This window comes from Candoia aspera, chromosome 1 (genome assembly GCF_035149785.1).
Source record: "Candoia aspera isolate rCanAsp1 chromosome 1, rCanAsp1.hap2, whole genome shotgun sequence".
Lineage (NCBI taxonomy): Eukaryota > Metazoa > Chordata > Lepidosauria > Squamata > Boidae > Candoia > Candoia aspera.
This window is the reverse complement of record NC_086153.1, coordinates 43,915,595-44,059,773: the sequence shown is the minus strand read 5'-3', so window position 1 is coordinate 44,059,773 and position 144,179 is coordinate 43,915,595. Positions and strand designations below refer to the sequence as shown.

Here is a 144,179-nt window from a genome sequence, read left to right as displayed (position 1 = left end):
CCATGTCTTGCATGATTCTGATATTTGTAGGTTTTAGACACATCATGACATTCGAATATCTTTTCCTTTTTTTAAATAGTAATTTTATTAAAAATTATAGTTGCAACAATAAAAACTAGTATAAACTAAAAGAAAAAAAGAAAAAAAGAAGAAATATAAGGTGCAGAAAAGAAAAAAAGAGAAAAGTAGGAAAAAATAATAGTAAAGAAATTTTAAAAAATTCTCTTCTCACCTCTATGGGTGGTATGTGTCTTCCTCAACCTTGGGTCCTCTACCAGAGGCCTGGGAGTTTGAGGGTTCTGCGCAGTATCTTAGCTGTTCCTAGCACTGTGCTCTTCTGGACAGAGAGCTTTAATGTTGCTCCTGGCATCTGTTGGAGTCACTCTCCTAGCTTAGATGCCACAGCCCTGAGTGTTTCTACCACCGTTGGGACCACTTTGGCCTTCACTTCCCACATCCTCTCTAGTTTCTCCTTCAGGCCTGGTACTTCTCCACCTTCTCATACTCCTTCTTCCTGACGTTGCTGTCACTTGGCACTGCTGCATCTATCACCACTGTTGTCTTCTGGTGCTTGTCTACTACCACAATGTCTGGTTGATTGGCCAGTACCTGCCTGTCTGTCTGGATCTGGAAGTCCCACAGGATCTTAGCCCTGTCATTCTCTACAACCTTCAGTGGAATCTCCCATCTGGACTTGGGAGGGTCTAGCCCATAACTGTGCAGATGTTCCTGTACACAATGTCATCTACTTGGTTGTGTCATTCAGTGTATGCTGTTTCAGCCTGCATCTTACATCCTGCCACTATGTGTTGGACTGTCTCTGAGGGCTCTCTGCTCAGTCCGCACCTTGGATCCTGTCTAGTGGCACTAAGTACCAGAGCCTGCTTCTATGGCTCTAGTGCTTAGTGCCTGTTCTTGTGCTGCTATGATCAGTGCCTCAATGCTGTCTTTTAGTCCAGCCCTTTCCAGCCACTGGTAGGATTTCTGAAGGTCAGCCACCTCAGCTATCTGTTCATGGTACATCCCATGCAGGGCCTTGTCTTGCCATGGAACTTCCTCTGCTTGATCTTCCTTCTGTGTCTGTTGCTGCCTCAGGCATTTTCTCAGTAGCTCATATTTAGGTGCCATCTTACTGAGGTACTCCTGGGTCTCATCCAGGACAGTGGCTTTGACACGCACCAGACCCCACATGCCCTCTTTCTGGCTGGTGTACAGTCTCTGCATGTTGGACTTGCAGTTGGACTCTGTGTGTGTGTGTGTGTGTGTGTGTGCGTGTGTGTATATGTGTGTGTGACTTCCCCCTTCATCACAACAAGTATAAACATTTTTTGTAACATATCAACTTGTCTTAAAATACAACAAATGATCTCTTCTTCCCATAACTCATCTCTTATTTATGAACAAATCCTTAAAGCCTCATCGTTTCAATCCTGATATCAGCAAAAGTCCATTAAGGGTTACCTTAACAATACATCTATTTTAACCTTGATCAAATAAACCAACTTTATATTCCTTCCTTTTGCTTCTAACAGTCATGATCTTTAGTCCCTTCAAAACTGTCCTAGAACTTGATTTCTTTTCATTTTTTCTTTGTCCTTTCTGACAAAATTCTTGAAAGTGTTAACAAGCCTCTTCTGTAAATCCAATATAGAAAAATTATCCAGGTCACTCTCTTGGTTTGTTATTTGTATATTCCTTTTAATTGTTAAGACATCAGCCAGTTTCTTTTATACGTCCAGTGTAACATCTTTTTCCATGTCATTCTTGTAGCCTGTCATTTTCAAATCCACTTTCAAAAAAGTCTCGATCTTGCCAGGTAAAACATGTTCTTCTTCCATAGCATCTTTGAAACACAGTCTATCTACAGAGGTAGACACTCTTAAAACTAACTTCTGGGCCCGTTGTTTAAAAATATCTTTCAATATGTCCAATGTTATAATATTTTGCTTCATTCTGTATTAGTAAGTCGAGTTTGTGTGTTCCTCTGTCTTAATTGTAATCTTTAGTTCCTTCTAGTTCCCTCTAGTGTCCAAGTTTTAAAGTTTTATCTTATGTTTTTTTAAAAGAATTTAAACCAAAAGCATTTTCCAACAAGAAGGATTCTTTATACTTAATTCCAAAATCTTATTTCAAATTTATCTGAACCCTTAGTTCATTTGTAACTTTCTAAAATCAAAGTTTTAATCACCCTTTTGCTGTTTATTCCTCCCCCACCCCCCCGCCATTTTTGAAAAATCCTTAAACTTGTATTTAAAACTTCTTTCACTAAGGTTTAAAGGAAACTCACCCGGTGCTATAATATTTGTCAATCCAAAGGTTCCTACTAGCTGAAAAGCAGTTAACAAGCAATTTCTGAAAGTGATGTGAAAAGGAAGTATACAAACCCAGTGTCCTTTCAAAGGTGCCAACCACCGTTTGCGCAAAATGGCTATCCTCTTGTCTCCCAGAGCTGTAAACCCACCAGAGACCACTGTCCTGCGGTCTGCTCGTGAGGAGCAACTGTCTGGAACATTTGTGGGTGATTTCAAGTCCTCTCCTGGTCTGGAGAGGAATTATCAAAGAGCCGTTCTACTCACCAGCTCTTCATTCCTTTGTGGTTGTCAGCTCCACTTTTTGTGGAGCCATCTTCAGCCTGCCATTTCTTCCCCAGACATCCTGCATTTGAATATCTTTTCCAAGGCCTTCATGGCTGCTGTACGAAATGCTAGTATGTAGTGTATTTCTTGAGAATACACTCCTCTGATATACTGGTCAAAATTTATATTATGTAACTGAAATATTCACACTGAAGTCAATTTCCAGGTTTACATGAATTCAGGAGTGTCAATTTGGATTTCTATGATTTGATAGGCTTGAGGAACAGCACTGTGGAAGAGACTAATCACCAGGATCTTCATCTGAATTCATAGAGGGGAGGGAAGACAATTGAGGTACAGGCAGAGGATTTTGTGGAAATTGGCCAATGTAATCTGTAGTCTGCAAATTCTTCCTACATGCTCTAGAACCACAGTAAGGCAGCAGATGTAGAGGTCCTAAGAAATGAAACAGGAATTGTAGAGTGAAGCACAGCAGATGCAATTTTAAAATCATCTTTTGGGGAATAAGACCCACTGAAGACAGAGTTAAATACAGTATATCTGAGACTGGAATAGAGGGACGCGGTGGCGCTGCGGGTTAAACCGCTGAGCTGCTGAGCTTGCCGATCGGAAGGTCGGCGGTTCGAATCCGCGTGATGGGGTGAGCTCCTGTTGCTAGTCCCAGCTCCTGCCAACCTAGCAGTTCGAAAACATGCCAATGTGAGTAGATTAATAGGTACCGCTTCGGCGGGCAGGTAATGGCCTTCTGTGTAGTCATGCCGGCCACATGACCACGGAAGTGTCTACGGACAAACGCCAGCTCTTTGGCTGTGAAACAGAGATGAGCACCGCCCCCTAGAGTCGGACACGACTGGACTTCATGTCAAGGGAAACCTTTACCTTTACCGTTATAATTTAGATGTCACAGAACTTCGTACAGTTTCGGATTAGGAATAAAAAGTTAATGCACTCTAGGAAAGGGAAAGGAATGTTGTTGCAGAGATACACATCATCATTCTTTTAAGTCAACTTTTTCACCCCAGTTTCATACCCTTAATTCAAGTCATAGAGACCTGGATTAAATTTCCTGCTTAACAATGAACTCTACCTCCTTTTACTTTCCCAAAAATAGGAATAAGGGCAACTAAATGAGGTATGACAAGACTGAATGGAATAGCTTTTAAAAATATAGTGTGAAGTATAAATAGTTTCTTAGAAGACACATAATTGCTTATTTTTTCTTTTTTCTCTCAATTTGTTCCATCCAAAGATGGGGAACTTCAACAGAAAATACTAGACTGCAAGCCAAAGGCAATTTGTGGCACCACAGAGAGTTCCCCAAACTTACAAAAGTGGACAGAACACCTTTGTTGCAACAACAGCGATTTCTGCAATGAGAGATTATAGAAACAGCATGTATGTTCCTCTACTTCTGCTTGCTTGTTTTTTTTTTTTACCCTTGTCTATGCCCTCTACAGAGCTACAAGCAAGGGAGCAGTTCTATGGTGTCTATACTGGGGGTCCAAGGTCCCACTGAGGAAAAAGAAGAAGAGGAAGAGGCAGAAAAAGGGACTTTCCTAAGTATTTCTGTTGCATAAAATGAATATGAGAAATAAGGGTATTCCTATCCCAGCAGGAGCAATGTGTTTGTAAAAATAGATTTTTGTGTATTTATATAAAAGCTGAGTATAGGGAAAAAGTCTTTTCCCTTTTAAAATAAAGCTTTAATACTGTTGATAGTATTGCTATTGTCCCTCTGGGATGCAAAATAACTTATTTATGTTTTTATTTATATAAAAAACTCATATCCTAGCCTTCTGGTGCACAGATAAAATTCAGAATGACTAACAATACTTAAAACTAAGAGAAAATTAAAATCATTTAGAACAAAAACAGGACAAGAAACAACCCCAAAAGAAGATAGATACAATAGAAAAGGATAAAATCAATACTCCCTGTGGGAAAAAATGCCCTCTTGGATGGGACGATCTGAAGCAGTTGGCAGAGGAACACCAGAGAAGATGCCAGCCTATTCTCCTGAAAAGCATGTGCATGCAGGTGCAGCCACTGAGATGGCTTTTTCTCTTATCCCCACCAACTGTGCCTTGGTTAGAGCTGGAATAAACAGAGAGACTTCCCGCTACTTTATATGGTGCAGGCAGGCTGATATTGGTCAGGTATTCCCTAATCAATCCTGCAGCTAAACTTTTTAAAGAACTGCTTTGAATTGTGTACAAAGATGAACTGGCAACCAGCACAATCCCTGCAGGACTGATATAATGTAGTCTTGCCTGCAAATGCCCACCAATATTCTTGCTGCTGCATTTGGGACCAACAGCAGTTTCCAAGAATCCTCCAAGACAGGTCCAAGTAGAGCCTATGGCAATACATGATCTAGATGTAACTAAGGTATGCATGTATTACTATGGCCGAGTTTGATCTTATCAGGAATAGAAGCAGTTGGCAACCAGCATATGATGGCAAAGCTAGATCCAGAAGCATATTCAAGCTGTAAACTTGATTGTTCAGGAAACTGAAATCCCATTTCAAACTCCACCTGCTTCCTGACATGCTGTACACATTCATCCACACAACTCTGGCTGCTTCATCTCTACTTATTGCATCAAGGTTCTATAAGGGCAAACGTATTCAGCTCACTTTCAGAGGGCACATTTTATGCTGGGCCATTCTTTCATGAGGGCCAACATGATCACGGAACTCACGAATGTAAAAAGGATTTGGCCGGCACTACATCTTCCCTGCTCATGTGTTCCATTTCTACTGGATGAGAGGGAAAAAAAGGACATGACAGCAAGTTCCAATATGAGGCAGAAAATTCACAAAAATATTAAAAATACACACAAGCATACTTTTAAAAAGTTGCATATTTTGAAAAACAGTGGATGCACCTAATTATACCATTTATATTCCATAATTTGGAATTCAAACATAATTAAACAGGCAAAGCCAATGGAATGTTCTAATCTGGAAACTATTGTTTTTTTCTGCTCAAGGTCTTCTTATCTCAAAAGGCCTTCATGAAAGACCTGAAATGAATTGTTGCAAGCACATGCATAATTTACCAGGATGAGGGATTCAGCATCCTTGAAGGTCTTATCAGCACATTTTTCTACACTTCTCCCCCCCACCCCCCTTGAATTGATGTTCAGGGGGATAATTTGTAGTTTTTCACCTCAGACATGAGACAGTAGTTAATCACAAATAAAAGGGACATGTTTTATAGCTCATGCATTTTATTTTTGAGCATAACAACAATCTTCTGTAAGAGTGGTATACATTATAAAATGGTGTATACAGTCTATAGCAACAGTCCATACAGTCTATAGCAACTTAAAGGAGGAACACACATGGCTACCTGACTGCATTGGTCAGTGGTATCAAAAGATGCTGAGAGATCGAGGAGCACTAAGATAGGCACAGCACCCCCCATCCTGGCTCTGTCATGGGTCATTGACAAGCATAACCAATACTGTCTGAAGCACAGCTGAACCCTGACTGAAATGGGTCTAGCTCATCAGTTTCCTCCAGGGTCCTCGGAAGTTGACCACCCTCTCCACCACCTTCCCTAGAAAGGGGAGGTTGGAATCTGGAAGGAAATTGTCCAGTATGGTTGGCTTCTTAAGGAGACAAAGTACCACAGCCTCCTTCAAGGCTGAGGAGACCACCACCTCCCACAGAGAAGCAGACACCAATGCATGGGCCCAACCACAGGTGACATCCTGGGTTGCCTCAACCATCCTGGAGAGGAGGGGCCTGGATCGAATAGACAGATGGCTGAGGTAACAGACCAGAGGATTCTGTCTACTTCGACAGAGTCAAATTCTACAAGACCATACCTCTGCCCCCTACCTGGACCTGCCCAGTTGGAGTCCAACTCTGCCAAGTAGCACAAATATTCTTCACAGCAGCCCCACAGCAAGTCCTGTGACTTGTCTTTCCCCAGCAATGACTAGGTCACCTTAAACAGGGCTACCAGTTTGGCAGATGCAATAAATGCATATTGGCAGATGTGATAAGTGCAGAGAAATAATATCATTACCCACATCTCCGTGTAAGCCCTAATATGTGTTCTTACTTGTATTTGGTCAGATTCACTCTTTGTCTTCCTCTATTGGCACTCTAGGTGTCTCTTCTTGGGCTTAATCTCACACCAAGGTGCGCCCAGAGACTGGTGCAAGAGTCCACTGGAGTTGGACAGCCAATAAATTTAAATAAATAAATAAACAAGGAAAGGCCACATGGGGTAATACAGTCTAAGGCCTCCACCACTCAACCATTCCAGGCTGCATTCAAGACTTCAGCCAGACTGCACCAGACCCTCAGGGAAAACCCCAAGTTCCCTCTGAAACTCAACCAGGTCTATTGGACACCTGAGGCAGGCTGATCTAACATGCCCTCTCTTCCTGTGAGATGGGTGACACCAGCATGCTGAAAAACAATCTGAGAGTGATCTGACCATGGCAACAGACAAATGGCAATGCTCTCCAAAACCAGATCGCATCTCAACTTCCCAAAACAAAGTCCAAATCTAACATGTAACCCCCAGTGTGTGTTGGGGCCATGCTGACTTGGGATAAGTCCATGGTTACTATGGTGGCCACAGACCCCTGAGCCACCCTGAACTCAACAATAACCAGGCAGCAAATTGAAATCCCCAAGAACTAGCATCTTTGGGTTTTCTATTGCCAGCCCAGCAATGGAATCCCTCAGGGAGGGATGATGCTGGGCAGCAGGGAGGACAGTACACCAGCAGCAATCCCAACTGTTCCCTAAAGCCCAGCTTCAACTGAAGGGCCCCACATCCAGTTATTGGCAGAGCAGAGGTTCTGAAAACCTTCTCATGGAAGACATCTACCACCCCATCTCCTCTCCCATGAACTCTTGGCTGGAGCCAAACCAAGACAGCCCCTTCTGGGCCCACCCAGCTCTTGATAAAACAAACCAGGTCTGAATCCTCATCCACATTAAAATCATGGATAAGGGCAGATTTATTGCAGATCAACCTGGCATTCAGCAATAGGATCTGATAATCTGACCCTGAGGGGAGATCTTGGGGGCTGGATGTTGGGATTAGTCTCTTGAAGTATAGTGCTTAGAACTGGACATAGTATCCAACTTGGTCTGTGCAGTATAAACTAGTTGGATTGTTTCCCTGATTTAGAGGTATCAGTTCTCAAACACCCACTTTGTTTAATGGTATACTATTCTTCTTGTATTAAAGTAACTTTTCCAATAACTGTGTGCCTCTTAAATTGTTTGTAGCTGGTATATAACTTTTCTAGTTGTAAAAAATTATGAGGATCTGGATGATACCTTGTGTTGTTCTGTGTCACAAATTTCTCTTTGCTTGGATTGAAAAGTATCTAATCCATAATATAGGTCAATGAAGCTTGTCCCACTAACAGTCTAAATTTCACTACAACCTTATTCTTTGCCATGACCTTGAGCAACCAGTCAATATTTTCATGGTCTATTGGGATCTTTACAAATATAAGTGAAAGAGAATAATATTCAGACTGTTTGTGTGCACATGATCAAAGAAACATCATCAGTGGAAAAGCAGTGGATAGTCTTGCTATGATACACAGAATTTTTCCTTTTCCAAGCTATGTCTCATGGGTCAGATCAAGTGCCTTGTTATTTTGACTTTTCTTTGCCTCATTCCTAAAGATAAGTTTCTTTCATTAAGGGATTCTACACACTTACCTCTAAAGAGCTCCTTGGAGAGAAACCAGATATATGTGATCAATGCAAAGACATGAATATCGAAAAGAGTTAAGGGCAGTAGTAATTCCAAAAGAAAGTGTGAGGGCCAGTCCATGTGACTAGTTCAACTCATTAAAAAAAAAAGATGAGGCAAGTTTTAGCCATTTAGGTTCCACAATAAATATGCATGCATATTGCCCTAAATAAAAGTCAGATTATGACAATGCAAGCCATAAGGGATGGATGGAGATAGACAGACAGACAGACAGACAGGCCTTGCATTAAATAGCCATGAAGTCAATTCTAGAGGTTTATTTTTGGCATATGCCTCTATTTGGGCTGTGTGTTTCAGACCAAAGAACTGCATGCTGTGTGGAATTAGGTATTAAATTGTTGAGAAAGTAGAGATCCCAGTCAAGCCTTTGAAATGGGTTAATCCATAGAAAATATCAGGATGAGAAATGGATCCCTCCCCTGATGTTTCAGTAGGAAGACGATACAGAACAAGTCTGTGTTGGCAGAATGCTGGGAAAGCCTTTAGCCCAGGAGAGATCAGAAAAGTCACACACACCAGGCATATCTATAAAAATAATTTATTTACAGAAAGCAAAACAAAAGCAAAACATATTTAAAGGACTTAGCTCTCATTGAGAGCAAGCCTGGCTGACTACATGCCGGCAGAGAGAAAAAAAGAGGAAGTAAGAAACAAGTCTGGGCAGGATCCTCCCCCCAGGCAATTTGCATGAAGCATGTGAAAGGAGACAATCAAATACAACCTCTTCACCCGGCCAAAATGATGAGGTACAATAGCAGTCTTAATCGTTAGTAGGAAAACCTCAACACTCCCCTTTTTACACTATAGATTAAGATGCAAACCAATCTTCTCTGACAACTTTATATGTCTTTCCATTCACATTACTTTACCATTATCTCCCCTTTGGTTTAACAGAAAGCTACCATTCTTCTTCCTGTGTTTTTCCAAACCTAGGTTGTTATAATTCCAAGGCTTTTTAATGTGAAATGGCTTTTCATGCAGGCTTCAAAATCAAGCCTTTGTTTTTCTGTTGATGTGAACAGCAGCAAATCATCAACATAAATGCACAGATACATACAGCCTTGTTTGTCCTTCTTCATATATACACAGGGATCTGCTTTTCCTTTTTCAAAACCAAAATTCTGCAGTTTTTCATCTACTTTTTGGTTCCAGGATCTAGCAGCTTGTTTTAACCCATAGATTGACTTCTGCAGTTCACAGACTAGATTCTCCCCTTTTTCATAGCCAGGGGGTTGCTGCATGTATAATCTGTGGTCTAAATCACCATAGAGAAATGCAGTTTGAATGTCATAGTGGTGAACTGACATTCCCTTGAGTGCAGCAACTTTTAACAGTAATCTAATTGATTCACCTTTAGTAACTGGTGCAAAAGTCTTGTCAAAGTCTAACTCTTTCCTTTGAGTGAACCCTTTTGCAACCAACCTTGCTTTATATTTTTGGATTTTGCCATCAGCATCCCTTTTCAGTTTGAAAACCCACCTACAACCCAGACAGCGTTCATTGGGAGGTAGATTTACCAGTTTCCATGTTTTATTTTCTTTCAAGGATGCTAACTCCTGTTGCATGGCAGAATGCCAATTTTGTGCAATCTCAGGTGGTAAAGCATTCACTTGTTCTAAAGACTCAGGTTCTGTGAATATGTGAAAAGCCTTTACTGTTTCAGCCTGAAAACGTGATGGAGGAACGCCTTTATTACTTCTCTGAGATCTGCGAAGTAATACAGGGCTTAAATTTTGACTCCTATCACTTTCCTGAGAAGCATCTGTCTCATCAGACAGATCTTCAGTTTGCTTTTCTGGTTTAATGTCCTCATCAGGCAAAAGATCACCATCAGCAAGTCCTTGCTGTTCTCTTGTGGTGGTCAGTTCAACTGGAGAGCTAGAATTTAATCTCCCCCAGTTTTGTTCAGCAAAAGAAGCGCTTTTGCTAATTATTAATTTCTCTCCCATTATGAACCTGTAGCTCCTCTGGCTTTGTTCATAGCCAACAAAGATGGCTTTCTTTGTTGTGGGGCCTCCTTTCCTTCTCTGCTGTTTTGGAATGTGAACCCATGCAGTGCTACCAAACACTCTAAGATGGTTTACCTTTGGTTTCACACCATAAAACAAATGGAATGGAGTGTCCTGAATCACAGAGTTATACAATCTGTTTTGTACATAACAGGCAGTAGATAAGGCCTCTGCCCAATACTTAAATGATAATTGTGAATCTTTTAGCATGCATTTCATCGCATTTTGCAAGGTTCTGCCCTTTCTTTCAGCAACACCATTTTGCTGAGGGGTGTAAGGGTTAGAAAGAATTTGTTCTATCCCCTTTTCCACTAGGAACCTTCTGAATTTGTGAGAAAGGTACTCTCCTCCTCTATCACATTGGAGTGCAGATACAGGCCTAGGGAATTTTCCATTTGCCCATGTCACAAAACTTTTAAATTTCTCAAATGCCTCATCTTTATGTTTTAAGATGTAGATAAATGTGTATCTTGAGAAATCATCAATGATGGTCATTGCATACCTTGCTTGTCCAAGACTTGGAGCAAAAGGACCAATAATGTCAAAGTGTACAATTTCCAAAGGTCTAGTTGTAACTCTGTCACTGTGCTTACTCACAGGAGCTTTTAGTGTTTTGCATTCTTTGCAAACTACACAGTCTAAGTATTTATCACAGGGTTTTATCTTTAGGTCAGCACACAGCTGTGGCATTTGTGCTATATACTTGAAATTAGCATGACCAAATCTCCTGTGCATCAGGTGTACACATTGGTCATGATATGGTGTGTTGCCAACTGCAGCCTTGCAGCTTGGCTTCCTTGCATTTTGCACAATGTACAAGGTGTCTTTTAACATACCAGTAGCACACAATTTCCCATTTTTTCGTATCTCACAACCATTTTTCTTAAATGTTATGATATACCCTGTTGCAGCCAATTGTGCCACAGATAAAAGGTTTGATTGTAAATTTGGCACATACAACACACCTTTTACAGTTTCTCCTAAGCAGGATAAATACAAGTCACCCTGTCCCATAATTTTGGTCACAGACCCATCAGCCAAAGATACACTTTGTCTTTCAGTTTTAGACAGTGACACAAAAGAGCTTTTACAATTACATAAATGACAACTGGCCCCAGAATCTAACACCCATACATCAGAATTACCCTTCTCAGCAACCTGTGCAATTTGGCTTGTCTGAAGAGCCTTCTTCTGTGTTGCCCTTGTGTTCTTCTTCTCTGTCTTTCTAGTCTTGGGTCTCAAGGCACAGTCTCTTTGCAAATGTCCAGCTGAACCACAAGTGAAGCATCGCTGGCTGGCTAGTGCTGTGACCTCAGGTTCCTGTCCCTTCTTTTCCCTCATTTTCTGGTCTTGCAGCTTTCCAGAAGAGATGGGGGGGATCTTTCCTCTCTCTTCTCCCATTCAGCGAGTAAGCGCTGTGTAACATATGATGGGGTGAGGTCTGTTTCAGGCATAGCCTCCAGGGTACAAATCAGCGTGTCCCACGTTTCATTCAGTGAGGACAGGAGGATATAGGATTTTGTGAGAGGTGTAAATTCCATTCCTCTCTCCTGCAACTCAACAAACAGCTGCTGAATATAATGCAGGTGCTCAGGAAGGCTATCTCCTTCTGCAAGGTAGGCTCTGTACAGCTTTTTTGTCAGGGTAACTTTACTCCCTGCTGTTGCCTTTACATATAAGTCTCTCAAAGCGTCCCAAAGTTGCTTTGCAGACTGCATGCCTCGCACGTGGACTAGCTGATTGTCCTCAACTCCCAAGATAATGGTGGCTCTAACCCGCTCATCCTGTCTCAGCCATTCAGCCCTGGGATTTTGGGGGTTTTGCTCACCAATTGGCAGCCAAAGATTCTCTCTGCGAAGATACATCTCCATCTTCAGGGCCCAATTCAAATAGTTGGTCTCTGATAGGCGCTCCAGAGGCATTGCTGAGGGCTGGGAGGTAGCCATGGCTTCTTCCTTCTTTTGCAAGTCACCTCAGCTGGCTTCTTTGTCCTGTAGACCGGCAGTGGCTGGAAAATCTCCAGGCGGCTCCAAAGAAAATCTTCACAGGTCTTTGCTACCTGCCTTTAAATTGTGCATGAGGTGTGGAGCTGATCTCTCTGGGTTTTACTGGGCTGTTTTCTGGGCACATAACCTGTTGGCAGAATGCTGGGAAAGCCTTTAGCCCAGGAGAGATCAGAAAAGTCACACACACCAGGCATATCTATAAAAATTATTTATTTACAGAAAGCAAAACAAAAGCAAAACATATTTAAAGGACTTAGCTCTCATTGAGAGCAAGCCTGGCTGACTACATGCCGGCAGAGAGAAAAAAAGAGGAAGTAAGAAACAAGTCTGGGCAGGATCCTCCCCCCAGGCGATTTGCATGAAGCATGTGAAAGGAGACAATCAAATACAACCTCTTCACCCGGCCAAAATGGTGAGGTACAATAGCAGTCTTAATCGTTAGTAGGAAAACCTCAACAGTCTGTTGACATTATTTTTTTCTTATAGCTCTTTTCCTGAAGAAGGGAAATAAGAAAACGATCCTTTTAAAGCAACAAAGAACCACTGTAAATGTATTCCTTATTCTCTAGGCTATTGATTATCTGTTTAACATGTTCTTGGGTTACTTCCAGGGTTGAAAGTGGTTCAACAGAGGAACCCTCCCAAAATGTCCTTAATTGAGTTTGGATTGGACTGAGAAGATCAAATTCCGAAAAGCATGTAAGACCTGGGTTTCCCCCCAAGTTTGTGATGAGAGGACAGTGTTGTAGGTGGCACTGGAAGGTTTAGCTATGGTGCCAGGTTTTTCTGTTTCTGGTTCTACTGTTTTTGTTTTACTGGTTGGTTTAAGATGGGCGGCCATATAAGCATTTTAAATACATTCTTCTCAGACTATCACCTGCTCTGTCCCTTCAAATGTTCTGCCTATCTTTTCACTATTCCTGGTTTCCCTTTTTCCTCTTTTCTCCCTCACCTTCCTTAAAATCATGCCCCCATTAGTTGCCCATCTATTTCCATCCTCCAGAGCACAGTAATGACATTCCAGTTGCCTCAAAGAAATTGTGTTGTTTATAAACATTCAGGAACAACATCTTAGGCTATCTGGTCTCAGGATGGCAGTGTCACTGAAAAAATGTGCCATTTTGTGTCTCTTCAGCTTGTGCAGTCTCAAATTCCTATACTACTGATCATATAGAGAACTGCAATCCAAACTGCCACAAATCACAGATTGCTCATTCATTTCTCCTTGGTGTAAACACTGGTATTAGGCTTCCAAAAATTTCTCTTTTGAGGAAGCTTTTGTCCAGTTGGTAATCTGTACAACCATAAAAATGTACTATTTATGTTTCCTATGGTATGTCAAGTGGACCTTGAAACAAGCACCTGCTATTTATTTAGACTGATATCCTACCTTTATTCTAATAGCTCAAGGCTGTGTCCATTTCACTCTTTCCACCTGCCATGTCCTCACAATCTCCTTTACTAAGGGCTTTAAATCAGTTTAATTAAGATTGCTGGGAAAAAATAAAACAGAAATGCTTTTATAGTGTAAGCAAAACCTGAGGCATTTCTAACTTCCATGAGAAACATGGATGTTATATTGGCTGTGTAGAGTTCAGCAATGAGCCAAGCTGGGAGAATTTCCACAATTATAGTCTTGTCTCTTTTCTGGGATTATTTTCTCCAACCATGCTTTCTATGGTATTATGTCCCCAAATACCTGCATCCTGGAAATCCATCCCTTGGCAAAAAGACCACCACTCTGTTGACATGATCTGTTATCGAACAAACTTATTAGCAAAGCTAGAATAACTCGGTCTTTCAGACCCCCAACTACCTCATTACTTTTAACTAAAGATCATGATTGAACCTGGGATATTTAATATGCAAAACCATTGCTCTACAACTAAATTATTAACATATGCATAATTCATTGTCATTACTGTCATCTTCTTGCACATCCCAGTCATAATAAATTGGTCTTAGATTGTAACAGCTTAAACTGAAATCTTTATAAAGTTGTGGATTTTATTCCTCCCCTTGAAATAGGAAATCTTAAAGCCATTGATTAAGTTTCTTGTTCAGCAATGGACTTTATCTTCCTGATCTTTGAAATAGGAATAATTTTAGCTTTCTGTTGTAATAATAAGCAAGGTATGGTGGAAAAGATTTGGTGATTGGATTTGAAGCATAAGTAATTTTTTAAATTTATTTTCTATCCCGCCTTTATTATTTTTATAAATAACTCAAGGCAGGGAACATACCTAGTACTTTTCCTCCTATTATTTTCCCCACAACAACAACCCTGTGAGTGAGTTGGGCTGAGAGAGAGGGACTGGCCCAAGGTCACCCAGCCGGCTTTCATGCCTAAGGACTAGAACTCACAGCCTCCTGGTTTCTAGCCCATTGCCTTAATGGGAATTATTACTTAAATTACCTAATACTCACTCTCTCAAGTCATTCCACTTACTAAGACTATGAATGGAGTGTTCCAGGTTCTGCAGAAAATATTGTGCTGCAAGATGAGGTGTGACACCCCAGAAGATTCCCAGGAAATATATAAGGGTTGAGTCTGACTCTGAGGCTGAGGAAGGGGAAATTGAAACCTATGCTAGGCAAAACAGGGAAATCGAAACTCAGACTGACTAAGCAGAGTGGGAAAGCATTGAGCAGCTGATTGGGCTAAATCAGGAGCCAGATTCAAAGCCACCAATCAGCACAAGGGAAAGGCAAGCCAAAAAGCACACCAAGCAAAAGGAAGCTTGATTGGCTCTGGAGGAAAAATGGTATGAAGGGAACAGCTTAAAAAGGAGCCAGCACAAGGACCAGGCTGCCAGAGACAAATGTTCCACTGAGCTAACAGCTTCCTCAGGAGAAGAAAAGCCAGAACCAATCTCAGAGCCCTGCCCTATAGCTGCTACAGAACTAGAGCCTTCCCAGCCTTCTGAACCTTGCCTTGCTACCTTGCAGCAAGCCCCAGCCAAGCCTTGCTTTGTCACCTCACCACAAAATCCAGATGAGCCTTGCCTTGCCATCCTGCCATGAAGCCCAGCCGAGTTGAGTCCTGCCGCCTTGCCCCGAAGCTCAGTCGAGTCTTGCCTTGCTGCCCTGCCATGAAGTCCAGACCAGTCAAGTCCTGCCGTCTTGTCACGAAACCCAGTTGAGTCAAGTCTTGCCACCCTGCCATGAGGTCCTGTTGAGTCCAGTCTTGTCGGCTGACCTTGCAGTCCAGTCAAGCCTAGCCTTGTCGCCTCATTGCAATCCATAGCCGAGTTTTGCCTTGCAGTCTTACTGTGTTCTCCAGCTGAGGCTGGTTCAGTCACCTTGCCGCCAGTTCCTGCCGAGTCCTGTTTTGCCTCCTCGTCACAATCTCCAGTTGAGTCCTGCCTAGACGCCTTGCCACGATTTCCAGTCGAGTCCAGTCCAGCTGTATCACTATGTTCTCCAAGTGAAACCCTTTTTATTTTCCCAACCTCTCAAAAAGCCATTTCAAGGCTTTTAGAAATTCTGTATTTTATTGCTACATCATGCTTGCAATATTGTGTTATATTTATTGCCATTATTATTGCTGCTACTGATTTGGTACATCTGGTACATTGTGTGCTGATTTTATGTTGTTTACTTTTCAATAATATGCTTTCACTGACTGAATTCTGCCTGAGAACTCCTGTTTTGGGGTATATTGGTTATTGGGTGCAAAAGTACAACTAGCTAACAGAATAAATAAGTAGCCTCTTCGCTTCCAAACTGTTAATAGCAGATTTTAAGGCTGACATCATATACATGTACATGTATATGCACACATACACACACATACCCCTTCACTGTTTAGTTCAAAAAACTGAACCAAAACTGTTGATGACAATATTGGAAAGAGGTGGTTATCTGGAGCTGCTGTTTCTTCTTTTTTTAATCTTTATTTATTTAAAAGCAAACGTATTAAAAAGATCTAAGGACAAACCAAGATTCCAACGACAGCTTTTGTATATCCTGGAGTAAACAATTCAAAGAACTGAAAATATAACTTCAATTCATGACGGTTGCTGCAACATTGGCCATAACACAATAGTGGAAAAATTTGGAGGCTCCATCATTAGCTTTCTGGTATGAAAAATTATGGAAAATTATTGTTATGGAAAACTTGACATATAAAGGATGGGTGTTGTTGGGATATGCTAGAAAAGTTATATTTGATTCAATTTGGGAAAAAGTTATCCTTTTTGCAAACTGTAATAGGTCAAATTGTTTTTTATGTTTATCTGGAGTTGCTTCTTAACACCTTGTATTTATACCTCTGCTATGTTTTCTCTGTACAGTCTGTCATAATATGAGTTGCTTCTGTACACAGTGATAGAACCTGAGCATTTAATGACTGTGAATTTAACATTTGTTAGCATCAAATTTCTAATCTGGAATCTTCTTTTATGAACAGTTTGCTTCTCTGAATGTTTATCAATGTGTGGATAAGGTTGCATTCTTTTTATGATCTCAGATTTCATTTCTAGGCAATTGCTGAGGTAAAGTCATAATAATAAAATTACCAAATCTAATAATCTCCATGAAATATTGTGGGACTAAGATCACAAATGATAAATTATACATTTACAAGTTGTTTAAGGTTTTGTGTTTGAGAGAGATCCCTTATTAAATGGAATTTTTACCCCTTTTCTGGTCCCGAAATCAGTGCTCAGTACTGAAATGGAAAATTGATAGGGCTGAAATAAAATAAGCTCACCTGTTGTGATAACTCATACGCTGATGGCATAGAGGGAGAATTTCAATGATTTCCAGGTGAGGACAAAGCCAGTGCTCTTCTTTCATCCAGAAATCCTAGAAAAAAATTGTAACGTGACAATGAGGCTATTCTCACTAGTGATTTATAACATCATCAAATAATTACTGTGGTGATATACCACAACTGAAGACAAACTCATATCACTAGAGCAATGGGTGGATGATGCTATGAGTTGCTAGCATGGATAGCCTCAATATCATTCTCTCTTCTAGATGGAATGAGATTATAACCCCTTCCCCCATTATCAGCTGCATAAACCAGATTCTGCTACTGTAGGTGCATGATTTAGGTAAAAAACTTACAACTGAAACAGAGGAGAGCCAGGATCTAGCATGATGTGACATGCCCAGTGATGGTGCTCTGAAAGTGCCAGAGGAGGATTATCTTGCTCTTCTAGTGGATTTAGACCCTATGTCAAAGAGCTAAAAGAGAACTGGTTTTCAGAAAAGATGGTTGTCAAATGTTAAGGTCATTACTTTGTGTAATGAAATAAGTCAGGGCCCTAATTCAAGTTAAGCCTGTGGTGGCACTTTCAGGGCTTTTCCATTCCCTGAAACAATGGAAATTTCTTCGTTGTCAATTGTTATTCCAATATTCAGATGTTCAAGAGATACTGCATTAAGAAGTCTGAATCAAGACAAAGAGGGCAATGGAAGAGATGAGAAAAGTAGAAAGGCAAGAAAGCCTTGTTCAGAGAGGAGGTCTTGCTGTAATGTGATAAAGGAAAAAGAACATATTTGGGGAAAAAGTTATGGTATGGCAAACAAAGCAAAGAGCAGAATAATTTCTTCCCTGTAATCTCATTACTTTAGTCATGGTTATTTGGACATTATTCTTATATTTCTGGCTTATTCCTGTTAAGTGTGAGATAAAATTCCATTCAAAATGCCTGAAGTACTGACATTTTGACCCATGGAAACTGACATAAAAACTGTAGAAGGATTTTCTCTAAAGAAATGTTGGTGAGTGATGTTAAGGAAACTCAGACAATGATGACTGAACATGAATAAGCTGTGCAGAGGACCATAGAGGAGAAAAGAATAAAAACCTAACATAATACAACGTACTTCAACAGCAGTGGCAAATCAGGCAATAGTAGAGACAGACCTACAGTTCCATTCTAGGACAATATAGAAAGAGACCAGTTCTAATCGCTCATCTAAGGGAAGGTCCTTACTGGGTTAACAGAAAAAAAGCAGTATACTCACTGAAGGTAGCAAAATACTAAAGTTAAAAAAAAAAAATCAGAGTTAGAAGGGACCAACCACAGAGGTCATCTAATCCATCTTCCTGTATGGTGCAGGATTTACTAAAGCATTCTGAGAGATGGATATCTAGTCTCAGTTTGAAGAGCTGCAGCGAAAAAGAACATACCACCTCATGAGAGTCTCTATCTACTGGTTAACAGTTCTTCCTATTAGGAAATTCCCTTATATAACTGACCTTAATCTACTTCACTGTAGTTTCAACCCTTTGGATCTGGTCCTGACCTCTACAATGGCAGAGAAGAAGTTCAATTCCTCTTTTGTATGACAACACTTTAGATATCTGAAGACTGCTATCACATTTCACTAGTCTTCTCTTCCTCAGGCTAAACACATCCAGTTCCTTTAAGTGGACTTGATTTCCTATCACCTGATCATCTTGGTAGCTCTCCTCTGAACTCACTCCAGTCTGTTAATGTTCTTTTTCGGATGTGGTGCCCAAAACTGGATAGATTATACCAAGTGCTATCTGACCAAGGGAGAATAGATTAGGACAATTACTTCCCACGTATTCCCTACAATAGGTAAAGGTAAAGGTTTCCCTTGACATTAAGTTCAGTCGTGTCCAACTCTAGGGGGCGGTGCTCATCTCTGTTTCAAAGCCAAAGAGTCAGCATTTGTCCGTAGACACTTCCGTGGTCATGTGGCCGGCATGTCTACACGGAACGCCATTATCTGCCCGCCGAAGCGGTACCTATTAATCTACTCACATTGGCATGTTTTCGAACTGCTAGGTTGGCAGGAGCTGGGACTAGCAACGAGAGCTCACCCCGTTATGCGGATTTGAACTGCCGACCTTCCGATTGGCAAGCTCAGCAGCTCAGCAGTTTAATCCGCAGTGCCACCACGTCCCTACAATAATATTTGCCTTCTATGGAACTGAAAAAGTTGAGCTCATATTCAGCTTATGATCTATTGAAACATTCAAATCCTTTTCACATGTACTATTGGCAAGCCAAATGACATCTATTCTATACCTTTCATGTTTGTCTCCCAAATGCAGGACTTGACATTTCTCCCCAGATTTCATCCTGTTCATTTTGGTCCACTGTTGAAGCTTATTTAGATCTTTTTAAATCTTTTCATTCTCTTCTGAAGTACTAGCCATTCCCCCTAGTTTTGTGGCATCTGCACATTTGATAATCATCCCCTCTACTTCTTCATTCAGGTCATTGATAAAAAAGTTGAACAGCCGAGAGCCCAGGACCGAAGTGGGCAGGCACTCTATTCAATATTACCCTTCAATCTGCTATGGAGCCATTTATGAGTACTCTCTGGGAGCAGTCAGTCAGCCAGTTATGACATATCTATGAACTGTATAATCTACACCATATTTTACCATTTTATTTATGATGGTACCATTAAACTTTGTCAAAACTTTGCTGAGGTCAAGGTACACTGCATCCACAGTTTTCCCTCAATCTGTTAAGCTAGTACCATTATCAAAAAAGGAGATAAGGTTAGGCTGTCATGACATGTTCTTGATAAACCTATGCTAGCTCTTATTAATTGTTGCATCCCTATCCATGTGCTCACAAATATTCTGCTCAAGAACCTCTCCCAATATAAACATCATGCTGACAGGTCCTTCATTTCCTTCTTCTCTTTTATGAAAACAGGGAGTCAATTCTTGATTGTTGAATTTATTCTTCTGAATAAATGGTCATTTTCTAGGGCATGATTCCAGGCATGTGTGTTATCCTACCAAGTTTAATAATGCTTATGGCATCATTTTTTCTTCCTGTGTTCGAATTTCAAGGTCTCCCTAGTTGTTTCCTACACTCCATGTACTGGTGTAGAAACATACGAGATTGTGATTGGTGTCCTCTACTGACTTTACTGCATTCATTTTCTGTTCAGCTTTAAGTCCTACTCTACCTTCATGCTTTTCACATTGTATCCTATGTTCTTGGCCCCAGTCTTTGGTAGCAGTTTTGCTTCTAGGCTTCTGCTTTCTTTCCCTTTTGCTATGATTTTACCTGTTAAACATGTCCTTCCCAGTGTATGTGAGATGTTTCCTGCCTTTTCCTAGGAGTCTTTTATGTAGAAAGCACAGTCCATGATGAAACGATCCAACCCTTCTCAGTGACATCTTCTCGGTAGCCAGTTGTTTACTTCTAGAATCCTGTTCTTTGTTCTTCTGCTATGACCCTCACCCAGAAGGATTAAAGAAAACACAATCTGCACTCTTACTTTTCACCTTCCAGACCAGTCTCTCAAGATATGTTCACGGTCTCTTCTTGCAGTGTTAATCATTCATTCATTCAACACTGCAAGAAGTGTTATTCAATAATGAATAACACTTCTTGCAGTGTTATTCATTATTCAGTTGATAGAAAGAGAATCTTATTAGTAGGCTGGAGATTTGGCAGCTTGTCTGTCACATCCTGGATATGGACACCTGGAACATAAGACACCCCCCATGACATCATATCAGATCTGCACATAACAAACTCAGTTCCTCTCAGTGGAGAGTCATCCACCATCCCGATATGCCTCTTCTTTCTCAAAGTGCTTCTTAGGTTTTTTCAACCCATGGGGGCCCAAGGGTCTGCTACTCTGTTCCATGAAGCTAGAGTTGGTAAAGCTTGCTCAGGTGGCTGTGCATTTTCATCTAGAGTGAGAGTCTGATACGGGTTGCTCATTTCCCTTTTCTGCCCTGTCCTATCCAGAAACTTCTCATCCTCCTTGTATAACTCTCTTTTCTATCTCCTTTAACTTCTTCAATATTGATACAACTTTACACTTCCTGTAAGTGTTTGGGTTTGGGTTCTCTTCAGGCAGGAAGACATTACACATACCTTGCAGATGACCAGGCAGTTTCCTTTGCCGTCCATATTACTTGGAGTTGCTGTGGGTCTTTGACATGCTCCCTCTGCCAAGCCACCGTTTACTTTCTCTGTCCAGTCATTCAGTGAGCTGACTGTCTTGAGGAGCTGCTCAGCTAGGTTAGCAGCAAACAGTGCTCCAATCACACACAAAGGGCAATCAGCAGCAATGAGCTGCATGGTAGGCTATCAACAGCAGTCAGGAAACAATTATTAGAAGTAGCAGCAGCAACAACTATTGGTTAGCTGTCTCCATTTGGTTCTTCCATTCTCTTCTTCCTCCTTTACTTCTTCCTTTTCCCTCTCCTCAGTTAAACCTCCACACAGAACTCCCTTATTTGCTCTCCTTGTTTGCTTGCTCAGTAAACTTGGAATGATTTTAAGTCTCCCAGACCAGAGGAATTGCATGAAAACATTTGCTGGCTGGAACTTTATGAACATATTAGAGAAATCTTGGAGAAAGGGTGAAGTGCAAGGTGATTGGAGTTGGACAAATGTCCCTATTTTTAAAAGAAGGGTAAAGAATCATCCAGAAACTACAGACCAGTCAGTCTGACATTAATTCCTGAGAAGGTTTTAGAGCATATCATAAAGCAATCAATGTGTTAGCACCTTGAAAACAATGGAGCAATTACCAGGCGATAGCATGGATTTATCAAGACTATATCTCATAATTCGATCAGGTAACCTCATTAATATGGCACAGAAAAACTGTAGATGTAATATATTTGGATTTCAGCAGAGCATATGACAAGGTACCTATGATATTCTGACTAGCAAGGTAGTTAAGTGGGCTAAATGCTTGACAAGCAAGTGGATATATTGCAAGCTCAAGAATTATATTGGAAGAGCATTCATCAAACAAGAGTGAGATACTTAGGGGCATGCTCCAAGTTCAGTCCTGGGTCCTGTATTCTTCAACGTATTATTAATGTCTTGGATGCTTATAAAATTTATAGACGACACAAAATTGTTTACTCAAACAGAAATAAAATTCAATTGGTTTTGATAGGTAAGAGAAATGAGCTAAGAATAATGGAATGAAGCTTAAACAGAGACAAATGCAAACTTCTTCATTTAGGAAATTAGAATCTGATAAATAGACTTAAAATGGAGACACCTGGCTTGGTAAGTGTACATTAAAAGCAATAGAATGTTAGTTGACTGCAAATGGAATAAGTCAGGAATGCTACAAGTCTGCAAAAGGAAAGTAATTACTGTATTAGGTCCCATCAGTGGAAATACATTTTCACATCATAGGATGGTTTCGTTGGTGTGACCCAGCCCTGAATATTGAATATTGTGTCCCATTCTGGGCAGCACAATGGAACAATTTATTTATTGATTGATTGATCAAATTTGTCACTGCCCATCTCCTCCCACCAGAGGGACTCCAATTATCCAGAGAGATGAATGGGCTCCCATTCATTGGATGTGATCAACAAGTGGTTGGGCAGCGGCTTTAATTTGGATTCCTGCATTGAGCATAGTCTGGGCTCCGTGGCCTAAAACCCGCTAAAGAGTTTAAGGTTTTATTCTCTCTGATTTGATTGTTTAGAGGGTTGTTTTAGAGGAATCCATGCTGGAAGAATGGATTTGGTCACTTTGGAGTGGAGGATCATAGTTCTGACAACATTGTAAATATAACACAGAAAAGAGATAGAGCTGAGGTAAAACCTCTCTCTTTTGCACACACAAAGCTATTACATGGGGAGTATTCAGAAATGGAGTTTGAAATGGTTTCATCCAGCCTATTACTTCAGAATATCTGTCACACATTCTGCTGCACATGTTGCCCCAAACCCAATAAAACAACAAAACATTGATATCGTTTTCTGTTCTATTGTTTATGGTTCTCCTCCACCATCTTGTCAGGAATTGTGGGTTGAAGAGCAAGACTGGCATTTCTTTCCCACTAGAACTGGAACCTATAGTTCTCTCCACAACAAAGGGTTGTGATAGGAAAAGCAGGATAGGACCTCACATTATAACATCAATACAAAATCAAAGACAGGAAACTGAATACACAATATCAGTCCCTAATCTCCTAACTGCAGCTGCATTTGATATCTTTAGGCTGCCTCCATTTGCCTACCTAGTTCTGTGAATGTGGGCAAGTGATGGTTGGAAAGATGTATATATCAGCCCAGATTTATGAAAAGAAGTGGTTAGTATCAGCATCATCAATGCATCAAGAACAATGAGTTGCTTGATTTTTCAAGTGTAACTTCCATTTAAGTCCACCTGTTATCCCCACCTACTATCCATCTTATATCCAGGTGCTCAAAGTATTCCAATAAGTAACCAAGTAGATGACATCCTTTGATATGATCAAGCAAGAATGGCTGAAGTATTAACTTCAGTGCTGCACATCTATCCCTGCAGTAATGCAAATGTTTAGGATAGAACTTGTGGTGCTGGAACAACTTATCAGGGCCCATGTGGCTTGAATGTCTAATTCCAGAAGGAATTCAGCTCCGGATTCCCTCTCTTGTTTCCTCATTGGCCCCTTAAGCAGGCTGATTATATGAGTGAGATTCCCTGATCCCCAAACAGGGTCATGGCAGGAAGCAGATCAGTTGAGGGTGTGGATCTTTGGGACTGAGGACCCCCTGACTTTTTGGCATGCCCCTAAGTGCTAGGATGGCCTAAGTGTATTCTCTCCCATTGCTTATAAAGGAAAGACAAATAAAAAGAATGTGTTCCTGGTGAGGTGCTTGGATGTAGAAAAGTGTTTTAAATCATAGTTTTCTTTTTAAAAATAATTTTAAAAACACCATAGGATTACTCTGTCCGCTATGCAATCATTACATAAGCGCTAAAAATAATATTGTCCAGAATGTCTAGGAATCCAAATGCTACTATATCCCCAAAGTCAAACATTTGTTGAGAATGCAAAATTCTTGATATGAAATTTCTAAATAAGATTGATTCACTCAATAGGTGCATAAACTCCTGTTTATTATATTATTATAATATAATAAACAGCCTACAAATACATATGGCATATACTTAGAGATACAATGGATAGCTAATATGGAAATCCTTTATATTAATGTATTAACTAGTCACATGATTGTTTTGCTACATATCTAATGTCTTTGTCTTTTGTTAAAGAATTTCACTTTTTAAAAGTAAAAACATAGAAATAAATATTTGAACCCAGAAAATTCCAGTTAGACACATAGACCACATTGACACAAAAATCCAATTAGATGAAAGAGAGTATAAATTAAAGAAGATCACTGTGATACTAATTAATTAATTAATTAAATTTATTATAGCCGCTCAATTCCAATGGACTCTGAATGGCATTTTGTTGTTTATTCGTTTAGTCGCTTCCGACTCTTCGTGACTTCATGGACCAGCCCACGCCAGAGCTTCCTGTCGGTCGTCAACACCCCCAGCTCCCCCAGGGACGAGTCCGTCACCTCTAGAATATCATCCATCCATCTTGCCCTTGGTCGGCCCCTCTTCCTTTTGCCTTCCACTCTCCCTAGCATCAGCATCTTCTCCAGGGTGTCCTGTCTTCTCATTATGTGGCCAAAGTATTTCAGTTTTGCCTTTAATATCATTCCCTCAAGTGAGCAGTCTGGCTTTATTTCCTGGAGGATGGACTGGTTGGATCTTCTTGCAGTCCAGGGCACTCTCAGAATTTTCCTCCAACACCACAGTTCAAAAGCATCGATCTTCCTTCGCTCAGCCTTCCTTATGGTCCAGCTCTCGCAGCCATATGTTACTACAGGGAACACCATTGCTTTAACTATGCGGGCCTTTGTTGTCAGTGTGATGTCTCTGCTCTTAACTATTTTATCGAGATTTGTCATTGCTCTTCTTCCAAGGATTAAGCGTCTTCTGATTTCCTGACTGCAGTCAGCATCTGCAGTAATCTTTGCACCTAGGAATACAAAGTCTTTCACTGCTTCTACATTTTCTCCCTCTATTTGCCAGTTATCAATCAAGCTGGTTGCCATAATCTTGGTTTTTTTGAGGTTTAGCTGCAAGCCAGCTTTTGCACTTTCTTCTTTCACCTTCATCATAAGGCTCCTCAGTTCCTCTTCACTTTCAGCCATCAAAGTGGTATCATCTGCATATCTGAGATTGTTAATGTTTCTTCCAGAGATTTTAACTCCAGCCTTGGATTCCTCAAGCCCAGCTTGTCGCATGATGTGTTCTGCATACAAGTTGAATAGGTAGGGTGAGAGTATACAGCCCTGCCGTACTCCTTTCCCAATCTTAAACCAGTCTGTTGTTCCGTGGTCTGTTCTTACTGTTGCTACTTGGTCGTTATACAGATTCTTCAGGAGGCATACAAGATGACTTGGTATCCCCATACCACTAAGAACTTGCCACAATTTGTTATGGTCCACACAGTCAAAGGCTTTAGAATAGTCAATAAAACAGAAATAGATGTTTTTCTGAAACTCCCTGGCTTTTTCCATTATCCAGCGGATATTGGCAATTTGGTCTCTAGTTCCTCTGCCTTTTCTAAACCCAGCTTGTACATCTGGCAATTCTCGCTCCATGAACTGCTGAAGTCTACCTTGCAGGATCTTGAGCATTACCTTACTGGCATGTGAAATGAGTGCCACTGTTCGATAGTTTGAACAGTCTTTAGTGTTTCCCTTTTTTGGTATGGGGATGTAAGTTGATTTTTTCCAGTCTGATGGCCATTCTTGTGTTTTCCAAATTTGCTGGCATATAGCATGCATTACCTTGACAGCATCATCTTGCAAGATTTTGAACAGTTCAGCTGGGATGCCGTCGTCTCCTGTTGCCTTGTTATTAGCAATGCTTCTTAAGGCCCACTCAACCTCACTCTTCAGGATGTCTGGCTCTAGCTCACTGACCACACCGTCAAAGCTATCCCCGATATTGTTATCCTTTCTATACAGGTCTTCTGTATATTCTTGCCACCTTTTCTTGATCTCTTCTTCTTCTGTTAGGTCCTTGCCATCTTTGTTTTTGATCATACCCATTTTTGCCTGGAATTTACCTCCAATGTTTCTAATTTTCTGGAAGAGGTCTCTTGTCCTTCCTATTCTATTGTCTTCTTCCACTTCTGCGCATTGCTTGTTTAAAAATAATTCCTTATCTCTTCTGGCTAACCTCTGGAATTTTGCATTTAATTGGGCATATCTCCCCCTTTGACTGTTGCCTTTTGCTTTCCTTCTTTCTTGGGCTACTTCTAGTGTCTCAGCAGACAGCCATTTTGCCTTCTTGGTTTTCTCTTTCTTTGGGATGTGTTTTATTGCCGCCTCCTGAACAATGCTGCCAACTTCTGTCCAGAGTTCTTCCGGGACCCTATCTACTAAGTCCAGTCCCTTAAATCTATTCTTCACCTCCACTGCATATTCCTTAGGAACATTAGTGAGCTCATATCTAGCTGATCTGTGGGTCTTCCCTAATCTCTTTAGTCTGATCCTAAATTGTGCAAGAAGAAGTTCGTGATCTGAACTACAGTCAGCTCCAGGCCTTGTTTTTACCGACTGTACAGATGTCCGCCACCTTTGGCTGCAAAGGATGTAATCAATCTGATTTCGGTGTTGTCCATCTGGTGAAGTCCATGTATAAAGCCGTCTCTTAGGTTGTTGGAAGAGAGTGTTTGTTATGCAGAGTGAGTTGTCTTGGCAAAATTCTATCAGCCTGTGTCCTGCTTCATTTTGTTCTCCTAGGCCATACTTACCTGTAATTCGAGGTGTCATTTGACTGCCCACCTTAGCATTCCAGTCTCCTGTGATGAAAATAACATCTCTTTTAGGCGTGTTGTCCAGTAGGTGCTGCAGATCCTCATAGAACTGCTCTACTTCAGCTTCTTCAGCATTTGTGGTTGGGGCGTATATTTGGATCACTGTGATGTTAGATGGCTTGCCCTGAATTCGAATTGAGATCATTCTGTCGTTTTTTGGGTTGTATCCAAGCACTGCTTTAGCCACTTTAGTATTAATTATGAAGGCTACTCCATTTCTTCTGTGGTCCTCTTGTCCGCAGTAGTAGATCTGGTGGTCATTTGATGTGAAGTGGCCCATTCCAGTCCATTTCAGTTCACTGACGCCCAGAATGTCTATCTTTAATCTTGACATCTCACCAATAACCACATCCAATTTGCCCTGGCTCATAGATCTTACATTCCAGGTTCCGATGGTGTGTTGATCCTTAGAACATCGGATTCGCCGTTCACCACCAGCACCGTCGGCCACTAGCCGTCCTTTCGGCTTTGAGCTAGCTGCGTCATCACGTCTGGGGCTAGTTGAGCTCATCCTCTGTTCCTCCCCAGTAGCATTTTGACCATCTTCCGACCTGGGGGTCTCATCTTCCGATGGTATACCGACATATCTCTGGTTGTACTGATCCATTTAGTTTTCATGGCAAGAATACTGAGGTGGGTTGCCATTACCTTCCCCAGGGATCGCATTTAGTCTGACCTCTCTGTCATGACCTTCCCGTCTTGGGTGGCCCTTCACGGTTTAGCTCATGGCATCATTGAGGTGCTCAAGCTCCAGCACCACGACAAGGTAACGATCCTTTGCTGAAGCTGAATGGCATACAAAGCCAAAAAAATCCATAGAAAAAAGTTAAACATAAAACCACATAGACAGCCCTGACTAAAGTGATCTAAAAATGACACAAATCAGACAGAACAAAACAAGGGACCAAATAATACAACAATACATTAACCCCAGGCCTGGGACCAAAGCCAAGTTTTAAGAGTTTTTGGGAACCCTTGGATAGAGGGCACTGCTCTTATCTCTTGGGGGGATGCTGATCCAGAAGGTGGAGGCCACAAAGAGAAGGCATGCTTCCTAGGTCACACAAGATGATCTGGAGTGCATCCACTCTGCTGGAACATGCCAGGTGGGTAGAAATGATTGGAGATAAGCAGCCCCTCAGCTATCCAGCCCCTATGCCATACAGGGCTTTATAGGTAATATCCAGCACCTTGAATTGCACTTGGAAACCAACTGGCAACCAATGCAGATCACATAGCAGTGGTGACACATGGGCATTCTGACAGGTGCCCATTACTGCTTGCGCTGTTGCATTTTGAACCAGCTGTAGCTTCTGGGTGGTCCTCAAGGGCAGCCCCATATACAGCACATTGCAATAATCCATTCATAAGGTAACCAGGGCATGAGTAACTGAAAGGCCTCCCCAGAGGGCCAAACCACCACAGCCACTCAGCCATGTCAGAACTGGCCAAAGTCTGTTCCACCCCATCCAGACCTGAACAGCCTCCAAACACTGGGTTGGTACAGCAACAGCTTCACCTATCCAGCCTGGGGTTGAGATGTATAGCTGGGTATCATCAGCATACTGATGATACCAAACCCCAAATTGATGGATGACCTTACCCAATGGTTGTATATAGATGTTAAACAGGAAAGGGGATAGCGTTGCCCTGAGGTACCCCACATGTGCCTATTAAAAGGTGAGCAGATAGAAATCATACTGGTCTTTGCTTTTTAAACTAACAATAGGCCCTGACAAACTTTCAAGGACCACCTATTGTGGACTGTATTACTGCAATCTAATTTGAGTTTACCCAGATTAAAGAATATGTATTTGGTGAGAGAAGACCTGCTTTGTATGCTGAAGTCTCCATTTTAAATTTTAAAAAAATGTCCAGATGCAGGAGGTAGCCTTCTTTCATCTGAAATATGGGATTATATTAGGTAAAACAGAAATATTATTCCTGCAACTAACTTCCTGTATCCCTTCTAATTGGTTCTCCTGCCATTCCATATTTTGGCCGTAATTTTAATTGCGGTCCTGTGGGTTTGAATATCAAATACGATCTCAGGGCACAACTGCCTTTATGACCTTCTCACCCACAGGACAACAATTAAGATACAACAGAAATATGGAACGTCCCAAGGACAGGTTGTTCCGGTTGGTGCCTATGCATGGACGTCATCAAAGGGATAAAAACAAGCCACTTGTCCACTAGTTATTCATCTAAAAGTGAACAGCAATCTGAATTTCTTCCTTTCTGACTTAGGGCTTGGCTCTAGCATTAAGCTCTTCCAGTTTCAAGATGCCCTCCATGTATCAGATCTCACTCTTTGCAATCTGTGCCTTCATCTGTCTCACACCTGGAGGTAAGTTTTTTTTTTCTCCACCCAAAAAAGTTAGGAGAAGGAAGCTCAAACAAAAATGTCATGTGCAGAACAATCCAAGCGATAAGAGCATCTGATCACCAGAACCAATTACTTAGCAAGATGATAGACTTCACTTACTGGATATTGTTCTGTTTCAGACTGAGCACACACATGCTGGCTCAAACTGTAATTGGTTTACTGGCAAGTAGCAATGGAATCCATGGAGATGCATGCCCTGGAAAGATAGAGGAGAGCAAGTTCTTGTCTGAGAACCAAGTGGCTTAGAGTTTAGTCCAGAGTCAAACAGAGCACAGATTCAGAGGAGCAAACATGGTCTAATGATAGTCCAAGAGTCAAATGCTAAACAAGTTAGTCAGCCAGTCTGGACCAAAGAGCCAAAGATCATGGAGCACAGTAGGAAGCAAGGGCACAGGAATGCAAATGCAAATAAAGGGCTGGCCACTGGCCACTGCTCTGGAATTGGCCTTGGCGCCTTGGAGTCTTGAGGGGTTGAACAAACCATCTCTGCTCGGCTTTCTGAAACTGCTGATGCATCTTGGGGCTAGGTGCTCTGCCAGGATCTGACCCTTCATCACTTGACCCCTCCTCCAACTGCTTCTGTGGATTTTGTGCTGAGAACCTCTGATTCTGCTGATTCTTGAGCTGGCATCTTGATGAATCAGGCCACTGAGGCTCAGCCTCTGACTCTGATGAGTCCAGGTCCATACCGGATATCTTCAAGCATAGGATGGACATTTGTCCAGATGCTTTAACCTGGATTCCTGCCCTGAGCATTGGTTGGGTTCAGTAGCCTCAATGGGCCCATCTAATTGTGTGATTTTATTAACTTTGTCTGACAGTAGCTTGAGATATTTGAAGATAGTTGTTGTTTATTCGTTTAGTCTCTTCCGACTCTTTGTGACTTCATGGACCAGCCCACGCCAGAGCTTCCTGTCAGTCATCAACACCCCCAGCTCCCCCAGGGACGAGTCCGTCACCTCTAGAATATCATCCATCCACCTTGTCCTTGGTCGGCCCCTCTTCCTTTTGCCTTCCACTCTCCCTAGCATCAGCATCTTCTCCAGGGTGTCCTGTCTTCTCATTATGTGGCCAAAGTATTTCAGTTTTGCCTTTAATATCATTCCCTCAAGTGAGCAGTCTGGCTTTATTTCCTGGAGGATGGACTGATTGGATCTTCTTGCAGTCCAAGGCACTCTCAGAATTTTCCTCCAACACCACAGTTCAAAAGCATTGATCTTCCTTCTCTCAGCCTTCCTTATGGTCCAGCTCTCGCAGCCATATGTTACTACAGGGAACACTATTGCTTTAACAATGCGGGCCTTTGTTGTCAGTGTGATGTCTCTGCTCTTAACTATTTTATCGAGATTTGTCATTGCTCTTCTCCCAAGGATTAAGCGTCTTCTGATTTCCTGACTGCAGTCAGCATCTGCAGTAATCTTTGCACCTAGAAATACAAAGTCTTTCACTGCTTCTATGTTTTCTCCCTCTATTTGCCAGTTATCAATCAAGCCGGTTGCCATAATCTTGGTTTTTTTGAGGTTTAGCTGCAAGCCAGCTTTTGCACTTTCTTCTTTCACCTTCATCATAAGGCTGCTCAGTTCCTCTTCGCTTTCAGCCATCAAAGTGGTATCATCTGCATATCTGAGATTGTTAATGTTTCCTCCAGCAATTTTAACTCCAGCCTTGGATTCCTCAAGCCCAGCATGTTGCATGATGTGTTCTGCATACAAGTTGAATAGGTAGGGTGAGAGTATACAGCCCTGCCGTACTCCTTTCCCAATCTTAAACCAGTCCGTTGTTCCATGGTCTGTTCTTACTGTTGCTACTTGGTTGTTATACAGATTCTTCAGGAGGCATACAAGATGACTTGGTATTCCCATACCACTAAGAACTTGCCACAATTTGTTATGGTCCACACAGTCAAAGGCTTTAGAATAGTCGATAAAACAGAAATAGATGTTTTTCTGAAGCTTCCTGGCTTTTTCCATTATCCAGCGGATATTGGCAATTTGGTCCCTAGTTCCTCTGCCTTTTCTAAACCCAGCTTGTACATCTGGCAATTCTCGCTCCATGAATTGCTGAAGTCTGCCTTGCAGGATCTTGAGCATTACCTTACTGGCATGTGAAATGAGTGCCACTATTCGATAGTTTGAACATTCTTTAGTGTTCCCCTTTTTTGGTATGGGGATATAAGTTGATTTTTTCCAATCTGATGGCCATTCTTGAGGTTTTCCAAATTTGCTGGCATATAGCATGCATTACCTTGACAGCATCATCTCGCAAGTTTTTGGACAGTTCAGCTGGGATACTATCAACTCCTGCTGCCTTGTTATTAGCAATGCTTCTTAAGGCCCATTCAACCTCACTCTTCAGGATGTCTGGCTCTAGCTAACTGACCACACCGTCAAAGCTATTCCCCATATTGTTATCCTTCCTATATAGGTCTTCCGTATATTCTTGCCACCTTTTCTTGATCTCTTCTTCTTCTATTAGGTCCTTGCCATCTTTGGTTTTGATCATAACCATTTTGGCCTGGAATTTACCTCCAATGTTTCTAATTTTCTGGAAGAGGTCTCTTGTCCTTCCTATTCTATTGTCTTCTTCCACTTCCGCGCAGTGCTTGTTTAAAAATAATTCCTTATCTCTTCTGGCTAACCTCTGGAATTTTGCATTTAATTGGGCATATCTCCCCCTATCACTCTTGCCTTTTGCTTTCCTTCTTTCTTGGGCTACTTCTAGTGTCTCAACAGACAGCCATTTTGCCTTCTTGGTTTTCTCTTTCTTTGGGGTGTATTTTGTTGCCGCCTCCAGAACAATGTTGTGAACTTCTGTCCATAGTTCTTCCTTGACCCTATCTACTAAGTCCAGTCCCTTAAATCTATTCTTCACCTCCACTGCATATTCCTTAGGAATATTAGTGAGCTCATATCTAGCTGATCTGTGGGTCTTCCCTAATCTCTTTAGTCTGATCCTAAATTGTGCAATAAGGAGTTCGTGATTGGAACTACAGTCAGCTCCAGGTCTTGTTTTTACCGACTGTATAGATGTCTGCCACCTTTGGCTGCAAAGGATGTAGTCAATCTGTTTTCGGTGTTGTCCATCTGGTGAAGTCCATGTATAAAGCCGTCTCTTAGGTTGTTGGAAGAGAGTGTTTGTTATGCAGAGTGAGTTGTCTTGGCAAAATTCTATCAGCCTATGTCCTGCTTCATTTTGTTCTCCCAGGCCATGCTTACCTGTAATTCCAGGTGTCATTTGACTGCCCACCTTAGCATTCCAGTCTCCTGTGATGAAAATAACATCTCTTTTAGGTGTGTTGTCCAGTAGGTGCTGCAGATCCTCATAGAACTGCTCTACTTCAGCTTCTTCAGCATCTGTGGTTGGGGCGTATATTTAGATCACTGTGATGTTAGATGGCTTGCCCTGAATTCGAATTGAGATCATTCTATTGTTTTTTGGATTGTATCCAAGCACTGCTTTCGCCACTTTACTATTAATTATGAAGGCTACTTCATTTCTTCTGTGGTGCTCTTGTCCACAGTAGTAGATCTGGTGGTCATTTGATGTGAAGTGGCCCATTCCAGTCCATTTCAGTTCACTGATGCCCAAAATGTCTATCTTGAATCTTGACATCTCACCAATAACCACATCCAATTTGCCCTGGCTCATAGATCTTACATTCCAGGTTCCAGTGGTGTGTTGATCCTTAGAACATTGGATTCGCCGTTCACCACCAGCACCGTCGGCCGCTAGCCATCCTTTCGGCTTTGAGCTAGCTGCGTCATCACGTCTGGGGCTAGTTGAACTCATCCTTTGTTCCTCCCCAGTAGCATCTTGACCATCTTCCAACCTGGGGGTCTCATCTTCTGATGGTATACCGACATATCTCTGGTTGTACTGATCCATTTAGTTTTCACGGCAAGAATACTGAGGTGGGTTGCCATTACCTTCCCCAGGGATCGCATTTAGTCTGACCTCTCTGTCATGACCTTCCCGTCTTGGGTGGCCCTTCATGATTTAGCTCATGGCATCATTGAGGTGCTCAAGCTCCAGCACCATGGCAAGGTAAAGATCCTTTGCTGAAGATTTAAAGATAACCTTCCTTCAAAAAAGACAAAGGGGTTCAGCTCAGTTAAATATTTAAGCCTGAAAAAGAAACATGAGAAATATGTGTTGCCCTTCCCGCCACTGCTGCATTATGTACTATGTACAGGTGTACTGTCATGCATTCCTGTCACTGCAGTCTATGGAAGTGGGTTCATTTGACCAAGTCCCCTTGCACTAAAATCTATATATATTCTATTGTACTTTATATAGCGTATTGTATATACCATATACTTTTATTGTAATTTCTTTGATGGTTGTGAACTGCCAGAGTAGTTGAGATGATGATGATGTTGATGATGATGATGATTATACCAGGCATGTTTTGTAGGCCAAAGATCAATCTGTCTTATAGATCTGATGACTGAACTATTAATATGTTATTAATACTATTAATTAGTAATAGAGTAAGAGCCTACAAAATATGCCCAGCAAAAAATATTTTGCTCAGTTTAGAGAACTTTGTTTACAAGCTCAAGGCAAATATCTGAAGAGTTCAGTCTTGGATTATTTTAAGTTTTATATCCAGTAAATGGGAGATACTGGTTCCTTTATTGTTCTAGCTGTAACAAATAATATCCTTATTTTCCTTTAAAGAAAAAATAGCTGGATATCATATTAAATAATAGTTTAGCAGGGATCCCTTGGTGTAAATATCTTCCAGCTTAACTAAGTTATCTGTTCCATGTGCTCTCTGGATAATACCTAGAATTAAATACTGTTCTAATTACAACCTTTTTACAAACAAGTTCCAAATAAATTTATTTAAACAGGACTTGGAATCCCCTCTTCTGGCCTGTCCCCCAACCTACAGAAATCATGTAAGTGTTCTTAATCAGCCTTCCTTATTGAATGCTAAGTGATCTGTAAGTCTACAAGCAGTTACAATTTGCTTCTGCTGGCTTGAGGGCCACACCTCCCATTTGATGGGACATATTAAGAGCTGCATTCCAAAAATGGGGGACTCCTTTGGGAGAGATCTTTCAGGTGATCCAAACAGAAGGCAAATGTGTTGCCTTAAAAAAAAATATTAATCTCCCCCATGCTAGAAAGGGCCCACCTTTTGAAGTCCTTTGTGGGTCACAAAAAGGAACCTGCTGGATCACAATTTGTGCATCCCTCTGAGCAGGATGACGGGGACTAACCTGGCATATATTCCTGTGATTTAGGCAAGGGGACTCTTGAGGTACTGATTTGCACAGCAGAACCTGTTTATGCTGGGGGATTGGGGAAGGGTTCAGTGCACTCCTTTGGGATTCCATAATGCTGCTTTTCTGCTTGTGAACTGGATTTGTAGTCTTATGCCTGTTATACAATAGAAAGACAGAATACAGCTCCCACTGGGGCATTTTCCTCCTCACTGGCTTGTGATACCATCTCGCATGTTTTATGTCATGCCTTTGCTCTGAAGAGATGAGGATTTAGAAGAACATTAGTTCTTTTGCTGTGGTCAAGGTAAGTTTCCTGGTAAAGTTGTAAAGTCACTTTGAACATAAAGGAAAGTCAGGATATAAATCTTACGAATAAAATAAATAACAATAATAATTGCCCTTCATCTTGTGAACCTCGTCACATAAAATTCCTTCCATCCTGGCTAAGTCTATTGTGCAAACGCCATAGGAAAGTGAGACCCAAATGACTAATGCCCCCTTCAATATTCCTTGAGGCTCAAAATGATAAACCTATGATCTCAAGGCCTTCTTCTTCCAAACAGCCACTCTGCAATGTCGAATGTGCATGATCATGCACCCAGGAGAACTCTGCTTGCCTTCCATTGCCTGCCAGATTGTTGGAAAACACCAAACCTGCCATCTCCTCAGTATCTATTACAGTAAGAAATCTAAGTACCTTTCTTTAGCTTTAGTTATGCAAGGTGGGAAAATACATTCATATTATTTGCACTATTTAAGTGATTAATGTATTACAGCCCCTCTCCCCAGACTTGTTCATTACTGATTTGCATGACTACCTTCCCCAGTGTGTTTAGTTGAACTACCCTCCAGCATTGTCTATTTAGAACATGCAGTACTTGTTACTTTTCAGTTGCCCACTTTGATACAGTATGTTTTTCATTGCAATCTACCTAACACATGCTTCCTTGACTGCACTTTTCAATCTATTGACCTGTTTGACCCACATGTGTGTGGGTATGGGTATGGGTATGGGTATGTGTGTCTCTCTGTGTATTCCTATCATACTATCTTTTGGAATGAGCACCATTATTCAAAGTAAAGAAACAAAACCAAAAAGACCACTAGTACTCAAAGAAATTAAAGACATAAGCAAAAAAGGAGAACAGGAAATATAGCTAAAATGAGTTTGAGGCAATATCATTCACTATAATTGACCACCACTTTCCATCCTTGCAAACCACCCTTGTTTCTACCACTTCCATATACCGCTTCATACATTGCCTTTTGTTCCTTAGAGTTCTCACCTTTATCTTTTTCAGGAGTTCATTAACTCCATCTGACCAAGACTTGCTTAGTCTTCCCCTTCCTCAAACCATTCACTCTTGCTTCATATATTTGTTTTGTGATTTAATCCTCATTCTTTCTCACTGAATGACCAACTACCTCAATGCATTTCTTTTGTACTGGTCCCTCACTTTTGTATTCAATCTACATTCACGTCTTATTTGTTCAATTTTGACCCCATTTCTTCATGTTTTACTACACACACTCATCTATTACCTTATTCCTGCTGCAATGTTTTTCCTGAAATACCTAATACTCACTTTCATATAATAAAGTAGATAGAAGCATGGTCTCACACACAGCTGTTTCAATAAACATTTATTCTTCATAGTAGACCACATATTATTCTCTACTTTTCTGCCCACATTTGTTCATCTTAACATTTCTCCCACCATTTTCCTCTCTTTAGTAAACCATTCCACCAAAGAACACCAATTTGTTTACTTGTTCTGATTTTTATCATTTATGCATTACATGCAATCACTTACTTCATTTTCCTGTCAAACACAATTGCCTTGGTCTTTGATGCATTAATTTTCATGCCCATATCACTTTCACATCATATAACTTACCTAATATTTGATACAAACTGTTTGGATACTCAGACCAAAATATGGCATCATTGTATACCAAGTACACATATATTCATGTCTTCAAGTAACATACTGCTAACATGACAACAAGCATGATGTATGCATTTATCTACAAATACTTTAAACAATCACAATATATTCCAGTGTTAACTGCCAAGATATATTGTGTTAACTGCTAAGAGTCAGCTAATTGTGACAGGATACAAATGAAATACAAATATAATCAACCAACCAACCAACGAACAGAACCTCACACATCAATGTTTCGCTCTCGGCTAGTGTTGAACCATTCATTAAACCTTCCATTCATTCTCAGTCATGGTTTACTTCATGATATACCATTCTTATTGGATTCAACAGCCACACTTCTATTCCATATTTGTACAAGACATTCCATAATTAAAGCCTTCACTTTATCATACAGTATACTTTGTCTCAATCAACAGCTGTACAATAAATTTTCCTTCGCACATTCTCACTTTTCTTAATGAACCACTGAAGAACAAAAATCTGTTTGTCTCCTTCCCACTTGCTGGCATAAAGCTGCAACTTCACAAAAATTGCTGATTGTCACCTCTCATACCCTTTTGATCAGAATTCTATCAAAACCTTCCCACACTTATGATACTAATGACCCTGCAGTGTTAGTATTCACTTTTGCACTTTTCCCTATGCATAGAGGAACAGTAACAACTTCTTTTAATTGTTAGGCACAGATCCAGTCTTCACATACATATTAAACCAGTCACACAGCCACTCCATAAGCAACATTTCAATATTCTCATAGCATTTATAACTCCCTTCTCATCATTTTTGGACACTAACATTTATAACATTTATTTCAATTGCTCTGCAACATGTCCCTGTCATTCTCACACAAATTTCTAACGTTCCTTCATGCATTCCTTCATTTCAGTTTCATCCCAACAATTTCATCATTTTTACTTTTAATTTCATTCACCTTACTGGGGGGTTCCTTCTTTTGCTTTCTTCACCTACTTCCAGAACATTTTTTTTTATTTCTATCAAAATTGCTTTGCATTTAACCTCTTTTAATCTGAATGTTCTTTGATCTATTTGACAACATTCATTACAATTATCTATTTCTTTCTTTCTATGCACATTATATAACATCCTTCTCTTACCCTTATTCTTTTGTGCCAATCATTCCATTCTACCATTTTTTCCATGCCCGTTTCACTTCATAATTCCATGAAGCATCCTCTTTCACATTGCCCAAATTCAGTTTCTTATCAATAACTGAAGGCTGGATTAGATCATCCTTGAAGTTCCTCCCAACCTCCCAATGTTCTGATTATATGAATATGAAAGTACTTTGCCATTGTCTTCTTCCAGATTTTTTTAACTGCTGAATTTCATCCACAGCCCAGGGATTTCCTGTTGGTATGCCATTCAACTCCTAAAATCCAGTCCTGCTTAGCTTTTTCAGCTCAATGAAGGTCAGCTAGATGCTGTCACCTGCCAAATATTACTATTCGGAAAATCGTTATTAATCTGGGCTTTCTATATAATTTCCACATAGAAGAGATTTTCTTTCTCTTTTGCTCTCTTTGGTTGGTTACTGGAATAAAACACAATCACTCTTTTCCTTTCTTCATTCTCCCCACCTCCATTTCAGATGGGGAGCTTCAACAAAAAATCCTCTCCTGCAAGCTCAAGTCAGCAGCAAGGTGTGGCAGCTCGGATGAATTCCCAGAGAAAGGCATTCGGTATGAATATCACTGCTGTGAGAACAAAGACTTCTGTAATGAAAGTCTATAGAGAGCTGAAATGCCTGAAGATCCTCCATACAGCAACATATGTGCATGCTCTTCCACTCTGGATTTTCCTGTTTCCTATCTCCTTCCCTCAGTTGAACTATTTCACGTTGTAGCTTGGGTTGTGATTAGAGACATCCACAAACAAGGAACCCAATTACTCAGAATCTCGAGAGTAATGATAACATGATAAGAAGTTCAGTGTCCTTATCCTTTTGATTGTAGAAGAAACCCGTTTATATAATCCAAGTTAATTAGCACCCAGGAATACATAGAGAATCTTTCATTAACTTTTATTTCTCTAGGTATTAGAGTTGCATTTTAGCATAAATATGTACCATTAAAGCAGCATCTTAAAAGCTTGGGAGCAGAACAGAGAGAGAAAGAGAAAGAGATCCAGGAGAGTTCTGGATCCAGGAGATCCAGAAGAGAACATTTTGAAGAGGAGTTTCCACTCCAAGAAGGCTGTATTTCAGCTCACCACTTGCCTCATTTCTGATAGCAAAAGGAAGACAATTTTAGTTAATTGGGGCTTACATGTATAAACTCAGAAGACTTAAGAAAGTCAGTGGGGGTAGCTAAACTCAAGCAGGAGTTTTATGCATGGATTATGGATTGTGTTGAAAACACCCACCTCCCTTCCTACAATGTGAACTCTGTATGGGTCTCTGCCTCATAAGAACCAAGGGTGGTGGGGACATGGGAGAGGACATTGTTGGGAGTTTTTTCTCCAGGGAAATCTGTCTGAGCTCTACATGTTTTCATCACCATCTGAATATTTCCTTATTCTAATAGAGTTATGGAGTGTTGCAAATAAGATCTGACTTACTATCCTGCTGCTATTTGTCTTGATTGGGAATACATTATCCTGTTTATATTGTATTTTTCTTCTTTCGTTCTTTCTTTTGTAAGCCAACTTGGGCACTTTGCAAAATGAAAAGGAGGACTTGAAATAAATAAAAATAAAAATTAGAAAAGTTCAAGAAATAAAAATTACAGTGCAATATAGTACATAAGATTCCTCTGAAGCTTTCCATTCCTTAACTCAACCTTCTACACATTTTTTTAAAAAAACCACATCTACTCTAATGAGATGCATCCCTTAGATAGAGATAGGTACAGAAATAGTCCTGAGTGCAAATTTGAACCATAACTTTATGCAGACGTCTTTCTACTGTTTTCCTGGAGTCAAGAACATTTAAAATGACATCATGCCAAAAATACAATATTTTCTATATACACTATTAAGTATAGTGGAAGGGAGATACAAAATACATTGTAAGTCCAGCTGTGTTAACTCTGAGGTGCATGGTCCTGGTAATCTTAAAACCAGTAGCTCTCAATATAAGCCATGTAGGATATATGGAAGTTCTTTATTAAGATTGTTACCAAACGCTTTCAAAGCCACGAATGAGTTTTCCCACTCAAAGTTTCTCTAAACTGCATTTCAGTTTCCCTCCTGTCTCACTCCCTCCCTTTTTCTGTGATACTTGCCTAGTAAAATTCCCTTTCATTTTCAAACTCTCACTCCCCTTTCATGCCATTCCAGAAAGTGCCAGCCACTCGACCTTGAGTTGAATTTTCATCTAAACATTTATCTAATTGCCCTGCTGGAATGCTTCCCCCTCCTTTATTCTACAGTTCTCTAAGCTGAAAGCTTCTAATCTATACACATGTCTAAACTCTGCTTCCCTCTTTACCTAACCCTTGTCCAGATGAGGCATCCAGATGCAATTAACTATTGCTTCTGGGTTGCTCCATCCTGACAACTTCTTTGATCATTTACCCCCTTCAAGCACATTTGTTTAAAAATGGCAAAGAGAAGGGGGAAAAAAGTGATTTATATGACTGAGCCTTTTATCTCTCCCCTTTTCTTTTTAAAACCCTCAAACACAAAAATGCAACTAATTCAAGCAGTAGCTCTGCAGTGTTCTGTCATGCTGTCAGATTCCAGGTATAGAATTTCCTGAGAACAAGGTGACATGATGGTACAATGTCATTTACATGAATGGGGAGAAAAGGAAAAGACACAAATGGAGAATTGGGGAGCATAATAAAGAGCAAGTTCTCTCTTACAGATACTATCCTTTTTAATGCTTCAGGTAGTTGGTGTTCTCATGATCAGGCCCCAAAAATAAAAACTGAGAAAGCTTTGGCAGGAATAATAAAGTTCTGGTGTACTAGTGGTGGCCGACAAATTTCTCCAATCCTAACTCTGTTAAAACTTGTTCCTTACTTTTCATATGCAGTAGAGTTATGGGGAATTTCAACACCTGATGTGGAATTCTTTCAAAACAAGCTCCTCAGAACTATTTTAGGGGTAGTTCTTTGGATTAGATTTTAAAGTTTCTTTTTCAATTCCCAGCCCAATCTATTTTTCATTCTGAGTTTGAATTAGGGTTTAATTATTAGGATTCTGTAGTGGAAAATAAGTGCTATTCACAGGATCTAGCACTTAGCCAATGCATCCCAGACCTTCCCCACCAGAAAGTCAAGAATTTCTTCTCTTACTTTCCTAAAGTAATCTCACCATCCAGTGCTTTTGTTTGTCTTACTTATTAGCTATAACCTGTTTCAGAATTCAGCTGCATCATACCTTACTTTTTGATACCTCTGAAAAGTCCTGTTAATGTTGCCTTTGAAGTTTTCCCTTGTCGATGCTGCTGTTGCACTAACCCTTCAGATGGGTTTCTGGTGCAAATAACTAATTTGACATATGAGACATCCATTCCCCATTGGTAGTGTTGTATTCAATATCATACTTGTCTTCACACTTCTGAATCACATAGCAGAAATAATCTTGTGCAGTGTTCTACGTTCTCAGAAAGTCTGATTTTCTGAGGTTGTGCAATTGCAAATCAATGTCTTAATGTGAAATATGTTCATTTTGGATTATCCTGACCAGGCCATATACCATCTTTTTGGTGTGTTGCAGCAAAGAACATTGGATTGCATAGTTAGCAATCCTAAATTGGATAGAATAGTGTGGGCAGGCTTGGGATAAAACCAGGCTTTGGTTGCGTACATTGTATACTGCTAAAAATAATAAGTACCATCCTTACCATTAGTAAGGAACACTGCATGTGGCAGGAGTATGACCAAAACAAGTAACCTAGTCAATACCTTCTCTAGCTTACTAAAAAGTGTTATGAAAAATCTTTGATTGTGCAGTGCCATGATGGGCATGAAACCAACTTGTAATGACCATCATATCATATGGAATATTGAAACGTAGAATGTAAAAGGAAAAAATGCTAACCAGTTTGAATTAATGAATAAAATCAATAAAAGAAACATAGAGATATATTGTATACCCAAAGAACTAAGAAAAAGTGGAAGGATATAATAGATCATAAGGTGATCTGATCCTGTGGAGTAGAGTTGATGAATACATGCAGGAAAGTGAAAATACAAATTTAGTTTGTAAGTGTTAAGCTTAATTTTCTAAAATAAATTAAAATACGATTTTGTATAATCTAGCTTCCTGTGGTTATGTATGAAAATAGGAATCCATAGGTTGGTGATAGATGCTTATCCCAGTTTATGGTGCTAATGGAAGATTCAAATATGAGTTTTGGAAAATGTGCAACTTTTTAAATGTATGGGATTCAGGGGGAAGCAAAGTGACATCAGTGGACGGTGGAATGAGATGAGAGGACAAAAAAACTGTATTGAGTTATTGCAGTCGAGTTAAAGGGAGTGGTTTGGCAACTGATAGTGATTAAACCAGCAGTGTGTTCTTAATTCAAGCTGTACCCTTCAAGCTGTAACATTATCTTGTATTGCTATTCTAGGAAAGGAACCAATATCCCAGTCCCTATTTTTCCCCCCAATAAATGTGGTCTTAGATTTTTGTTTTTAAAGTGAACTGTGAAGTATAAAGTATCTCTTTCTGTGGATAGAATGTTCTTTTTTAGGTTCCTGATGCGTTCGGGAAAGAAGTATGTTGTTTAGTCATAAAACAGGGCCTCCTGTGCATGTCTTTATGCTTTATACATGAGGGAAAAAACTGATGGAATAATGGATTTGATACTAGCAGTCAGGATGGATCACCCAACCAAAGTGCCCAGAAAACAGCACGGAAGTCTAGCCTTGCCTTGATGGTGGAAAAGGATATTGACTACTTCAGACAAGCAAGGTAACTTCTTAATATTCTATACAATTGTCTATTGTCTGGTATTTTCTTTCCAGGAACTGGGCAGTAGTTTTACTGATATTATCAATTACTGAAATTAGTTTAGCAGTGGCCTTTTTTCTTCTTGATGAGGCACAGAGTCATTTTCTCATATTTTATTTCAGAGTGAGAAGATAGGTCACCACTGGGCCTCATATTATAAGCATTGGGGGAAAGAGCAGGTGAGAATATAGGATCTGTAAGAATACAGGTCTGTTTCTCTTCTTGCTTCTGAGGCTTCCTCTGACCATTCCAGTCAGTTCTAGCTAAAGGGACATCTGGATAAGGAGCCTGCCTTGTGGAATCTTCTTCCCCCAGAAGTGAGGTTAGCCCCATCCCTTGTAACATTCCAGAAGTCCCTCAAGACCTGGCTATGTGATCAGGCCTGGGGTCCCAGGGGACCAGGGAGATTTTGCAATGGCTCCCATACTGTGGTTAACATTATCCTCTCCTGCTTTGTGTTTTTTAAAGATTGTATAGTTTTAATGATTGTTTTATATGTATTTATTGGTTCTTTTAATTGATTCTTGTATGCCACCCAGAGTTACTTTCTTGTGAGATGGGCAGCTATACAAATATGATCAATAAAAAAAACCTTCCATAATCTTTAACCATTATAGTTATCAGTCCTGGGAGTCGTACTCTCACTTAGGGAGGGGACCAGTTTCAGAAAGGCTAGCTAAAAGTGTGGCTACATGGTGACATATGCTGCTATTTATTCATTGCTATATGTCTTCTGCTCCTCAGTCTCACTGCACATTGAAATGCACAGTCCTTGTCAGACATCACAGATCTGAGGATGTTCCAGGGGGAGAGGAAGGTACCCTTTGAATATTCTGCCTGAATAATATTGTCTTAGGCTGCTGTTCTAGGGCTATCCCATCTGGCCTGCAAAAATCCAAATGATCATTAGAAAGCATCACAGCTCTTTCTTACCATCTAGTGGTCATCCAGATTTTGAGACCAGACATGGTAGCCCTTCTATGTTCAGAGGGGATATATTTCTGCTTTCAGATGCTGGGGACCAATCTATCGACTTCAGGCCCATCTTGGTTGATTCCTAGAAATTATATAAAGGGCAGAAAAACTCTGGCCACCTGTTGGCATGATAACGTTCTTACAACTGAACAGAACCCAACCAAATTTGATATGGGGGTGGAAGCCAGCAAAAGCAATGTTGAGCTTGAACATGGGGTGGATCAGGGCAGGGGCTGTGGAGAAAATAGATCCGTATGGGATACACAGTTGAGCAGCACTTGGAATGTTGGCAAACGCCACTCTAAGCCCTCATCCATCTTCCCTGCCAGTCATGTTACCTGGGACAAAGTGTGTGCAGCCTTCCCTTTGTTTCCCAGGGTACAACCACATACAAACATGTCTTCTGCATGGCTAGTCAAAAAGCATGACTTTCTCCAAACCCTAACTATTTAGGATGCTCCCTGCCATTCCTTTAGCCCTCGGGATACTCTATATACCCCCAGTATCCCACTTACCGTGCTCTTTTTTTCCTTTGTGGCAGTGAAGCACACTTCCAAAACAAGGGCTGGGTTTGCCTATGCATCTTTTTTTACTTTTTAACATGTGTCTCAGATGCAGCCTAGAGACTGGCAGGCACCAAGCCAGGTGTCAGCATCACTCCTAGGCACACAACATCAAGAATTTTAGCTTTGTACTTTCAGGGTTACACTGTGTGAACTCATTAAAAGAACCTTCAAATGAAATCTAGCCAAGAGTCAGTAAGATAATCAGGGAGTTATTCAAAATGTAAGAACATGAACAAAATATATTTGTTATTCCATCTTCCTTCCAATGCCTTTCCTCAACCTCCATGCTTACACCCATTATTCTTTCTATTGACTGCTCAGTGTTGGCTTTTTATTCATGCTCTTCTGACATGCCAGGAGACTGGCTGCACTTTCTAAACATTCAGAAGCTCAAACAACAAACATTGAACATAAAAGTCAGCACAAAGACTCCTGCTATGCAACCAAATTCACTTTTTCAGCGTCTCTCAGCCTAGACCTGTGGAATGTATATATGTATACATAGACGCAGAGGGAGAATACACATCAGATAATGACTGTGAAACGTGAAAGGTCCCCTCTGCAAGCACCCAGTCATGTCTGACCCTTTGGGGGGGATGCTGCTTTCACGTTTTCTTGGCAGACTATGGCAGGGTGGTTTTCCATTGCCTTCCCCAGTCGTCACCTTCCCCAGCAAGGTGGTACTCATTTTACCGACCTCGGAAGGATGGAAGGCTGAGTCGACCTGAGCCGGCTACCTGAGAATCCAGCTTCTGCTGGGATCAAACTCGGGTCATGGGAAGAGTTTCTGTTGCAATACTGCCACCTACCACTCTGTGCCACACGAGGCCCTCAGATAATGATTACAAGGGCACTTATATGAACCTTCAAAATGGATGGTTTCCATGAGGATTCTGCATGTTCAGTTGCCATGTTCTCTATGTGGGAGATCAAGGGGGAATGACATTGAATTATGGAGTCCAGAACAAGATACAGGATGAAAAAAATCTGTGGCATGTTTCACTACTCTTTCATGTATTTGGTGCATAGTGAGAAGATTAAAGAAATGTACAGATTACTATCTAAGCATTGTTTAAACATTATGTGCAGCTGACTGACTGCAGCTGCTTTTTTAGCTTAGAAACCACATAATTCAGATTTGTGAAGCCTTTTGAAGCTCTGGTTTTGAATGCCTTCAAGGATTTGTCTCTCTGCCAATTCAATGTTTCACTCCAACCTTGATTATGATCCTAGGTATGAGTGGCCAGTTTACACTGTCATGGATCACTTTATGAGGACCAGATGTTCTCAAGAGTGATTGTGTGTGGGTATTATTAAGGAAATAAAAGGAATCCATTTGTCCACTCTTTTCTTGCCATTGATATACATTACTTTCTTGGGAAGCAAAGAGTCAGTTGTGTTATAAAATCCTTCTGAATGCAAGATGCCCCCCCTGAGTCAGATCCTGCTCCTTGCTATCTTGATCTCTTGTCTCACAGCTGCTGGTGAGTTTTAACCAATTCAAATGAAAGTTTAGCTTAATGGTAACTGATGGGATGGTTTTCCAGGGGAGAAATCCTATGTATGCTACCAGGAACTGAAGGAGGCAACAGTGAGTGCTATTCTCTTCTATCTTTGACATCCTTCTGCAGTCTGTTAGATGCTTCAGTAATACAATTTTAGTTGTGAGTCCTGGGGAGCACAGACAGGACATGCTTCTGTCTTGACTCTTTAGATTAGGCACACTTCACCTTAGTCCAGAATCTTATTTCAGAACATCAAGGGATTAAGTAATGCCTGTAATATTTTTTATTATAATTATCTGAGGCAGAATTGAATGACATTTGCAGATTCATACACCATTTAGGGGAGATTAAGCCTGCTAAATACAGGGCTTTTCTTTCTGGGTGGCATTTGATCTTGGTGAAAGAAGCTTTAAAATTTGGAGCCATCTAAAACCATTTGAAACCATTTATATTTTTAGCCAAACTGGATTTAACCTGTTGATGTAGCAGTCCATTTGGCAGGCATGATACATGGTGAATTTCAAACTGGAAGTGTACAGGCCTTTTCATTTTAGAAATTGTAGACTTGGGATAAAACGCCTCACTCCCTCTTTCTGATTTTGTGGCAATTTGCTATTTTGTTGTTGTGGTGGTATTTTTTGTGCCTGTCACAGAGAAAGGGCAAAACCTGCATACAGTTAGAAAAATACTGTAAAACTGTACCTGTTTGAAAGTCCCAGAATACCAGTGGCACAGTTATTTGAGGTGCAGAATAAAAAAAAAATGTTTTCATGTTTTACTTAGAGGGGAAAACCCAAATCATATTTCCACTTTATATTATATACAGTGGGCAAAAAGGCTGCTTAAAGTACAGGACCAGTCTTCCTCTTTCTATGTGCACCCCCCACCCCCACCCGGTTTTCCTGCACTAAAACTTGTGTATGGCCCTATGGCCCTCTATTTTTAGTTGAAACAGAAAGTTATAACAGCCTGTCCTCCTGGCAAAACAGAAAGTATATGAAATTATTTGTCCCTCGTTCCATTTCTCAGCCCACTGACTATATTTTTGCAGACACCAACATCCTTCTCCAACGTCCCACTGCCAACTTGTTTGAAACCAAAGTGACTGCACTTTTCCTATATAAGCTGCACTATTTGTGAAGGTTCAATAGATGTTGTGTGTCTGTTTTAATTTTGAATATGACTAAGTTTGACATGTTTCTTAATACTTTTTTTCGCTGTACGCCACCGAGAGTCACTTCTTGTGAGATGGGTGGCCATATAAATTTGATAAATAAATAAAAAATAAATGTTTATAGCACATACTTAACCAAGGCAGTTGCAGTCCTGGTGGATTTGCACAACATGCTATTTTTTATTATTTTAATCTTGATTATTTAGTTTTTAATAGTTTATTGTATGAATCCAGTAGACCTGTGCAAACTTCAAAGTTTTGTGCAAACCATCCCCTCAGACCTTTACATCCTTTCTGTTTCTAAAGTTAAACAGAAATGGCCATGTTGTTTCACTTTACCTTGTTTTGAGGCCACCTCCAGCAGTTCCAATTAGCTTCAGCTGAAAGAACGTCTGGACAAGGAGTCAAGGACACTTCCATGGATCAGAATTCAACGAGTGAAATCACAGCTACCCTGCATATCTCTAGAACCAGTGCTATTTGATTGTTTGGCACTCAGTACCCAGAAAGATGGCTTCATTCAGTAAGCAGACAAAGAATGTTGCCTGAATAGGTTCAATATGTTGTAAATGATGAACTGTGCACATTCAGCTTATGTTATTCCTGATGTAAAGGGTTTCTTTGTTGCTGGGCACGCAAATCCCGCAAGCTATGAAACCTAAATGAAATTGTATCTGGTGTGATATAATTAAAAAAAATTAAAACTTATCTTTCAGAGCAGATGCCATTAAATGTGCCCATTGCCTACATGACAAAAAGTGGGAAATCTGTCATATGAAGACCTGTATCATTAACCGTAATGGACTCTGTACTGCCACCTTCATTTATAAAGGTACAAAAACAATGCTAAGTTCAAGGATAATATTTGGACTTGTTAAAATTGTTTTTTTTTCTTGTTGCATTTTAACAATGGTGATTGATTACTAGGTTTTTACTTTCTTCTCCCTCTTTGGGTTTAACAAATGAAGAAGGAAAATATATTGCCAAAAAACTGTTGTTAATTAACTGGAGATGTAGACATTGACAAACTTCCAGACTTACACAGGTACAACTTTCACTATGACAAAGGTTATTCAAGTATAATTGGCAGAGAACGGCATAGTTTCACAATCTTTTGTCCTTTCAGACTTTTGTATCTCCCCCAGAGTCCCCCACTGGGGGAGAGGGGAGGTAATATAAATCTAATAAATAAATAAAATAAATTATACAGTACAATATCATATATAATATCAGTCCTTTTCTGCCTTGGACATACACTTTTCTGTTCAAACTGTAGGCAGATCACCTATTGCATAAACGTGCACCTAAAGCAGCCTCTGAAACTTGGAAGATATCCAAAGATATTGGATAACTTCCAGGATGCACAACTATAATTACAAATCCTGGGAATTATAATCTCACTGATGGAGGACATCAGATTCAGGAAGGATGACCTAATGGGAGGGGACAGTGATATTGTTCTTTGCTGTGTATCTTCTGGTTCTCAGCCTCATTGTACATTGCAATATGCAGCCCTCATCAAACATCTGAAGTGCCCATTTGTCATAGTTTCCATAAGTAGTGTACTAACTAGATATGCTAAATTTTTAAATATAATAGTTAAGAAACATCACCTTTCCCATGGTGCAGAGGAGATGCTGATTGAGGCAGTTCATCCTTTTTCCTACTGCTATTCTTGAAAGAAACACGCAACTGAAATGTCATCTTAAGCACATTTTCCTTAACAGGGCAATCACAGACATTGGAAGAAAACTATAAGAACAGGGCTACTCTAGACTGAAAGAAATTTCAGTGGACTTTCCCTTTTGTGGAGTCAATACAGAGTAAATGAAAAACAGTCCGGATGTTTAGAAAGGAATCCAATATTGTGTCAGCCATGGTCTTCTCTCCCTTTCACTGTGACCTGCTTCATTTCCATCCCAATCTAATCTAGAAGGCCTCCCCCAGAAAGAGTAAAATTTGCACCCATGTAAGAAGCTGTAGGAGAAGGGAGAACACTCACTCCATGTTCCACTGATTAAGAAGAAACTGATCAAAGGTAGGTGTGACATGTAGGTCTGGAAAGATCAAAAGCAAACAGCCTGAAACCTGATTTATCTATAACTATAAAAAGGACAGAGACACATCAAGTCTATTGCACCATGTGGGTGGGATAAAAGGGTGCAAGAAATTGAATCTTGATTTCAGTATGAATAGGGCTGGCATTGGATACATAGTAGATGCTGGATTTTTTTCATAATGGCTTCATTCATTTTTTTGTGTTACTACTAACCTACTTATCAGAGACCTGCATTCTTGTCTCCTTGCCTGCACTGGCTTCCAGTTCTAATTTTTGTAGCGTGAAGTTTGACAGACGGACTGTGTAGCTAAATCTGAAAAATTGGTGATTTGTGGATTTTTAAAAATATTTTTATTTCTCTCCTCTGCATTCTTTGTTTTAGGAAATAAAGTTGTTGACAGAATTCTAGGCTGCCACTTAAAGAAGGAAGTAAGGTGTGAACTCAACCAATATTATGCCAGAGATGATTACCGCTTTGATGTCAAGTGCTGCAGCAACCGTAATTTATGTAATATGGACTTTGTAGTAATACAAGGAAAGTAACCACAAGATCTTCCAGGAAGAAATTGGCTCCCTCCCCCATTTTTTTTCCTCTCAAGTTTGGTAGTTGAAGCAGGGGCAACCACATAAAGGTCAAAACAGTCAATATGGTGGCCACAACCTCAGGATCAAAGTCCCACCTTATTTTCCTGTGTTTCTCAAGGATAATGCATGTCAACAAGGGAACGGGGTTTGATTGTGTGAACACAGCCACCATCTTGCCTTTTTTATTCCATCTTCCCCCCACCCAAAGATCCCTTTCGGTTGAAATCATGAAATCCATTCTAGCAGAGCTGAGCAGTTGGTATCTACCACTGAATCCTGACACTGTATTTTATTTTACTTTAAAAAAATATATATCACCTTTCAAAACTGAGTTTCTTCAGTTCAGGAACTGCTATTCTTTTAAAGGTAAACATTTGCTAAGCTATGCCACATTGAAAAAAAGTTGAAAAAAGAATTGCTCTGTAATGAAAAACTTCAAGACAGCGTTAAAATAGGCAAATATTTCTGTGGTTGTGAAGAGCTCATCTAATGTATTCAAAACTGTGCAAGAAACAGGCCAATCACATGATAGAAAACAAATTTTATGTTAGAACCATGTATGTATGTATGTATGTATGTATGTATGTGTGTGTGTGGATATAGATATAGATATATAGTCAAGATTGCTTTCTAATATACCAAATTCCATTTCTAAAGCAAAAAAAAATATTATGGCAGTTTTTCAAACATTTAGAAATTGCATCACATTACACTGATTCTATTAGCAATTCATCAAGAAATTAACAATGAAAATGTTCAATCATTCTTTTGTAAAATATCTAGGTTTTATCTATCAATGTCATTAATAACATTTGAGGAACATTCTTCACAAAGTTCATTTAACAGCAAGTCTGTGTTAGAGAAAATTCTTGTACTAAGCATTACAAGTTTTCTCAACATTCTTTACAAAATTCTGGAACAAGGATCTGAAATGTGAACTTGACTTTAGTTGAAGCTGGAGAGTAAGTGGGAAGTAATGTGGATTTTAATGTATTGTTAGATTTCTTGCATAGATAAATCACCTTGTGAAAACAAACCCTGAAAAAGATCATAGTGTTGGTCTTAGAGTAAAATAAAGAAACTGTGGCAGTATCACCAATGTAGAGATACTCTCTTCCAATCTGGAGAAACTGAGTTGGACAAAAAATTAACACACAAGGAAAGAGTGTGAGGACTAGATTGGTCAAGTTCAGAAGAAAAGGGTTTCAAGGCAGGCTAATTCATCACAAAAACAGTGCACAAGGGTCAATAGTTCTTCCCACCAGAAATGCACTACTCTCCTCAATTAGGGTGCCCAGACAGGAGAAAGAGATGTAAAGTCTGAACCTTGAGTTTGCCCTGTCTACATGGCTTGAATCTTACTGTTTGCCATTGCTTGTCCTTTCATTTTGATGGCTCTCCTAGATCTGTAACCGGACTCGTCCCTGGGGGAGCTGGGGGTGTTGACGACCGACAGGAAGCTCTGGCGTGGGCTGGTCCATGAAGTCACGAAGAGTCGGAAGCGACTAAACGAATAAACAACAACAAAGATCTGTAACCAAGAACTGTGTTCTTGAATCCCTTTCTGGGAGGTTTCTAGTTTAAGGATTAACCTGAAAAAAACTTTGAAAGTCTGTTTCATTATGGTTAAGATTACTTAGATCTGGTCACCATTTTTTTAAACTATATTGACAAAGTATTCCTAATAGTTTTTTTTGCCATCTACTTCAGGTTCTTGTTCCATCTAACACCACTGCTTTTTGTTCCATCTAATTTTCCTGAAGAGGGACGCGGTGGCGCTGCGGGTTAAACCGCTGAGCTGTCGATCGGAAGGTCGGCGGTTCGAAACCGCACGGCGGGGTGAGCTCCCGTTGCTCGTCCCAGCTTCTGCACACCAAGCAGTTCGAAAACATGCAAATGTGAGTAGATTAATTGGTACCGCTACGGCGGGAAGGTAACGGCGTTCCGTGAGTCATACTGGCCACATGACCCGGAAGTGTCCTATGGACAACGCTGGCTCCAAGGCTTTGAAACGGAGATGAGCACCGCCCCCTAGAGTCGGACACGACTGGACTTTACGTCAAGGGAAACCTTTACCTTTACTTTAATTTTCCTGACCCTTGAAAATATATTAATTCTCTATATTAAATGCCTTATTTATCTGCCCCTTGCCAAGGGAGAAAAACAAAACAGAATTTCCACAGTAGTGTTTTATAGTATCATCCAGCCATAGCCAATATATCACTAATGCAAACAGGTTTTTTTATTATTACATTGTTTGGTGATAATATCATTATCACATGATGATTTGGTGATGTTATAAGTTGCCAATGCAGAATTCCACAGAGGCACTGCATCACTGAACCAAGCTGTGCACTGTCAAAGGATTTGTTGGTTCTCCTACTGACCCGTTATGTTGAAATAAGTATTATTTTGTACTTCCTATATTTATTTAGTTGTAAAAGTAGTTTACTCCCATAAAGCCCTTACGGTGCTGGTAGTAAGGCCGATGACTCTGTCATTTCTAGCAAATAAATTATATCTCCTCATGTATATGTTGTGCCAAGACAGACACATGGTGACAGCCCTCACATCATGTTGACCAACTGTATACAATCTGCCCTCATTCCCTCAGCTTTTAGCATTTTCACCGTTTCCATAGTTTTTATTCACAACTTATTTTCCAAGGTATTAATTTAGGTTTTTTTAAAAAATAGAATGCAGTCTTTATTTTCTTGCAGACCTCATGAAGCTCTATACACCCCTTTTCCTTTGACAGTGCAAATTCCACAACCAAATCTTTCAAACTATTCTGAAATCCAGCAGTTTCTAAAATGATATCTGATATTACTGGTACAGCCTAACCAGATTAAAAAATTCTAATGCTATGCTCAGTAAAAAAGTTGAGCGTTCTTCTTACAAAAGCTCTCTCCTGGTGGAATGCATGATATTCAGACTTGAAATGTAGGATTATCTCTTTTATATAAAGAAACTTCTGCTCTACCACTGGTCCCCGTTCCCCCCAATTGCAAACAGAATTATTATAATATGCAATACTAGTTGGCATTTTCACTTGACAAGGGTATTAAGACTTCTTGCTTCATTTCAAAAAAGGAGTGGCAGCAGAACAGAGATGGAACATCTGGTACCAATGTCATACATATCCCCAGTTCTCCCTGCATACAAAGGAAACAAGAGGAAAACTAGTGATATGAAAGCAGACTAGGGGACTACTGTATAGCATTCTTCCCTTTGTGGTGCAAATCACTTACAATTTAGCTGTAGTCAGATATTGAAACAAGGGAATTTTGCCAACTTCCATGAAAACAAATTGACGTTAAACAGTGGAGCACATCAGGAAAGAACTATGCTAAACCCTTTTCCTTGGTTCTCTGACTTAATTGTATGAGTGGTAGCATTTACAGCTTTGTCCATTTCTGTAACCCAGTTGCACATTCATGAATTCTATCTTTAAACTGATGTGACCTAGTCACTCAATCAACTCTTTTGCTTGGTTTGCACAATACCTTGACCCCAAACCTTGACTCCAAGTCTCTGGAGAAATCCCAATCATCTACACATTTAATTGTTCTTTCTGTTATAGCAAATGAAACCACCCCCATTCAGATCTTTTCTATAACAGAAAGAACAAGAAGGCTCTTTCAGAAGGCCTACTTGTTACATGATTTTTCTGTCTTTAAATGCAACTGAAAATCTTGTTTTCTGAGAAGCTGGAAATCATGCAGAAACTTCAATTTCAAATATATACCAGTGTATAAGTGTAGAGACACATAATAGAATGTATCATGTCTTCCCAGATAAAGATTCTTTAGTGCCTTAGAGTATTTTAGTTGAAATTGTTTATAAAGCAACTAGCTTGAAAGAAATTCTTATTAGCTTTCTTAACTAAGATTGCTTTGAAAGTAGTTCAAGCCCTGGAGGAAGGAGACCTCGTAAATTGTGGATACTGATAGACAGATTCCCATCTTTTGACTAAACTAGAAGAATTACTACTTATGAATTTATCCTATTAATTAGTAGGCATGTAGCATGACGACACATTTTGAATTATTGTATTGTTAGTTCTTATTAGTTGTGTGGGACTAGAAAGTCTGTCTGGCCTCTTCTTGAAAAACTAGATTCTGATTGCTAAAAATTATTAATACACTTACACAAAAGTAAGGCACAGAGGAGTTGCTAAGGTTTTAGCTTATGCATAGCCTTATTGTTTTGTTTTTTCAAACTAGCTATCCCTGAGTTTGAGAAGTGGATTCCCCAGGTTCCCTTCAGCATCTATCCTATTCACTACAGTATAACCATGCCTGCTGCTTACTCTCTAACTAGCAGGGAGAGCTCTAAGGGATGATCTCCTCCTCCCTCATCAGATCTTTGTGGAAACTATTTTACTACGGTACTTGTGTTCAGAACCAATAACCATACAGATATATAGTTTTATTATATTGGTACACAGGTACAATGATAATATTAATAACATTAAGCTATTGAACTTGATGGCAGTGAATCTCTTGCTCTTGAGAGGCTTGCTCAGTGATGGCAGTTTCTCTTTCTCATGCCCATGGAGAGGTAGTTTATTTTAAACATGCTGTGAATCTCATGGAGTAGTCTCACTCTTGACTGCTTGTTTTCTTCTAAGCCTCCTCTTTGTTGGCTCAGTTTCTTCTTTCTCCTCCTTTTGGCTCTGCAAACAGTGTCAACCCCCAGGCAACACACACTGGGTGTTGAAACTTCTCACTTGCTGAGTCTACCAACTGAACCAAACCCATGGTACCATCAATAGGTCTCCTCCACTTGTAACCACTGAGTTGTAGCCTCCTGTTTTCCTCTTTTAGCCCTAACTTATGAGCAGCCTTTCTATTGATCTCTTAACTTGAAACTTCTGTCTCTTTTCTCCCTTGCTCTCAAGAAATCTTTCTCTTACTTTAAAGATATGTCTCCTATCCCTTTATCTCCTTAGGCTGTTTCTTTGCTATAGGCTAATCATGCCCTGTTTCCCCCCCTCCTTTTCCTACCCATGACTTTCAGGTTAGCCTTCTTCTGCTTCTCTGCCTTTTCCCCTGGATACTCATCTGTGTCCAAGAAAATGCCTTACACCCTTAGCTCCACAACAGGGATGTCCTTGGGGGTGGTTAAAAAATCAAGATGGCAACCATGACTATCTGATTAAAACCCTTCCCCTTTTTAATGTGCATTGCTCATGTATGACACCCAAAGGGGTGGGGCTTCAACCATGCAGTTGTAACTGCCATCTTGATTTTTTTTAACATACATGCACACCCCTTGGAGTCTTTGTGTACTGTTTCCTAGCACCCAGCTTTTTTCTCAGTTCCTTAGGAAAAGAAGTCTCCTCCCTTCAAAAGGTACTCAGTTCTGAATTCCTAGCAGGCTTTGTGCTGTCTACTATGAAGCCCCTTGGCTTTTCCCATGGATTCTTGACATTTATTCTGACTATTCTGTCCCTCCACTTCTGACTCCTTCCAATTACATGTCCTTGAGCAACTAGTTTTTAACACCCAGCCTCATTGCCAAGTGTTGGCAAATTATGACCATTTTGTACCAAATGCATTTATTTCCCAATTCTCCTGTAACACTCTGAGTTACAATATAATACTGAGAATGTAAGCTATTGGAGGTAAATAGGGATAGAACCATCCTGGAAAGATGCCTTGGCTTCTTATTCCTCTGGGTTCAGTTTGAACAATTGTTATGAAATACAGCACATAGCAAATGAAGGATGCTGTTTTGGCTCCTAGATTGTGTTATTGCTCACATGCTCTTCATAAAACTGGAAATGGTTTCAACAAAACCAGGATCCTCTGAGGAGAGGCCTTTGTAGATGGATGGCTCTGGGCAGTGCCCAAGTATATCTCCCTTTGACCCGGGACCAGAGGAAGAAGATGCTGTTGGTTATGGAGTTTTATCTCTATTTTGTGCTCCCAAATGCTAGCAGAGACTTATTAGGAGAGTCATTAAGATGACTGTACTGCATCTTGAGTTTTTCAAGTTCAATTGATCTTATTTTATGAATGCAAAATGTCTTGCCCTGTCAAGAAACACCTCAACATTCTGTTCTCTGGTGGCAGCCTATGTACTGCCTATCAAAACCATATGAAAGAACACACCTTAATTGCACTTGAGAAACCTGCTGCTTCTAATATTGGAGATAACACACGACCATCAGGATACACTAATCCTGCATGAATGAATCCAATCCCCATTTATAGCCACCCAAGTAGGTGGCCATCAATGTATCTCAGAACAGCACTTTTCATTATTCAGTCAGTTATTCAAAGAGGTACTTTCTTTGATTGGTTTGAATTTCCCACTTCTTTCCAAGGTCTAAATATGACAAATACTACCAGTACTGATAATATTCTCCTGCTTATGCCCCTGTGTGATTAAGAGTTTCACTGTGGACTGGGCATGTTTTTAAAAGCTTGTCTGATCTGCAAAGCAAAAGTTCTAGATGCAAGCAGATGTGAAAGCCAGGAGAAGAACCTAATAAAGGCTCTGATGGACCAGACCCCACAGTTTAGTAACCAACCACACATCAGTGAGGAGTCCAGAAGTGAGATATAGGCATACTGACACTCCTTCCTGCTTATACTGAGATGCTGATATTGGTAATGAACATCTGGTCCTATGCATAATATACAACCCTCATATCTACTAATTATTCACATTTATGTCCTGACATAGTAATGTACATGATGCCTTTTAAATGAGGCAGCTTTCCTACACACACATAGCTCAAGGTGTGCTCAGTTCCAGGAAATACATTCACATCATATTTCCAAAGTTCTAAAAACAAGCATAAAATTGACACTTTTTAAATTTAAAAAGTAGAATTGTATTAATAATTTTTGACAGCAGGATATGGATACAAAACTCAGACATAGGGTCTTTTCCTCGCCGGATTCTGAACAACAGAAAGAGCAATGGATCCTTCATCTCTCTTCCAGTGAAACCTTAAAAACACCACCAAACAAAAAATAGAGAATGATAGATGGCATCCATTGTCGGAATTTCAATTTTAGCATAAGCCACAGTACAGTACCCTTTTACCTTTCCCAACCTAGCTCCCTCCTAGCTCTTAGCTGGGAATTCTGGAAGTCACAATCTGGACACATCTGGAGGTACCAGGTTGGGGAAGGTTGGTCTAAGAAATGTAAAATCTGAATCCCTTAAAATACTGATGCACCTAACCCATTAAAAATCATCCCATGTTATTTTTTTCAGTAGGATTCCAAGAATTACTACCAGTTAACAAGAAGCTTAGTATTATTATGAGGATGCTGCAAGTTTTACACTGTAGCCCCAAACTGCTCCTCCTCCTCCTCTAAATTTCATTACAAGTAATTGAAGCAATAAAACCAAGTAATTCAGGGGTTCTGGGAAAATATCATCACTTTAATTACATAGAAAGTTGCCAAAAGATTTGGAAACAATATATTGCAATAACTAGAGTAAATTGCCATAACAAAGGATGAATGAATCTTATCAGGAGGCTTGGCTGAATTAAATATTTAGCTAGATTCAACTCCGTTTAACTTAACTATGACCTCAGTGTTAATTCTCCATACCTGCAATTGCCTCTACCAACATCAAAACATATTCAGTGAACTACCACTATATATGTGTCTTGGGCTAGTTTCAAGGGTCTAAAACAAGGAATAGAACCAGCAGGAGGTATCTCAAGAATCAGATTCTGTGCTATCAAGCCCCACTTTCTCAGCTCAGAAGATTGTTGAAGTTCCCGCCAAACCTGGTGCTGAACTGGATAGAGTGATAATCTACAGAGCTTTATGGATTAGAAATGTGTTAATCTGCACCTGAAGGCTCTGCTCATTTTAATATTGCAGTAATAGAAAATGGTAAGGACAATGATGCAGAAGTAGCTGAGAGTATAAAAATGCATTAGTCATATTTGGGCAACAATGGATAGATGATAATATTTTACTTACTTAGTCTGCACTGGGACAAGAAGGCTGTCTCCAGTCCTTAAGGTCAGGATTTTACTATCAGTAGTAACAAAAGATATACCTTCCTAAAAATGGTGAGGAAAAAGGAGGCAGACTTTTAATTCCTTCTGGATATAAAATGGAGAGGGAGATATAATTTAATATTTAAAAATTCACCAGTATATCTTTATAAACAAATCTTGCCCATCTCTTATTCATCTTTGCTCCACTTCATCAACTACAGTAGGCTAATTAAGCTGGTTGCTTTGGCAACATGGACACATTCTCATTCCTTTCCCCAGTGCCTACTGCTTACAAGCATGTGGAGAAAAAGTTGAGGAAAAATGCTAGTAAATTTATTAGTGTATTTATGTCAGCTACAACATTAAATACTTCCTTTCCTCTTTGGGATGCTCTTATAGTTTTTAAATTTGAAGAAAACAACCCAAACAAATCAAAAGATTAAGTACAACTCCCTCAGCCCTGTAATAAAACTAGCAAAAATGGTATCTCTATTAACCAGCACTGAAGAAGAATGAGCAGAAACAATCAAGCCAGGTGACTCACTAATAAACTAAGTTTGCTGTATCCAGATTGATTGGTCTGCTGAAAAATAGAAGACTCGGTAGAGGGATTATTCCCCTCCTCCAATTTCTTTTTCTGCATTTATCATCTGATATTTGAAAAGGTTTCCAAGACTGGAAGACTGGTTTCCTAAGCCCACAGGGATGGTACAAACAAAGAGGGAACCATTAGTGTTGGAAAAGGCCATCTCTATCTCATCAGAGAGATACAGAGGGAGCTAATTCACTTCTGCAACTAAAAGAAGTCTGGTCTGAAGAGAGCTATACCTGAATGGAAGGAGAGTCAGATGAACGCAGCTCCCTGCAGGCATTCAGAGAGGCACACTGTTTGGGTCTGGCTGCCTTCTCTTTTTCTTACCTTTTGCAGGGTAATTGCCTTCCTTTGAAGAGAGACAGCTGATTGCAAATGCAATGCAGTCAGGCTTCCTATTTCCCATTTTGGTTTCTCAAAGAGTCTTGCAGCTGCTTATAAGTTGCTGGTTCAGAGCCCAAAGTTGGTGGTCATCAAGCAAGGGAACTAAATTACTTTAGAAGATTGCAACCATCCTGAGTCAAGCACAACTACTCACAATGATTTTAGTTTCCACAGTAGCTTTTCTTGCTAACTCCTCCATTTGCATTCTTTTGCCAAGTTTTCTAGCTTCTGCCTCCGTTTATTTATTGTTGTTATTATTACTATTACTATTTTAGATAAATTGTTCTTAGACAAACAAGGGCGACCTTTCTGGCCCTAAGGGCCTCATTCAAAATTAGGGGTATGTGGAAGGGGTGAACCTGTGAGTAGGCCTACATACCTACCCACAGGTAGACAAAGCATACAAGTACACCCATACTTTAATGCACATCAGGATGCACAAAGTTACTGGGAGAGGGAAAGCGGAGGAATAGGTTTCGCTCTGTGAGTTGGAAAACTCAAGAAGTGCCAAGGGCTGCAAATGAGTAACAAGCCACAGGCTCCCCACTTTTTGTGGAGAATAATTTTGGAAAGAAATTATGAAAATGTTCTCAAGACTCTATCCATCTGCCTCTCTATTTGTTAGCAGGTTAACTCTCTGGAAGCAGAACAGAATAGGATCAAATTTGGTGTGGCATGAGAATCCAACTAAAGGATGTTCACATTAAAAAATGGGCCACCTCTGGCCAAGGACTGTGGGGGGAAAATGCCCCCCACAGGAGAGCAGTGAACAACACTTAAGAACGGAACAAGTGGCAACATTTGGAAGCCCCCACTTCCTTCAAGTCACATGACCCAAAATGGAGCTGCTATTAAGGGGCTGGAATGAATTCTAGAAGCCATGCTTGGTATGCTTTCCCTACCATGTTATTCTTTCCAAGCCAATGGAAGATTGGAAAGACATGATATAAAAGAACTCTGGACTGTCTCCCTGTCCTTCAGCAGGATAAGTCCCAAAACCAGAACTGAATTAGATGAAATTTGGTGTGGTGGGGGAAGCTGAAAAACACTCCCCAATGCATCACTATGGGAGAGGCAACTGGGCAGCAGCTGGGAATGTTGCTGATTGCTCCTGTCTAATGTCACCCCTCTCCCTTCCTACTCAGATACGTGACCAGGAATGGACAGGAACTATGAAACAGCAGCAACAGAGGCAGGGTAGCGATGAGTAATAGTGCAACCAATTTCATGTCAGTACAGTTCTCTGCTGACTCAAGAATGAAGAGATGCAGAAAAGGCCCCCCCACACACACTTTTTTTTAATTGAGTGAGGAAACATCCACACTTTCTAGTTATGTTTTACAATATTTTTTTAAACAGAGGAAAGTAAAGTTTGCAACAACAAACAGATGACTGACTGAGGGCTGAGATCCCAACGGTAAAACAAAAGCCATAATATAATTAAAAGGAAAATAAGTATAGATATTTATCTAGGATATCTGGACTGCTTTGGTGGAAGGGTCACTATGAAGAAGGGTTATTTTTTGTAGTGACCCACCATTCCTCTGTAACCAAGAATCCCAGGGAAGGATCAAGAAGATCAATGCATGTGTTGGTCTGGAGGTTTGTTTTTTTTACCAATACTGTACATAATAAGTAAGAAATAAAGCAAATATTATATACCATCTGCCATATCCATATATCTGCATTCTTTCCTCCTCCTTCAGTTATTCCTGGTCCAAATATTATAACCTAGAAGACAATCAAGAAAATATATTCTTTTTTATTTTAAGGTGAGGTTTTTTTCAAGCCAAAACTATTTTTGATACATCTGAACTGTGGCCAGATAATAGATCTATGGATTTTATTTTGACTTTACCCACAGAGGCAGTAAAACTCCTTCCTCACAGTTTTTAGAAGATCTTGAAATCAAGTTTTATTTCACTGGGCCTTCAACCCCTAGCTACATTTTATTAGCATCTTTCATGGTAGATGGTTGATTTATTACTACTGATGTTTCTGTAAGTTGATTTATTACTTTGTTGCTTTTAAAATGTTAACATTTTGCCCACAGTCTTCTCATTTGAGCAGGCTATAAAAACTATTGAATGAATATTTAGAAAATGTGCTTGCAAAAATTATATACTCTAGGAAAAGCAAGTACAAAAATATAAAAATATTTGTGGTGTGGTATCATCCATATACTGATGATACACCACTTTACATTGCCAGCTTGGGCTATAGGAGAGATGCAAATGATATTTTATTCCACTGCCTTGAGGCTCTCAGGGTCTGGATGAGACATAACAGGCTGAAGCTGAACCCTATCAAGGTTCTCTACTGACCCAGTGTTGTCTCTGGACTGGCAGACCCTACCCTGAAGGAGCAGGTTTACAGTCTTGGCATCCTTCTCAATACGTGGCTCCTGCTGGCACAGCAGGTGGAAGCTGTAGCTAGAGAGGCCTTTGCCCAGCTTAGGTTGGTACATTATTTGCAACCTTACCTGATACAAGAGGATCTCATTATAGCAACATATACCTTCATTACCACCTATTTAGACTACTGCAATGTGCTTTACCTGGGCCTATCTTTAAAGAACACTCGGAAACTGCATTAAGTCCAAAATGCATTGGCCAGTGTGTTAACTGGCTCCCATCCCTGGGAACACTGCAAAATGCCACAGTGTTGGCAATGTGCTGGTTACTGATTAGTTTCTGAGTGCAATTTAAAGTGCTGGTTTTGAACTATAAAATCTTTTACGGCACCTGGATACCTATAGGACCACCTGCCAGAATTAGACCAACCTATCAGGTCGTCTAGAGAAAAACTACTCCCAGTTCCCCACTTTTAGGTAATAAAGAAGCCAGGAGGTGCTGCTTCTTGGTTGCAGCACCAGAAATCTCTCAGCAAAGTTCAGGCTGGCATCATACCTGATTGCATTCAGGAAGATGCTGAAGACTGAGCTGTTCTAGTTTGCGAATTCTAACCCATACACTATTTTTCTTGAGTTATTTTTTATTGTTATTGAGATTAGAAAATGAGCAGATCAATAGTAGATAGATTTGCCCATTGCTAGCTTTATATAGGCCAGTGGAAGGGGAGGGTCAGGAGGAGGAGTCTGGAGGTTAGATTGCACATAAGGTTAGTACTTATGGCTTAATTACCATTAGGCAGAAGGATACATAATATCAAGTGTCATGGGGAGACAACAGATTGCCAATTTTCTTCCAGAAAACAAACTTTTGCCATGAGTACCAAAATCTACAGGTGATATCTACTACTTGTAGATACTATGCACCTAGACTACAGTGTGTGTGTGTGAGACAGACACAGAGAGAGAGACAGAGAAGGTTATTTCCTGCAACACTTCAAACAGCAAAATATCTTCACAGCAAAATGTCTGGATCAAAATAAATTTCTCAACAGGATATTTCTTCAGTTAAAAGAGAATCTTATTTGATCCCTCTAGTTCAGAATTAAGAACGGATTTCTTAACCTCCGTTTCAAAGTTGTCTCCAAAAAGACTCAAGGATTTTTTCTGGGCTATATCTTCTTGGTAATCATGCAGCCAGCCTTGCAAAGAAAAGGGATCCATGACTGTGATATCATTTAGTGGGAAAGGAATCGCTCTTAAGATTTCATCTACAAACAAATCAAAAACAAAGAGAGAACAAAGTTATTGAAAAGACAGTGTTTGATACTGTAGCTTTTTATTTTAGAAGATTCAAACATATTAAGAGAAAATTGTAACGTTAGGGTTAGTATCTAGTATGAGAGGTGGTGGGCTCCCCTTCACTGTATATATTCAGAGGAACAACTATCAGTCATGGGTGCCTCATTCTGAACACCTGACAAAGCAGGGGGTTGGATACAAGGCAGAGTAGACTTGTTCAGTGTTCTTCCAGAATGTAAGACAAGAAATATGGGTACACTACAAGGAAGCAGATTTCAATTTCAACTGGGAATCAGGAAGAATTTCCTAACAGTAAGCTGTTCAACAGTGAAACAGATTGCCTCTGGTGAACCAGCTGAGAGCAGAGCTGAGCCCCAAACCCTAGCTATGTAAATTTTTATTTTATTTTTATTTATTTATCTAATTTATCCCCGCCCAGCTCCTCCCATCGGAGGTGTATTTGCTTTTAACTGGTTTTACCAACTTTATGAGAGAAGAACTTTATGAGAGAAACCCGTCCCCTCTCTCTGTGCCTTGTATATTTCTAACAGATGTCCCATCCATTCATCCCTCATTCACTTTTTATCATGCTGCATAATACAACTCATTTCCAACATTTTGGAGGCTCATTTCTCCCTGTGGAACAGAAGTAGTTATCACACTTGTAAAAGCAATGCGCTATATCTTCTATTTGTATTCAAGATGTCTGAAAGACCAGCAGGCACTTCAAATTCTCTTCTGAAATTTTTAGATCTGTGCCCTGTGAAATTAACTGCAACATTCCATTAAGAGCAAAGATAAAATCTGTGTCCCCACCCACTTTTTATTCCTCAAAAGCCATGGGGTGCTTTCATAATACATCTTTGGGGTGCTTTTTCAATAATGGCCCAAACAAGATGCAGAAAAGTATTGTGAATCTCAGTGGTATCCCAAATGTTCATTAAGAACATCCACTTCTAACTCAGCAGCATAATTGGTTGGGGTGGGGGGATAACGATATTGCATTTGTTTTTAGCCTATTGCAAAGGTTTTGGTATTATGGTGTATTAATGCTGCATAATTGCCACAACTGGTTTTTCCTGGGATAACTTCTTAAACAATATGTTCAATGAAGGAAGTTGGTGACTGAAAGCTGATGGAGGTAGAGTGAAAACCAGTGTATACTGGTAAATTATCATGTAAGTTAGGACGTGGAGGACAAAAAATTGTGATTTGCCCAATACTGCTCACAATGCACATCCAATAAATCAAAGATCAACAAACTTTTCTGATGCTGGGCACACCCTCTCATTTTAACCATTTTTAGTTTTTATTTATTCCAGGGGTGGGGTAGTGACTCTGCAAAAGCCTTTAAAGGAATATTGTGCCCTACAAAATTCGTCCTACGTACTTAGTTTTTATTTGTATTCTACAATGTATTATCTGCATTCTGTAATAAAACAATTTGGGGAAAAAAATAAGAACATTTTTGTTTTTGCTTCTTGTGAAAAACTTTGTTCAAAAATGCAATTTTTCTATTTTTCATTTTTTTTTAAAAATCAAAGGCTCAAAGGATTAAATTCATTCTTTCTGAAACTATTCAGAATGAGGCTGACAAACGAAACTTAGAATCCTAGAATTGGATTCTAAACAAATCCTTGTGCCGTGTGGCTAGCAAAAGCAGATGTAAACAGCTGCTTCACGGCAAGCCAAGTGTTTGTTCCATCTATCACACTAATCTGATGTTCTCCAAATGGGACAGCATGCTGGTTGGAGTTGATGAGAACTGTTGCCCACCCTTTCTGGAGGGCACAAGATATAAAGAAAGGGAGCAATAGCAAATCTGTTAAGTTTCAGAAAGGATTGCTACTCCAGTCCTAACCTGGGATGCTATATATATATATACACACACACACACATACATACACACACACACACACACACATCTAGATATTTGTTAAGTTAAACTGTACTCATATTTTCACTGTAAAAATGGTCAACAAGGCAGCAGTACCCTTGTTATGGAAGACAATTGGATACTTTTGCAAGCCAAGCATGCACTTTATCACTGAAATATAGCTGTTTCACAAAATTAAGCATGTACGTTCCAGCTCCCCAAAATTAATCCAGATTTTCTTAACCTGCTGAGGATGGTAGGATTATATGGAGGACTGAGAACATGTTGTGAGTGCTCTTACAATAGCAGCTAGGTAAGAGAGAAGCATGTTCATACACACAATGGCTGCCACAACTGTATGTTTATACCTCTGTTCTTTTGTTGGGGTTGTGGGGGGTCAGAAGTAGTCACACTTTCAAACAAAGTATTAGGCGAAAGCTGTCTATCATTTTTATAGTCAGGTGGAGCAGAAAGTCTTCCAAGCACACATGGAAATGTCTGGGGATACATTAACACTCCCCTAATACTTCTAGGTATTCACCGATATAGCCCATAATATAGTCACCTATACATGTGTTAATTAGGCTATGGGACGAGAGCTGTAGGAGGGTGGGACAATGTTGTGTTTCTAGGGCTTTGCTTCAACTGATACATCTCTGGTAAGCTAGGGAGATATTTACTTACAGCAATAGATATTTACTGAAGTGTGAGAAACACTGCTATGACCAAATATCTACAAATATAGCCAGGAAGGAACCCAGCCCCAGTGGCCATGGGGAACCAGTGGAGAAGTATGCAGGTAGGTCATGGCTGCTGCACAGTAGCAGCCTTCCCACTTCAAGTGGTGGGTCTCTCTTAATTTTCCCCTGGATTTTCCTCTCATTAAATATTTAGAACTGTAAATCTGTGTCAGTCTACTTCAAATAACTCAGAGGTCAATCAGTAGTTCTTAATTTATCCTTTGCCCACCCCAGCCAAGGCCACTCCACACCCAATATAGGAAACCCAGCATTATAGCATTCCCAAGAAATGACGATCCACCTTCTCTTTGAGGACCTATAATGAGAGATAACCCATCACTCTTTTAAGCTGATGTTAAATTGGTTGGTTGAAAAGGGAAGGCACAGAAAAGGAGTAAAAATGAAACCCATCCTCTCTGATGATGGATAGAGAAATCCAACTAGAATTTTGAAGAATGGTATAATTACTGTTATTGCAAATGTATGGAGCATGTAGGGTTTCCCTGCCTTTGAGACTCAGATGTAATGATGATTGTGGCTTGGGACAACTGGAGATCCCAATCTGCTTGCTGAGTTTATCTTGGAAAATAATTAATCATTCTCCCTTTCTCTGGCACAGTTTGGTTAATGAACAGTGAAAAAAGCTAACTGTTCTCGTGCAATAGTAATGCCATTTAGAGGAGTATTAAAAGAAAGTAAGTGATAGGAGTGCAAGAAAAATAAAATTAGTTAAGCTTTAAAATTATTATTGCTTGCTGGATGAAAAAATTATTTTAGTTCCAAAGCCATTTTACATCACCTGGATTGGGTTTTCCAGTTTGATACTGCACTGAACTGAAAAATCTGAAATAACAATGGTTAAGCAATTTTTAAAATTTGTTTTTCTTTATTTTTTATCCTGCTTTTATTATTATTATTTTTTATCAATAACTCAAGGCAGCAAACATACCTAATGCTCCTTCCTCCTCCTATTTTCCCCACAACAACCCTGTGAGGTGAGTTGGGCTGAGAGAGAGTGGCCCAAGGTCACCCAGCCGGCTTTCATGCCTAAGGTAGAACTAAAACTCACAGTCTCCTGGTTTCTAGCCCAGCCCCTTAACCACTAGGCCAAACTGGCTCTATTAATTAACATGTATGTATTGATTAATGTATTAATTAACCAATAAGATAATGAGATTGCATATATTCAAATGAGTAATTTCAAAGTAACTTAATGTTAGCACTGGAAATGCTGATCAAATATGAATGTAATTAATTTATTACATTTTTTAAAATGTTCATTTTTATTACATATAGCATTCCATGGCTGCATGAAAAATGGCATTTTCCCCACAACAACAACTCTGTGAGGTGAGTTGGGCTGAGAGAGAGTGACTGGTCCAAGGTCACCCAGCCAGCTTTCATGCCTAAGGCGGGACTAGAACTCACAGTCTCCTGGTTTCTAGCCCAGCACCTTAACCACTAGACCAAACTGACCAATTCTAAACTTGATCTTCCCCCTAACCTCAGATTATACAGAGAGAAACCATTTAACTAACAGTGGAATCCCTTTGATGGATGAAATTATTATTATATTATAGAGTTACTCATATTCAAGCTCCAAGGAGGTCTGCCATGCTCACTTCCAAGAGGCTCTATGTTAATTTTTCTCTGTATTTTCTCCAATTTCCACAATATAGTCAACTTTGTGTTTCCAATGAGCATGCTCAGTCCTCAACAAGGTATTTTGGGATTTCACCTCCTGGTCTTTTGCCCATTAAGTTTATTGTATTTTGACAAACCTCAGGATTCTTCCAAGCATATGGATACCACCTTCTAGAATATCTCTGGTGCCATGTAGGCTAAGGACCAGATCTCATAGAACTGATACTGGTATTATATGATGAGTCCAGGCACTTTACTAGTGTGGCTTCAGAATTTAAATGAGGGGAGGTAGCACTGAATAGAGACTTAGGAACAAAATGCACATATTGTTCACATCACATGTGGTCATGCTTAGCACAGCTGGACAAGAGCATTGGGAAATAAAACTTCATCCCTCTCCTTGTAATAATCCTGAAACAGCAAACTCCTTTAAAACAAGTGCCAATATTATTATAACAGTTAGTTCCAATACACAGTAATACTGCAAATCAAGGCCAACTGTTAATTCTTATAATGAAACAGTCCTGGCTACATGTTAGGTGATCTCAAAAGGTTTATGGAAGGAGGAACCTGATTAGCACTTGGACCACCAAGAAGTCCCAGAAAAATTCCAGGAAAAGTCATCCTGGGAGAAGGCAATAGCCAACCATTTCTGTAATTGCCAGGAAAGCCACATAGACCTTCCCAGAAAGTCCCAGGAATCAAGCTGAACCTGAAGACTTACTCTTGAATTATTGGGATAAGTTGTATACCAAGATCCTCACAGTAAAACCATCTTTCAAAAAGGACATCTGTTGATTCTCCAACATAGTATCTGAGAAAATAAAATAAAAAGGTATGAATTACATATATTTCTTAATAAATATATGATAGCATATAAAAGGGAAGGCAGTTTATTCCTAAAAATGTGATACGTTATCAACGTGCAAAAAAATGAGTGTATAATGCTTTGAATTTAATTCAAACATACCTGAAAGGATGGAAAAACTGGCCATGTGACATCAAATTAGATTAAACCTAACTTATTAAAAGACCATAATTATATGGCAGCAAATCCATGATCTCAAGAATGAATGTTTTTCATCATGGTAGGAAGTGGAATAATTTTCCCCAAAGAAGTGGTAGGTGGGAGAGGCTTATGAATCCTTCCCTCTCCAGTTCCATTAAAATCAAAAGGACTTGATTAGGTGATGTTTTGTGCCACCACGTATACCTTCCTTTAGTTCAGCATTGATAAAAACTACACACACAGAGGAAATGTGACATTTTCTCCACTACTGGATTTCTGAATTATTTGAAGCCCTGTGATGTCCATCAGAGGCTGAATGCTTGTAGTTCGAGAAAGAGAATAAACTCCAAATATTCAAATAAGCTCCATCCAATTGCAAACAACAATGGACCTAGATCCACTAATACATTATGGTTCTCAGAGCTTTGATTGCATACAGAACTTATTCTGTTGAATTAAACATACAATACACAAAGTTTGGTTCTGTAGACCCAAGACTCTACAGAGAAGTGACATTTCTCACAGCATTGTACTGTCCATGTGCTCATATAATTTATTTGTGGAGATAAATATTTGACATTATTTTTCAGCTCTAACACCTGTCAGAGAGACTTATAATGATAAAATCAGACTGATAGCAAAATGACATCTCACCTGAGTCCATCCATTTCTGTTTTTAATCTTCTCCTTTCAATAACCAGTCCCACAGTGTTTGCATACCTTTGTGGAGAATGTGGAATCCTGGCTGGTAAAAGAAACATCTAAGAAAAAAAAATAAAGTTTAAACATGTAGCAATAGCAGGAGGTTTGGTTGCGTCTTCTCTGACTTCTCAGCTGGTCTTTATTCCCCCATTCTACTTTTCCTTGAATGCCCTGAGTGAATAGGAGTTTGGCAACAGGGGGAGATGTAATGGGAAGAAGGAACAATCTTGAGGAACAGCAGGAAGAGCTGCTACCAAGATAACTTTCAGATAAAAGAAATCCAAGTCCAGGGCAAACAAGACCCTCCTCCCTACTTCTCATGAAGATAAAGGGAGGAAAGGGAGAAGTGCATTCAAACTTGCAAGATTCTGTTACTGTCACCTTATAATAAAAGTAGTATTAGCATTCATGACTTTGGCTTCCTAGCGTGGCCTACCTTGAAAAGCTAACAAGATGAGATGAAGAAGAAAGGAATCACGCATTCTGTGAGACTTAGATGCTCAGCTGTGGGGAATGACAAGTTCACCATAACTGCTGACTGAAAAAGGTATGTCCTGCCAGCTGTTGATAGCCCATTGTGTAGGACTGAATGACTGCTTCCTGCTGAAGAAGCAGACCCTGTACAGAAAATGTAGAAAGAATATAAGGCACAGTTATGAGGAAGAAAAGTGAGTGAGTTAACAGGATTTTAGCAAAGGAAATCCTGCCAATTTTTCCTTCTAAGTGGACAATGGATATTAGCTTAATCCGAGAGCCTAAGAAAGGAGCAAGAAGGAATAAACGCTTTTCTAATGGTAGTGCCTTAAGAGATAGAAGCGAAGATAAACAGACATGACTCTGTAATTGTGACCTGCAGTGCAGTTGACATGTTTGTGTTCGTTCATGAAAACAATCCAGCATGTATTACAAGCTTGCAGCAACGCTTGAAGGAAAAAAAATTGAGAGTTGGAGGAGAGAATGGTCATATCTCAGCTTACAAGAAAGGAAACAATTTATCAGGGCAAGCAAAAGAGATACTGCAGCAAAAGCTAACTGTAGAAGCAACTCTACATAAGGAAAAGAATCAAAGGAGCAAGAGTTGTCAAAGAATTCTAACTAAAAACAAAGGACATAAAAGATATTCTGCCAAGCTGGAACTCAGGAAAAGTTTTCAGGATGTTGCAGAGAAAACAGGCTTTGAGCCTTCTGGGGAAAAAAGAGACACCGCTGAACAGGAGACAGGAGGGTAGATCCTTGAATACCTGCACCTTGGAAGAAGGCAAAGAGAAAGACCGTGGCAATTTGCAATTCATGAGGAACAGGAAAAACACTCTACTGAGTCACCCATAAGCTTTTAAAGGGTGTCTAGAAGGCCCATGGATTGTGATTATGACAGAACAACTTCCAAGACTTATTCCTTCCTACTAATCCAAGTGGGGGCAAACGATATTGCCAAGGCAACTACAACGAAGGCATCAAGGAGTTAGAAATTAACACTATGGCTGCTCAAGGGATGTGCTCATTCATCCTGCTGGCCATGGAAGAAGAAGAGAAAGAAAAGAGTACTGCAGGTGAATAACTGGCCTTGGAAATGTATCAGTGGGGAAAATGATTTCTGGGATCACACTGAGTTATGTAGCTGACAGACTACTGGCACAAAACGTAGTTGTATCTTGTAAGTACTAGTAAAATGCCACTGCCTGGGAATGCTTAAATGAATACCGGGAGAATTCAGGAATCCTGTGGACTTAATCTCTGACCTCAAATAAGACTTGTGCACTTTAGAAGGAACTGGGAACGTTCCTATAAAGTGGCCTAATAAACTATCCAACATCTGCCATCAATTCAAATGAATAAACTTGATGAACGATTGTAAACATTCCAATAAGAAAAGAAAATGGAGGAAAACATAAAACAATATGGCTCCTCAAAAAGTTTAGTGAAGATGTAAAAAAAAAAAAAGGACGAATGTAGGAGATGGACAGAGTCAGGTCACCATGAAAGTATACATAAAGGTAGCCCAGAATTGTAGAGAGGGCATACGTGAAGCAAAAGGTCAGAATGAGCTAAGAAAAAAAGAAGAAGCAAAAGCAGCAGCAGCAGCTGCTTGGATATTTTCAAAAGAATTGTATCCTAGGGTAAAGGTAAAGGTAAAGGTAAAGGTAAAGGTAAAGGTTTCCCTTGACATGAAGTCCAGTTGTGTCCGACTCTAGGGGGCGGTGCTCATCTCTGTTTCTAAGCTGAAAAGCCAGCGTTTGTCCGTAGACACTTCCGTGGTCATGTATGGTCTGGGTGAACCTTTATATATTATCTTGGCAGAACTGGTGAAGTGAAGGACAGAAAACACTGGTATCTTCAAAGAAAGGTGGGGTGGGAATCTGGGGACCTATAGACATATTAAACTGACATCAATAACTGGGAAACTGTAGAGCAAATCATAATGAGATCAATCTATAAGCACTTGGAAAACAATGTGATAATGGCCAGAAGACAGCATGTACAAATTATTCAGGAAAAAGAAATTAAATCCACAGGTATAGAATGGGGGATATCTGATGCCAGAGTTCACACACCAGGCATAGCAATAAATCTCAACTCTCCCATCAAGCCACAAACAGACGAGATCAGAGAAGAACTATACAGATTTCAGTAAGGTATATTTAATGCTTTTGTTTGTTGCTGTTTATTCATCTAGTCACTTCCGACTCTTCGTGACTTCATGGACCAGCCCACGCCAGAGCTTCCTGTCGGTCGTCAACACCCCCAGCTCCCCTATGGATGAGTCCGTTACCTCTAGAGTATCATCCATCCATCTTGCCCTTGGTCGGCCCCTCTTCCTTTTGCCTTCCACTCTCCCTAGCATCAGCATCTTCTCCAGGGTGTCCTGTCTTCTCATTATGTGGCCAGAGTACTTCAGTTTTGCCTTTAATATCATTCCCTCAAGTGAGCAGTCTGGCTTTATTTCCTGGAGGATGGACTGGTTTGATCTTCTTGCAGTCCAAGGCACTCTCAGAATTTTCCTCCAACACCACAGTTCATAAGTATCTATCTTCCTTCGCTCAGCCTTCCTTATGGTCCAGCTCTCGCAGCCATATGTTACTACAGGGAACACCATTGCTTTAACTATGCGGACCTTTGTTGTCAGTGTGATGTCTCTGCTTTTAACTATTTTATTGAGATTTGTCATTACTCTCCTCCCAAGAATTAAACGTCTTCTGATTTCCTGGTTGCAGTCAGTGTCTGCAGTAATCTTTGCGCCTAGAAATACAAAGTCTGTCACTGCCTCTACATTTTCTTCCTCTATTTGCCAGTTATCAATCAAGCTGGTTGCCATAATCTTGGTTTTTTTTGAGGTTTAACTGCAAGCCAGCTTTTGCACTTTCTTCTTTCACCTTTGTCATAAGGCTCCTCAGTTCCTCCTTGCTTTCAGCCATCAAAGTGGTATCATCTGCATATCTGAGATTGTTAATGTTTCTTCCAGTGATTTTAACCCCAGCCTTGGATTCCTCAAGCCCAGCATGTCGCATGATGTGTTCTGCATACAAGTTGAATAGGTAGGGTGAGAGTATACAATCCTGCCGTACTCCTTTCCCAATCTTAAACCAGTCCGTTGTTCCCTGGTCTGTTCTTACTGTTGCTACTTGGTCGTTATACAGATTCCTCAGGAGGCAGACAAGATGACTTGGTATCCCCATACCACCAAGAACTTGCCACAATTTCTTATGGTCCACACAGTCAAACACTTTAGTATAGTCAATAAAACAAAAATAGATGTTTTTCTGAAATTTCCTGGTTTTTTCCATTATCCAGCAGATATTGGCAATTTGGTCCCTAGTTCGTCTGCCTTTTCTAAACCCAGCTTGTACATCTGGCAATTCTTGCTCCATGAATTGCTGGAGTCTACCTTGCAGGATCTTGAGCATTACCTTGCTGGCATGTGAAATAAATGCCACTGTTTGATAGTTTGAACATTCTTTAGTGTTTCCCTTTTTTGGTATGGGGATATAAGTTGATTTTTTTCTAATCTGATGGCCATTCTTGTGTTTTCCAAATTTGCTGGCATATGGCATGCATCACCTTGACAGCATCATCTCGCAAGATTTTGAACAGTTCAGCTGGGATACTGTCATCTCCTGCTGCCTTGTTATTAGCAATGCTTCTTAAGGCCCAATCAACCTCACTCTTCAGGATGTCTGGCTTTAACTCACTGACCACACTGTCAAAGCTTTCCCCGATATTGTTATCCTTCCTATACAGGTCTTCCGTATATTCTTGCCACCTTTTCTTGATCTCTTCTTCTTCTGTTAGGTCCTCGCCATCCTTGTTTTTGATCATACCCATTTTTGCCTGGAATTTACCTCCAATGTTTCTAATTTTCTGGAAGAGGTTTCTTGTCCATTCTGTTGTATTGTCTTCTTCCACTTCCACGCATTGCTTGTTTAAAAATAATTCCTTATCTCTTCTGGCTAACCTCTGGAATTTTGCATTTAATTGGGCATATCTCCCCCTAACACTGTTGCCTTTTGCTTTCCTTCTTTCTTGGGCTACTTGGGTTTAATGCTAGTCTGGGGGTAAATACAGAAACTTGGAAACTGTAAAAGGAATTTCCCATTCTCATTTACAGTGAGTTCACTGGAACAGAGTCTCTCTGAATAATTTGAAATGCTTCTTCCCAGATTTTTTGCTACCTGGGCTAAGCTGCCTTCTATTTATTTATGTCTGCTCTCCCTTTCATTCTTCTCCCAGCCTCCCCCAAATCTCTCAAATCTCCATTCAACCTGTGTTCTGAACTTGCTTATAGAAGAAGTTTCACAGATATGACATGGCTAGATAAATTTCACATTTACACACAGAAGATCTGCCTATTGAAGAAGATACAGTAGAAATATGTTTGCTCCACAGATTTAAATTTTAGGCCTTTTCTTCCCTCATTGTTGAGGCAAGAGACTTCTCCCAACCTTGAGAGTCAGAAACATCTCCTCAGTGTTTATATAATGGTTCTGAATGGCCCAAGGTTTACTACCTTCAGCCCTTCGGTCCATCTTGGTAATAGCACTTGTGAAAAAGTTCTTGGAACAGCTGATTACAATGTGATATGTCACAATAATGGCAATAATAACAATACTGCCTCTAACCTTATTCAGGATTTTCATTTTTTTTTCATGATGTGCTACCAAAGTGGGAAGTGGAAATCCTACTGAACTATCTCATGTAATTATTAAATAAATTATTATATGAAAATAATATATCCTTAAACAAAGAAATACCGCAATTACAGCCTGAGATTTGCTTGCTAGTTTCTATACAAACCTATCTTTACCTCTCCTTCTTTAATGTGGACATCCTTGTGTTTTCCATTTTCTATTATCTTCAGGCACATGTCTCCCTGCAGCTGGTAAAACAACTGTGTAGGAAGTGGGGAAAAGTTAAATTAAAAACATGTCAATATATCTCACACATTGTAGCCTAGGTTCACACACAGTCATTTCTGGAGCTTGTATGGCTATAGCAAATATTATGGCTCCTGGAAATATTCTTTATACCAGGACCCTGCCCCATCTTACTGTATAAGATGTTTACATTCTGTATAATATCATGATAAGCCCACTATGAACATTTCTTAAGTTGTTGGTGGGACACAGTGTAATTCATCGTTTTTAACGGTGGATGCTTTATCAGGTTTCTTTAGCAAAATGTGCAACCTTGCAGCTTATATAGTCCAAATAAGATTATACTCTCTGGAAGCGTCTACAAGATGGCTCTTTCCTCAGGGTACCCATGTAGAGTTCAAATCCATTTTTTTCCCCAGCAGCCTCGTGGTGAGGACTCTGCATGAGGATGATCCAACAGGAAATTGGGGGCTATGATGTCAGATATGGGGAAGCAGCATATTATGTACATATTATTTTATAAATATATGGAACCAGAAGAAACTTTTGTTCTTTTACCTTATGTCTTCATGCAAAATGCAGTATATAAGACTTGTATATATAGAGTCATTTTAGTAGTCCAATGTGGCCTTTGCATACATGTTTGCTTTTCTCACTAAATAAATTATTGAGATTATATTTATAGCCAGCTGAAGTGTAGCCAGCAACACACTTCAGTGACACATGGAAAGGGAGGCAGGACTAGTAACCAAATTATTCTACTCAAATAACACAATCTAAGAATATGTTTTGCTAATTCTTCTATATCTTCAAGAGGGAGATGCTATGATGAATGAAAAGTTGATGATTGTAAAATAATAAACTCGACTATGCTAATGCTGTTTTATGTTTTAATCTGTTTTCTGCCAAGTTGAACTCCCCTTCCTAAAATAATCAGTGTAATTTGGGTACAGAAAATGATCAGACTGAGACTCTAGTTTACTATTCAGGGTGAGGCTTTTGGACTCAATTTTAAATTTGCAGTGTAGATATGTTGGTCCTTTCCATAGAAAATGAGAATGTTTAATGTTTCCAAATAGAAAACTGAACTGGCATATCTTGCATTTTATGTCAAAGAGTTAAGTTCTAGGTGAATTTGTGGTGCAAATCCATTTCATTTAAGGAAGCAAAGCTTGGACAATGCCCAAGCTTCCTTTATGTTTAGTAGTCATGAATGAATAGAAATCTTTTCTCTTATTTTTATTACAGATTACAAACTATTTATAATAATACCCATTATAAGTCATACATTTTGCCTTCAAGGTGATTACATTTCGAGTCACAAAACTACAGCAGTGTCATTAATCTTATTATATTTTAGTCATTTTGTTTGTATTTCTGTTGCTTCAGGACCACAGGAACTAATAATCATAGTTCAAATCCTATTGTACTGTACATAAATTCAGGAGAATGCAAGCCATTAAAATCACTGCCAATATACCCACCTGAATGTTATATACATGTCTTCTCAAAACTGAAATGGGTGGAATTAATTATAGTAAAACAACTTATTTAATGAAGATGGCAAAGTAGGTGTCAAATTTAGAGGACAACAATTTAACATTAACACAGAGGGAAATGGTCTATGAATGAACAATATTGATTACAAGGAAAGAGGAATTGTTTTTTCTTGTGGTGCCCCAACTGTACAACACCCTAAAAATGGGTGTGTCTGGTGCCAGCGCTTTGAACTTCTACTGTCAAGTCTAAACCTGTTCATTTGCATGGATATTTTAAGTTTGGTCCTCTTAAACTTGCTGATGTGAGCTATTCATGTTATTTGGTGCCTTTTACTGCTGTAGTTAATGGTTTTCTATTTTTTATACTTTATTGTATTATGCTTTAATTTTTAATGAACATTGAATATTGGCTTTATATCATAAGATAGAGGACTTTATAAAAATATTTCTTTATAAATAATACATTCATGATTTTCTTCCTATGAAAAATTAATGGATACAACATTAATGGATATGTGAATACAGCTATTGAATGCCAGTTGCTGCTCATTTTTGTTCCAGGTTTCCTGGAGAAATTTGAAAAAGGCAGGTTTGGTTAAACTATATGTGACTTGAATAATCGTATCAATGTACTATTCCAGACTCTTATTTTAAACCAGAACTACTGGAGGAAGCTGCAATCTGTGGTATCAGTTCCTACATCAAAGCAGGAGGAACCAGGTAGGGGCCTTTATCTCTTCTTGTATAAGTTGGGTGATGTCCCTTGGATGTTGAGCACATTTATGGATAAATGTATAAGGAATGTTTATGATGATGTTAGGGGTGTATTAGTTGGAGACATGAATACACATGTACTTCTATATGCAGATGATGCTGTGTTGTTGGCCAAAAAAGCTAAATTGTTAGATAGATTGTATGATACAAGGTAGTTTGATAAGGAAAACAGAGTGAATGATTGCAAACTATAGATAAATGGTGAAAGACTAGACATGTATACAATTGTATACATTGGTAGGCCATTGACTAAAAATGGGGAAATGGATGGAGAAATTTGAAAATGTACAAATGTCTGTAGAAAGGATGTACGTGGTCTGTTGCAAAAGAAAGGAAGGAAGGAAGGAAGGAAGGAAGGAAGGAAGGAAGGAAGGAAGGAAGGAAGGATATTTGTCAAAAGGAAGCAAAATGGCTGAGTATGAGAACATGATTGTGGCCACTTTGTTATACCGAAGTAGAGGTTAGCTTCTCATATCTGCTTTGGAGAAAGTAAATATACTTTGAACCTGACCAATCTATTTTTTTTTTTCTGCCTATGAAGATTTCATGAGAGGATTGACCTATTTGTGATGAAATTTAATTAGTCTAGCTGTTTATGTCCTTTATACTTCTTAAATCCCTGTATAACTTTCTGTCTTTGTTGTAAATGTTTAATTTAACATTTAATTTAAGTCTTATCTTTCATCACTGCATTGATTTGTTTTTAAGAATTCAAGGAATACAAAGAAATACACTGACATCTATGGGACACAGAGAAAATTGCAGGCAAATCATGTTTTAGAAATCCTAAGTGCCTGTTTTTGTTTGTTTGTTTGTTTATGGCTTAAAAAAATAACTAACCATCTGGATAGCCAGGATAACATATTGAGCTACTAAATCTGATTTGGCAAATGTTTTGCTGAGCTTCAGCTATTCATATAACTAGCATCAATTATTAAGGAAGTGCAATAATGAATAACAAATGCTATCACAGACTTTTGGCAACCTGACCATTTTAATCATCTATCTGTCTGACACAAATAAAAATAACATTATTTTAGTTTAGTTTTTAATGATTAGAGATTTCTGGATAAAGATATGCTTAATGTAAAAACATATGATGAATATATCACTCACCTGCTGGATCTGGCTACAGTTGATCTACTGTCTATCAGTCTTTCCCAACTTGGCCTTCTGCAGAGGTGTGGGTTTATATATAGCACTTCATAATTCCCATCTCACCAATCGGTGAGATGGAATCTAATACAGTGAGTGATGCCAAGCTGGGGAAAGCTGTTCTACTCCAACCCTACTTATTCTGTAATAGCCATTCAGATTTTCCTGATAAGCCCATAAGCAAGATATTCAAGCAACAGCTCTCACTTCTGGTTTGTCTCAGCATTCTGCATTCTAAAACAATCAACTCTAAATGTTACTGGTGGCTTCACCTACTATCCATTTGTTTTATGATTTCTTAAAAAAAATGAAAAAGGAAGACAGCCACTGCTGCCAGTGGGCTAATGAACTGCAGCCAGAAAAAATCTTTGTACATATGGTGAGCTGCTTCCTTTTATTCTGTGCCTACTCACATCTTGATTTAAGGATTCACTTTCAATCGAAGAGGACCCCACCATGGACTCTATGTCTTCACTTTCACCTGAAAATTAAGTGAAGTCCTTTGCAAGACAAAACTGTTATCTGTTGCTCCCCAACAATTGAAGAGGGAGGACAATACAGTAGTGGTGAAGGGACAAGTGCAGACAGAACAGTTCCCCTGGCAAAAAGCAGCCACCAGCTTCTGCAGTGGGTCACCTCCCATGTCAGCAGCCATGTATTTGCAGTTGTGCATCATCTCCAAGCACCTAACTTCCTGCTGCTTTATTGTTTTTACTGCTGAAGCAGTCCCAGAAAAATAATAAATCCAAAAGCATCATTTGCTTATTTGTGAAAATAGCTCAAGTGCTCTTTTTGACTGAAATCTGAAGCAAGGTATTGAAGATGCTAAAGAATTCCACCCATGTCAACCATATGCAGAGTCATTAGAAAATGAAAGCCTCTTCCACAAGAAATGGATTCACGCTTTAAGCTGCCACAGGAATCGGTATTGTTACCAGTAGAGTAAAGCAAACCCAGACAGTTGATTTTCTTTCTTTTGGTAGAAACAGAATACAATTGCTAGGGCAGACCTACAGATTATTTTGGCCAAGTCTCTGTCACCTAGCTCATATACAAGATAGGGTTATTTTTTAAATGATATTCCTTGACAGATCTGCATGTTCAATCAGAACAGCTTTTTTGAAATGGCAGGAATTGGAACCAATAATTACAGTATTATAAGTAACTAATAATATAATAATTACAGTACTATAAGTGACTAAAAAGAAAAAAAAACCTCTTGCCATCTACATCATCTGCCTCGGATAAGAAGTCTGTGCAGAGTGGATTTCCCTTCCTCCCATTCAGGGTACAGCGTACACACGATGCCCGTCTAGAGCCTGGAATATTGTCAGGGACCCCTCCCACCCTCACTGTGGCTTGTTCTCCTTGTTACCCTCTGGGAAAAGGTTCCGCTGCCTTCCATGCAGAACAGCTAGATTAGGTAACAGTTTTGTCCCCTGGGCTATTAGACCCCTGAACTCTTAATAATGCCCTCTTACTTCATTGTGGTACATGTTGTATGTAGGACTGTGATATTTATTAGGGATAATGATTAGGGGAGTGGAATGGTAAAGAATATGTATTATACAGTATAGTATAGTAATTATTTTTTGTGAGCCAATTGCAACAAAATTTCATTTTAATGTGCACCTTGGTGTATACTGGAATGACAATAAAAGTTTATTCTGTGGAGTCCTTGGTGTTCTCTGAGCCTTGTTGTTTTCTTGCAGACGTTTCATTGCCATTGTTGTTTTCTTACGGACGTTTCATTGCCAGACTAGGCAACATCTTCAGTGCAAAGTGGCAGTGGGCCTTGCTCTCAGTTTATATACCGTGGCTACAGTATATAAACTGAGAGCTAGGCCCACTCCCTCTTTGCACTGAAGATGTTGCCTAGTCTGGCAATGAAACGTCCGTAAGAAAACAACAAGGCTCAGAGAACACCAAGGACTCCACAGTTCAACCCTGAGCTACAAATATTCGCTTCAAAAGTTTATTCTATTCTGTTCTGTTCTATTCACAAGTAGTAAGCATGGACCTCATATTCACATTTATACACAATGGAGACTGTACTATATTGAGTGCACGGTATGACTGAGCAGCCATGGTGTTTTGGAAAAGACAGCCATTGCAGAACCTCATAAACACAAAGAACTCCAGTGTAGATCTTTTGAATTAGTCACAGTAAGAGAAAGATGGACTGATTACCCTATGCAAATTGAGCTAGCCATTATGATGATTTGACAAGGGGAGATGAGCACAGGGAATTTTCTATCACACTATCAAAGAAATACTCTATCAACCGTGGTTACTCTAAACCATGATTAAGGGATGGGAGAGGGGTGCAAGGCTATGTGTATTTCTGCAGCTTTGTCTCTTTCCCTCTCTCCCTTTGTAGGTTCTGTCCCTGAAGCCAAACAGTATTCTGAAAGCCTAAGCCTTTTAATAAATCTTAGCACCCAAGAGCTCCTGATGATACAGCACAAAATATAGCTGCCATTATATTATTTTCTGTATTTAATCATTGGATAGTATGGGCATTTATATTATATCCATTTGTAGTTAAATCTATTTTAAATTTTATATATGGCCTGGACAAGCACTGTATGACTGGTGAAAAAATAAACATTTTAAGTACATAATGAGAAAGTGTGTATGTACTTGAGATGAGCTCTTCTGATAGCCAGTTCTTTGTTAGATTGAGAGAGAGAAAGCATGCTGGTACCAGTGTGTTCCTGATTGCTTTATTTCTTTATTCCCAGAGATTATTGAGGTGTAAATTGCCTGGCTGAGCTGCTGCAAGAGGTCCCAAATAATGTGAAGCTGCTGGCAGCATGTGGGATCATGGAGAAATAGGATTATAAGAGTAGCAGTGAAAAGGGTAACATGCAAAATTGCAGATGATTTTTTAAAAAATGTGAATCGTTTGAAGATGGCTCTTCTGAACTGAGCATGTTGAACATGCTGCCCAGGTGAATGGAAGAGTCTGATGAAGGAAAACTAAGTTTCCCAGTGTAACTTCTCCAGCGTTTTTTCTCTTGCCTCAGAAAAAAAGCAGGAAAAATCAAAGTCTTTAAAGAAGGCTTCAGAATACCAGCTGGATCGCCATTTCATGAGATTTGCCCAGGGCACCTTGTGCAGAAAAGAAACTGCAAGCTGCAAAATGGATGGATATCTCTCTCCAGCTGTTCTACCCATTCGGTATGTTCTAGCAGAGTGGATGTACTCCAGGTCCCCTCTATTAAATGTTGTCATTTGACAGGACCAAGGAAGCGTGTCTTCTGTCATGGCCCCCACCTTCTGTCATGGCATCCCGCAGCAGAGATATGGATGGCACTCACTTTCCTGGGGTTCCAAAAAGCCCTCAAGATCTGGCTTTGGTCTCAGGGCTGGGGTTAATGTATTTGTGGGGCCCCTGTTGTGGTGGGGTTCTCTGTTACTGTTTAGCCTGGGCTGTCTGTGGTGGTGTATGTTTTTAACTGTTTTTATTGTTGCTGGATTTTGTAAGCCACCCAGAGTCTACTAGAGTGTCTATTATAACAAATTTAAATAAAACCACCACCACCACCAATATGCTGATGCTTTTGAATTGGAAAAAAAATATGCTTAAAATCAGAGACATTAAAAAAACTCATCTTTAAAAATCCCCAGTTACTTATTACTCTGACAACTTTATGCCTGTCAACATCTTTTACTCTATCTCACAATGGTTTTGATAAGATAGGAAAGCATACTATATGGGACCTTGAAGTTTTTGGTTTTAAAACCTCATTAATATTTGTCTGCTGTTCTCATTTCCTTTGTTTGTCTCTCCTATCTTCCAGACCATTCCAGATAAAATCTCCACAGTGAAGTTGAGAGTAAATGATTTATTCTAATTCTTTAATGTGAGGCATTTATAATTATTTTAGCCACATTCAAGCTGTGTACTTTGGACTGTAGAACATTTTAATTAATATTTTTCTAATGAAAAAAAAATCCCGTTCTAACCTTATGAGGAAGAACATTAAGCTTTAAAAAATTATGCACAACCAAGAGATAAATCCAAACCACTGTATTACCTCTTCTCCTTCTTCAATATGGTAATCTTTCCTTTGGTTTGGCCCACCAACGAACATTATATTGAGCTGTTGGCAATGCCTGCAGAACAATATTTTTTAAGCATCGATCTTTTAAATACTTCATTCAATTTCATTACTGTCCCTTTTTCATAGTAGACAAAAAGTGACATACAACAGTAAAAGTATTTTGCTTTAAATGTTAATAACCATAGAAGCAGCAATGACATAAAAATAATGAAAAATTAAGACATAACAGGATAAAACAATTTAAGAAACTGTTCAGAAAAGTGAAGGGTGTGGGGACTTTTCTTTTTTTGCTAATGGTGCAATCTTGCTCCATTCAAATCAGAAGTAACTTCTGCCTTCAAGTTTATTTTCATGGACAACTAGAAGGAAGAAAGCAATGCTTGTAATATGTAATTCTTTGCTTCTGAGTTCCTTGGAGAGAAAGAAATCCTCAGGTCTACTCTACCATTTTTCGTTTCTTTTGCGTCAGCCTGTTGAGCATTAATGGACTGTCTAGTATTTTCCTTATTCAGAGAACAGAAGCAGGTTAAGTGAAGGTAATGAGGTAATCAAATTCAACCTATGTTGAATTCCCATTGGAGGCTCATTCAGATACAATGCAAAATATATAGCTTTTTACTATAACACTCCGAAGTTTCCTCTAGTTCATGCATTTTTTCCTCACCACTAACTCTTTTGGCTGTTTGGACTTGGGAAGTTTATGCTTCTGTTTTTGATTAACTACAGCAAACTATGTTGTCCAAATCAAACAGCAGTACAGTCAACCCGAGAATAAGGAACTGGAGTACAATGAAAAGCTGTTGTGGCATCTTTTATAAGTTGAAGTTTCCATTAATTCAACAAAAAATATTATTTTGTATTTGTTGGAACCTATACTGTATGTGCTTTAAGGAGTCCCTCTTTTGGGGGAGATGGGTGGTGGCTAAATTTGAGTAATAAATAAAACTTAAGCATGCTTGTGATCAGAATGCAACATTGCAATATATGATGTGTTCTTTTGCTTTAGTGATTCCCTTTAAGACAGAAGTGATTTTGCACATTAATTTGTTCTGGAAGACTCTTTTTTTTTTGTAGATACTCATCTTCTTTTGAATTATATACCAGTAACTCTTTTTTATTGTCAAAAAAAAAGATGTATGCTGTGCAAGAGAAAAAAGGAAAAAGAAGAAAAAATAGAAAAAAGAATGCAGCATGGGAGTTGTGGGCAGGGGGAGCTTCTAACTCAAGGCTTTTTGCCTTCAGTTATTTCATATTTGTTTCTGTGTCTTCCAAATACCAGCTTGTCATCTTCTCCATACTCCATTCTAGATTATATTAGCTATTTTCTAACAAACAGCTGGAAAACAGCCACAACAAACTTAGACATGGAGGTGGAGAGTTACTGTGAACATACACATATACAGACAGACTTAGGAGTTTACAAGCGGGAGATGATGAAGTATACATCACAACAATACTGCATGTATATGAAACATACATACTTAAAATGTCAGGATGCAAGTACATAAGGGTGGTTTTGCTCCAAGACCTCAGTTTAGAGTAATTTTTGCATCATAGCTAGCTGTGGAGGCCTAGGCACATGCACACCTCACAAGTTAGACAACTGTACGACCTACAGGCTATTTTGATCTGAGAAATAGTTAACAGCTTCTGGACTAAAACAACAGTACTTCTAGAGAAGTATCTGCTATGGATTTTTTTTAAAAAATTAGAATACAGGATTGTCATTTATTTATTGCTAACTTTCCAAACATAACGCAACCTTTAGGCTAGCCTAGCAAAAGTAGACCACAGCCAAACATCAATTAGCTTTGTCAGATACATCTTTACCCTTCATTTGTACAAATCTTTGAAAAGCAATAGTAGTAGTAGTAATAATGGTACCCTTCACTTACATAAGCTTATTGCATACTGGAGGCAGAAAAGCATCTCTGTTTTCTTCTACCCATTTCTTTACATTCACAAGCATCTTCTCCATAACTCTTGATAGTAATGTGCTCCAGAGGAAATGGTACGTGAACTTTCTAGGTTTGGCACTGCAACCGTTTATGCTATTGCTAATGAGTGTCTCTGTATAATTGGAATGATCGGTGTGTAACAGTGCACTATCCTCAGCTGATGAGTTTAAGATCCAAAGGTTATTTAGCTGATAACTTAACTGAAGGGCATTCTCAATAGTTTAGCCAATGATCAACTCATGCATGGAAAAGTACCGTATGTCTAGGGTATCTTCCTCACAGAAATTTGTTCAATTTTAATAGAAAAAGGACCAGTAGGATGAATTATTTTTTGTGTGCCCTATTCACCATCACACATACTACATTATTAGTATCTGGCCTATATGTAACATAACAATTTCACATTATTTATTAATTTTTAAAGTCAGTTTTTATTACACTCAAACACAGCCCTCTAGAACTTGTATATGATTTTTTTTTCAGATAAAAAAAGCATACCAATTCAACTCAAGGTAGATTTAGGTTCTGTGTAAGTAATCAAATTGTTGCAGCTGACTCTACAGATTATGATTATGTAAACGTTTGCTACAAGAAGGTACAGTAATTGTGTCATGTTCACTGATTCAATGTAGTGTATACATCGTAACATTTCACATGCCATGGCGCTGACATGCGTTTCTGTTTGGGAGGGAGCTGCTGTGAGACCTTGTACCAAGCTCTGTATGTGAAATCAGTACAATGGAATGTGTTTGGGTTATTTTCTCTGTTCAAGGACTTTTCCTGCAGACCATCAGAAACTGTTAGGAGCACCTGGGATTGTGAACTTGAGAAGATTCTCCGGGGGGAGGGATTTCATTTGCACTGAGGATTTTTAGTTTGAATTTGGCACGCTTTCATCATTCTCAGCTTTCTCTGTGTTCCTGCATACTATTCTTTAATAAATCAGATATCTTTGAATTCCTACTCATGAGTCTGATGGTGTTTTAGAATAGGCAACCATTACAACTTGTCACCAACTTGGATAGCTAAAAGGAGATTAAACAAATAACAGGGGATAAAATGATTGGAGGCTACTAATATTGATTATCATTAATCATTTAACATCTATCTCTTGGATTATATTTTTGTTTAAGAATATTGTTTTATTGTATTTTAATGATTATTTATTGTTGTTTTATTGTAAACTGCCCAGAGTCACTCTTTGAGTGAGATGGGCAGTGACTAAATTTGAAATACAAATAAATTTGAAATATAAATAAATAGTTTGATTTCTCACACTTGTCCCATGATGGACCCTCTATCATCCTGGAATGTGCTCAAAAGCATTCGTTGCAACTGGCAGGCCTCTTGTTTTGAGGTCTCAATGCTACTTTTGCTAACACTGCGAACAGCCCACTTGATAGTAAATGCAGCTGAAATAACTTGTAGAACATGGACAAGTGAATCCCTGTAAGTACCACATAGCAACTACTATTCTTTCCTTCTTTCTCCTGGTAACTTCCCTACCTTATTCCCCCTCCCTTACAATTTAATGAATCCAAAAGCAAAAAGATCCAACAGTGAGTCCTTTTTTGTTGTTGTTGTCCTAACTGATCCTATTGCTAAATAGATGGGCTTGAGTTGCAAACATGGTGCCATTACACTTTTTTTTTGTGAGCTTGCTCAAAGATGACAGGTGAAGCAAATTGATCGAAGAGATATCAACTACCACCCATAGAAAAATTGTTCAGTATTTTTCTATGAAGGGGCAGAAAGGGGACCAAAATGGCATGTCAATGCAAAAAGAGGACAGGTACATTGTGCATATGAAACAGAAACAGTCGCTGATTCCTCCCATACTCTCTACCTTTGACCAGTATCTTTTGGGGAAACATGGAGAGCTGTAAAAGAGCAAACATGTTAGTGCTGCAGCAGTAAATAAATATATAACAAGATAAAGACATTCTCAGGCGAAGCTCGACTCCAAGTTACTAAACCAATGCAATTTTCTTGGCAGCATTATGGAAAGTTTCCCTTTATCTTCTTCTAGGATTTTTTTTAACTTTCTAGCTTAGTCAAGCTGATATTCCCAGGTGGTCCCACATTCAAGTAGAAGATCTAATATGACCAAAATGATTCTAACATTGAATGGATTTAGAATTGATTTTTTAGTTTTCCCACTGATTATTAACATTTAATTTCAATTACTTGCTCTGTGGATCTTATAGCAACAAGGGCTGGTCAGATGGACTTCCTAGATCAAACTCTAAAAATCAGATGGACTTCCTAGATCAAGCTCTAAAAATCAGATGGACTTCCTAGATCAAGCTTTAAAAATCTAATGTTCTTGTAGTTTATAGAGTATATTTTAAGTATGAAACAGCTATCCCGAGTAGTTTGCTATTTGGATTGAGAGTAAACATGCCATTATTGCACTGTGATGAGGCTGACTGCACTAGAGATCATCCCCAGAAGTGCTTCATCTTGCCCCCTCAAAACCAAACAGCTGTGGCCCTTGATAAACTTTTTTGGCAGCTGTTTGGGCTTGTATATCTGCAATTGTATCTCTAAGCAAAGGAAGACTCCCCCTTTTGGTGTGTGCTTTTTCAAAAACTGAATTGTGGATCTGAGAAAAATGGAGTATCTGTTAACAGTTAGTTTGTAGAATTATCAGGGGTACTGTCTGTTTCCCACAGAAGCCTATATTATGTTTTATATTATTAAAAAAAACCAAGGGAACACATTTGGGGTAGACCCTAGATCCATCTTATGATTTGTTGGGTATCTTGAGAGGCAACAGCTTTCACTGTTCCTTTCCAACTGAAAGAAACTTCTAATCTGAGAGAAGTTCAATGTGCTTTCCTTTGCCCCCACATTTTTGAACGCCTGCGACAACGCAGTCGGGCCTGCGGACGATCCTAACGCACCCACCCAAAGGGAGACTGGATCCGGGCGACTCGGCCGGGCAGTCGATGCCCGGCGCCGGGAAAGGGCGGCGCGCCTCTAACAATTCCGTGCGAGCCAGGCGGGGAAAAGCCCACCTCCATTCCTCAGTAGGGCCTTCTTTCCTTCGGCCAGCGGCCCCCACCCGTTTCCCTAAAAGGCATGAGCCCCCTTCGGATCCTCTCTCGGGCTTTTCTTCAGCGCCCGCCCCACCGGCCGGCGCGCCTTTGTTACTTCCGCCTACTTCGCCTCCTGCTCTTCTCCTCTACCGGGTACGGCGGGCGTGCCCAAACAGCAGCAACCAGCGCCGGTCACAGGCCCCATCCCGCCGTGCAACGGAGGCTCGCGGCGTCACGGCCGCGCCGGGGCCTAGCAACAGCCGCCGCCGCCGCCACAGCGCAACGCTGGAGGAAGGGGAGATGGGGAAGGCCAGCCGGCGCGAAATAGAACTCGTTGCCTCTGCCCCTCTAGCGCGTGCTTTCTTGTGGCCCGGAAACATGAAATTCGGAGCAAAGGGAGAAACGGGCAAAGACGGAAAAGGAAATTCGCGCGTTGGAATGGCGTCCGCTGCAGTTGAGCCCTTGATAAAGCGTTCGGGAAGAGTTGATGTCAGGGCTCCAGTGGCGCAATCGGTTAGCGCGCGGTACTTATACAGCAGTACACAGCAGAGCAATGCCGAGGTTGTGAGTTCGAGCCTCACCTGGAGCACATGTCTTTTGGGACCGCTCGCTTTTGGGATATTTCCGTGCATTTCTCAGCACCTCGCTTGTTACGTGCTGCCACGGATTCATTCTACATGGAGAATTACCAAACGAACACAAGTCATGAAAATTGCAGTAATTCACGGATGCAAAGGCAGTAGCTTTAAAACTGCTATCAGGCTGCAAGTTATTGTTAGTGAAGCTTTTCATTAGTATCATAAATACGATAGTTGCGTGAAAGAATCATAATATGTATCAGTATTTAATATTCATTATGCAGGAGCAGAAATATTAATGTATTTTGATTCCAGTGTATACCTAATTGTTACAAAAAATAAATAGATATTACATAGGATCTCATAGGCTTAGGTTGAACTTAATTAAGCCAATACTGAAATTTTCCCCACTGAAATCCTAGCATTAAAATGGCTTTATTTATTTTACTATTGTTACAGGAATAGTTAGAAATAACATGCAGCAGTAATGCTTAAGCTGTGTTCCACAGAACACCAGTGTTCCCCAAACAATCTGAAGATGGCTAAAATCAAGATCTGAGAAATAATTTTTTACTACATTTCAAAATCTGATGCTTCTTACTCTTAATCAGCAAATAAGCTCCAAACCTTGGGTTTTTTATTTTATTTATTTAAAGACTTATAGGCTGCCCAGCTTAAGAGACACAACTCTGGGCAGCTCACAACAGCAGTACACAACCAAAAACCCTAACCCCAACCCTTCTCTTCTGATGCAGTCAACACCACCATCTTAGACTCCAACCCTACCCTATCCCAGCATTTTCTGGACGTTACAATGTGATGGATTTCTTTTTTATGGACACTAATTGTCATCTAATGTACTGCACCATGTAAATGAAAAGTCAAACATGCAACCATAACTGTAATTTAATACATTTTTTTCAAAGTCAACAAAAGTTAAAAAGAAAACAGTGAAAACACTGCAATCACTTGGAATCATGTAAGTAATTTTATGCAGACACAGATATATTACTGAAGGAACTTTGCAGCATGTTGCTGCACAGTTGGAATATATACACAGTGGTGTACAATGTGATGGAATGACAATTTGGGTGGGAACTGGCAAACATGTAAGGAGCCTGTCCACAGGCTTCACATACATATACTGTATAGTGAACTGTGTAAGTTCCACAGTGGCTAAGTATTTGGTACTTATGTGAAGCACTGTTGCCTTAGTTATCATTTTATGTTGTCAGCAACCCAATTGCAACAGCATACTGAATAGCAGAGAAACCATATATTGTCTTTTCACACTCGCACCTTAATTATTGCAGAGCATGACCACTGAGAATGTCAGAGATGGAGGAGGGTGCAAAGCACAGGCCCTTCTATTGTATTCAGTGAATCTAGCCTTGAATGTACCCTCAGTCCCATGACCTGAAGCAACCGATTTCATGGAGTTTGTTTAGGAATGGATGATTTTAGACATAAGGTCTCTGGCCCTCAATAAGCAGCAGCCCCACGTTGATTTTGGAAGCTAAGCAGAAGTGGGCCTGGTTAGCGCTGGATGGGATATGGTTGTGTATGTGTCTCCAAACAACGTAATGGCCACCACTTCATAACACTGCCAAGAAAACTGCATGGATGCAGTCAGAAATCAAGTTTGCCTAGAGCAGGCCTGCATAATACGCAGCCTACCAAGCAGCCTTGCGCAACTTGATGTTTTTGGAAAACTCAATAAATCCACCACTATGAAACATTGCCACTGCCTCAAGAGCACCTCCAGGACCTTCAGGCCTCACCACCACCACCAGCTCCATCATTGCTTCCACGAAACAGCTAATTAGTGCACCAGCTATTCTTTCATGGCCTGTGATTATTTTTAATTTATCAACATAGCTCTTTCCCCTTTATAAGGTGTGCAGGCCTGGCTTAGAGGATGCCCTCACTTCCTAACATCTTTAAAGCTTATAGGAGCAAGATGGAGCACGATATGGAGCACAAATCTTATTTAAAGGATAGGAAGGTAGAAGAGTCCCTTCCAATAAAAATAGAACTCATCTTAAGCAATGTTTTGTTCCGCACAAAGCTGAAGAAAACATAATTTATCCTTTTTTAAATATATTTTAAGTGAATAGTAAATGAGGCAATGAAGTTAACAGCATGCAAAGACTTAGTACATGGTCCTAACTGAGTACTCCAGACTTCCATAAACACACCTTGCGGCTTAAGGGGCATGTCAGGAGAATAAAGGGGCTCTTGAGTTAATACTTACGTTCTTTCTTTCAACAACAGCACAAACAACCATATCTACGCTGACTGTATTTTCTTGGAAAAAAGTAAAGGACAAACCTGAAAAAGGGGCAAATCTGGAAGAGGTTCATATGGATAAAATTTTTAATTGTGTTTATAACTTTGCTTTACAAAGGAAAATTCAAGAGCAAAATCAAGAAAAACTTTAAAAAACACATTTTAATAAAAATATCTAAAATCAAACAATATATGTAAATTTATTTTAAAAAGACAATTCAATTTCCGTATTTTTCACATGAATGTGAAAGACTGTGCATTAAGTGGCACCATTTGTATGGTAAAAGTTAAATGACCAAGATGAAGGACAAAAGTGAGTTTTTGAAAAATAAATCTAAAGGACAACTTTCTGAAATAAAGAACTGTCCTTTATAATAAAGGTCGCATGGTCACTGTAACCAGATCTGATTTGCTGAGGCAGAAATTAGTGGTAAAATTAAACGTAACATTTAAATCGCAGATACTAGGGAAATGATCAACTTTTCATTATCAGAATCCCGCCGAATAGGTGGGAAAGTCACGAACGACTTCCCCTGCAGAACTCCTGTCAAAACCCGCTTGCCTAAAATGAAGAATTGCGCGGCCGCCTCCTTCTCACCCGCCCGCTCTTCCTTCCGACACCATGAACGTGACGTGCCGCTCATAGGTGTGTGATCAGTGAGTGGGAAAAACAGTCCGACGGAAGGGAGAAATGCCGCTGTGCAGCCGACCCTCTTTTTCCTGCCTGCCAATTTCCCCTTTTTGCATGCCTCCTTCCTAACCCATTTTCTGCCACCATTCCCCCGTCCCACCCTTGCCTCCCTCTCTCAGTCTGCGCTCCAGCCCTGCTCGCAGCCGGACGCTGGGCTCGGCCCGGGTGAAACTGCCTTGGCACGAACTGCCTCCGATTCATCTCCGCCCACTTTCGTAGGGGGAGGGCGGTTTCCAGACATTTTTCTGGGACAGGTCCTTTCACGTTGGGCTTGTGGCGTTCCCAAGGGGGAGTGGGGGGGGGCGAAAGAAGTTAACGAGATAGGGACTTGCAGCGGGAAGGCTCTTTGCTGCATTGCCCCGCGCCCACACCACTCCGTTCCTTGGAGACTTCGGGAGCTCCATGGTGTCGGAGGGTTTCGTGGCTTAAGGCAGCCCATAATGGGGGGAATAAATAAGAAAGGCCCTTGCATCTCTCCCCACCCCTTTTGTTTTTGCATGCGTGCTAGTATTGTACAATTTGGGGAGTGAGGAACCAGTTGAATATTCGCAGACTTAGCTGTATTCGCGCCTACTATCAATAATAGCTAGGTCAGATTCGCCTACTCTCTAGGAATTCTTAGAAAATATATTGCCATTCGTAAGACAAAAGGTGGGGAGGAAGGGAGGTGGAGTTGTTGCTGTTCACCACCTCCACTTCCCCATTAGGATTCTCGATTTGGAAAAAAAATGAAATAAAAATATGCACACCATCGAGTTCAGATTTTCCAGCTTTCCATAGAACAGTGTTTCTCAACCTCAACAACTTAAAGATGTGTGGACTTAAGCTCCCAGAATTCTCCAGCCAGCATGCTGGCTGGGGAATTCTGGGAGCTTAAGTCCACACATTTTTAAGTTGTTGAGGTTGAGAAAGACTGACCTAGAAATAATGTGTGGAAATAGTTATCTTGATGCTACTTATTCACACTCTCCCTGATTTTTGAAGGATGTTCACAAGTCCCTATGTTTAAGGCTTAAATCCAAATAGAAATATGTGAACATAAAAAAATCTCTTGAAAGGGTTTAATGATAAAATCTTCATTATTCTGGCTTTGGAATGTTTACCCTTTTTCTTGTCTTGTGCTACTGTTTTGTTCCATTGTTATTGGATAGAGGTCATGACATTACTCCAAAATGGGAGCAGAAATACAAGTTTTTGTTTCTTTTGTCCTTGGCATTTTGCTAATTTTTCAACATTTTAAGACAGCCATAACACAACCTCAATTTTTCTCTAAAAAGAACACATAAAATAAAATTGTAAAAACAACTGCAGAAAAAGTTAAGAGTTGTATCCCTTTGTGTTTTCCCCCCTCCTAAAAATGTATTTTCATCTTTTCCTAGAGGAAAGGTGTATCAGTTTTGCTACCTGAGCAGAAATGAACTAGAGGGCATTTACAGAGTGCTGTTTAATGTTCATGTCACAAATGGGGTGAGCGGAATGTTCTCCTTTGTCTTAGTATGGAAATACACAGGACTGCACAGGGTTAATTGCCATATATTCTTTGTTAATCACTGATACAGACAGTGATTATCCATTTTCCTTATACTACTGTGCATGTAAATATTAATAATTCACCAAAGCAAGTATGCCTCCTGAAGAGCAAAACACTGCTTCTCCCACACACACAGTTGGGGCTGTGTTTCTCATGGCGGTTGTTTGAATTTGTGTTGTCTGCTTTCTAAAATCTGGACAACAGATGGCAGTGTGATTACATGGATGGATAGGAAATTCCCCCCCCCCACCGCCCCCAGTCCTGAAAACAAGGAGAAAACTGTTCCCAACTTTCTAAAAATAATACAGGCCTCTTGCCAAGCATTTACAATGTTTGTTCCTCAGAGCAAAAAACAATAGGCCTGAGTTCCAGTGGTTAGAGAAAAAAAACAGAGTAATAATTGGATGGACCACATGGATTGTATATGCCTGCATGCTTGTGTGTAAAAGAGAAAAAGAAATCCTCCAGAACCAGTGTTTTAAAAATCGACTGTTAGATGCCATGTAAAAACTGAACAAGGTTGAAAGTTTTATAGTTTTGAATGGCACTTGTTTTATTTCTGCATAGATTTAGCATTATTCAATGGGTACAAATGAATCGGGCCTTGGAAATGAAGTGAAATGAAAATCCCTTTGTCTGCAATTAGATCTTTAAACAGTGAGGTAACAAAATTTATCTGAACATTGTAAAAGATCTGTCTTTATTGACTATATTCTCTGCCATTGCCCTTCAGGTGTCTTGAAAAAGAGATTGAAGTGAAACCATGTTATTTTCTTAGTAATTATCAAGAGACAAAGAAAAGAACATGCACCTCTAACTTTTCAAAACATTCCAAGTCAGGTTTGGCTTGAAATCATTGTGGATTCTTATTATTTGCTTACGTTGCACTTTTTAGTCCTGATAGAATGAAAAGAAATAGATCTGCACACAGATGAAATGTACTGGATTGCAAAATGCTGGTGGAAAGGCAGCAAAAGCTGCTTCCAATTATGTGCTGAACACATGTGCAACCACACGCATACTCCCTGTTGAATGCACCTAGTTTTCTGTTCTTCCTTTTGTACCCTGGATATGGACGTGTTTTACAAATCATATCTCATTCATCTCCACCACAAACCCTATGAGATAGTTTGTTCTCTTCAGCACAATGCTATCCTTTGTTTGTGGAAAACAAATTATACTGTGTACAGTATTCACTGGAACTTCCTTCCAAGTTAGGGAATAGAATAGGATGGACTATCTTTTAAGCCCTTGAGGCTAGAATATTTCTGGGACCATGAAACCCCTATTATTTTTCACAAACACATCCTGTTACCCCAACTGCCATGGAGACCATTTTTCCCCCTGCTTTTTAAAAAAAAATATAGAACTTTAACTGTAAAATAATAGTTTTCCAAATGGAACTGTCTGTTTTAATGTATGGCTTGAAGCAGCTCTATATTCAGTCAGGTTGTAATGCGAGAGTAGCATTGGGTAAAGTGCCAGTTACTTTGCCAAGGTTCTTCTATAGTTAAGTTTCAGACATGAACAATATCAAATGTTAACATTATTATTATTACTACTATTCCTTCAAAAGTATTAGGGCAGTGCGCAGAACAAGTTCTCCAAACCACAGTAAGCCACAGTCAATCCAAAAGCAATAAAATATAAAAGGACAAACTTAGAAAATTCTAGAGAGAAATGAATACACGATTGAAGCTTTATGCGTAAATGTGTTTTTTCCAAAGTCATCAACTTGAACTAAGCTGAGCTGGGGTTGGACAAGAGGGACTCAGCGGGGCCGCAACTAGGGTCTGTGTCATCCGGGGCAAACATGGATCCCACGCCCATTTCGGCGCCCCCCCCCCCCAGTGCTCATTTTGGTGCCTCCCCAGCACAGTGCCCGGGGCACATGCCTGACTTGCCCCCCTTCAGTTGCGGCCCTGGGACTCAGTGGGTCATCATAGATTGCGCTACTTTACTGATTTCCATGGGAGATAAAAAGCAAGTTAGCTCCAGAAAAATCAACAAGATTAACATGAGAAGATGGAGAACAATAAGCTCTTGGGTGAAGTGGCTTGAATGAATCTTTTCCTTTGAAGAAAGCAGAGGCAAACCCTCATGGGGTTTAGTGTAAGCTAGTGCTTGGTGGAGAAATGCTCCTGACTAAAACCCAGATTACACGTCATATTTGGAGGTAATACAGCAACTTGCTGAAGCTAAGCTGGTGGGGTGGGAAACATTCCACAAACTCTATTCTGTCTTGAGAGTAATGCATGCACTAATAGTGTTCCCAGTCATACTATGTACTCAGGAGAAATCCTAGCACCTTTAGGAGAACCTTAGGTTTGCCAAACCTGTGATATTTTTTTTATTTTTCAAATTTTGCCACTGCCCATCTCCCCCCAGTAGAGGGACTCTGGGCGGTTTACATTAGAACTAACAAGATTAAAACAAGTTAAAAACAATCATCATAAATAATATATAAAATATAAATACAAATACAACATATAAATATAAAATAAAAATCCAGTTGGCAATAAAAGATTGTATGTACGTGAGGGGCACTCTAAGGCGCCAGCCACCCCCATGCGTAACAAATCCCTTTGTCTGGTGTTACATGTGCTGATCTTGGGGCACCAAGAATTGCCTATGCGGCCGCGTTCTGGACCAGCTGTAGTTTCCAGATACTCTTCAAGGGTAGTCCAATGTAACCCTATGTAGCCCCATGTATATAGGACCCCAAACACCCCAGTAAGAAATAGTGCGCTAAGAGACCACTGATTAAGTGTTCAGAGGAATCCTCAAAAAAGCACCCCCAACCCTCCATTCATCAAGGCTGCTCAAATGCCACTATCCCTTTTCAAGGACATATTTTAGGCAGGGGGGAAAAGTGTGGTTTTACATATATTGTACTAGTATTACAACTGTGTGATTATTTTCATTAGGGCCTAGGAATGGGGAACTGAACCTTGTCCTTACTGTATGTGGTTTTCATGGTTCTCATGAAAATGCCCTCCCTTCACCATGTCCTATGAGAGGAACCTGTCTATGTACCAATGAAACTACCCCTTCCAACTCAAATACCAATGGAGTCCCCTCCCTATACACCATGCTGTAATCCTGATTACTCCTCTCTGAAGCTGTGAAAAAAAGTTAAACTCCTACCACAGTGACATAAACCGATACATTTAATTTCACATGCAGTCTGGTTTCCCATGCAACTAAGAATGATTAAATGAGCAACCAAATACTATCCATGAAGACATGAAAGAAAAGTCTGACCTGATTTAGTATGGGTGACTCATAAAATAAATCTCCATAGGGTTTCAATCTTTTACAATAGTATTAGCAGGAAGCAAATTACACATGTGCCAACTTCCACATGGTCTTCAGGGAAAAAGCATAACACATCTCCAACCTCAATATGCTTAAGCCCAGTATTTCTCAACCTTGGCAACTTTCAGATGTGTGAAACTTGGCAACTTTCAGATGTATGGACATCAACTCCCAGAATTCCCCATGACTAGCTGGGGAATTCTGGGAGTTGAAGTCCACGCTTCTGAAAGTTGCCAAGGTTGAGAAACACTGCCTGAGCCTCTTAGGTAAACTGAATTAAAATAGATTAAATTTAGTCTTTATCCAAAAATTTGTGTCACAAAGCACTTCCCTCAGCTTTATAACACCAAATCCTAATTTGGATTCTTGCTTGCTTGCTTGCCACATTTTCTTCAAGAAACCAGTTGAGAGCGAAAGGTATCCTGGAATGTACACAGACCAGACTTAAAGCTAACTTAGTGTAGATGATCTGTGTGTTCCATCTCCAGCACTTCTGATTTCCTAAAACACAGCTGTTCCAGAAAGAGAACTGGCTCACTTCGGGGAATAATAATTACATTTGAAAAAAGTTTCTGTGTTGAATGGTAGGTTGGAGTTGTGGGTTTATATATAATTCCCTATAATTCTTGTTCTCTTTCCCTCCCAAACCCAGGAGAGTTAGCAGGGCCAAAGGAGGGGCCTGCCTACTCTCTGACCACCATATACACCAGAAGAGAAGAAACCTGTTGCCTGACTGCATATCTGAGCCGAGATGATCTCACTTTATTTCATTCTTCACAGCCACCTATTTATTTAAAAATAAAGTGAGGAGGACTTCTGGGCAGACCATCTAGATATGGATAGAGAGAGAGAGATCACTGTATGGCACTGAGTGCTGGCCTACCACCAAAAGTGCTGAGTGCCCTTTACATGCCATGGAGATACGCATGCTCCGTTGGTCATTAGGCGTTTCCCTTCTTGACCATGTCAGCAATGATACAGTCTGGCAGCAGATGGGCATTGCACCAATAACAGAGAAAATGCAGGAAAAACACCTACAGTGGTATGGCCACCTTCTATGAGCAGCACCCCACACCGTCGCCTGCATTGCCTACCACTATAACATTGATGGCAAATGCCCACATGGAAGACCAAAGCAAAGGTGGCAGGACACAACCCAGTTGGACACAGTTTCTGCGTTTGATCAAGTGAAATGGCATTCATTGATCCAAAAAGCGGACCCTGCACCTGCGGGAAAATGCTAGGATGAAGAAGAAGAAAGTGAGGAGGATGTCTGTCTGTCTGTCTGTCTGTCTATCTCTTACCAATCCATATTTAGGAACACAAGCTATACTTATCTGGAGAGTAATGTGCAAATACTTCTGATTCATTGTTTTCGGCATTCACTGATAGCTCTTGCTGGGAGTGGGAAAATGCTGAACACGATAATATTGAATCACTCATTGCTTTTGCAAGACGGGACAAGGGAGATACACATTAATGACAAGGATTAGCAACAGCCATACTTGTCTAATTGTAGTTAGACCGGCTTTCTCCAATTTGCTGGTCTTCAGAGGTGTTGGATTAGAACCCCCATAACTTCCTGCTGTATGACCAAGATGCATGGGAAATATAGGAGTTGCAACCCACCATCTCAGAAGGACCAAATTAGGGAGGCAGGAGGTTAACTATTAAATAAAACGGGGTTGGAAATATCTAGTTTCATCTAGAAAGAGGCAGTAGATGGCAGTGTTGCACTCTGTATTATCTCCCATGGCCAAATCAGGCCCTCTTTTTAACTTCCATTGCTGTCTAAAATCGCCCAATCCGTCAAAAGCATAATAATCCAAACATCATTGAAAAATGTTTTGCAAAGTAGATTTTAGCAGATTATGCTAATTGTACATTTTGGGGCTTGGGAGAAGCTCCCCAGTTGTCATCTTGGAAATTAATCATTTGGGTCTTTAAAAAAAAAAACACGAGTTGGTCATACAGTTAAATTGAAAACAAAGTTGTGCACATGAAATGTCTGAAGAATTGCTTGGAGCACAGGAAACTATGGCAGATAGCAGATTTAGATAGAGTACTCTCATCTGTAAAGTGTTAACGTTCCTCCTGGTGCCCCTCCCCTTTCCCAGCTTCCTTATAGATGTGAACATTCAAAATTAAGATCATATGTGAAAGAGAGCAAGTCACTTCCTCTACTGAATATTATGCTCCCCCTCCCCAGTCACTGAGAACCAGAGCAGTTTCCATCACTAATCTGCTTACTCTAGAACAGCCTTTCTCAACCTTTGGACCCTGGAGGAACCCTTGAAATATTTTTCAGGCCTCAGGGAACCCCTGCACATTCAGGCTCAAATATAGGCCAGAAGTTACAAAATTATTATATTTGTTTCATGGGTAAGCCTGTATAGATGCATCAACAGTGTTCTTAAACCAAAAATAAAGAATGAAACTTACCTCTTTAATGTGAAGTTGTCTGAATTGGAAATAATTTTTTAAATAAATCATGATCTCCCAGGGAACCCCTAGTGACCTCTTGTGGAACCCAAGGGTTCCATGGAACCCTGGTTGAGAAACCCTGTTCTAGAATGTTTAGACCAGTGTTTCCCAACCTTGGCAATTTGAAGATGTGTGGACTTCAATTCCCAGAATTCCCCAGCCAAGTTTCATTCTTTATTTTTAGTTCAAGAACACTGTTAATGCATATATACAGGCCTACATGTGAAACACATATAATAATTTTGTAACTTCCGGCCTATATTTGATCCTCAATGTGCAGGGGTTCCCTGAGGCCTGAAAAATATTTTAAGGGATCCTCTAGGGTCAAAAAGTTGAGAAAGGCTGGTTTAATTTAAGGGCTGGCCCTGGGTCCTTCCTGAAGTGGGATTTCCATCAGGACCATATTGTATCTGCTGCAGCCCTGACAATGATCATTACTATCTCATGCTCTTTACACTTGAAAAAAAAATCTACATAGTATGTGTATATAACCCTGCATTTGGTGTGGCCCCCAGTTGCAAAACAGGCAACTTTGTAGCATTAGAAAAAACTGTTTTGATTTATTTGGATTTATCCCCCCACCTTTTCATTGGCTAACCCATGTTTTCAGGATGAGGCAGATTTTGTATCTAAATAAACAGCTAAATAAGGCAAGCTACTGATGCAGATGTTGAAGATATCAGGAAGGAAAAGAAAGCATGGTGATTAAGGGCAGGGCACAGCTGCTCAAAGCTTGTGCTGGCAGGGAGCCAAGGCATTGTTGTGGCAAATCTAATGCTTGGGGCCTACTGCTCAATTCAGAGAGCTGATGTGGTTCTTGAAAAGCTCCACTCCATCCTGATGAGTAGCACAGGAAAGAGAACAAACAGATGGAAATTAGTCTCTACTGAAAGGATAATATTATGACATTACAGGAGACAAAGAAGAAACATCATCTTAAATCTCCTGTCAGTGGCCTGCCATTAGCACATCCAAAATGGATGCTACGCCATTAGGAGCATCTTGGGGGTGGGAAGGGGGGTGTTTCCAAAAAGTCAAGATGGCTGCTGTAACCACACAATTGAAGCTACCATCTTCCATCTCCTCCCCACACCCAATGCCCCTGAATACCACTACATTTCAGTTATTTAGAACATTTACATGCCAATTCCCAGTAGTGTCCACCCAAAATCAAAATGATAAAACTGTAAGTTCAAACAAGCTGATGTTAACACATACATTAAAATATTGTCTAAAATACCCAAGCAAAAATTAACAATAAAATGGAGAATAAAATCCACAATCAAGAAATTTAAAATATCACAGCTTTGTAAAAATCAACTCCTTGTTAAAAGGCCTGGGAAAATAACAATGTGTTTGCCTGATGATGGAAAGATGGTAAAGAGGGTGCCAGGCATATCTCACTGGGAGGACATCCCAAAGTTGGGTGCCACGGACAAGGTCTGTTCTTGAGTAAGCACTCTGGGCAGTATTGTCCCTGACCTTGCTGATGTTCTTTATAAGAATAAAAAACAAAGATACATTCGCTACAGGATGTGCATCGGAAAGTAGGAATGGATTCATGCAGTGTTTCTCAAGCTTGGCGACTTTAAGATGTGTGGACGTCAACTCCCGTGCTGGCTGGAGAATTCTGGGAGTTGACGTCCACACCATCTTAAAGTTGCCAAGGTTGAGAAACACTGGATTAAGGTATTAAGTTTCCTTTCATCCTGCTTCTCTTTTTTCTAATATGAAATTCTTTTTATTTTTGTACTTTCTAAAAAAAAGACTGTATCAATATACATTTTTCTGTGTATTTTGTCTAAAATGGTAACTTCTGTATGAAATTTTTCTGACATATGTATTTTAGCAGACTAGTTTTTTTCATGTTTTGGTGTATATTATTATTTCTCTCCCCTACACACGCACTATCAGGGTGTGTTTTTTCCCATACTATCCACATTTTGCTAAACAGTTTTAATGTGATTTTTAAAAGGTAAGTGTGTATTCATGCACAGATTCAGGAAGTACAAGTTAAAATTAAAATGCAAAATCTTTTTGTTTCTCTCATACAGTTTCGTGACTGTACCAGTAGCCCTTATTGTCAATAGACTATTCATGATTTGAGAAAGAAAATAGACTGAGTTGGAAGCATGTTAGTGGAGCAAAATTACTTGCTTTCTGTGTTCATTCAAGGATCAGTCCCACCCTGTTCTGTTCTGTTCTGTTCTGTTAAAAGAGGTGGCTTAAGTTAAAACATTGAGTCAAGAGGAACCTGAACAAATGTCTCCCTTATCTTTTGTCACTCAAAAGTATTTAGGATGTGATCCTACAGCCCAAAGCAGCATATTGCCAAGCACATACGCACTCTGTCCAAACAACTGGGGATCATGGAGTTCATATATTTATCCCCATGAAGGTCTGAGGCAAGTGGCCACATCATTCTGTGCTGTCTAGAGGATTGTGACTAGAAGTGCAGAAAACTGACCGGGGGATGGCAAACACCAAGGGAAAGGGGAAAGAGAAAGGGAGCTGTACTGTACGTGATAGCCAGTAAAGCACCTTGGAATTACCACTGATTGACTGTGAGCCAATCTCACTGTCAGTCCCACTAAGTGGACCAGACCAGGAAATCAACTCCACAGGAAGACTAGAACTACTTTTATTCAGATTGGCTATAATAAAAGAATCTTGCAAGTCTGATTGTGCACTTACACTCCTATGAGTCAGGGAGGCATCTTCCTGAGCTACTTCTGAATATCCTTTTGTTTCTCAGGACTTAAAAAAATGTTTCAGTCCCGTTTGCCTAGGTAATGGTTCTTGCATATTTCCGTCAAGATCATCTTCCTTACTCTCTACAATCTGTTAGCCTATCATGCTTAATAATACTATTGTGAAAATAAAAGGGGAGCAAATGCCATTCTAACTGTGAAGGGTTAAAACATGAGCTAGAAATGTAAGAATATTTATTGTGTGTATGCCATGTATGATGGCTGACACCCAACTGGAACAGAGGCTTGGTTTGATCAAATCTTATCTGCAAGCTGCCCACTGAGTTTTGGAAGGCCTCAGATGGTAGAGGCATAGTTACCTGTTCCCTGGAACACTCAAAGGCACCGAAAAAATGCTGGCTGGCATTTCTGTAGCTATCCTGCAGTCAATCATAAGATCGTACCGATAGCAACAGGGTGGCTGCTGGCATAGCCAGAGCAAATGGTTGCTCAGCCACAGATCACCATACAAAGCAAGAAGGCTTCTAACATTGCTTTGAAAAAGGAGCTTAAACTTTAGCAGGCAAGCAAGCAGACAAACAAAAGGCACTGAAAAAAGAATTCCAGTTCAACTTCATATCACCAAAATCAAGAAGTCCACTCCTGAATAATTTTTTAAAAGTTGCGCCATAGTTATTACATGATGGCTGCTATCCAAGGAATGTGTACATGAATTTCATTGATTTTAATCAGACTGAGATATGTTTTATCTTCTCTAAATTAAGCCTGAAGCCCATTTTTGATTCCCATATTTACAAGATTAAAGTTAGATCTCATGAGCCAGGTGGGAATAGCATTTATACAAGGATCAACAGAATTTTATAAAATCTACCATTTTAAATAAGAAGCTGGATGTTCAAAAGATGCTAGGAATAGCAAAGCTTTTAGTTTCAGCTGATTCACACCCGCTCCAGGTGGACTGGAATTGAATTGACACATGTTGACTAAGTATAATAGATGAAGTCACCTCAATCGGTGTTGACCAACCTCTTTTTTTGAGGTAGCAACTGACAATGGAAAGAATAGTTTGGATCTGAATTTCACTTCATAAATCCAAGGAATTCTCTCATAAATACACAAACTCCATAATAATATGATTTGCCAGAAAAAGATTCGTATTTTATGAAGGCTACAAATCAATGGGACGTTTGTATGAGTAAACAGAAGCTATACAAATGGGATTACGTACAACAACCAGTATGTTTTCCTCTGATCCAGATTCATAGATCAGCAACTCATCTCTGATATCAGAGAGAGGCTTGACAAGAAAAAAAAAAAAACACTTGATTAAGGCTCTTTGGCTAGCTGGCCTGACAGATGTCACCAAGAGTTTCAGGGTAATTGCAGGTAAGAGAACTGGATGCTGGTGAAATATTCACATATTTCATATAATGTGTGACATTATAAAATATATATTTCCTAATTATACAACTACAGAAAGCTTTTAGATGGCAACCATTGTGGTATAGTGGTTAAGGTGTTACCCTAGGACCAGGGAGACCCAGATTCAAAGTCACCCACAGACAGTAGATGAAAACTCAGTGGACAAAGTATTTGGCCAGTTAAATCTAATAAATAAAATCAATAAAGCTGATGATCTGTCTTTATATGTGCCACATGTTGTTAAGGTGTTTCATGTGTACCTCATAAAAATGACTTTATAGAATCATAAAAGCATTCCATCCTAAAGCCCTGCTTCTCCATGCTTTCTGCATATCTGAGTTTTGGTTGTTCAGCATTCTTAGACATCAACACTTATGTCCTAATTCTGAATTCCCCATAGTGTCTGGCTGACATGATGGGGCCAGAATGCTGAATTAGATTCAGATTCAGTTCTTAACAAAGTTACCATTTTGTAGCTACCATTTTGCATCGTCATCTCAAATTGCTGTTTTTGTCTGGCCCAATCTTATCCTGCCATTCTGTGAAAATCTTTGATTGGCTATCCCAAGGCCTCTGAAATGTTTGCCACTTTGATAATGCCCCTCCCCATGCTCTTCTGTACAAAGTATCATTAGACAGTGCCATATGTGTGCATATGCTTACCAGTCATACAACATATATGCTTTGTGTCTTTGGATTTGATAAGATGTACTGTTACCTAAGCAACAGCTTTAGGTTTAATTTCACAAATCTTAACATGTCTTAACATGGAATCCTGCTTTTATAAAATTTGGTTTTAGACTCTGAGTATTTAAGTATGCACTTATCAAAGTGTTCTGTCAGATATGAAGGAAGCCTCAGATTACAAAAAACAGGTTTATAGTCCAAAGGGGCTATCCTACTTTGGTGGTTACATTTCTGTCCAGTGAAATTTTGAAGAAATCAGTATGTGTAATAAAATAGTAATCTCCTAAAAAAACTTGCTCTGCATTCATATGTTTGTATGCAAAAAAATTCTAAGTAGTTCTCATGAGATGAAGGCAAAAAGCCATCAGGCCACCCTTCCCTTTGGAAGACCTGCTGGACATCTGAAAATCAAGAACCATGAGGCAAGAGTTTCTGCAAATTGGGAAACAGACTGCCCACAAATTCCACAGCACTGTAGTGATTCAAAGCAGTTTCAAGTACACTACACCTGAGCTGGTAATAAATGGCCTTGCCAAATGCAAACAATGGGTGAGGTCACATGTTTGCAGAGCTGATTCTGGAATGATAAAATAAACCCTTGTGGAAGTGCACCCAATTTTGAGATGGTAGGTATTGAGGCAATTAAACCTCAAAAAAACCAAGATTATGGCAACCAGCTTGATTGATAACTGGCAAATAGAGGGAGAAAATGTAGAGGCAGTGACAGACTTTGTATTTCTAGGCGCAAAGATTACTGCAGATGCTGACTGCAGCCAGGAAATCAGAAGATGTTTAATTCTTGGGAGGAGAGCAATGACAAATCTTGATAAAATAGTTAAGAGCAGAGACATCACACTGACAACAAAGGTCCGCATAGTTAAAGCAATGGTATTCCCCGTAGTAACATATGGCTGCGAGAGCTGGACCATAAGGAAGGCTGAGCGAAGGAAGATAGATGCTTATGAACTGTGGTGTTGGAGGAAAATTCTGAGAGTGCCTTGGACTGCAAGAAGATCCAACCAGTCCATCCTCCAGGAAATAAAGCCAGACTGCTCACTTGAGGGAATGATATTAAAGGCAAAACTGAAGTACTCTGGCCACATAATGAGAAGACAGGACATCCTGGAGAAGATGCTGATGCTAGGGAAAGTGGAAGGCAAAAGGAAGAAGGGCCGACCAAGGGCAAGATGGATGGATGATACTCTAGAGGTGACAGACTCGTCCATAGGGGAGCTGGGGGTGTTGACGACCGACAGGAAGCTCTGGCGTGGGCTGGTCCATGAAGTCATGAAGAGTCAGAAGCGACTGAACAAATAAACAACAACAGGTATTCTAATCAGGCCATACAGGGTGCTTTGATGATTTCCATATAATTGCTGGGATGAAGAAATAAATAATGATTGAGGCAAGCTAAAGGCAAATCAGATACTTCTTATGGCGTTCATAGCTATGTTTGCTTGTCTGATTGATTTTTCATTAGGGTTGTGCAGATAAAAAGAGAAGGTTCAACAAAGTTTTGATCAAATCATCCCACTGAAGCAGGTCCAGTGAATTGAATCAGATGGCCGTGAAGCACCTTTCAAAGTGCTTCACCCATTTGATGGTTTTTCCTATTGGATCCAGCATTGTTAGAGACAATATACATGTTTGCAACTTTATTTCCATATATAGAGAACACTGAGAGGGGATTATGTGGTATGATGAGCCCTTTGACCTTGACATGAATAGCTACCCAATGAATTCTATCACTTTATTAAACTCTGAGATTGTCATAGAGTTTGGGGTGGCAAATCTAACATTGTTTTGAATTTAATCTACTTACTCAACTCTCAGTTTAACTGACCAGCCCCAAACTTTGCACTCTCTGCTGCTAATGAAGTGTTATGCTTGTATCTTGGTCCTGCCAATGCAACTGGGAGTTCAAGTCAGCTTCCAGCACTGTGAATGTGGCCTCAGGGTGATCCAGCATACAGTCAAAGCTTATTTTTAAATTCTCCATTATTGGGCCAGTCTCTCAACAATGAATGAATAGAGGTCAGGCGAATACTGTTGTAATACTGTGGTGCGGTTCTAAATGGTTGCTGGGTGGTGAAATACCACTACAAATGCTGCTTTTTCTATGCCATCCTCTTTCTTTACAGCCTGCCTGCCTTGGCAGCATATTTCACTGGCCCAGTTAGTTTCTGCTATCTTTGATAACTGAGCTTTGCTAGCAAGACACAACACTGACACCACTGAGTCCTGCCAGTGATGAGCAGGTCCTTACCAGGAGCAGCAAAACTTGCCAACCACTATTCCAACCCTTTTGGCACTGCAGTAAAGCCAGGGTTTAGAGTCAACAAAGTTATACCATCCACAAGGACAAGCCAATAGTAATTCTTCAGATTCTTCTTCTGAATCCTGCCCAGAAGAAGCTAAGTTTGGCCAACATACCTTGTCCAGATTGGTACCCCAGTGAAGCAAGTAATGAGGGGCTGTTTCCAGGAGATTTTTTCTGGAACCCCCTAAAAGCAAGTGATTAGACGTAGCGAAGCTTAACCTCCCCTTAAGGGTAATCCAATGGCTATTCTTCAGTGTTGTGCCCTGAAAAGCAAGTGGAAAGCAAAAAGCTTACTTTTTGAATAGCTCTAAAAGTTTTTATTCTTAAATTGGAATAGGACATTTCTACATTGTTTCAACACAACTGAAGCTCTTTTCTGGACAATTTGGAGGGCTGCTAGACTGTCCTTTCATCTTCCTGCCATCTCTGGCTTAAAAGATATAATATAAGAATATTTAAAAAGTTTATTATGATGGAATCCTCGATGGTATCAAGCATTAACCTGGCATGGTTACTGTCTTCAAAAGGGCCTATTATCCCTCCTTTTTTCATAGCATTTTTCAGAAGAAAACATGTCTAAGCATCTTAATGTTTCTCCATTATAGTCTATGGACAAATCTCTTTTTAATAGAATCTCAAATAACTTCAGATCAAATCAGTTTGCTCTCAAATCTTGAACCACAAACTCAAAGGAAATCATTCACTTTTTAGGTGCCAGATTTCCAATTTGAATCAAATAAGGGCTGATTTGCACAGGCCAACTTTTCATTGCACTTGAAGAATATTTCACAACTTGGATATATATTTGATATTCTGTCATTCATTACAATGTAAGCCACATTCATTCATGAGATAGGAATTGTTCATACAATGTTTTTGCTATTGAATGGATAATTAAATAGATTGACCATTGATAGCTATTTCCTGAACCCAGCAAGCCTCCATCCTGGAGAGCCTTGGTTACCTGCTTCTAAATGAGGCCTTGTCTGGATTTTCATCCATCATCCTTCTTTTCCCCTGCTGCAGAAACTCAGCTGAAAACTGAACCCTGGATCTCTATCACTTCTTATGCCTAACATAAGAACAGCACCCTTATACTAAGACCCCTTACCTCAGACACCAGAATATATTTTAAAAAACTTTCTTAAATGAATTCTGCAGATATTCCTTCAACCATTGCTTGCCTCAAGCTGGTTATTCAAGTCTATTAATTCACTAGTATCACTTTCTGCCCAGCATGCAGAGTGCAGAGTAAAGTCATAATAATACTAAGCAGTTGTAGCTCTGAGAAAGTATGAAATGTACTCAAAAGGCATATTGGAACTTCACTGTTGTGATTTAGGGGAAAAAATGTTCCAGTGGTTTAAAAACCTGCAAAATAACAGGAAATCTCTTAAATCGTACTTTCCATTCCTGTAGTCAAAAATGCATTCCAAACCCCTGGCTATAAACACAAGGCAAAAGACTGAGTGGTCACAAAGGGCTATGTTTAACTTTGATGAAGCAGTGTTCTGAAACTGGCAAGGTTCTGAACTTTCTTTGAACACAGACTTCCAAGGATGCAGAATGTTTTTAATTTTGATAAAACCAAATTTAAAAATCCCTGTTCCATAGCATTGAAGTAGGCCTGCACTCATCCTTACTTTTTAAGAAAATTGCATTGTCCTTATTTTGAGAGCTTTGCTGATCATATACATATACATTAAAAAGTGGCAGTGTGATGTTGCCTATATTGTTATGGCTTTGCACCATTTCTATCTGAAGCGGACTGTACTTATTGTTTCAAACAATATTTCATAATACATGCCACTAGCCTGCATGAGGTAACTTGCTGCCTTCTAGCTTTGCAGAGTTTAAGTTGGAAATGTGTAGCCAGCATGGCCGAAGTGAGGTGCAATCCAATACATGGCGAGAGTCCAGTAAGGATGGCCATATTTGGAATTATTAGGTAATAGAAGTGCAAGGAGGAACCATGTGGCTGTTCCTTCTTTCTCCAGTTACTTAGGAAACTCGTAAACCAGGCCTTTGTGTGGTAGTCACCAAACAGTTGATGGTCATCACAGCTTACCCAGGACTTAAAGGAATAAATATGGATATGTAATGTATCTACCCGAAGTTAAATAGTATTTACGGTCACTTAGAAACCTCTCTCTTTAAGTAAAAAACCCTACGGGGGTGTGGGGAGCAGGTAATTTGAGCATGGCTGCTTTCACTGGATTAGGGATGGCTTTCTCAGGCTATTAATGAAAGAGTAAATATATTTTGAAAGCTAGACAAAGTCAATGGGTAGACAGCTTGTTTTGTAAAACATATAAATCCTTGGAGTCCTCTCAACTGATTTTAGCCTGAAGTGCTGAAGAAATAACTATTTCCTGACCTCCTTAGTTCTCAGAGTTCTTTCTGAAGTCCAGTACCTGCCAGTCTGGCACTTATGAAGAGGCAGGCTAAGGCAAGACCTTCTCATTGCTACAGGGAGTGGTGGGGTTCCTCTCGGGGGCTTTTGCAGAACTTTGAAAGAATGAAGAATCTTACGCATTCATAGAATATTGTACATTTTCATTCACCCTCATCTCTCCCATTATGACTCTTAGAAGCTGCTGGAAATGACTATGTGAAAGTCTGCCCATTATTTTCTTCTAATTCCTAAATAAAATCTTATGTGAATTTTGGCCTTACAATTTTTCTCTGTTTAGAAATTACTTTTTCTTCCTCTGTTTTTTGAGCAGGAAAGAAGACCACCCAAAATAAATAATATAGCCTTTCCCAAACTGATGCCTTCCAAAGTTCTTGATAGGGGCAGCCTCATCACATGTGGAAGACAGACAGTGGAGAAAAGCTGAGATACTGGAAATAGCTAGCATGGCTGGCCCTACATGTTAAAGAGAGTAGAGTGCTACTTCAAGCAGGCGATTTCCAATGGCATCTCAAGGCAGCATTTCTACCAAATAAGGAATTGCTACTCTGAAGTGGTTTGACAATCATACAAACATTCTTTAATTGAATCAAAGCATTCAGACAATTAGAAACTACCTCCTTGTAGGACGGTGGTTTTGTTTTGTTTTTCATTTTTAATAATCTCTGAGCTTCAGACTCTGCTGCTTTTGCCAGCATAAGATACATTTTTTTAAGCTATTTAGGTTGATGCTAATAATAGAAGACAAAACTTATACCCCTTTTAAAACTCTGCTGAACATATCTGTAACAAATCTTCTGTGGATTGGCCTAATTCTAATCTGGTATTCTCCAGATGTGTAAGACTACAGATTTCTACACAGGAAATTCACTGGCTGTGTTGCTACATGATGTTGGGAGCTGTTCTCTAACACATCTGGAAGGCACTAGTTTTGGGGAAGGCTGGCCTAATCCTTTTTCAAACAAACATTCAAAGTGATGTTGACTAGTTAGTGAGTTTTTAATTAATTTTGAATGTTTGGACACAACTCATGTGCAAATGAGTTCTAAAAGAAAGCAAAGAAAAAAATTCAGTCTTCCTGTTGACATAATTGTATATAAATATGAATCAGGGTTTAAGTAATCATGACCAAGAATGAAACTGAAGTTTAAGTTCAGCAGACTAACATAGCATTTAATTTGAAAATATCACCTTGTAGAAGAAAGAATATGGCATGCCATGTTCTAAAGACAATAGCATGTTCCGCTCTTATATTTCTGCCTGTGAGTCCCAAAAGGCTTCAGTGTCACATCAAAGCACCTAATATTCAGGCTAAACTCAATAGGTATGGATTCTACAATGTATGTGTTTTCTTTCAAAACAGCCTTGACGCTTGACCTTTTAAGGTTTGTATGTGTGAAAGAGTGTATGTTTGTTATTACCACCCTAACTGAGTATGGCAAAGTTAAACTCCTGGCCTCTATGAGAGGCTTATAGAGGGCAAGCACTTTATATAAACACCCTGGCGACAGGGCTAAGTCAATGTGCTCTCAGTAAGAGCTGTAATCCCTCTCAAGTTGACATGTTTTCTCTTTTCATTGTCTTATGAAACACAGAGACCATCAATGCATTTGAAAAGTGGATTAAAGGAAGGGGAGGGGCTGCTATTCTGTTGCTGAATACCTGCCATACATCCCAACATTTCTTGGGTTAGCTCCTGGCATCTCCAGTTGCAATGTCAAAGTGCAAGGGGACCAGGGAAGATGTCCTTGATGTTCTTCAGAGTGTTGGACAATGGGAGGACTGGGCTAAGTACATCAGTAGTCTAACTTTACCTCCCCCATTCTTGGTTTATATATGTGAAGGAGCTCTCTCTGTTTTAAAAAAGCTGCAGGTCCATACTGCCGCTTCTGCTATGAGTACAGAGTAGTTTCCTCCAGCTTTGGATATTCATGCAATGTGCAAATGCCCAAGTGGGGAAAGCCATAGAAGTCAGAGTTGTGCAGCGTAATTGGACAGTAATTATATTAATTAAATGCCACTTAAAGTCAAATTGTCCCAAACCTACTCATTATTTTATAGAATGTGGGCCAATACCCTATTAAAAGTTTAAATCTTCCCTTGAGCCAAGAAAGAGTTGCACCTGATAGAGTTCTATGAGTTCAAGAGATACTAGTTCCTAAGTAAACTTAGATCTAGTTTATCCATGAAGGTTCTTCTGACCTTATGCTCAGGGTCATGCTGGAAAAATCATTCAGAAGTGCAGTTCCGGTGTTTTCTTTTTTCTTTCTTTTCTTTTCTTTTCTTTTCTTTTCTTTTCATCAGATACATAATTAATTCAGCAAATTTCTTGTTGCTGTGGGCAATTCTGTTTGCTTGTTTTTTTATATGTATATTTTTTATTAAGATTTTTGATTATAATAGTAGTGAAACCTAATACAAACTAAACTTAAAGAAAGAGAAGAGAAAGAGTAACAAGTGCAAGGAAAAAGGAAAAAAGAGAAGAAAGAGAAAAGTAAGAATATAATAAAGAGAAAAGAAATACGTAAAGAAATGACTTCCAGCCTTCATCACAACAAGTGTAAACAAACTTAATGACTCTTCACCCACTCTAAGGTTACAAACAATTATCTCTTCATCCCATATCCCATCCCTTATCTTTAGACGAATCCATAAAACATCATCTTTTCAGTCCTGGTGTCAGCAGAAAGTCCATAAATGTTTGCCAGAAGTAACAACATCTTGTTTTAATCTTGATCAAATAAACCAGCTTTGTATTCCTTCCTTTTACTTCTAACAGTCTTAATCTTTAGTTCATTCAAATATTGTTGTAGGATTTAATTTCTCTTCATTTCTTCTTTATCCCATCGCACAGAGTTCTTCAGGTCTTTAACGAGCCTGTTTTGTAAATCCAATAAGAAAAAAATTATCCAGGTCACTTTCTTGGTTTATCATTTGTATTTCCCTTTTGATTTTTAAAATATCAGCCAGTTTCTTTTGTTTATCCAGTGAGACATCCTTTTCCAAGGTGTTCTTTTGGCCTGTCATTTGTTAAATCCACTTTTGGTACCATCTATATCTTGTCAGATAAAATTTGTTCCACATCAGTCATTTCTTCAATAACATCTTTTGGACATAGCCTATCCACAGAGGCAGACATCAAGACTGACACTGTTTATATTATGACTACTAATTTCTGGCTCAATTCTTCAAAATTCTCCTTTAGTATTTTCAATGTTATAATGTTTTGCATCATTTTATAGGTCCCAGTTAATTAACACAAAAGGTAGGCTTGTGTTTTTTTTCCCCTTTGCCTAGAACCTTTAGTCCCCCTAGTGTCCAGTTTTTTAAATCACAAAATTACTTATCTTTGTTATGTCTTGCAAAAACCAAAACAGATATATTTCCCACAAGAAGCTGTTCACTTTTTATAATTAATTCCAACATCTTATTGTAAAAGTTTGTATTTTCCAAACTTATCTGGACCCTTAGTCTGTTTATAACTTTCTAAGATCAAGATCTTATTTAGTTTTTTTGTTGTTTATTTCAAATTCTTTAAACTTTTAAGCTTATAATTAAAATTTTCTTTCATTCAGGATTGAAGGCAAACTCACCCATTGTTCTGAAACTTGTCATTCTGAAGGTCTCTAATACCTTAAAAGTAGCTAATAAGAAATTTCTGAAAGTGATTAGAAACTGAGGTTAGCAAACTTAGTGTTCTTTAACAGGCACCAACCATGGTTGCGAGCAAGATGGTTAATCCTTCATCTCCTGGCACTCAGACCTGTGGAAAACCGCTGTCCTGCAGTCTCCTCACAAGGAGTAGCTTTCTGGAGCACACATGGGCAACATCTTGTCCTCTCCTTATCCAGAGAGGTTCTGAAGAGCTGGTCTACTCACTGGTTCTTAGTTCTGTGCCTCGGTTGTCAACTCTGCTTTTGTGGAGACATTTTCAGTCCACCATTCCTCCCCTGGAAGCCCCAGAAATGCAGTTCTGCTGTCCCTTTCAAAGAGTTGACCCCTACTTCATTTTCAGGGGCACGGGATTTTGAATACAAGGGCTTTTGCCTACTTCAAGGATACCTGTCTGCTTTAATTGACTGATTACTATTTGGCCACATGATATGTAGTTCAGGCACCATAGGAATTTTGGGGCTATTCTGGCCTCCAACTCACATTAAAAAGGGTCTAGCTGTCAGGATATAGAGTGAAGAACCACACTGAGGCAAGACTTGAACTCTAATGTTTATCGTTCTACTCCACTTGACAGAATCCTGCTAAACTTAGAATAGAACTAGTAAACTCTACTGGAAAACCCCCGGCATGCTAAGGTGGTCCTTCTCTGATTTTCTTGGCTGGGAGCCCAAGGGATTCTACACTGCATATGCGCTTTCCCCCCTGGGAAAGGCCCCTACCTTCTTTGCCAGCAACTTCCATAACATCACCCTCCCTTCCAGAAACACATTCCATCACACTAGCTTCTCTCATGTGGTTGCAGCTACCATCTTGATTTTCCTGTGGACATCCCTGTTGGCCTGGCAAACACTCTGAGTCATCAAAGGGGTGTAGTGGAGGAAGAATATTCTATTTCATAGTTCCTGAAAGTGGAGAACTAATCTGCTGCTTGGGCTCAGGAGGCTTCCTTTACAGTGGTCAGGCAGTGAAAGTTCAAATTAGCTGGTGACTGCATTGAGATTTATAGCCAGATGGGATTTCTGTTTATAAACTGGGACAGAAACCTGTCCAAAGTCATAGGGGTGCCCAATGTCATTTTGTTGCATATCCTGCTTTGTTAATAAAGTTGCGTTCCTTTGCCCATTAAATTGCCTTGTGTCTTCCTTCCTGGGGGTGGGAGTTGGGGGATGCCAGCAACCAAGTGCTCCTAGGAGACACACATCTCACTGCTGATCCATTCACAACAGCCCTTTTTTAATGCCACTTTGTAAACACTGGGGCCAAAAGGCCGTGAAATATAAGGGGATTGACATTTTTATGCAAATCCCAGATGTCTGCGAGCGAACAGAGCCCCATTACTATAGCCATTGCAAACGATAACTGTCTTTCTAACTGCAGTTATTTAGCAAGTGTAGCTGGAAGGAAACACACTATTTCAATTAAGGCCAGATTGTATAGAATCAGCAAACCTGTTGATAAATTCTAGTGTAGCAGTTTTACTCTGGTACCCTCCTTTCTTTGAGGCTATCTTTCTTTTCCATTTTTAGTTGATGTGTGGGGATTTTTAGGTCAGCAGCAGAGTGTTCTGGGGTTCCTCCTGCTGCTTTTTGTGAACATCTGTGTTTTTAGTGTCAGATTGCATCCATTTATTCTCTGGCCAGAGGACCCAACCTGTTTCTTATACATTATAGTAATTTGTTCTTTGTTTCATAAACCAGAAATGGACAGAAAAGGAAGCTTTTACTTTATATTATAAACATTTGGAAAGAAAGTGCCTCCAATATTCCCAATAAGATATGACCTCATCATATGGATTTAGAAGGGAGCTGAGCTTCATTTCTTTGTTTTGACTTGACTTTAAAATAATCTCTGGTTGCTTTTCCAAATGACTTATTTATTGATTCCATCAACTTAGCCATTTTGCTTATTCTTATACTTACTCCTTCTCTGTTCCAGGCTCTACTTTGCTTTGTAAAAACCAAAGATTTGCATGACATTATCTAGAAAGACAAGCTTAAGTGGAGGCAGATGTGACCTTAGTTTCCCCAAACAGTGCTGTAGAAAGCTGCACATAAGCTGAGCACAGGAGTATGCATGGGGCTGAGAATCAGCCAGACCATTTCAGTTTTCAATACTAGCTAAGGGTGGACTACTGGGAGGGGGGCTTTTTGGAATTTTGAAACTATGTTGTGGGTTTCCTCACAATCAAAGATGTAGCCAAAGAAAAAACCTAGTTCTCAGAAGGCAGAGTGATCGGGTTGCTTGTTTTCTGTAGCTTCCAGGAAACACTCCACCACCCCAGCTTATAATTATCTGGGTTTTTTTTTTCCTGAATAGTCAGTAATATAATTAAATACAAATGAAGTCACTTATATTGAAGTGACCCCCACATTTTTATTTTTGGAGAATGCTCAAGGGGCATATGTAAGCCTGAGGCATTATTTTCAATAAGAAGAAAGTGTGAAATGGGTTCTTCACTTTGAAACATGTGACCTCCCCATTCTTATTTGGAGGAGTCAGGTGGGCAGGAAGCATAGTGAGCACTTCATTGCCAACTCCTGTAACTACCTTGTTAGTTTCTTAGTTGTAAGGTGATACCATCAGTCTCTCATTTACATCTACAATTGGAGCAACTTTTTAAAAAGCTTAACATTATGATTGTGATATTGCATTAGGTATGCTTGACTTCAGCATTCCTATCTTCAGCTAGATGGTGCACCAAGAAAAATACTGCCTTAGAAATAATTAACTTACAGTGTCATCAATATCTGAAGAAGATAAATATAGAGGTGACCATATCCTGGTAATACAATTTCATTAAAAGAAAAAAGAAAATATCTAAACAGAAAATGTAATGATCCAGACAGACCACAAGATGGTGGCGGTCTGCTACAGCTACAAAGTTCTCGGGCAGAATCTTAGGAGAGATGTTGCAGAGGTTCCAATATACAGATTTTAATGAAACTGTTATATCATCGTGCACAAACTGAAGTATGGGCGAAAGGCTGAGGTTGCACACTCATTCATAGTTAATTCAGAGAAATAAGAACATTTAAATTTTAGCACATTTCCTGGCTAGACATTTGTATTTCCACAGAAAAAATAGGCTTCCTGAGACAAGAAGTTCCTGGATTGCTAGTTTCTTGTAGATTCCAAAATTTAATCAGCTGTGGGTAGATGATAAATCTTACCCTTTTCCAGGCTCAGTTTCACAGACCTCTGCCACTTCTTTTAAAATGACCAACTCCTTTTTCTGTCTACAGCAGAGGGAGGGCTGTGGGTTTTAGGGGTCTTCCATATCTAGTGATTTTCCATCATTAATTCTGAATAGGATTATATTCCCCCAAACAGAACTGGTGCGCAATTCAGCAGTCTTCCTGGAGTTGCAGCTCCTGGTCAAAGAAGAGATGGCAGTTATGGCCAAGAAGGCCTTCGCACAAATACATATTGTGCACTAGTTGTGCCCATTCTTAGATTGGGAGGCACTGCTTATGATCACTTACACCTTAGTCACTCCCAATTAAGCTAGTGCAACATGGTGTACATGGAACTGCCCTTGAAAAGCATTTGGAAGATTCATTTGGTCCAGAATGCAATGGCATGTGCAATATTGGGTGCACCACAGTACGCTCATGTAACACCACCACTATGTTGAGTTGTACTGACTCCCTAGAACAGAGCTTTCCAACCTGTGTGTTGCGGCACATTAGTGTGTCGGCTGCAGTGTGTAGGTGTGTCGCGCGGTCGAGGGATCATACAGATACTGCGCATGCGCAGTATGCATAATCGGGTCGAAACAGCTGATTCTGCGTGACTTCCGGTGATGCAGCCGCACCTGCAGTGTTAGTGTGTCACCAACATGAAAAGTTTGGAAAGCTCTGCCCTAGAGGCTTAGGGATGGAATTCAAGATGCTGGCTGTCACCCTTAAAGCCCTGCATGGCTTGGGGTCAGGTTACCTGCAGTACTGCCTCTCCCCAATAGTCTCTGCCCATCTTACCAGATGTGGCAGAGTGGGCATGCTCTGGGTCCTATTAGTAAAAGCAGTGTCACCTGGTGGGTCCTGAGTAACATGCCTTCTCAGTCACGGCGGCAGCCCTATTGAACAGCCTCCCCAAGAAATACGGATGCTGCAACCCTATTATCTCTTTGCAAGGCTGAGAAGACCAGGCTCTTCACCCAGACATTGGGACCAGGACATTACTTCCTGAAGGTCTGGTGTGGATGCATGTCACATGTGTATTTTGAGATGTTTAACTGGGGGCCTCATCTTGCTTTGTGTGTGCGTGTGTGTTTTATGGCTTGGCAATATTTATTAGAGTTTCCAGCCCAGAGTTTCACTGGATAGACAGACGACCATATAAATTGCTCAATCAATCAGTACCAGGAACAGATTCTAGATGCTCTTTGTGCAAAGAATACATTCTGTGACTGATGTATAGCCATTCCTTTTACAATATAGTGAAATTCTGCTTATTATAATATAGAAATATAGATATGCAGCACATTCCAGTGAGTGTTTACCCAAAGTAAATTCCACACTGTGTTCCCTGCATCTGACCTCCAGGTCAAGTGTGCTTATAGTTGCAGCCTTCTGCACACACACATACAAGAAAACTCCTCTAAAATTATGAGCTTTCTTTTTGAACAGGCATATATAGGTTTGAATGCTTAGTCTTAAAAATACATGCAATTACCTAAAAAGATATTAATTGTTAATGGGGTAGGTTTAATGTTTGCTTGAATAAACACACAAAAATAGCTTCTGCTCAAAAGCCATCAGCTGATTCATATGAATTTTCTTCGCATACCTCTTTCTTCTCAACTTTAAGCAACTCCCAGTTCTGCAACTGTCTTTTATTGTAGTGTGCTGCAAAAAAAAAAAAAAGGCTTAATTCACAAACCTAACTACAGTATACCTCCAATCTTTAAGCAACAGTAATTACCCTTGGAAGTTCAGAGGGGTCACTACCTCCATGTCTGCACCCAGCTGAGTTAAAGAGCAGACACCAAGGCTGGCCCAGATACTCATTTTTGCCAAGATCGTTACATGTCTTTTGGCAAGAGCTGACAGAGACAGGACAATCATTAATGGTCGTCTTTTTCTCCTCAGTTCCTGTCCCTATATCATGGAGTCTGGCAGCACTTTCTCAGACTAACCAATTTTATTAGAAGGCCCAAGCTTCTGTGAACTACAGGTCACCTTAAGTGATATAGGATTTAAATGGGATGATTTGGGAGGGAAAGGAGAAAAAGACAGGGTGGTTATATATGAGACAGATTACAAGTACCTCCCCCACACCCTTTGGTGCCTTCTAGTCCGTCTTGACTCCTGCCAACTGCCTGGACCAGTCCCTGCAGTTTTCTTGGCAAGATTTCAAAAGTGGTTTGCCCTTGCCTCCTCCCTAGGGCTGAGAGAGAGTGACTGGCCCAAGGTCACCCAACTGGCTGTGTATGCAATATACATACTTGCAGATACACACATATGCATATGTATGCATATGTGTATGTGTGTGTTTGTGTGTATTTATATAGATATAGATATTGTTTAAAACAGAATTTTAAATTGATTAAATATTTGAATGATTGAATATTTTGAGTAGAACCGATAATGATTTTAGCCGCATCTGTGTTAAATTTCTACCTATTATCCACATGGTAGAGGCCTCTCCTGTAGAAGGATCCTATGGAAGGAGGCATTGCTTTCTATGCAGACAAGTTAACATTTTTTTAAAAAATGGGATCTGCTAAGCTTTTTGGCATTAAGGTAATAATATACTATAAGATATTTCTCAGGGAACATATATGGGTTCAGGGAGTTGGCAAGCTAATGGGATGCTAGAGGCACAAGACAGTTTAAGTACAGACAAAAGCATAAAGTATGGAGAAAGTTGTTAGTTTATATCATAATTTTATGAATGAGCTGGAAAATAGCAAAAGGGTTCCAAATGACCTCCCAAAAACATTGGTGCACTTAAAATAAATGTGCAGTCAATGATCCTTGTGTAATGTCAGCAGTGAGTGTTGTGAAAGCTGTTTCCAGTTCAGCATATTACTGTTCTAAATATAGAGATGTCTTTTTCTCTTCGTGGTATGAAGGAGAGGTGTTTATCTAATCTCTATTGACACTAGTGGGAGTCACATAGGAACTGGTAACTGCCTGGCACTTTTCAAAAAGAAGAGTTTGTTTTAGTCTTCTACTTGAATATAGGATTCTCTCAAGAACTGGTTGACATCTGTGGAGAGTTACTTCAGTGGACCAGGGTCAGAGATCTGCCATTTCACAAATAGCCCTTGGTGTGGGGTTTTGAGGCAGAATGTTTGTGAAACTCCAAATGCATTTTGGAAACCAATTATACAATCCTGGAAATGTCCCACTATCTTCCTTATGTCATCTCTCGATTTAGGCAAATAACAGGGCATCTAGGTTGCATAGAGACAACCACAAAACCAGTGTGACACAACATGTGCTTATCCTATAATATTCCCATTTATAGGGATGCCAGTTACACACCTATGTTTGCAATAAATTAGCAATGTGGGTTGTTGCTTTTTTGTTGTTGGTATTTTTGTTCTTTTTAATTTGAAATTGCCATCAACCAGGAGGCTGGACTTGATTTTAGCTGAATATGCCTGTTCTTTAAACGTACAGCTTCAGATATTTCCCCTAGTATTGCTAAAAGAAGCTCCAACGATGATGATGATTAGTTTTAGTAATATTTATTATACTTATATATCCCTGACTATTGAGGTCTTTCAATGGTTTACAAAAACATTAGTTAACACCAACTTGTTGGCACTTAATCAGTCAATCAATTGATTATTCATTTATTTATTAATCAAATTTATGCACTGCCCATCTCACTATATAAGTGACCCTGGGAGGCTTACAAATAAAAGGTAATAAAAACCATTATAATATATATATAAAGTTAAAAGTGAGAAGCTAAAAGGTGGAGAAAGCATCCTCAAGCCACCAACCACCCCCAGGGCTGCCTACCACTCTTGGATCCCGAGGCTAGTTGGCAGAGCCAGGTCTTAACACTCTTCTGGAAGGCCAGAAAAGTGGGGATCAACCTCACCTCAGGGGCAAGATATTCCATAGGGCAGGGGCAACTTGTTATGGAATGTGTCTCTGAAGGGGGGGTGATGTGGTAGATTTCAGCGGTGCTGCTGGTTCTCAGGAAGGAGGGAGCACATTCCAAGGAGCTGCAGGAGATAAGCAGAGGCACAGTCTGGGAGGCAATGGTGGGAAAATGAAGAGGTTCAGGATAGCCCTGCCCTAGGGTCTCCCAAGTCATTTCCCCTTAGGTTAGGTAGGGTAGCTTTAGTCTGGCAAGATTCTGTCTATACGATGTGAGCAAATAAAGAACTGGAGTTTGAATGGACTGACTCTTCGTTGTTCTTGGGCTGGGTCTGACACAACAGCAGAAAAGGCTCTCCTCCTAGACCCCGCCAGTCAGAAATCTTTAGCTGACAGGTCTGTAACATGCCTTTCCTGCCAGACTGGGTGGGACAGATCAACGTAATTGGGACAAGAGGGGCCCATGCCATGAAAGGCTTTAAAGGTCATAACCAGCACCTTGAATTGGACCCAGAAGCAAACCGGCACTCAATACAGCTCCTGCAGCAGTGCTGTTACACACGCAGCCTGTAACGATTGCCTAATCCCAAATACTCAGTCTCACAAGCTCGGGCTTAAAGATAACTGATTTATTAAAGGGATAGTATGCAAATACAGAGAAAGCTGAGAATGAGCAAAAGCGCGCCAAATACAAACTTAAAAGCCTTGCCTGTGAGCAAGTTCCGCCCCATTCCTCGTCAGGACGCTCCCCCTCCCAGGTGCTAGAAGCCGTTAGACGCGCCTGGGAAAATAACCTTGAGCAGGAGCGCAAACCCAAACATACATTCCAAGCCCTCAAAACAACGGAGGGTGAAGGAATGGAAAAACCCCGGGTGAAGGAACACGGAACAGAAGAGGACATGTGAAACGTTACAATGTTAACAGCACATTGAAATGAGAACATGACACAGCCCTAGCGGCGCCCATAACTGCCTGTGCCACCGCATTCTGCACGAGATATTTTTCAAGGGTAACCCCATGCAGAGCCCTTTGCAGTAGTCCATACCAGAGATGACCAGGGCATGAGTGACTACGAGAAGTCATGTGAATGTAAATAGAAGTCATGTGATAAGATTTTGTGTAATGATAAGAAATAATAGATATTAATTATCATTAAATTTCTGATGGACATGATGCCATTTAGAAATAGCCTTCTACTGAGTCACACTACTGGTTAATCTGGCTTAGTACTGTCTACTCAGTACTGTCCACCCCATGCTCAGGGAGGAATCCAAATTACAGCATCCCTGAGAGATGCTATAGCCTTTACTTGAACATAACCAATTAGTGGGAGCTAGCCTCTTCTCTGGTAATGGGTTCCACTGTTGAACTGCTCTCACTATTAGGAAAGTTTTTTAAAAAAAACATTCAATCAAGCTGTGCCTTCCTGTAACTAAAATCTATTGTTCCATGTCCTGCACTCTGTAACAAGAGAAAACAGGTATTAAAACTAATGATAGAGAATAATGCAAAGCCAAGAAGTTGGAAAAGGTAGACTACTAAAACCACAAATGTATAGCTCAACCTATTTATTTTTCATGGAAAAAATGCTAGAAAATCACACAATTTTGTTTTCTTTTAGGTTACAAAAGTTCAGTTTTTTTCAACTGAAGGAAGGATGGCAAGTTTATGAAAACATTTTATTCCTTTTAGCCTCTTTAATAAAGGCTGCAACTGATTCTGCCAGAGAGAATTATAATTCATTAATCTGCCTATAAGCATGTGAAAGTTCAAAAATCCTTGCCTCCTCCCCAAAATGCAACCTTGGTATCTGTTGCAATACATACCATTCATATAAGAGGAAATATTTGTGGGTGCTTACATTTCAACCTTTCAACATCACTAGAAATGAAAGCATAGATGTGTATAAAATGTGCACATACTAATTTATGGATGCAAGTGTAGAAATATTTACTGTTATTTCAATATAAATAGAAATAGATCATCCTAGAACAAGAAAGGGAGTGTGCCTGCTTTGTCCAGGTGGTGTTCACTGTTGATCGCAACTACAAGACCCTTTGCTTAATCCTTAAATTGTTCTTGGAATGAAAGTGTCTCAAATGGAGGATGCATTCAAATAGATCATTTCTTCTTGCAAAATATAGCATATGGTCATCCTTTTGATCCATTTCTAGATGTATTTTAGAGCCATAAATTATCTAGCAAGAGCTGAGAAAGTGATCCAACATTGTTAATTCTAGAGGATTACACAAAACGAATTATTTTAGAATGATCCTAAAACTCCTGAGCCAGCGCAATAGCCCACATTAGGCACTACAAATCCCTTACAATGGATTTTATTCAGATTTGTGGGCAGATCTGTTCACTTAGCTGTGGATGTATTTTTGTAATGTCCCAAAATATAGGGGTTGCTGTTGCTTTGTAAGCTCTTTAAAATATAAGCTTGCATGAAATCATTTTGGATTCCTTGTGGATGAAGTAATCTGCCTTTTACCAAGTTGAGTTTCAAAATATGTTCTAAGGTGACTAAAAGAACCACTGGAAATTTTCCCTAAAGCAAGGGAGGACATTCTAATCCCCTGTTGGTATTTGAGTTACTGTTGCTTATTTTATAAACTAGGCAAGAACCAGCCAGTGTTAAGCAGTTTAAAACCATATATTTCAGCTAAAGGGAAGAATGTTCTTAATTCTTAACTTTGGGTTCATTGGGATTTTACATTTCATATGCATGCTGCTCTTTGGCTTCCTGCTGCTAATACATGACTTTCTTCTTGAGAAATACACGGAGAGAAAAAATACATTTTGCTAGGATGAAATCTTATATTGTAATTGGCAGTAATTCTCACTTAGTTTGTAGTAAAGAGGCATAAGATTGGACTGCTTATTTCTTTTGTTTTTATAAATGTTATTAAAAGTTTTGCAAAGAACATAAAAACTAACACAAGCTAATAAGAAGGAAAGAAAAAAAAGAAAAAGTACAGAAAGAAAGAATAAAAAGAAATAGAAGCTTCCAATTTCCTTGGCAACTAATATAAGTACAATTACAAAATTATCTCTTACTCTATGCTTACAAACTAAAACTCACTTTTTCGATTATCCATTCCTTTTTTCTAATCATCAAAACCTCAAATAATAAGTGTATTTTTTCCCGTTTTGTGCAATTCTTACTAGTTGTTCTTCGGATGTAAGCTTTACTCTTTTCTACAATTATTCTTGGGATTGGTTGCTCCAATCCCTCTATGAGGTTTAAGAGGGATAATGAATGTATCCCTTTTAAACCTTACATACATTAAGAGAAACGGTTTCTATACATGGAGCCCTTTGTCGGGAGAACATTAAGAATATCAGCTCATGTATGTAATGGCTATGAAATACATGTTGGGATGTTTTAGAAAGGGACTGAAAATAAAATTCCCAGCATCCTAGCACCATTTTATAGGAAGAGTTGGCCCTGCTATGAAGCAGAACAAGGAAGAGTAAGCAGCTGTCTTAAGAACCAGATGCTAAGGGCATTACATGGACAAAGTTATATATGCCGCATGATCTGTTTATCCCTTCACCGTAAGATAAATCTTAAAATAAGATTAAATTGCCGATCCAGTTATGTGTGTGCTATTCTGTCCTTTTCATGAGGCACAATATAACTTTGACCACTCTGGTAGATGCAGTTGCATTTGTGATACAGTGTACTGTACAATTTTTGTCACCCCATTTCCAAAGTAAAATATCATTGCCAACATGGAAAAAGTACTGAAAGGACAAACAACATCCATCCATCCATCCATCCATCCATCCTTTGTTTGTTTGTTTGTTTATCTCCAGCTTCTATGCTGCTTCAGTCCAAAGTCTCTGAGCAACTTACAAAATATTGTGTGCAAGATAGGGTTAAAAACAGTAGGAACCAAGAACAAAAACATCTAAACTCATACCTGCTCTTCTAACATCAGATCGTACATACTCCCCCACCTCTACCTCATTCCCAGATGCCCTCTGAAACAGCCAGGTTTTTAAGGCTGTTTTTTGAGGTTGTTTCAGATGAGGGAGGCCATCACCAAGAAAGCTATTCAAGGGTTAGAGCAGAGGAATAAAGAAGAATAGTAAACACATTTGATAAGCTAACAGGTTTATAAGATGCTGAATAGCATGGAAAGAGAGAGAGATGGGAGGGAGGAGAGGATATTTGTTTGAACTTGGTTTGAACAGACAAAAGCTAGATTCAACAAAGTATTATTAGGGAATTCATGACTATAAGATTTATACACATTTTTTAAAGAACTAGAATAATACACAAGGCATAATTAAATGGAACTTCTGCTTTCAAAGACAGACTTCCTTGAATTATCAGATACTGGATAGGCAAGGAGGAAAGGATGGTGCCTTCACCTTCTCCATATGAGCTTTCCTGAATCATCTGGCTTTCCACTGCAAGACAAATGTGACCTTGGAAAGAGCAAGCAATCTTTATAAACAAAGAACGATGAACACAAATGTTTACAATAGTGGCCATCAGTTCCACTTTGTGGTGGAAATCCAGGGTTCCACTTAGTAAAATGATCAAGAAGGTCCACAGCACAACATAGCTAGATTTTCATATTTTCAAGCCATGGAAGTAATCCACATTGCCCTCTAAAGTGGGAGCAACCTGTTAAACTATTAGATCTAGGCTAAAATTACCTAATTATACCACTGAATGTTTACTGTCATCTGTGGTTCTTTGGGGTGGGGGTGGGAAATTTATTAGTTTTGGTTTCACTCAGCTTCAGTGAAATTTTGCCTCAGTTTGAAAATTCAGCAAAAAATTGAGGTCTCTTGATAAACGGGTTTCCGAATAAATCTTTTTTTACATACTCTTCCTAGAGTGTACATATTTTGCAACCAGTATGCTCTTTTGCATTTCAGTACACATGTTCCCTTCATATGTGTATTTCTCTATGCAGTTGTTGAGCAGTGAATCATCACAACATCCTCATAGCTATATTGTGGGTGCATGGCTGCACTCCAGTTCAGGAGGGCAAATTTGATAAGTTTGCATAACAAGAAAGACATTATAAATCTTCCATTCTTTGTTCTAATACCTACAAAATCCCTCCTGTAGTGGATAGTTCTGCTGAGATGATCAGCACTGGAATAGAGACACTACTCTGGGGGCACAGGGGTGAATGGTGCAGGGAAGAATCAGCCTTTCCAATTTCCGCTTCCTAAAGGCATGAAGCTTCATCTACATCAAATAACTCTGTTGAGGTTAAGCAGAGCATATGATTGACAACCTGACATGAACCGTGATGTATATGCAATGTTTGACTGTCTGTCATAGATTCTATGGAATTTTATATCAAAATACATATTCAGAACATTTTTAAAACAATGTAAGAGAGCCACCTAGTTTCTGATTCCTATAGGTCCAGCGGTTATAATAATCTGTAAGCAGAGCAAGCAAAGCTAAAGTGGAGGGGCCTAGAAGTCATATAATTGTGCTTGGATTTCTGCCTTTGGTCAGAAGAGCGATGGACTTCTCATCCATGCCACAACTAATTGTAGACAAATATGATGCAAATGGCATTGTTCTATGTACGGTTTTGTTTTCCTTTAAATTTGTTTCAGCAAACATTAGATAAATGAAGCAAAACTTAATGGGCAAGAATAGAGTGCATTTGGAACTAGGAAGGGACAAAGATACAATCTTATAGAACCATTACTTAACATTTTACAATGGAGCATTATGATGCAATGTTTAAACAAAGCCTTAATCTTGCTTGACAAGGAAAACAATATATTTGAAAAGAGAATAGAGCAAGACAAACTATCCAACAAGTCTGAGAGGAAAACTCCTACAATTAACTAATAATGTAAATATTGTAATGCAAAATTCTCAGAGGCTTGCCATTTAGTTAACATCTCACATTAGATATTTCATAGAATGAAAAGCTAATCTGAGGCTTGTCAACTCCACTCTGAGGGATGCGGTGGCGCTGCAGGTTAAACTGCTGAGCTGCTGAGCTTGCCGATCAGAAGGTCGGCGGTTCGAATCCGCGTGACGGGGTGAGCTCCTGTTGCTAGTCCCAGCTCCTGCCAACCTAGCAGTTCGAAAACATGCCAATGTGAGTAGATTAATAGGTACCGCTTCGGTGGGCAGGTAACGGCGTTCGGTTTAGTCATGCCAGCCACATGACCACGGAAGTGTCTATGGACAAATGCCGGCTCTTCGGCTTTGAAACGGAGATGAGCACCGCCCCCTAGAGTCGGACACGACTGGACTTAATGTCAAGGGAAACCTTTACCTTTACCTAACTCCACTCTCCATCTGGAGGACTTCTGTATGGAAGAAGGGACTTAATAGTTTCCCAAATATGCTTCTCCAACCAATTATCTAAGCTTTGAGATGGTACCTTTCTGACTGGTATCCATAGAGTAAAGAATATATTTGATATCCATTTATACTGTAATAGCACAATGATAAAAGTGTTTATTCAGACATAAGCCTTATTAGGCTGCTTTTATTTCCAATCCTCAAGAGCTCTCTGAAGACAATTCATTCTGAGAACAAGGAACAAGAATGTGATTTAATAGCTGCTCAGCCATGAGCTACCACAGGTCTTGGGGTAACAAAATCTTTGGATTATCTTTCCACAAGGAGGGAATTTTTTGCACTTCCCACTCCATCTGTGTTCTTACCTTCAGTTATATGCATTTGTCTAGGTAAAGGTAAAGGTTTCCCTTGACGTAAAGTCCAGTCGTGTCCGACTCTAGGGGGCGGTGCTCATCTCCGTTTCTAAGCCTTGGAGCCGGCGTTGTCCCTAAGGACCCGTCCGTGGTCATGTGGCCGGCATGACTCACGGAACGCCGTTACCTTCCCGCCGAAGCGGTACCAATTAATCTACTCACATTTGCATGTTTTCGAACTGCTTGGTGTGCAGGAGCTGGGACGAGCAACGGGAGCTCACCCTGCCGCGCGGTTTCGAACCGCCGACCTTCAAATCGGCAGCTCAGCGGTTTAACCCGCAGCGCCACCGCGTCCCTGCATTTGTCTAGTCATATGCAAAAAAAAAAAAAAATCAAATCAAATCCAAGTGTTTCCTATGAGGAGCTGAAAAGCTATCAGAGCCTTAAGCACAAACTGAGCTGAGGCAGCCATCTTCATGAACTCCAATGCAACAATCTTCATTCTGTGCATAATTCTAGAAGTCATGCTTTTCACTACAAGGATAAAGTGAACTTAAGGATTCAGAAGTGTGCGCTAAGGTATGCAGGAAGTGGATACTCCCTCTCCCATTTCAGTAAAGAACTTCCAGGTGCATCACTCTGAAGCTAGGGCTTTGCAGAGTTTGGGGGCAGGCCATCTGCCTCTGGAGGAAACTCTTGCCTCCCCCTTCCTCCCAACTCCTGAGTTTGAGCTGCCATTATAGATCCCGTAAGGAAAAGGGTGGCTTCATAGCTTTACACAGTAGCTCTTCCTGAATTGCCAGGGGAAGAAAGCAAGGGGGAAATTGACAGTATTCTGGCACTTTCTCTCTTCTCTCCAGCAAGACATGGTGAAAAAAGGTGAAAGGTCCCCTGTGCAAGCACGGAGTCATGTCTGACCCTTTGAGGGGAATGCCGCTTTCGCGACGTTTTCTTGGCAAACTATAGAGCGGGGTGGTTTGCCATTGCCTTCCCCAGTCGTCACCTTCCCCAGCAAGCTGGGTACTCATTTACCAACCTCAGAAGGATGGAAGGCTGAGTTGGCCTGAGCCGGCTACCCAAGAATTCAGCTTCCGCTGGGATCAAACTCAGGTTGTGGGGAGAGTTTCGGTTGCAACACTGCCACTCTGTGCCACATGAGGCTCTTAGCCAGCAAGACATAAACTGCTTGAAATATGGATTATTTTCCAGCAGTTTTTGCAAGAGGGAAAAGTGGAAAACAGTGGTGGTGTAAACACACCCTCTTTTCTTGGTGGCAAAGAAGCACTGTTCTATAACATAGTTACAAATTTCTGAAATGATTATCCTTCTACAAGTTTGCTATTTTGCTTTTAGTGACATCTGAGAAATCCTTTTCATAACACAAGAATAATTATTTTAGACAGATTTCATCACTTGTGTTATTATTTAGAAATATCACATGTTGTTAAGCCATTGGGGAACTAATGCATGCAAATGATTCCAAAACATGATTTGTGATTAACATACCAAACTACTTTCCCACTAAGTCTAATAATTAAAGGATTCAAATATAGCTGCAACACCCATGCTCGTGGGATAAAATATTACAGTTATGAATTCCTTGAAGTCATATGTTTATGCATGCTCATGGATTTATAATTGCAAACGAGGCTATGCCTTGATAATTTGCCAGCTTATGTTATTGCTGTGCTCTATGTTTCCCATGCATTTTATTAACATTAATTATGAAAAAGAGTGTTGTGGACTTGACATACTTTCTTGGTTTACACTTATTTTATAATGGCTAGGTTCTTATTCCTATAAAACTTAAATGCTCTACTGCAGCACCAAGAGGCTGCTAGACTTGGATATTATGTACATTTAGGTAATGCTGGAGCTCAGCCTCATAGAAATGCCTCGAGCATCACTGACCACTGAGCTGAGTGCTACAAGTGAAGAATCAGAAAGGATGCCAAGCAATTTGGATACAGTCATGGCCTTCATTCTGTACATGTCTGCTATTTTCTGGAGTGTAGCATTTGCTTTATAAATTCTTTCAATGAGATTATTCTGGGCAGAATATGCTGTTCCTGGACTTCCTTAATGACAAGGTGCTCAAAGAGTCCTTTTCTGGGGAGATGGGCAGTGATAAATTTGATAAATAAAATAAACAAATAAATAAATGTCCTCTCTTTCATTGGTCACTCATTTCTCTAGAGTATGCAGCCTCCAGTATTCTGTCAACTGGCCATGCATGCTATGATTCTGTTACAAGGGTAAGCCTTGTCATGGAACTCCTTTCAGTCATGGCACTGCTGTCGCTGCCTGTCCTTCAGAATTTGTTGGAGATTTTTTTCGTGAGCTGGAGAACTTCAGAAGACTTGTCCATCCAATTTCTTTGCCCACATTTGATGGAGAATCTTGAGGGACTATTTGTGCCCAGCTCTACTAAATACTGAAGTCTCTTCAGTCTCAACCCTGGTGCCCCAAATGGCACTTTTTGGTTCTCATTCTCATCCTGTTCTTATATGGCCGCTCATTTCTCATACAGTTTACCACATGTCCTGATACCACTCTGAAATGTATTTCTTCATGATTGGAAACTACAATAGAGTTGCACAAAGAATCCCACAAATCAACGCAGCATTTTTTTTGTTAGATATTGCAGGACAGGCCTGGGGGCAAGTCTGGTCATCAAGGGTTGATCTAAACACAAACATGTGATGCTGATCGGCTGTTTGATGGCAAGATAAAGGGATATATGACATCAAACTTCTATGTATTTAGTTTGTTGCTCTCTAAAAGTTTTCTTTTAAAGTCTCCATATGTACTACCACAATAACAGCTGTTGCCCAAGCTGGAGGGTCACATACATGCAGGATCTCTTTGTATGCAGTTTCACATCCAGCTTGAGACACTCCCATGAAAGTCTTTATCTTCAGCCTCTAGCAAGACTGGGACATCTATTTTCATTACGTTTCATTTTAAGCATTATGTTTCCTGTTCTGTAGTGAAATACATTGGCTTTTGCTGGAGGTTTTGGCAGAATGAATGTAAACATCAAGTTGCGTGCTATTCCCATCACCATAATTTCTAATACCAGTTATTTGAATAGATGGAAAATAATATCAAGTGGTTACACATTTTTTCCAAGTTTTAATTCAGGATTAAACTTCCATTAACTAGCACCCTGTCCCAAATTCATCTCTCCCTCAGGGCAAGTTCAGCCTGATGTGTTATAATACAGGATTTTGCAACTTTTTACTGGGAGATTTTATTTCATCTTTTCACTATGAACATTACCTCACAATTTGAGTGTAGCAAAATATGTTTAATGTTGTGATGTTTTCATTCTGTAGAACTATGTTATGTCGTCTTAGAAAATGTTACAGAATTTTTGCAGAGATTTAGGAGAAAGGCAGAGTGGTATGAAGTCCATGTAATTTCATCAGGGTTGGACGATGAGGAGGAAATTCCTGGAGTATTTTGATTTTTTCCCCCTCTTGTTCTCATGCTTAAAATCAAACTGTTGTACTCCAAATTAAATAAATCAAACCAATTAACTATGTTTTAGACTTGTACCACAGCAGTTTTGTTGATTAGAAGAAAAACACATTTTATCTCTAAAGATGATTTGAGTAGACGGCAAAATCTGTCCTTGTCTCACTCTTTAGTGATTTTGTGTAGGAGCACAAGAGGAAAATTAAAGGTTATTAAAGGAAAATGTTCTGGGTTAATACAATGCAAATGTTTCCAGGCAATCTGGCTGATATTATTGAAATCTATGGTTAAGTAAAATGAAGGTTATAAGACCAAGGTTAATCTGCCTCCTTTTCTGTACTCACAAGCCAAATAGAAAAGAACATATGTATTTACAGCCATTTATATGTCACTTGATTCAAATGAGGCTCTAAGTTGTTTACAAAATAGTACAAACATTGGAACTAAAACAATAACATAAAGATTATATGCCAGAGAAATAAGAACAGCTTTCCTGTTCATCATTACACAGCAACAACTCTCTCAAGAACAACCCATCACAAACTGCAAGAGTGGGAACTCGCCATTTTATCAGTCCCCCAAAGTCTTTATGAATAGCTAGGTCTTAAAGGCTTTTCTAAATGCCAGCAAAGTTGGTGCTAATCTAACCTTGGGGGGAATAGTCTTCCAGAGGTGAATGGCAGCTAGGGAGAAAACATCCCTTTGGGGTCCCTTTAAGGATGGGATTTTAAGGGTGCCTTCCCTACCACAACTTACTGGACAGGCAGAAAGCACTGGCAGAAGGCAGTCCCATAGATCCCCAGATCCTAAGCCAAGTAGTAGCTGAGCATACTATGCCATCTCAACAAATTCTAAAGTGCATTTTGGGCTGTACCTGTCTTGATTTTCTCTACAAATTCAGGCTACCTGCATGGTAACCTGTCCTTTTTCCACTCACTACATTTTTTTCAGTTTTTTTTTTACTGGAGAGCTCAATGTCACTTAATCTATAGAGAGTTGCAGCCTATAGAGAGTTGGCTTCTGGATGCAATTCAAGGTGCTGGTTGTCATCTTATGAAAGATGACAACCAGCACCTTCAATTGCATCCAGAAGCCAACAAATAATAAGCATAGCTCTCCAATATAATCATAACATTAGTGATAGGAACATAAATAACCTATGAATTGTTGTGTCCATGAACACCCCGGCAGTGGGTGTCGTTTTCTGAACCCGGAAAAACAACAAGGAATGCAAGGAAAGTAAAAAACGTGATATTCAGTATGATCTTTAACAAAGGATAACTTGAGTATGGCTGCAACTCTCTATAGATTAAGTGTAATGGTTGCCTATCCCAAACACTCAGACTTACAAGAGGGTACTTAAATGAAATCTGGTTTATTAGGGAAATTATGGCAGATACAAAGAAAGCTGAGAATGACTAAAAGTGTGCCAAATACAAACTAAAAACCTCGGCTCCAAACGTAATCCCTCCCCCCTACCGGCCATAGCAACCACCCCCCTCCCAGGTGCTAGTAACCATTTTCCACACATTCTGGGAAAGCAACCTTGAACACATGAGATAACTCAAACACATTCCAACCCAGCGGCCAACAGATAACAACTCCCTGAGGAGGAATCCTCCTTCCTCCCGAGATCAAACACGTATCAGGCAAATGACATGCGAAACGTTACGATGTACCAAGCACATTGAAACGGTGAACATGACATATTGCCCCCCCCCCAAAAAAAATATAGTTATGGACCCAGTTTGGAGGGATAAGCATTATGGAACTGACGAACAAGAATAGAGGAAGCCACATCGTGAGCGGCCACCCATTCCGGGTGGGGGAAATGTTTCCAGCAAACTAGGTACTGCAGTGTGTTGCGAAGCCAGCGAGAGTCAAGAATTTCTTTCACTTCAAAGTGTTGTTGCCCGTCAATCATGATGGGAGAAGGCGGCGGAGGTTGATCATGCCAGCGGTCAGAGCGAGTAAGGGGTTTGAGCAAACTGCAATGAAAGACAGGATGTAAGCGTTTCAAATTATGCGGCAAATCAAGTTTAAAAGTCACTGGGTTAATTTGTGCCACAATAGGAAATGGACCGACAAATTTAGGAGCCAATTTCTTTGATGGTTGAGAGGACTTGATGAATTTGGTAGACAGGTACACCATGTCACCCACTTGAAACAAAGGGTGAGGGGCACGCTTCTTATCAGCGTGCTGTTTGTAAGCAGCCTGTGCGTCCGCTAGTGCCTGCTGGATGACCGGCCAAGAGTCCGCCAGCTGTGTTGGCCAATCGGACGGTGAAGCAGGCAGGATAGATGGCTGCGGCAAGTCAGGGATTGGGACAAAATCCCTGCTGTGAACGGTCCGGAAAGGGGTTTGACCTGTGCTTTGATGAATGGCGTTGTTGTAGGCAACCTCAGCAAAGGGAAGGAGGTCAACCCAGTCATCTTGTTGATAATTCATGAAAGCACGCAAATATTGTTCCAGTGTTGAATTTAGCGCCTCCGTGGCTCCGTCAGTCTCAGGATGCCACGCCGTGGACAATGCCTGTTTAGTGCCCAAAAGTTTTAAAAATGCCCGCCAAAATTGAGAGGTGAATTGTGTGCCCCTGTCAGAAATTAAGCGGGAGGGACATCCGTGTAACCTGTACACGTGTACAAGAAATAGGCGGGCCAATTGTCGTGCTGAAGGAATGGAGACGCATGGGATAAAATGAGCTTGCTTGGAGAAATAGTCTTTCACTACCCAAATAACAGTTTTTCGTTGGCTGGGGGGCAACTCCACTATGAAATCCATGGAAACCTCGTCTCAGGGGCAAGCAGGACTGGCCACTGGTTGTAACAAGCCTTGAGGCTTTCCCACCTTACGTTTAGACATAGCACACACAGAACAAGACGCCACATAATCCTTCACATCTTTGCGCAATGTGGGCCACCAAAACTGTCTGCGAACCAGGTGCAAAGTTTTTACAAAGCCAAAATGCCCAGCAACCTTATCATCGTGTGAATGGAGTAAAACCTCCTTTCGCAAGCTGTCAGGGACATAGAGACGGTTGGATTTCCAAGCGAATCCCCGGTCAAAAGTAACATTGACTCTATTGGCTAGCAACCAAGTGTCAGTTTTTAGGTCCTTTAGAAACTTTTGTTGCAATTGAGATGAAATGGACAAGGTGCCTTGCGGAGCGGAATCACTGCCGGCAGGCTGCTGCGCACGGGCTTGGCTGCGGGTCACAGCCGGCATTCCCAGTTGTGGCTGTGTCCACAGCGTGCTGACCACCTCTGGTGCTGAGCTGGAGTCCTGGGGTTGCCTGGACAACGTGTCTGCTAAAAAGTTCTTTTTCCCTGGGATAAACTTCAGTTTGAAGTTGAACCGGTTAAAGAACTGAGCCCAGCGAACTTGTTTAGGGCTCAGCTTGCGAGGGGTACTAAGGGCTTCCAAGTTCTTATGGTCAGTCCACACCTCAAATGGATGATTAGCCCCTTCCAGCAAGTGGCGCCAAGAGTCCAAAGCCGCTTTGACTGCAAAAGCCTCCTTTTCCCACACATGCCAACATCTCTCCGTCTCAGAGAATTTACGGGACAGGTAGGCACATGGCTTTAAGCAACCCGCCCCATCTGCTTGCAACAACAGGGCTCTAATAGAATAATCAGAGGCATCCACCTGAACAACAAAAGGCTTGGAGGGGTCAGGATGTTGTAAAATAGGCTCCTGTGTAAAAGACTCCTTCAGCTTATCGAACGCCGCCTGACAAGCCGGAGTCCATCTAAGCAGCGCGCCTGGGTTTTTTACCACCCCCTTCGTCCGAAGCAAATCTGTCAGGGGTAAAGTTATTTCTGCGAACCCCTTTATGAACAACCTGTAGTAATTGCTGAACCCCAGGAAACTTTGAAGTTGCCTTCGGGTGCGGGGTCTTTCCCATTCTAAGATGGCCTGGATTTTAGCAGGATCCATCTCTATGCCTTTATCTGAGATCCTGTACCCCAGATAATCAATTTGTGTTTGATGGAATGCACATTTTGACAGTTTGGCATACAACTCAGCTTTCCTTAGCTTGCGAAGCACCTGCTTAACCAAGTGTACATGTTCTTCCAGAGTTTCAGTATAAATCAATACATCATCCAAGTAGACCAATACCCCTTTAAACAGATGTTCATGTAGTACTCCATTGATCAATTGCATAAACACCCCAGGAGCCCCAGCCAAACCAAACGGTAAAACCTTATATTGAAAATCTCCCAACGGGCAATTGAATGCCATTTTCCATTCATCCCCCTCCCGGATCCTCACACGGTAATAGGCTTCCCTTAAATCCAGTTTCGAGAAGATTTTCCCCTTAGCCAGATGTGATAATGTATCTTTTATCAAAGGCAGGGGATATTTATTTGATATTGAGACTGCATTGAGCCCACGGAAATCGGTACAGAGTCTTAATGTCCCATCTTTCTTCGGGTGGAAGAGAACCGGTGCCCCCACTGGCGAGCTAGCTGGTTCAATGAACCCTCTTGCCAAGTTTTTGTCCACAAACTCCCGTAACAAAGTTAGTTCCTTCTGAGTCATTGAGTAAATCTTTGGCTTAGGCAATTGGGTGTTAGGCACCAGCTCAATGGCACAGTCAGTTTTCCGATGGGGGGGAAGTTGATCCGCTTCTTTCTCCCCAAACACATCAGCAAATGCCTGGTATTCCTCCAGTAGACTCTCAAGAGGAGGGGTTGGGTACTGCGGAGTCGCAGCTGCCGCTACCCCCACCACCTCCTCTGGGGCTTCGTTTCCCTCTGGTGCTTGATAAAATCCGTCCCTAAAGGTCACAGTTCGATAGACCCAATTTATCTGAGGGTTTTGTTGGACCAACCATGGGACACCCAAAACCACCAAAGGACCCCCCACCGGGGCCACTACAAATGACAACCCTTCCCGGTGGCTACCCATTTGCAAGGCTACCAAACTGGTGAAATGCGTGACCAGTTTGCCCCCTGCCATGGATCCATCCAATTGGGTGAAAGCTATGGGTCGTTGCAACGGAAAGGTGGGCAACTCCAAGGCAGCTACCACGTCGGGATGCATTAAGCACTGTGAGCACCCAGAATCGATCATCACCCACACTTCTATTGTCTTCGAACGGGATCCCAATTTTACTTTCACAGTGAGAATGTGATAGTTGCCACTCACCGACACAGGCTCATGCCCCTCCTCTACCACCTGCCCTGCAGCGCCCTTTAGAGCAGGTGGCTGGCGTTTCCCGCCGGCTGCAGCAATTCCGGTTCACCCTCGTCCCCGTAGAACGGCACACTTTCCAGATCACTGTCAGCCACTGCTGCTTTCATTTTCCTCGGTAGAGAGGGGGACTTCGCAGTTGACTTTCCCTGCTGGTCCTCGCCCTTCACCCTCGGGCACACCGCCATGCGGTGCCCCTCCTTGCCGCAGTGCAAGCACTGCCCCTTCGCGTAATGGCGCTCCTTCTCCTCTTCCCAAGAACGTTGTCCGGATCTTCCAAAGGAGCCCGAAGGGTGAGTGGGTTTTCCATCTCGCCCTGACTTTGTCACTCGTCTCTGCGCAAACACCTCATGGGCATGCTCAGCCTTTCCAGCAAGCTGGATCCACCCGTACAAGCTGTCAGGGTCATCACGCCCCAGCGACCAGCGCAGCACTTCGGTGTTTAAACCATCCTTGAACAACTCTATGACAGTTGCCTGCGACCAATCTTCCACCTTCCCCGCTAGCGCTTTAAACTCCAGCGCGTAGTCAGCCACGGTTCTCGATCCCTGCTTGAGTTCTTTCAAGGCACGCTTCGCCGGCTCCTTTGCTAGTGGATCTTCGAAATGGTGCTGTAGGGCCCAGAGGAATTCGTCAAATTTCTCCAGTTCAAGGGCTTCCGACTGGCACATCTGTACATACCAGTCCGCTGCCCTCCCCTTAAGCTTGGTGGCAATGGTGATGATTTTCGCTTTTTCCAATCGAAAAAGCGACCCCCACTCTTCCATGTACGCCTTGGCATTCATCAGGAAGAACGAGAGTTTTGTCGGATCTCCATCGAACTTGACAGAGAAGTCCCTCAGTCCTCCGCCCTGCGGGCTGCACCCCCCCCCCCACTGGCGGTTCAGCTGCTCTGACAGCTCCCGCCTGCCTCCACTCAGGGATGGGCGGCGATGCTAGTTCCACCCTGGGAGCCCGGTCCCCCTCTCTCGGGCGAGCTCCCCTTCTCCGTTCCGGGGACTGTGCCTGGGAGGAAGGGGTCGAATGCCACTGGCTTGACCCCTCCCGCACCTCTTTCAGCGAACTCAAGTCCATGCTCATTTTCTGCAGAATGAGCTCCAGAAAGTCCATCTTCAACTCTAGCACCCGAATTCGGTCTGGAGTGGGGGAGCCCCCCCTTGGCAGCACCTGTACCACCGTTGGGGACAGCGGGTATCTCTTCCTCCAGGACGAGCCCCTCGCCTCCGAGAAGTCCCCCCGACTGTCGTCCCAGGTGACCAGTTCGCCCGGGGTCGTGACCGTTGTCTCTGGGGCGGTCTTCATGCCCGTAGCTTTGCCTTCCGATCCCGAACTCACCTCCTCCCGAATCGCTGAGAGTTCTCCCAGGGGGGCTCTGTTGGGGCGCATCACGATAGAGTCGGGCTCTCCCTCACTCGACCCCTCACTCTTCACGAGTAGCACATCTGGATCGGTCATCGCCAGCACTCTCCCTCACAGGATCGGAAGAACCTGTCTTTTCCTGGATAGGGGCCAGCGGGATTTGAAGTTTTGGATTCTCAGCTTTATGTAATGGTTGCCTATCCCAAACACTCAGACTCACAAGAGGGTACTTAAATGAAATCTGATTTATTAGGGAAATTATGGCAGATACAGAGAAAGCTGAGAATGACTAAAAGCGCGCCAAATACAAACTAAAAACCCTCGGCTCCAAACGTAATCCCTCCCCCCTACCAACCATAGCAATCACCCCCCTCCCAGGTGCTGGTAACCGTTTTCCACACATCCTGGGAAAGCAAGCTTGAACACATGAGATAACCCAAACACATTCCAACCCAGCGGCCAACAGATAACAACTCCCTGAGGAGGAATCCTCCTTCCTCCCGAGATCAAACACATATCAGGCAAATGACATGCGAAACGTTACGATGTACCAAGCACATTGAAACGGTGAACATGACAAAGTGCCACTGAGCTCTTCAGTAAAAAAACTGAAAAAAAATACATGTAGTGAGTGGAAAAAGGTAGCCTGAATTTGTAGAGAAAGTCAAGACAGGTACAGCTCAAAATGAGCTGCACTTAGAATTTGTTGAGATGGCAAAGTATGCTCAACTCCTAATCTGGCCTAATTTTCTCTGAGAAAAGGATAATCATTCTACTGGACAATTATGATGAGGTGGCTGAAGAAGTAGGATACCAGCCTGAGCTGGATAGAAATATAGTCATCCTAGCAATCAATGCTAGGTGTGCTACCAATGGCATGGGAAGTAGTAAACAGCCATCAATACTAATAGTCACCGATCCTTCATGATCCTATCCAGTCTCCTTTTAAACTATCTAAACTGGCTGCCATTACCACAATGGCTAGCAGTGAATTCCACAGTTTAATCTGCACTTGTGAAAAGTGTTTTCTTATGATGTTCTCAATCTCCCTGCATTTAATTTCAGTGATTCTGTTCTAACATTGAGAAAGAGGAAGGAAAAATTATCTCTTCTATGTAAATACATGACTTATACTTCTACCAGGTGTCCCCTTCCCTCCTCTGCACTGTACTAAAAAACCCACAACTCCTGTAATCTTTTCTTATAACATTCATCCTCCTAATTCTACTTAGGAGAATATCTCATTATCTTCTCTATACTACTTCAATTTCTACCAAAGGTTCTATTAGCAATTTAGCATTTCTAAGGATCTTGTGAGGAGAGCAGTTTGGTGTAGTGGTTAAGGCACCAGGCTAGAAACCAGGAGACTGTGAGTTCTAGTCCTGCCTTAGACATGAAGTCAGCTGGGTGACCTTGGGCCAGTCACTCTCTCTCAGCTCTGGGAAGCAGGCAATGGCAAACCACTTCTGAAATCTTGCCAAGAAAACTGCAGTGACTAGTTCAGGCAGTCACCAGGAATCAAGGCTGACTAGAAGGCACCAAAAACAAGCAAACAAACAAACAAACAAACCCAAATCAGGTATATTAAAAGAAGTTTAAATAAGTGAGAACCAGTGTGATGTAACGGTTAATGTGTTGGACTGGCATGGGGGAGATGGTGGTTCAAGTTCATGATCAGTCATGGAAAGGGAACACTAAATACTCCACCTTGAGCTCCTGAATGAAAGATGGGATAGAAATCTAATAAATAAACAAGTTGCCTCATTGCTTTTTGACACTACGAGTTGTTAAGCAAGCATTTGCCAACATTCTTGGCTGCTATAATCTTGTTCCAAGTTGCTCCTTTTGAGAGTCTAACCACATGCTACTGGCATTCCCTTAACAGAATACTTTTCAACCAGAAGAAGGTGTTGTTCTGTTTGTTTTGTTTTGTTCTGACCACCCAATTGCAAAGCACTGTTACCATATAGACACAGAGATCAGCCATCTGTCTCAGGGTAATGAGTTTAAAAGGCAACCAAGCCTGTTGCCAAAGGAATGAGACACACCATGATTTGAATGAAGATGTCTTCATTCAGGAGGCTGATTGTTGTGCAAAGGCAAATTTCCATTATAAACAAGTATGAAATTCTTGACAGTTTAACTGGACTGAGGCTTGTTCGTTTTTTCTCATTTCTGAGCACAGGGCTTCTCCTCATCTGTGTCCTAAATCTCTCATGAATTCTCATTCATTTGCCTTGGCATGATGGCGTTTTTGGGAATATTAACTTTAGAGGAGTATGTCTGGTGCAGGGTTTTTATTTATTTCACATGAAAGATGGGATCACACAAAACCAATTTGGATATATTTACTGCAGGTTTTCTGGATCTGAGACTGCAGCAACCAGCTCATGTGGACTGAGCCTGAGTGGCATTGTGGTTTTGTAGAAATTGGAGCTGGCTCTGATTAACTTTCCTAGCATTCCCCATTGCTTTCCCTACCTGATTCAACTCCACATTCCTATCTTCACCTTTGTATCTGCTCGTACCAAGAGCTAAGTGTAAAAGATTGCTTCAGCTTTACAGAAGTCTAATTTAAATGAATAACACATCTATAATACATACTGCGACTCTTTTTTTTTTCCCTAAGAGGAAAACAGGTTAATTAAAAACTGGCTAAGGCTACATTCCCCCACCCCTATTTCTGATATTATTTCTTTCTCCAAAAGAATTAAGTAATAACAAATGTCAGCGTATCCAGCTGGTTCTTAGCTAAGACTTGTTTTTCCACTCGCTCTGCCTCTGGCAATTCTCACACTGTGAAACAGAAATTTAGTTGGTACAATATATTTAGTTCCAAAGCAACAATATCTTAGAATGTATTCAGTGAAGCCCAAACATACACAATGTGTTAAGATATACATACTCTGTGTGTGTGTGTGTGAACGTATATATGTGTGTGTGTGTTATTAGTTACCTTCTTTTTGTTATTAAAATGATCTTAAGCAAGGGTCTGTTATTCAGTAATAACAAAACCATATAAAATTCAGCAGCAATTGGAGCAAAAAATGAAGTGTTTTGTAGCAAAAACAATAAAAATGCATGAGTAGATTCAACAAAGGCCTTGTTGAACAAATACATTTTCACCAACAAGATTTGGAGTCCGCTGTAACTGAACCAGGAGGAGGGAGGGTCATCTATGGGCATCGTGAACAAAACAACCCTATCTTGAATCACTGTGAGATCCTATCAAAAGGTGAGGCAGTAAGCAGAGCCTTCCTTTGTGATCTCAACATATGGGTCAGCTGGTTCTAGGGAAGGCATTGTTTTTAGTACTTGCATCCTAACTTTTTGAGTCTTCATTCAACACCCAAGATCAGTGCTGACCCCTGATCTCATTTTGCTGTCCCATCATGGCAGATGGATTATGCACCAGCTTTATATTCAGGATCACCTTCAAGGATAGACACACATAGAATGAATTGCAACAATCCAGTTGGGAAGTTAATAAGGCAAGGATAACTGATGTCTGGCTATCTTGGTTCAGAAAAGTTGATAGCTAATGCACGGGGTAAAGCTGGGAGTGGGCACTATCTGGCTCCCATAAACTTCCCTATCCTTATACACTGTACTACAGTTCTCACATACTTTTAATAACTATACCAGCTTTCCACACCAGGTACCCTCAAGACCTAAAATTCCCAACCAAAATGGCCCAAGACTTAGAGATCAACTCATACTATATATGGTACTTTGTATTCAGGGGTCCTCAACCAGGGTTCCATGGAACCCTAAGGTTACACAAGAGGTCGCTAGCGGTTCCCTGGGAGATCATGATTTATTTAAAAAATTATTAAAAATTCGAGCAACTTCACATTTAAGAGGTAAATTTCATTCCTTATTTTTAGTTTAAGAACACTGTTAATGCATATATACAGGCCTACACATGAAACAAATATAATAATTTTGTAACTTGTGGCCTATATTTGAGCCTGAATGTGCAGAGGTTTCCCAGGGCCTGAAAAATATTTCAAGGGTTCCTCCAGGGTCAAAAAGTTGAAAAAGGCTGTTTGTATTTAAAGCAATGTTATTTGTCCAGCTGATGGGCAAGGACACTGAATGTGAGGGTACTTTTTGGCCTACCCAGAATTAAATGTATTAAACATGTTCCTCAAAGCCATGCAAATCTCAAAGGTGTAAACCAGCAGTTCCCAACATTTTTGGCACAAGGGACCAGTTTCGTGGAAGAATTTTTCCACGGACCAGGTGGGGGGATAGTTTTGGGATGATTCAAGCACTTCCTCTTTTTCCCGACCTTTTATTCTTTTTTCTTTGCGCAGTTTGGAGATAGCAGCCAATGGGCTTTCTCTGACAGGCAGAGTTCAGGCAGTAATGCGAGCAATGGGGAGAGGCTGTAAATACTCAGGCTGTAAATTTGCTTGCTCGCCCACCGCTCACCTCCTGCAGTTCCTAACAGGCTACGGACTGGTACTGGTCTGCAGCCCGGGGGTTGGGGACCCCTGGTGTAAACTATGGTTCTGCATCAGCTTCTGTTTAGAGCAGTGTTTCTCAACCTCAGCCATGCTGGCTGGAGAATTTTGGGAGTTAAAGTCCACACATCTTAAAGTTGCTGAGGTTGAAAAATACTGGTTTAGAGCCAGAGCTGGAAGTGTGACTATTATTTGTTGCTGGTGTGGATGATCTCTGTAAGTCCTTCACTTGTTCCTAAGAGAGCTTTTATATGTACCTTACAAGGTACAACAGGTGCATTCCCTATTACTGTATAGTACCTTTTGATTGGTGGAGCTCAGTGACAGCTTTCTGAGAGTAGATAAGACCTCAACACCTGCAAATTTTGGATTGTGATGTATAGTACTGGTATTATATAAAAATTTTGTTAAAGAGGAGGAGGAAAGAGAGCTATTTTAGTTTTGTTTTTCATAAAAAGAAATATGAAGGGGAGGGCTTTAGTGTCAAATATTACAGTCATATGCATTAAATGCACATAGGACTTAAAGTAGTCATCCTTCCCTAGGGTAGTGAATAGCCAGCAGTTAAACAGAACCTGCCAGTTTTTCATGTGAATTTCCTCTATGGCTTCTCAAAGCATATGGTACCATTTATTAGCCTTTCCATGCATAACAAAAGTCATGGCAGAGAAGGAGACAAGCAGCAATATTTATCCTTCTGTGATATTTTCTAGAATAATATTTATTAAGTGAACACAACCTGATTCTATACATGCAGCCTGGCAGCAAAAGTTCCAAATTATTAAGCATGTTTGTCTCATGGAGAACCAAAATGTACTCTCACGCCCAATTTTAAGTGGCTTCAATCAGCATGTGTAGTCCCTTGTACGGAACCAAAGTGCAAGTTTGTCTGAACTATGAGTCACATTGGCTAGTCACCATCTCTCTTCCTGTTGTACAAATAGGTCCTGTTTTTGCTTGGGATTAAGGTACCTGAAATATTCTCCTTTGCCCCTTTGAGTTTGCCTGCATATTATTATCATTAACAGATGGTCTTTTATGTCTTCCAAGAATATTTCTTTTTCAGATAAGGAAAGGAACATTTCCATGCCTAGAGAAGGCTGCTGTGTTCCTGCCTTGAGGGTCTTCTTTCTAGAGGTCTAAAGGGCTTCTTTGCTAGGAAATCGTTTGCCTATTAGAGGCTTGGCGCAACACTGTCATTTTCTGAATTAGCAATTGTCCTTTTAAACTGAATGAATTTTCTTGATTTCTTTTATTCTATTTTATCTTCCGTTTATATTATTTCATACTATTGTCTGTTTGAAACTGCCTTGGACTCTTTCATGGAAGGTGAGATGTAAGTGTTTAAACAGAATTCATAATATTTTAAAAAGCCTATTTGTTTGAGCCATCTTATGTTGCAAAGAAATTACTCCTTTTTCATGACTCAAAGTATACTCGAGGATCTGGTCAAATAGAGAAGTTGGCATCTCAGGAGCTCTCTCCACAATGTAAATTATATTTTTGTTGGGAAAAAAAAAAGACAGGAAATTACTCCCCTTTGTTTAACTGTCAGTTTGTCAGTTACACAAACAGCCATATGTGCAAATCATTGATTAAATAAAGATCCTGTGTCTTAAAAGCTGCAAAACTGGATCCTAAACTGTGATCCCTTCAGATAGCCCACCCATGGTAACACCAAGTAATCTGAGGTATTCAGTCTTCTGCTTTTGCACATGTTCCTCTTATAAGACCCAATCAAGCCAGACATGTTTCTAAGGGGCAAGCTTTACTGGGCAAAGTCAGCAAGACATTCTCCTAAGTAAATATGGATAAATCCCACTATTGGAAAATCCCACCATACAATCCTTTTGTATTCCACTGTATTTGATAGGGCTTACTGCCATATAAAATGTGAATAGATTTTGGTTGCAATTCGGTAATCTCTAGAGCAAAATAGTGGAATTCATAAATTGTCTGGTTCATCACCTCCTAGGTTGAAGACCTTGGACCTCTGACCTTGGAGAGGAGAATCCAGCATCTGATCCTAAGGTCCTTCCTCTTTTCCAGACTTTGCAGCTGGCTCTTCATATGGTCTGGAAACTCTGGAAAACTCCAAAATGGAATGTTGTAGGATTTAGGAATAAAGAGGCCATATATCCTGAGGATCCTGAGCCCGTCCCCCATGAGCAGAATTTAGATAATCTATTTTGCTAGTTAAAAAATTTTCTTCCCAATTTTTCCTCAACAACTATAATATGTTAGTCATTTCTCTTTCCACTCTGCCAATCTGCTATCAGTGGGACTTTAGGACATGTCACTGTACTTTAATCAACTAATAGATTTTTTTTTTTGTTATTCAATATTGTACTATTCTACTACCAATCCAAATTTTTTTAGTGAAAATGAAAGCTGAAAAGATGAATATTATTACTTCATAAGGATCTGGTTTGTAAGTTCTAAAATAACACACACGAATCCATGGTATTAATCATGTGAAAAAATCCAAAAACAACAAACATTTGATCTCTCAGTCAGAAACTTGCTGTGGTTTTGGATTCATGAGATAACAGATTCCATCCATGGGTACAATATTGCCATCAGCCTTGTTTTTCTGGTAAAATATCTGCGGCAAAAAAGATGAAAGCTATGAAACAGCAGCAACAGTGTGTAATATTTCTTGAGTACAAAAAGGAGTAGTCATACAAAAAAGATAGAGGGGAATCTCTTACTTAGGGAAATTTACATTTACAAAAGCCTATATTGGAGAAATTTATAAAAAAAAAATAACAGTATGAGGGAAATTTGAGTGCACTAAGAAATTTCTTGAGAAATTTATATTAAAAACTGCATATATATATATATATATATATATGGAACTTTCATCCAAAAACTCCATGTCTGAGGGAAAGTTAAAAATGAAAATATTCTGATTTTTTAAATGGAAACTTTATTGTAAATCACCCAGAGTCCCTCTTTTGGGGGAGATGGGTGGTGGCAAAATTTGATAAATAAAAAACTGAAATGTGCCTTACTAACAGTAAAATAGAGCCAGATTATATTGATCTCAATATTCCTACCTGACAGTCCTGTTATGAAGCTGTCTTATACTGAAATCAGACCAATTTTCCCAGATAATTATTATATTTCCTCCTCTCCTTTCTATAATTCATCAATGTTTAATGTTCCCTGACATCAAGTGAAGATGCTGATATCACATAACTTCCATCATCAACCTCTAGTTGCAGAATGTCTTGCGGGAATTGGTTTTCATTGCATATCAAACTGATCCCAATGATGTCCAGGAATAAACAGATTTAGCAAAACAAATACTTGGGTGTTTCAAAAAGGAAATATACCAAGAGAATCAAGCTCAATGGGCTCACTTGTTTTCTAAACAAATGGAGGATTGATGAACCACAAGTTTGGCATGTCCAACGTTGAACGTGTAGATCTCCTCTTACGTGGTGACTGCATCTGGGGAATTAAATTTATGTAATATCTTCTGTTTTGCATGACATAAACACTTCATAGCACATCAGCGGTATTAAAAAACCCTCTTATGATCATGATGGCAACAACTTAAAAAGGAGAGTTACTATGATCCCTCCTTTGTTGCAGGAGTCAGTGAGTCATCAGAAACTTATAAAATGCTCTGGATTTACTAAAAGCGTTTTTCCCCCAGTGACTGGTACACTCTGCATTAACTTTTGAAAAGCCACTGGTACACTGTACTTATGATGATTGACGTAAGCCATCATTCCTTGTGGTTTTGCTAGTTCTTACAAACATTCCCACTTATTTCTTTAAAATGAGGTTTTTAATAATAATAAGATAAGAACTGCTCTAACACAGAAGCTGGTCCCAGCTACCTCAGAGTTCTCCCAAGCAGGAATTCCTCCAGCTTCTTTGCAACCTACTTTAAACAAGCCTGCTGCCAAGTTTTCAAACTAGGTTTCCTTCCCTTCTGGGGCAACCAATATGAAAAATATCAATTCCCTGGGTATGAACAGCAACCAAACAAACATTTATTTTATATTTTTATTTTATATTTCAAATTACATCACTGCCCATCTCACTCAGAGAGCGACTCTGGGCAGTTTACAACAAAACTAAGATAAATACAGATTAAAATACAATAAAATCAACATTCTCAAATAAAAATATGAATATAAAATATACCAAAAATATCACACAGGGGCAAGAATAACTTTAGATAACCCTAAGCTACTGAACTCAATGGGATGAATCTCCCTGTGTCCTGCAGAAAAGGTTGCTCAGAGTTAGCAGTTTGCCCTCTCTCACACGCAGGGATGTCTGCAGGGAGGGGTAAAAAGAAAGTCAGTATGGCAGCCAGAACCACCCTATCAAAGTTTTGCCCCTTTTACTATGTAAAAATGAAGTGGGGCTTGAATTGCAGGAATGTGGTCTTCATCTTGAGATTTTTTTAACACACACCGACACCGACGGATGCCTGTGCTCACATACCCAATGGAGCAGTGTCCTTAAAGATGCAAGGCATTTCAAAAGCCCAGAACCTTCTTAAACAAATCAAGTGTCCTCACTTGGCTGAATGCTAATTCCAATAGCTGGCTCTGCAAAGTCTCATGTAGCACTTTTCCTGACCAACTTCTCCTCCGAGCCTTTATTCTCCCCTGCTGCTAATTTACTGGGCAATTTCCTAGCTGGGAAAGTGGGGCATTTCCAGCCTCTCTCTCCACGTTAGCCAAGCATGCCAGCTGATCTCCCAAATCCTTTACACTCCCCATATTGCCCCTCTCCCTTTCTTAGGTGCAGAGAAATCCTAGCTTGGCAAAGGGCTTCAAGGAGAAACGTCTTGTGGATTCTCACCTATACTCTTCTTTATTCATGAGTACATAAGTTTTCTAAGAATGGGGAGAAAATCCCTCCTCTGCTGGTTCCAAACATCCTTTCTTTTGTCACTCTTCTGCCAAACCAGGACTTTTAATATACAGTATTTTCAGCTATTCTCTGCTTCCTCCCAAATCAATTTCTTTTCCCTTCTATTCTTTCCATCCTCTATTCCAGTGTTTCTCATCCTTGGCAACTTCAAGTATGTGGACTTCAACTCCCAGAATTCTTCAGCCAGCATACCGGCTGGGGAATTCTGGGAGTTGAAGTCCACATATCTTAAAGTTGCCAAGGTTTAGAGACACTGCTATATTCTATATGCCTTTCCACTGACCTAACCATAGGGGGTCATTTACATTTTAATTCTGGGTACCAGAATGGCTATCAGCAAGGGTAAATCAGCTCAAGTTATTTCCTACATCCTGCAATTTAGCTTACCAAATTCTACCTTTCCTGATTTACATCAGCTCCATTAATCTGTCTAAGCAGAGGAGCTTCTATTATTACAAAACCACTGTTGTTGCCTTTATGATTGTTTTAGTCTGGGCTGTCTGTGTGGTTTTTATGTTTTTAATTGTTTTTATGTGGGGAGGGGAGTTGGTGTGGTACACCACCCAGAGTCTGTTGGAACTGGGTGGCTATAACAAATTGTTGCTGTTGTCGTCATCGCAACTAGTTGAAGGATAGCACAATAATGCAACATATAAACAGTCCTAAATCTGTTTCCTTTAGTTTTTTCTTCTTCTTTAAAGTAATGTACCAAAGTTAAGGAGCCATTTCAAAGCTGAACCTGAAGGCATAGTTTGAATAGGAGTGGCTATGCAATTTTTGATCTACAGTGATATATAAAATGTTTTTGTTAGTTGCTGTCGAGTCGTTTACGACTCATGGTGACCCTATGTATAACAGAAAGAAATGCTGTTCGGTCTTGCACCATATGCTTGACTCTTCCAATGTTTGCATCCATTATTGCAGTAATTGTATCAATCCGTCGCACTGAAGGTCTTCCTCTTTTCCACTGGCCCTCGACTTTACCAAACATGATGTCCTTTTTAAGTGATCAGAGTCTAAGTGTCCTAACAGCCAGGAACCACGCTGAGACAAGGAATAGGTCTCTAGTGTTTTATTACTGCTACATAACAGAGAATCCTAACAAACTGAAGAAGCGTGGGAAAAACCCAGACATA

General features: G+C 40.1%; 2 protein-coding genes, 1 long non-coding RNA gene and 1 other non-coding gene across 5 annotated transcripts; 2 read left to right on the top strand and 2 right to left on the bottom strand.

Annotated features, from left to right (window-relative positions):
• The first annotated feature begins 29,207 nt into the window (after positions 1–29,207).
• On the top strand, positions 29,208–39,022 carry LOC134487898 (prostate and testis expressed protein 3-like). 2 transcript variants are annotated; one of them, XM_063290011.1, is made up of 4 exons: positions 29,214–29,339; positions 34,235–34,282; positions 35,176–35,292; positions 38,171–39,022. In XM_063290011.1, the coding sequence occupies exons 1-4, from the start codon at positions 29,276–29,278 to the stop codon at positions 38,311–38,313; spliced, it is 372 nt and encodes a 123-aa protein (XP_063146081.1). In that variant the 5' UTR covers positions 29,214–29,275; the 3' UTR covers positions 38,314–39,022. The 2 variants fall into 2 exon arrangements, with proteins under 2 accessions (XP_063146091.1, XP_063146081.1); XM_063290021.1 differs by lacking the exon at positions 34,235–34,282 and having other exon boundaries at positions 29,208–29,339.
• Positions 39,023–53,796: 14,774 nt separating this feature from the next.
• Positions 53,797–83,357, bottom strand: HAAO (3-hydroxyanthranilate 3,4-dioxygenase). The gene is made up of 10 exons (XM_063302918.1): positions 82,693–83,357; positions 80,771–80,849; positions 73,230–73,313; positions 67,883–67,989; positions 66,944–67,033; positions 65,375–65,418; positions 61,783–61,928; positions 59,970–60,038; positions 57,312–57,394; positions 53,797–56,315 (listed from the first exon to the last, which is right to left on the bottom strand). Exons 1-10 carry the CDS (start codon positions 82,773–82,775, stop codon positions 56,237–56,239), a joined length of 864 nt encoding a protein of 287 aa, XP_063158988.1. The 5' UTR covers positions 82,776–83,357; the 3' UTR covers positions 53,797–56,236.
• Positions 83,358–86,291: 2,934 nt separating this feature from the next.
• Positions 86,292–86,385, top strand: TRNAI-UAU (transfer RNA isoleucine (anticodon UAU)). Its single transcript has 2 exons — positions 86,292–86,329; positions 86,350–86,385. It is a non-coding gene; the product is annotated as a tRNA-Ile (tRNA).
• Positions 86,386–114,600: 28,215 nt separating this feature from the next.
• On the bottom strand, positions 114,601–140,490 carry LOC134487892 (uncharacterized). Its single transcript, XR_010066907.1, has 3 exons — positions 140,140–140,490; positions 118,803–118,857; positions 114,601–114,762 (listed from the first exon to the last, which is right to left on the bottom strand). It is a non-coding gene; the product is annotated as an uncharacterized LOC134487892 (long non-coding RNA).
• Between the last annotated feature and the right edge of the window lie 3,689 nt (positions 140,491–144,179).

Excerpts from the sequence above, each read along its gene's own strand:
- LOC134487898 (XM_063290011.1), top strand. The coding sequence starts at position 29,276 with ATGCCCTCCATGTATCAGATCTCACTCTTTGCAATCTGTGCCTTCATC. Across the intron at positions 29,340-34,234 it reads CATCTGTCTCACACCTGGAG|GACTTGGAATCCCCTCTTCT; the intron begins GTAAGTTTTTTT and ends TTATTTAAACAG. Across the intron at positions 34,283-35,175 it reads CCCCAACCTACAGAAATCAT|CCACTCTGCAATGTCGAATG; the intron begins GTAAGTGTTCTT and ends TCTTCCAAACAG.
- HAAO (XM_063302918.1), bottom strand. The coding sequence starts at position 82,775 with ATGGAGAAGATGCTTGTGAATGTAAAGAAATGGGTAGAAGAAAACAGA. Across the intron at positions 80,850-82,692 it reads CCAGTATGCAATAAGCTTAT|GCATTGCCAACAGCTCAATA; the intron begins GTAAGTGAAGGG and ends ATTGTTCTGCAG. Across the intron at positions 65,419-66,943 it reads CTTATCCCAATAATTCAAGA|ATTTTTCAGTTCAGTGCAGT; the intron begins GTAAGTCTTCAG and ends TTGTTATTTCAG.